Source organism: Pinus tabuliformis, chromosome 4_1, assembly GCF_031772625.1.
Source record: "Pinus tabuliformis cultivar Carrire ecotype Pingquan chromosome 4_1, CPIR1, whole genome shotgun sequence".
NCBI classification, from domain to species: domain Eukaryota; kingdom Viridiplantae; phylum Streptophyta; class Pinopsida; order Pinales; family Pinaceae; genus Pinus; species Pinus tabuliformis.
The window spans coordinates 606,962,312-607,106,490 of NC_142303.1; positions in this window are offsets into that span (position 1 = coordinate 606,962,312).

A 144,179-nucleotide genomic window follows, 5' to 3' on the forward strand; every position below is an offset into this window, starting at 1 on the left:
CTAAAAGAAACAATGGTGGGGGTCCAAGTGGAATAGGTGGGTGGCCACCAATATCCACTTGGATCACCTGTGCAAAGGTTGGAGCAAGAAGTGAATTAGGCGGACATGGAGTAACAACAATATATAAACCACCTGAAAATCAAACATAAACTTAATGGAAGGGCATAAGAATAGATGTAGTGCTAGATGGCACTGCACCACACTAGAAATCCACCGCCCGAGCCAATATGCAGAGACAAACAAGAACCCTCCCGGAGTGTGAGGTACCTTCTAAATGAGAACAACGACCCCCGTGCACCCTTGAGACTAGAGTCCTTAGACTCAACCCTGACCAAAAATATGAACCCTTACTCTCCAGAGGGTTTTCTTGTGCAATTTTGGCTTGAAATGGAAAAGCATGTATTCAACATGTAGAGGAAAAATTATCAAAAAGATTTGAAGACCAGTAATCATGCCCATACGGGATAGTAAATTGCTAAAAAAGATGGATATCGTTATAACATAGTCGAGAAGCCAGAGCTTTTAGTCACCAAAACTTCCAGATTAACCATTGTTCTTTTCCCCCTCCAAACGTGAGGTGAATCATGAATTGTAGCCCCCAACCTAGGGTATAAGATAAGCATGGAAACATACCAAACTATGTGTGCCAACCTCAAGCAGAGACAAACTACGACTGAGTGTTCTCCCCGTGTTCCAAGCGCCACAAACCAGCGAACAATTACCTTAGGCACCCTAAGATACCAGTGACACCAATTCAATGGCCGGACAAATGTTCTCAAATAAACCTCCGCTCCCACGACATGTAATTGTAGTGGTCTGCCCAACTTCACGTCGTGGATCTGCTGAGATCTATGACCCTTCATAACATTAAGACGAGAGAGCGTGTGAGGGTGTGGAAGGGACTGCCCACTGTCCTGAGCATTTAATCCATCAATCATGTTGATGATCCCAAAATAGATTTATAGCTATCTCACACCCCGATCGGGGGAAGTGGATAATTTTTTTAAAAATTGGAATTTGATCAATTATTTTGAAAAGATAAAAATGATTTATATGATGAAATTTAATTTTTGTTTTTTTCGTTTTTTTGTTTTTGTTTTTTTTTCTTCTTAAACTTCATATCAAGAGATTTTTCATAATTAGATTAATATTTACTTAATAATTATTATTTTTTATTAAAATTTGTAAATTATTTGTGTAAAATGAATGTTCAAATTTATAATTGATAATAATTTTATAATAATATTTGTTTTGTATTTGATATTTTAACTATTTTATAGGAATATAGATTTATTATTGTCAATTTTCAAAAGAGAAAAATAAATAAATAAATAAATTATTTAATTTTAAATATTCCAAAATAAATAAAATCATTATTTTAAAAATCTAAACTTGAAGTAAAAATGAATTATTTCATTTTTAATGTTACCTGAATCATATTTGTGTAATTTTTTATTATATCAGCCAAAGTTTTTAATAGCTATAAAGTCATGTCAACAAGTATTGGTGTGTTAATTAGCTAAATAAAAAATAAACTCAACAAAAATTACAAAGAAAAAAAAATCATATAGCACATAAATAAATTAAGGCTCTATATATAAACCCAAAAAGAATATATATATATATATATATATATATATATATATATATATATATATATATATATATATATATATATATATATATAACATTTCTTTTGATGTGAGTTTCCTCAAACCCAATTCAAGTATTTTGAAGGAAATATCATTATAGACATATCTAATATATTTATATTAAAACAGCAATTATTATTATTATTATTATTTTTTTAAGGAATGAACTTCATTTTCGATATCGATAACCAAGGTCTTTTTGTAGTAGTCTATCTATCAATTTCACCATGTAACAAAAGCTATTATTTCGTCAAAGATGCACACAAGATGCACACTCATTAGATAGGAAGGATGATCATTGATCAAGCTTGAAATTGTTGGTTTTTTAATAAAAAATGTAGTTTATTTTTGTCTTTAATATTTCATCACTCAATTCCCGGATGCGGGTGTTTGAAGGGAATGAAGGTACGAAGGTGGCGCTTCACATGGGCAGGTGTCAGCCCAAGCATGCCACGAGATACTTTGCAGAGCTGGTGAGCTGGTCTCACACAAGTCTATTAATGTCGGTCCTTAATTCCTCCATCCGCCTCTTGGTTAATTGTGCAATGGCGCTCCATAAACTCTGCGCTCCTACGGCCTCTTCGCACTCCTCTGCGGTCTTTTGGTTTGATGTGCTGTGGGTCACTCAGTGTTACTCAATTACAGTGCCTAAGTCCATCCCTGTTTCAGGCACAAGAGTGTTTTGCAGGCATCGGGCTCTGGCTCAAAGGGCATATGACTTTGTTGGTCACTCCCCTCCGTGTTTCTGCTCACTCGTCAATCCTTTGTACATCGCAATGCCGCGAGAACGGCCCAGGATGGGAGGCAGATGTGGTGGCTCCTGTGGATGTGCCACCTCTCAGAGGTCCGCCCCTATTTCCCCCTCTTCCTCGGTCGAACTGGAACCTAAGCAAAGCAGACCCCCTGTTACCAGAGCCGGAAGAGGCAGAGGACACGGGCATGGCAGGATGGCCGAGTGTGAGCATGCGGCTCACCCAACAGTTCGTTATCGCATCCCCTGTACTCTTGCCAATTCCACTCTCATAGTTTCTGTTACTATAGAAAAATGTGAAGATCTCAGCGGCCAGGCAGTAGCACATCCGGAAATTCCACTAGAACAGAGGATGGCGCCTCCAATAGATATTCAACGCCCGGTCATGGGAAGCTCCTCTATGGCGAATCAAGCTGTTCCTACCGGTCCAAGTGAACTAGCTCGGGGAGGACCAACAGGCTCGGTGGTTCTTCACTCAGACTCGAAAGACTCTTTACAATACGGGTGTAGGGTAGTGGAGGAACCTTACACTACGGATGATGATTGATCTTGCCCAGTATTTTGCTCTCGACAGCCTCATAAGTAGGTGCATTACTCTGTTTTGAAACTTTCAATTTTGCTTGTGTCAGGTCATTGTATGTGTATGTATGTCTCTGTGTCGTTGTATGTGTCTGTATGTCAGGACGTTCAAGTATAGCATTTCATAGCTGTGCAAATGATGTATGTCTCTGCATGTCCCTGTTTAGCAATGTTTCGGGTCTTAGGAGAAGACATTACAGAAGGAGGTCTACTAAAAATTGGAAATGTGTTCATCTGGGCTAATTGCCAACTTCATGGCAAGATTTTCAAGGCCAAGGCCTTGCTGTAACTTTTTGGATCTTTTTGTATAATAATAGAAGTAGACAGATTGAGAAAAAAAAAAATATTTCATCACTCAATAAGAATTTAAACAAATTACTTTCAATTTTTTATTTTAGGTGTCTTGTCCTAAAAAGAGGGGTTATATCATTTAGGATTTCTTAAAGTGAATGAATTCAAGTCACAATAATTTTTAATAAATTTTAATTTGGAATTAAATTTATTTTTTAATATTTCTTGATATTTAATAAATTAATATGGTTATTTTTTTTTTGTAAATTTGGTGGTGCTTCTTTTATCTATATTAGTTTTTCAAAATAAAAAACTTCCATTTGCTCCAAGTGGCTTACCTACCTGAAGGAAACCAGATAGCCACCTGTCTGCATTAAAACCTGTCCAAAATTTGAAAAGGTTTTTCTCTATCCATCTAGCGACATTGTCTTTACTGTCTATACTACTGTTCAAATTAAACAAGTAAAAGTGTTTCATCAAAATTTTATCAGAATTGTACTGGACCTCTGCTTCAATCCTCGTCCGAGGATATTATTGGGGCTGGCGCTTTGGCACTGGAGCCAAGCATCTCGCTCCTCTTCATATCTTGTAGTGTCTGCTCAATTCTTCCCAAGGCCATGTTGTTTTTGTAGGTCTGTATCTAAATTGTTGCAATTTCCCTGAGGAGTTCTGCTCTGACTGGATCCTTTTCCTTGGCATTCTCCTTTGCCTTTGTTCCATCGCTCGCTGCTTGTTCTCGATTAAGGGTCATGGCTCATGCCACCACATTCTTCATGACCCAATACTATTGTATTGTTTGTTTGAAGAGGGAGTGATGGCCTTGCGAGTTCCCTAGATCAGGAACCATACTTTCCCACTCCTCCATGGGGATGTGTTGGTTCTTTATACTGTCATTAAGTTCTCGCTCCCAACCAACAATTTGGGCTTGGATGTCTGGCGAGTTCCCTGCAATGTAGGTGTCAATGAGGGTTTTCATGTGTTCACAACCCATCTTTCTCCCTCTTTTCCTTTGTTCTTTGTTCGAGCCACTCGTTCCTTCTGCCATCTTTTTATCTCTCTTGCCTCTCCTGGTCACCATGTTACAACCTGCCTACCTGTTGCTGTCTGCTGCTTGTTGTTCTCTGTCTTCCTCACTGTGCTGGGCGTAGTGTGAGGTGAGACCTATCACATAGCCATTATAATTATCAGTTTGATAATAATAAAACAAAACAATTTCCCATTTACCTATGTCCATTTTGTTGTCCCTTCCATTGCCAGAATTAGTATTCTTCGAGCTTTCTTTTGGCATGTCACCAGTCCTCTCAATGTTGTGGGTTCTTTCCTTTCTTGATTCTCTTGAAGTTTTTCCCTCACGGCAACAAACAGCACGCAGCCTGCCTGTCTTAGGTGTTCACATGGTTTCGTCACCAGGTAAGGTTGGTTTGTTGTTCTTCGCTTCACAGGGTCTCTCAGGTTTGGGTATGTCCTCCCTCAGAGTGCTGACCCTATATTCCTCCCCTAGAGGTATTTTGTTTCCCTGATTCTCTTTTTTCTTGGTTCTACTTGCTCTCCGAGGTTTTTCCTTGTTACCTTTTGGTTTTCTCCCATAGTGTCCCACAGGGATGACTATAGTCTCGCTCTGTCTTATTTTGTTTCAAGCATTTGCCTTGGTGTAGACCTCTCCCATCCTGGGTTCTAATCCCTCCCACCTTAGCTTCCTACCCCAGGTTTTCATTGCCTTTTCTACTATTTTTGGCCGACCAGGGTCGCAGGAGTGTCTGGGTACCTCCTTGCCTGACTCATTCCTTTTCCTTATCAAATTTCCTATATTCCTACAGAGATTCATCCTATGCCTTACAAAGTTAGGGGCCAGAGGAGAAACATACCAACTTTCAGGTCTGGTTCTGCTTCCGTCCGCAGGCTGGAGCGTCGATCTTCAGCCACCTTTCCTCTCTCTGGCTCTCGTCTCCATCTTTTGCATGCATCTATCTATGACCTGATCTCCCTTATGGTTTATGCCCTTCCCCTTCCTGTCGTTTACCGTTATTGCCACATGTTTGTCATCATTCCCTGCACTAATCCCTATGCTATCACCTCGGAATGATGACCCCCCGTCTTGGCTACCACCTCCTCGCATTAACCCTCCCTTTCTCCCGACAGATCTTGTTGTATGCTCTCTGTTCTCAACTTGCCACTTGCTGACATCCTTCTAGCTGCCCTCCTGCTGTCGTCCCTGCCATCTTGGTTGTCATGTTTATCTGTCTCCGCCCTCATTCTCTTGGGAGATGTTCCTTCTTTGCTCTGCCTATCCACTTGCCTACATCCATGTCCTCTCACTTCATTTCCCTCATCTATCCTTTTGCACACTTGTCCTCTTCCTCCCCCTTCTTGGTCCCATCTCCTCAGTCCCTCTTGTTTCCTTGTGTTACACCCCAATCAAGGGTTCCCCTCTCCTTTTTTGTCATGTTCCAGGATTTTTACTAGGTTTTCCATCTCCCCCATTTGGTATAACTCTTCCTCGTTTGCGTCTACAGTTCTTCCTACATGGCTACTCCCCCAATTAGCCAGGTTGTCAGCAGGTTCGTTGCCCTTACTTCTTACATGGGTAGGGAGGATGTAGTTTATCTGTCTAGTAAGTTTACCAATCGCCTGCACCAAACAAGTAGTTTTCTAGCTTGGGCTAATCTTCTCCCACTGCGTTCCTTGATGTAGTTGTTTGACTATTTTGATTTCCATTTTCGAGTCTCCTTCAAGTTGTAGTTTTTGATATTTCTCTCTTGTTGTGATTTCCAACCCTTTTTTCAAGGTGTGAAGCTCCGCTTTGTTGTTTGTCACATTGCCGTAGTCCATCGCATAGAGCCTGAGTGTCCTCCCCCTATCATCTCTGAATACTCATCCTATCCCTGCCTCGCTAGGATTCCCTTTCGCAGCACCATCGATGTTTAATTTGATGAAATCCTTCCGGGGTCTTCTGAATTGGTTGACCTCCTCCGCCTCATTGTTTTGGTGTTTCCTAGCTAGCTTATGCATCATTCTTGGTTTTAGGTTTAGGCAGGTCATTAAATTTGCTTCCTTTGGGTTAGTTTTCCAGTCCTCCTCGAACTAGTTTTTTGTTAGAATGGTCTCTCTGATGTTTTGAGTTATCTAGTTCCATATTTCAGTTTTTTCTCTACTTTCCTCCTTGAAGATTAGTCTGTTTCGTTCTTTCCATATATTCCACAGGACAAATCCTAGTGAGAGTCTCCAGACCCTATTCAGGATCATGTTCTGGTATGGTTTTTTCCTCCAGTTTTCTATTGTTGTTTGCATGCTGTTTGGATTCTTGTCATTAATTTCAAAAAGTTGCTGATGTTGTTTCCACAGGTTTTCGCTGAAGTTGCAAGCATTGGTGAGGTGATCCATTGTCTCTTCATGTTATCTGTAGAGGGCACATCTTGATGGCCCTTGCATTCCTTTTTTTTGTAGTTGGTCCCATGTTAATGCTCTCCCATGGCTCAAGATCTAGATGAAGAAGGCTATCCTCAGCCATGTTTTTATTTTCCATATACTTTCCCATTTTTTTATTTCCGGATGTCTCTTGTGTTTTTCTTTTATTTGGTAACCTCCTCCTATTATAAACATGCCTTTGGTTCCATGGCCACATCTTAGGGTGTATGAACCTTCTTTTATCGCTATTCTCCTTGTTGCCATTTCCTTGTCATAAAGTTCCCATTGGGGTGTTTCTGGTGCTTCTGGCCAATTATGCTGGTGTTTCCACTTTCTCCAGTATCCTTGTGGTTCTAGGCACCAGTAGTTTTGTAATGTGTCACTCTTGTGGAGGTTGGTGAATTGGTGGATTTCTACGAGCTACGGCTGGTTGCTGAGTTTTTCCCTCTATTTCCATGCTTTTTCCCAAAATTTGGCTTTATCCCCTCCTCTGACTTCCCAGAAGCTACATTTTCTGATCAAGTCCCTATTGGCACTAGTGAGATTCCAGATTGCAGAGCCTTTCTTCTCGTTTTGGCTTCTCATATTTCCTTCGAGGGACTTGGGCATATCATATTTTCTCTCCCATAGTTTTTTCCAAAGATCTACCCCTCCCTGTATCCATCTCCACCACAACTTTTCTCCCATTACCTAATTCAAGATGTAAGGATCATGGAGTCTAAGGCCTCCTTCTTTTAGGGATTTGCTCAACCAGCTCCAAGATAGAAGCACCCATTTCTCTGTTGTACTGGGCCCTTGCCATAAGAATTTTTTGAACATGTCTACCATTTTCTAGCAGATTATTTTAGGGGTGGCTTGACTGGTTAGTTCGTATATCGGGATGGACTGAAGCACTGATTTTAGTAGTATTATGCACTCGGGATGTTCAATGTTCTGAATGTCTAGTTTTGCATTTTTCGTTGAATCTTACCCATCAATGTATGCAAATTGGCCAATCTGTTTTTTTGGTCATTTAGCTGGATACCTAGATACTTTGTGGGGAAATTCCCAATTCTGAATCCCATGGATCTTGCTAGGAAAGCTTGTGAGGGTGCTGGGGTGTTGAAGAAATATATATCCAAATTTTCTTTATTTATCTCTGTCCCAAAGGCACTTGAGAAGTCTGTGAGAATTTCCATTATTTTTCTGGCTTCTTTGAGCGTTGCTTGTCCATATAACATTACATCATCTACAAATTGATGGTGGGTTAGAGGGATATCATTCCCCCAGAGTCTTAGGTCCTTATATTGTTCGTTGTAGACTTTTTCTTTGATGTATCTTCCTAGACCTTCGACTGCTAGGATAAACAAGAAAGGTGATAACAAGTCACCTTGCCTGAGCCCTCTTGTCGCATTGAAATCTTCTGTAGGTGATTCGTTAAACAAGATTGACAAAACTGGAGTGGTTACCATTGACATTACCCAACTTATCCATATTTCATCGAAGCCAAATGCCTTTAGGATTTTTTGGAGATATCCCCAGTTTAGTCTGTCGTAAGCTTTGGCCAAATCTAATTTTACTAGCATCCCTTTGGTTTTTGAATTTTTCAATGAGTGTATTGCTTCTTGTGCCACCACTATGCCGTATGTTATTTGTCTGCCTTTGACAAACCTTGTCTACTCTTGGGATATCAAACCAGCTAGTATGGGTTTCAGTCGGTTCACCATTATTGTAGCTAAGATTTTATATATAGCATTGCAAAGAGCTATAGGTTGGAACCCTTGTGGTTCTTCTGAGTGCTTTGTCTTCGGTTTCAGGGCTAGAAATGTAGCGTTCAAGGCCGGATGCATTCTTTTGGTGCATCTGGATTCCTCTACTACATTCACTATGTCTTTACTCATGAAGGCCCAAATTGCTTGGAAGAATTCTGTAGTGAATCCATCAGGCCCAAGTGCTTTATTCTTTGCCATATTTTTGATTACCTCCTCCACCTCCGCTTTAGTTATTACTCTTAGTAGAGCCAATTTCTGATCTCTACTAACTAGGTTAGGGATATGTTGAATAATTTTGTGAATGTTATCCTCCCTTCTGATATTTGGTTATGTCAAAAGCCCTTTGAAATGTTGAACAAGTAGATTCTCCATTTCTTCCTTCTATGTTAGCTTATTCCCTTATTGGTCCATTAGGGAGAAAATTATGTTCTACAGTCTATGCTGTACCATTGATTTATGGAAGAATTTCATGTTTCTTTCTCCTTATTTTATCCATTCAATTCTTGACTTTTGTTTCCAAAGGATTTCCTCATGTTTTCTCCTTTCTCCCAATTTATTTATCACTAGTCCCTCCTCCTCTGCAAGCTCTTCGCTTCTTCCTTCCTCGATGATTTTCTGTTGTATTTACTTCATCTTTATCTGGAGCATCTCTTGTTGCTTCTGTATGTTCCCAAATTCTTCTTTGTTCCATTTCTTTATCTTCCCTTTTATGTCTTTTAATCTTAGTTGAAAGGTGTGTATTTGGTTTCTTCCTTCCATCACATTCTCAGTCCCTCTCCACCATTCCTTCATTTTATCAATAAAGGTAGTTTCTCTTAGCCAGAAAGCCTCTAACCTAAAGGGTATGTTCTGGTTTTGTTGGTTCATAGCTATTTCTAGTTTAATAGGCCAATGGTTCGACCCTAAACACGGGAGGATAGTTGCTTCATAGAAAATATCTTTCCTGATGAAGTGTTTTATTACTAAGAATCTATCTAGCTTAGAGGCCATCTATCTACTTCGTCCCCTTTGATTGTTCCACGTGTATTTTACCTTTATGGTTGGGATATCTACCAATTTTAGATCTTCTTGAAGATCCCTGAACCTCTCCATCTCTGGCTCTTCTATCTGCGGACCTCCTTTTTTCTCCTCTATTGATGTTGTCAAGTTGAAGTTCCCTGCTATCAGCCACAGTTTCTCCTCATGGAGTTTTCCTAGCTGTTGTATTTGAAGGAGGAAACTTCCTCTTTCCATTGGAATATGAGGACCATATACTGTAGAGACTAGAAACCATTCTCTGTTTCCAATTAGCCGGAATCGCCCCGTAAGGATTCTTTTTATGCCTATCCAATAATCTATTGTAATCTCTGCAGGGTTCCATAGTATTGCTATGCCTCCCGCACTACCTTTCGCATCTATCGTCATGCATTCATACTTCAGTTTTATTTTATTTAGGATTTTCTCCATTCTCCCTCCTGAGATTTTTGTTTCTTGTATCAGCATGAGTTGAGGTTTCTCTTTTCTTAGCCTATCCGCTAAGTGTCTCTGTTTGCCTTTACTATTAAGGCCTCTTATATTCCAAGATGTGATTATCATTGGGTTGCTTGGTTAATTTGGTGGAATACCATTGATAGCGGTACTACCCTCCCTGTATTTACTAGCATTTCTCCCATGATCTATATAGATTCCTGTAGGTTTCTTTGGCCTCTTTTCTTTCTGCCTTTCACTTTGTTAGGGTAGTCTTGGGTGTTGTCCTGTTGAAGGCCTAGTTGTTCTTCCATCTCCATTTTCCCTTGCCCCTGTTTCGCTTGATACTACTGGAATGTTTCTCTGTATAGTCGTTTTTGGTCTTCTGGAATAAATCGTTCGTCTAGATGTCTCCATTCATTTAATAGTTTCCTCAGCACCTCTTTTTCCATGCTTAATTCTTCTCCCCTACTCGTATCTATTTCCATTGTAGTGTTATCCATCTTCTCCCTCTCTTCCTTTTCCTCCTTCTCTGTCGGCTCCCTTTGGGATTTCCTCTTAGGTTTTATTTTGCCTTGGCTCGAGCTGCTTTCCTTTCCTTTTTCCCCCTGATAGTCCATTGTTTGAGTCTTGTTGTTATCTTCTTCTTCTTCTTCTAGTAGTACTTCAAAGCTGTTTGTTTTGCTAGGTTGGGCTTGTTTTTCTTTCTCCCCCCCCCGCCGGTGTTCTCTCTTGTTTGTCTTCTTTTTCTTTTTACTTCTTGAAACCCTTCCTTGTCTTCTTGGTTTTTCCTGTGTTTTTTTATGCCTGTACTCCTCTTCTTCTATATTTAGTGGGCACTCCTTAAAAAGATGTCCATACTCATGACATCTTCTACATCTGAATGGAATATGTTCATAGTTAAGGGTTTGTTGCCAGACCTCTTCATGATACTCTAGTTCTACTGTATTTGGGATGGGGTCAGATATATTCATGTAAACACATATTCTAGCGTATGAGGTGTATCTTCCTTCTTTTTTTTTTTTGCTATTTTGACAAATCTGCCTATCATGTTTCCTATGCCCTCTAGAATTTCTTGGTCCCAGAAGTCTATTGAGAGGCCAAATAACTTAACCCACACCGGAGCTGCCAGGAATTTTTCCTTGTTTGGATCATAGCATTCTTCCCAGTATCTCATGAGTAATCCAACATTATAATGAAAGTAAGGACCATTTTCAAAAACTTTTCCTTTATCTTGCAGGTTTGAGAATATTACCGTCAAGAAGCCTCTTGACCCAGCTTTAGCTCAATATGGCCTTGGGGTTGCCATTTTTGCTGGATCCATTTGGTGAGGTCCTTTTCTGTCGGCCATACTCCAATGAACTTGCATATAAGCGCATGGTATTTCATATAACTTTTGTATCACTTTAGTTTGTTCATCGGGATTATGAATCTTGGTTTCTCCATCGCACATGGTAAACATTTACCTCTGTTTCCGGCCTGCCATCTTGCTCCAAGGACTGGTCCTAGTTTTCTTGTTTCTCTCGCCTGCTTATGGTTATTGGTGTTCTGACATTCCCCTGTTGCTGCATCTCGATAGGAGGGGATCTCTCCCCCCCTCTCCTCCTCTGTCATTCTCCTTTGATTCTTAGTGTTTGGGTCTGCCGCTTCAGCAGTCTGCAATTTTTCAAAGTGCCAAATTAACATGGTTATTGATCAAATGAGATTTTTATCGATTATTTGTTTATTTTGAGGTAATAAAAAAATCAACAATGTAAACTTTGAAATGGGAAATATAAACTCAAAACGGGAACTCTGGCAAAAAAACCTCAAAAAAACATCAAAAACAGTGCTAAAACGGAAAGAGTGTATACTGGAATGATGTTTTTATTTTTTAGGTGTCAATTTTGAACATATTTTAAAAATGGCAGTGACTACGAAATTTACTATGAAATTTTCGTGCAAAATATAGCTTCAAAATGAAAGTGATGATACTGGAACAATGATATTTTTTTTAGGGTCAATTTTCAAAATTTTTAAAAAATGCTAATAAAACCAAATTTTTTTGTGTCAAACAAAGTTGTCTATGAGGAAAAAAACACATTAATGTTTTTGGTAGAATATCATTTTTCTTTCATAAGTAAAATTTAGCATGTTTTCAACCATAACATGCTAGATACAAAAGAAATTAAATTTTTTTCAACTATAAAATTAGAAAACCATGACATTATGAACAAATTACATCACTAAATGAATTCAAAAGTCATTATTTGTATATTGAATAAAACATACATTATATCTCTAATTTAATATTGCATTGTAGATATTTTAAACAATAAAATTTATCATAATTAAGACATATAATCCAACAACATAAAAATGCCTCATAACTTCTCATTTAACACCATATGGAAAACATTAATTTTATTTGAAGATATGATGCATACATCAGTTATATAAACTGTCTTAAACAATTATTCAAAATCACTCATATTTTCTTGCACACCATTAGAATTCACATCTTCAGATGAGTGACTGGATGCTGACGAAGATGTTCCATATTCTTCTCTTTCATCAACTAGTGCCCCATCTGAGTCCACATGCATGCCCAACATTTCAGGTTTCAAAATTCTTCTAGATCTACGACTGGTTTCAACAGACTCCCATGTCAACACTGTTTCTTTTGGTAACAACCTTTTCAGAATCTCTATCATCTTGAAGTGAAGAGTTCTCTCTTTGTTAAATTGAATTCATAAACAACTATGCCAACATCCTTCACTTTTAATATGTATGTGCGGCAGAGATTTATATTTGTACCCTTTCTTTTTCTTTTTTCGCCATTTTTTTTGTCAACTACCATCTCTGGCTTATACACACCATTGAATGGGTGTGTATTTGTGGCATACCAATGTACTTCAACACTTGTAACATCCTCATTTTCTGTAAATACCTTTCTAAATTTAGCAACCCAAAATGGATAGCCATTGGGTCTCCATCTGCTAGCATTGCAATCATGCAACCCTTCTTAATATCCTATACTGAACCCCTATAAAGGTCTTCCATGGCTTCACGTTGTGCACAAGATCTTCTGGAACCAATATACATCTCTCTTTCTGCTGCCTGTGAAGAATTAATAATACCTTGAGATTGTCGTTGTTCAACAATGTTTACTTTCTCATGTTCATTCGACACATTTTGTGGCCAAATAAATGGATTTTTCAAAGGTATATCTTCATTTGTTGTTGTTGAAATGATATCACTTTGATTATTGAAAAATGAGTCCCACCAAACTGAATCAGCAATGTCAAAGTACTCATATGTATATCTAATATATTTTTTAATTTCTTCGAGGTAATCAGAATAATTTATATCTCTATTCTGTCTGCATGCATTCTGAAGTTCACCAACTGATTGTAATAACAATATTTTTGATGCAAATATGGGATGATTTGGAATGAACTTCAAAAATTGCAAACCTGATGACGGGGCCCATTATGTAGTAGTTGAATACTTCTTGCCCCATATTAGTGTTTTCCCATCAATTTTTTTGATACGAAATTGATGTTGGAAGTTAATGTCATTAAGTTGTTCAATGCATTTCCCCTCACCATATGATCCCAAAATAAACCTTCGCATGTCAACAATTTCTTCCAACACATCAAAAGTAGGCTCTGGCATGTATGATTTCTTAATACATTCAATTAGTGATGGCAAGCTCCCAACTTCCTTCCTCCTCAATGTGACTAAAAAACGACTGAACATCTTATCAATATGGTCATGAGTGTGCCCAACAAGAAGGAAACCAACCTTTACCTTTTGAAAAATTCTCAATTCAACAAGCATGTTTAGATATCCAAAAACAACTTGATTTTCGTTTTCACGGCAAGTGTTCAATTGTAGATAAAAAACTTCAGGAAGATTACCATACCAATGAGAAATCACATCATGAATTATGGTTATGGTCAGATTTGCATCATTATGAATATTTGGAGCTGTGAAGTACACCCTTGGCAGCATTTTCCCATTGAAAACCATACAACCGACCAAGTGAAACTGAATAAAATTTTCCTCTTGTAAATTTTTGGGTGTGCGAACAAAATGTGATAAAAGTGTTTTCTTTTGGTCCATACCATCAATTATCAAACCCAAATATTTATTTGGATTATCATAACACTTATTTCGATGCTTGTACAACTTCTTCCTTTCATTTTTTTTTTGTTCGCGATGCTCTTGAAGTTCTTTGAAAATTAAATCTACACAATGTAAAAGAAATTCATTAAGAAATATGTTTTCATAGTTGATTGTTGGCATTTTGGCACAGGTGTGGCACTACGGTACAGGTGTTGTCCTTGATGGCAACTCTCTTTGATGATAGATCTCAGTCTAGACTACAAGAATGAAGAGAAATTTCATATACGCAGGTTCATTAAGCCCAAGTTGCGTATGCACGCCGGTACGATATATACTAAGTCGCGGATACGCATTCTCGCTATATACGAAGTCGCGTATACACGCAGTTTCATGAACAGAAAAGAGCGTACATGTTGAGAAGCTTCCCTTTGGTCCATGGTAGTTAGACCTCGGTACTTGACCCTATGTTTTTGACCAAGGTATCTCGACAGATGTGTTGATCCCTAGTTTTGAAGTTGATGGTATTGTGTTACTATGGTTTTGGACCGTGGTATTGTGAAGGGCCTAAGGCTATATAAGGAGAAGAAGATCATTAGGAAAATACACTGAAAAAGTCTTGAATATCTGATAAAGAAAGAGATCTAATATGCAGGTTCTGGGTTGCTTAATCTAAGCTAAGGAGAGATCACACCGGTTGATGGAAGACTAGATCTAAGGATAGATCAGGATCAAATGGTTTGAAATGAACTATCACTATATGGTTGACTACGCATATTTTTAGATCTGCATACTGACGCAATGTTATGTTCTGAGTATGACTGATGTCTGGTACAACTGCAAGTTATGGGAAATTATTTTTAGATCTGTACGCAGGTTGTCTTTGGTAAAAGCGTGTGTATACGCGGGTTGGTTTCATTTAAGTAGCGTATATTTTTGAAGCTTAATTTTTGGGGTTGCAGTTGGGTCTGACTGTTATTGCAGAAGTTCTGTAGTCTGCTCTGTGTTCTGGTGACTGGGTGTTGACAGGGTTTCAGTGGTTCAGTGATTCAAAGATTGATGATGCTAGTATGATCTGTTATGAAAATTGATGAGTTGTGGTCTTCAGATTGTAATGTTGTGCTTTAGGAATATCCAGTCTAAAAATGTATGAAAAGTGGTTCCTGAAGGAAAGAAGATTGTAGGCCAGCACCTACGTACTAGTATCTTAGCTAGTACAAGAGAAAAGGGGGTTGGAGCTCCCTTCCAGGAGAGTCTGGAAAACGAGAGAAGGTTGTAGCCTTCTGCAGGTTGTAGCCTGCGTACTGGTATAAGGTTGCACCAGTACAAAAGATTGTAAACTGAAGTTTCTTATTAAAGAAAGATAGAGACGACTTGCAGCAGGTGGTTTTCACCCACATTGGGTTTCCACCTTATATCATGGTGTTCATGTGTGTGGCTTTTGTGTGATGATCTGTTCTGTTATACTGCACCTGTTTACTTTTAATGTCCTGATGCATTTACTGAAGATAAACTAACTGAATCATAAGATTTTTGGTTATACGCTGGTTGCTTTAGACACAGTAGCGTGTACACGCTGGTTCACTTAACTGAAGTAGCGTATATGTTTCTGAGTATGAAATTGAAAAGGTTTTATTTATCTGATAATACTAATTCACCCCCCCTCTCAGTATTATTTCCAACAATTGGTATCAGAGCAGGTCCTTCAGAGAAGCTTGATCGCTTGAAGGTAGATCGTTCATCATGAGCAACTACGAGAGAGAAGCATCAATCAGGCCACCGGTTTTTGATGGGACAAACTTCAATTATTGGAAGGTAAGAGTTACTGCCTATCTTCAATCTCTTGGTACAGAAGTTTGGGACATCGTAGAGACAGGCTACACTTTTCCTTCAGCTACTCCTACAGATTCAGCCGAGAAAAAGAAGTATGAAACAAATGTGAAAGCAGTCAGTACTCTATTATGATGTATATCCCAATCGGAATTCATGAAGGTAATGCACTATAAATCCGCAAAAGAAATATGGGACAAAATTGTCACGAGCTATGAAGGAGACGAACAGGTAAAGCGTGCTAAACTTCAAACTCTCAGGATTAAGTATGAGACTCTCAGAATGTATAATGATGAAAGAGTGGCTAACTATTTCCTTAGGGTAGATGAGATTGTTAATTGCATGAAAAACTTGGGTGAAGAAATAAAAGAGGCTATTGTGGTTGAAAAGGTTCTAAGATCATTTTCCCCCAAATTTGAATCTAAAGTGTCTGCAATAGAAGAAAAGGAAAATCTACGAATTCTTACTATGTCTCAGCTTCACGGAATTCTAACTGCTTATGAAATGAGAAAAGGAGGTCCATCAGACAGAAGAGAAGCTGCTTTCAAGGCTTCAGGCAAAGAAGATTATTATGAAGCAAGTCACGTGCCAGAAGATGAAGAAGAAGAATCAAATTTTGTCAGAAATCTTCAAAGGGGTTCTGGAAGGTTCAGAGGTAAGTTACCTTTTAGATGCTTTTCTTGTGGAAGAGTAGGTCATTATGCTGCCAAATGTCCTCACAAAGATAAGAATGACAAGGGAAAGGAACCTATTAAATGGAACAAGAAACAGAATGAAAAGAAGAAAAGATATTACACTCATGAAGATAGTGATGGTCTTTCAAATAGTGACGAAGATGAACAGGGTAATAGATATAAACTTTTAATGGATTTTGAAGATGATGACTACATGGATGCTATAGATGTAGAAGGCTTTTGTGAAGAAATGAATAATCTCAAAGTTTGATTAGAAGAGAAAAGTGCTATTATTGATTCTCTACAATGTCAACTGGCGGAAAAGGAAAAACATCTTGAAAAATTGGAATGAGAGATTGTTTGTCTTAGAAAGGAGATTGATAAAACAAAAGCGATTAATCTTAAATTTGTTAAAGGATCTGAAACCTTGGATGAGATTATCAATGTGCAGCGTTCTCCTCTGATCAAGACAGGTCTGGGATATAATGGAGAAACATCTCAAGCTTCTACCTCTAAAAGTTATCTTGATGCAGCAAGGAGGAGCGAGCAAAGACCAAATAAAAGTCATCAGGTGAATCAGGGATAGTTTACCTCAAGAACAAATAAAGACTATCAAGAAATTCGGGGACAAGCTACCTTAAGGACAAACAAAAGCTACAATCAGCCACAGGTAAAATCTTCCCAATTTTCCCCAAGAATGGATGTCAATAGAAGCTCCAATCGGTTGGATGATAGATTTGATTATCGCAGAAATTTCTTTAATGGCCAATGTTTTTCTTGCCATAACTTCGGTCAGAAAGCAGCTCAATGTGTTTCCTACAAGACAATCATGACTATAGAAGCTCAAAAGCAAAGAAGTATGACTGGAACCATGAAAAGGACTTATAACAACTTTTTGGTTCTTGAAAATGAAGTTGAATGCTCTATTTGTAATAACTTTGGTCATGAAGACTCTGAATGCAGGAGCAGGTTCTGGAAGACAACTCAGAAGGAACAAACCTCAAATGTCAGAACATGGAGAATAAAGGAACCGCAACCAGAAAGATGTGGGATAGCCTTTTATGCAGAAGGTCAAGAAAGTCTATGGTACATTGACAGCGGATGTTCGAAGCATATGACAGGGGACAAAGAAAAACTTGAATCATATACCGCATTAGAAAAGGGAAAGAAAGTTTCTTTTGGAAACGATATCTCTGCAGCCATAAATGGAAAAGGCGTTGCTCCATTGAAAGAGAAGGTCAAAGCTGGAAATGTTTTGTATGTTGATGGATTGAAGCATAATCTTCTGAGTTTCAGTCAGATGTGCGATCAAGGAACAGAGGTAATATTTAGATCAAATGGATGTTGTGTTCGTGATATTGATATAGGTGAAATAGTGATCAAAGGAAGAAGGACTCCAAATAATCTATACATATTTGAAGAAAGACAACAACAATGCTATTTGAGCAAGGATGATGAACACTGGCTATGGCATCGGAGGTTGGGGCATCTAAGCTTTCCACAAATAAGGAAAGCATGCAAATATCAGGCAGTTCGTGATTTTCCAGATATCAAAATTCTAGACAACACCATATGCAAATCATGTCAGTTTGGAAAGCAAACCAGAACTAATTTTCATGAGAAGGAAGGATCAGCTAGCATGCCTCTTGAGCTAGTACATACAGATACATGTGGTCCATTAAAAGAAATAACACCTCGAGGAGAAGAATATTTGATATTATTCATTGACGATTTCTCCAGGTTTGTCTGGTTAGGACTTATGAAGCACAAAGATGAAGCATTCGAAAAATTCAAATCCTTCAAAGCCTTGGCTGAAAATGAATCAGGACACAAAATTAAGTGCCTCAGATCTGACAGAGGTGGGGAGTTTACCTCGAATGAATTTTTCGATTTCTGTGAAGAACATGGGATAAGAAGAGAATTCTCTACAGCTAGAACTCCTCAGCAAAATGGAGTTGTGGAAAGAATGAACAGAACAGTCCAACAAATGGCTCGTGCTATGCTTGATGAATCAGGTACTCTCGCAACTTTCTGGGGTGAAGCTGCACATGCTGCGGTTATTATTCTCAACAAAACAAATGTCCGAGTAAACAACACTCAAACTCCTCATGAGCTCTGGTGTGGTAAGACTCCTTCGGTGAAGCACTTCAAAATCTTTGGGAGCAAATGTTATATTAATAATACTGATGAGCAACTTGGCAAACTTGAACCAAGAGAAGATGAAGGCATTCTTCTTGGTTATTCTCCACATAGCAAAGCATTCAAGTGCTACAATAAAAGACTTGGCAGAATTGTTGACAGCATTGATGTTGTGGTTGATGAGAAGGGATACATTCCTAGGCAAGTTCATCATGAAGACATCGAAGAAGATGAAGGCTACCCTCAAAGACAGAATGATGAAGAAGAACCTCAAGAAGAAGAAGAACCTCAAGAAGAACTAGAGGAGTATACAAGAATAGAAGAGAAGACTCCATCCAGATATGTTCAGAAGAATCATCCAGAATCTCAGATTGTGGGGCAGAAAGAAGCAGGAGTACAAACAAGAAGAACAATTGCAGAAGCTTCAAGCTATTTTGCATTACTCTCTTCCACTGAACCACAAAATGTGAAAGAGGCATGCAAAGATGAATGTTGGGTCAAAGCAATGGATGAAGAACTTGAGTAGGTCGAAAAGAACAACACTTGGGAATTGGTTCCTAGACCAAAAGATAAGAATGTCATAGGGACAAAATGGGTCTTCAAAAATAAATTAAATGAAAATGGAAAAGTAATTAGAAACAAGGCCAGACTTGTTTGTAAAGGGTATGCGCAACAAGAAGGAATAGATTTTGAAGAGACCTTTGCTCCTGTTGCAAGACTTGAGGCCATCCGAATGTTCCTTGATCTCTCAAGCTTTCAAAACTTCAAGGTATTTCAAATGGACGTGAAATCAGCCTTTCTGAATGGAGACTTAGAAGAAGAAGTATATATTGAGCAGCCAGATGGTTTCATTCTTGGGAATGATCCAAACCTTGTATGCAGATTGAAAAAGGCTCTCTATGGTCTCAAACAAGCTCCAAGGGCTTGGTACTATCGTTTGGACAAATATCTTCACCAACAAGGTTTTTCAAAAGGATCAGCAGATAGCAATCTCTATATGAAAGTTGAAAATAACAAATTGCTAATACTTGTTGTGTATGTAGATGATATTATCTTTGGCAGCAATGAAGAGGCTATGAGTCAAAACTTTGCCTTGGTTATGCAGAAAGAATTTGAAATGTCATTACTTGGAGAATTGACATACTTTCTTGGATTGCAAATCCAACAAAATGAAGGAGGTATTTTCTTGTCTCAAACCAAGTACCTCAAGCAGATCTTGAAGAAGTATGGCATGGAAGATTCAAAGCCAGTATGTACCCCCATGGTTACAGGATGCAGCCTCAGTACAAATGATGAATCAGCAGCAGTTCATCAACCAACTTATAGATCCATGATTGGGAGTTTGCTTTATTTGAAAGGTACCCGACCAGACATTATGCATGCAGTAGGAATTGTTGGAAGATTTCAAGCCAACCCAAAGGAAACTCATCTTCAGGCAGTCAAAAGAATCTTCAAGTATCTTCAAGGGACTCAAAACTATGGCTTATGGTATCCTAGAGATACAGATCTCACTCTTCATGCTTACACAGATGCAGATTGGGCCGGAAGTGTGGATGACAGGAAAAGCACAAGTGGTGGTGAATTCTTCATGGGTTCCAGATTAGTATCTTGGTTCAGCAAGAAACAGAGTTCGATTGCTTTATCTACAGCTGAAGCAGAATATGTGGCTGCGGCATCTTGTTGCACACAACTTCTTTGGATGATGCAGACCTTGCAGGATTTTCAAATCACTTGCACTCCACCTGTCTCTCTCTTATGTGATAATACAAGTGCAATCAGCATTTCAAAGAATCCAGTCATGCATTCAAAGACCAAGCACATACCAATCAAGTATCACTTCCTCCGAGAACAAGTACTTGAACAAAAGGTCAAGTTGGAGTATGTTTCTTCTAAAGAAAAAGTTGCTGATATTCTCATAAAACCACTACCCAGGGAGACTTTTGAATATCTCAGACAAAAGCTGGGAGTAGTTGATGCTTCATCCTGTTGTTGAAGCTTGTCTTTTCTAAAGAAAAGTTGGTGTACGCGTGTTGTATAAGGGATATCCGTGTACATACGCTGATTTATGCAGGTGAAGTCACGTATATGGAGTTCTGAACAACAAGGGCAGACTCTGGTTGGAGAAGGTCTGAGATGGGTATGCCAGAGTCCTTCAGGCACAGTTTCAGGGGGTGCAGTAGGCACAGTTTCATGGGGAGCAGCTTAAAGTCTAATAAAGCATTGTTGGAATTTATATGTTTTTGGTTCTAGTTCACAACTGTTGTTGGTTTCAGGAGAAGGAGCACAGAAGGAAATCTTGGTTGCTGATCTAAAAGATGATTATCAGATGCTTCTGGTGACTTGCATAAGTCTTGGTCTAGATTTTTCGTCTCTATGTCATGTATCTTTTTTGTGATATCTCTTTTATGAGGTAAAGGTCATGTAACGACCTATGTTGGTTTCCCCACTATGCCTGGGATGAATGATGTAATGTAATTGGTTGTTATATGTAAATTTCTGATGTATCCCCTCTTGGTTGGGAGTATGGATGTATGTATTGAGTCTTTTGGTGATAGGAAGGTCCTTTATGATGTATAAGTCTTGGTTCTTTTTGAAGAACATCTTTTGCAGATCTTGCCTACAGTCAGGGGGAGCATGCTCAGCACAACAAAGCAGAGATATCAGCATATTCTCAGGGGGAGCACAACCCTTTGCCCTTGATGACAAAGGGGGAGAATGATTCTAAGGATCTTGGGGTTGCCATCAAGTCCAAAGGGGGAGATTGTTGGCATTTTGGAACAGGTGTGGTGCTACGGTACAGGTGTTGTCCTTGATGGCAACTCTCTTTGATGACAGATCTCAGTCCAGACTACAAGAATGAAGAGAAATTTCATATACGCAGGTTCATTAAGCCCAAGTTGCGTATACACGTCGGTACGCTATATAATAAGTCGCAGAAATGCATTCTCGCTATATACGAAGTCGCGTATACACACAGTTTCATGAACAGAAAAGAGCGTACATGTCGAGAAGCTTCCCTTTCGTCCATGGTAGTTAGTCCTCGGTACTTGAGCCTATGTTTTTGACCAAGGTATCTCGACAGACGTGTTGATCTCTAGTTTTGAAGTTGATGGTATTGTGTTACTATGGTTTTGGACTGTGGTATTGTGAAGGGCCTAAGGCTATATAAGGAGAAGAAGATCATTAGGAAAATACACTGAAAAAGTCTTGAATATCTGATAAAGGAAGAGATCTAGTATGCAGGTTTTGGGTTGCTTGATCTAAGCTAAGGAGAGATCACACCGGTTGATGGAAGACTAGATCTAAGGATAGATCGGGATCAAATTGTTTGAAATGAACTATCGCTATTTGGTTGATTACGCATATTTTTAGATCTGCATACTGACGCAATGTTATGTTCTGAGTATGACTGATGTCTGGTACAGCTGCAAGTTATGAGAAATTATTTTTAGATCTGTACGCAGGTTGTCTTTGGTAGAAGCGCGTGTATACGCGGGTTGGTTTCATTTAAGTAGCGTATATCTTTTGAAGCTTAATTTTTGGGGTTGCAGTTGGGTCTGACTGTTATTGCAGAAGTTCTGTAGTCTGCTCTGTGTTCTGGTGACTGGGTGTTGACAGGGTTTCAGTGGTTCAGTGATTCAAAGATTGATGATGCTAGTATGATCTGTTACGAAAATTGATGAATTGTAGTCTTCAGATTGTAATGTTGTGCTTCAGGAATATCCAGTATAAAAATGTATGAAAAGTGGTTCCTGAAGGAAAGAAGATTGTAGGCCAACACCTACGTACTAGTATCTTAGCTAGTACAAGAGCAAAGGGGGTTGGAGCTCCCTTCCAGGAGAGTCTGGAAAACGAGAGAAGGTTGTAGCCTTCTGCAGGTTGTAGCCTGCGTACTGGTATAAGGCTGCACCAGTACAAAAGATTGTAAACTGAAGTTTCTTATTAAAGAAAGATAGAGACGACTTGCAGTAGGTGGTTTTCACCCACATTGGGTTTCCACCTTATATCATGGTGTTCATGTGTGTGGCTTTTGTGTGATAATCTGTTCTGTTATACTTCACCTGTTTACTTTTAATGTCTTGATGCATTTACTGAAGATAAACTAACTGAATCATAAGATTTCTGGTTATACGCTGGTTGCTTTAGACACAGTAGCGTGTACACGCTGGTTCACTTAACTGAAGTAGCGTATATGTTTCTGAGTATGAAATTGAAAAGGTTTTATTGATCTGATAATACTGATTCACCCCCCCCTCTCAGTATTATTTCCAACATTGATGACTATACAATTTTAAAAGTTAAAGTTATGAACGCTTACCTCTTTCTGAGCCTTCACATTTGTCCCTTTTTTGTTTAAGATAAGCACATGTATTGCAAATCCCCATCCTTGTCTTCTTAGGAATACAGACATTGTTGAATTCTTTTTTCCATACCTTCACAAAATATTGATATGTAATAAACTGGCCATGTCCCACAGCACCTTCTGCATATTCTTTCTATAATTTGTAGATTTCTCATCTTGAAAAAATATTTGGAATATGTATTGTCTCTCTATTTGGCATACACTCTCCATGATTTGAAAATAAATCTTTCATCCATGACATTGCAGTATTTGATAATGGCCCAAACTATCTTTTATGACGTACTTCTCAATAAGATGTGGGATCCTTTTCCAAATTTTCTTGAATTCTAGAGAGACGAAGATTCCCAATTGAATGAAACATTTTGAAAGCTTTTCTACACATAAATAAATTCCTAATATGATAATCATAACCTGACAATGTAGATTGCATGCACCCAACTAAATATGAATTTTGCATGCTTTTATTCATTGACAAATATCTCTTCTTGCGTTCTAATGCAAATGTGAAATCCATATGTTTCAAGCAATTTTTTTGGCAACATTCACTTGAAATGAGAACGCTGATAGAACTTCTTCTCATTAGATATTCTGCTCTACCCCTTGTATAACTAGAACAACTTGCATTGATACGAAAAGGTCTGCTCCTACTCCTCGATACAATATTTCTTGGTAACATTTCCATCATTGGATCATCATTTGTATACGGATTTTCATCATCATTAAGAGGAATGTTATCCACACTATAATCAGCTCTGCTTTTCAAATATTGACTTGGAGGATATTCTTCATCTTCCCCTTCTTCAGTGCTACTGTCATAGTCCTTAGAATTCAGATTGAATGGAAAATTTGACTCGATGTTTAATGGATATTGTTCCTCATGTGCATTGTGAGTGCTACTCTCATAGTCCATAGAATTAGGACTACGTTGAAAATGTGATTGTTTACTTATTGAAGATGCTACATCCTGTCCTTTGTCACTGCTACCTTTATACTCATTAGAATTAGGACTAAGTACATCATCCTGTCCTTCATCACTGCTGCTCTCATAGTCCTTAGAATTAGGACTAAGAGGACACTGTGACACTCCATTCTTTTGAAATTCATCATCACGCTCTTTATAATTGTTGCTCTCATAGTCCTTAGAATTAGGACTAAGTGGACACCGTGACACTCCAATCTTTTGAAATTCATCATCATGCTCTTCATCACTGCTGCTCTCATAGTCCTTAGAATTAGGACTAACTGGACACTGTGACACTCCATACTTTTGAAATTCATCATCATGCTCTTCATCATTGCTGCTTTCATAGTCCTTAGAATTAGGACTAAGTGGACACCGTGACACTCCATTCTTTTGAAATTCGTTATTACACTCTTCATCACTTCTTCTCTCATAGTCCTTAGAATTAGGACTAAGTGGACACTGTGACACTCCATTCTTTTGAAATTCACCATCATGTTCTTCAAAACTGCTGCTCTCATAGTACTCAGAATTAGGACTAAGTGGACACCGTGACACTCCATTCTTTTGAACTTCACCATCATGCTCTTCAAAACTGTTACTCTCATAGTCCTCAGAATTAGGACTAAGTGGACATCGTGACACTCCATTCTTTTGAACTTCACCATCTTGCTCTTCATCACCGTTGATTTCATAGTCCTTAGAATTAGGACTAAGTGGAATCTGTGACTCTTTATTTATTTGAAATTCTCCATCCCCTCTTTCATCAGTGCTGCTCTCATATTCTTTAGAATCAGGACTAAGTGGAAGAATTGACTTTCTATTCATAGTGGAAGAATTCTTGCTATATTCATCAATATGAATAGAGTTGTTATGCGATGAAGATGTTGATGGTGTATAAATCGAAACTTCACTATCAGAACAATCCATCCCTTTCAAATAGAAGATGTTGAATGATACAAATGGAGTCTCCTAAGGATATTATATAGCTTAAAGAATGAAATTTTCCCTCCAAAATTTTTTGCGAAAATATTTCCCTCCAAAAATTTTCGCGAAAATATTTCCCTCCAAAAGTTTGTTAGATTTATTTACCTTCATTATTTTATTCTACAATTTATTGAAAAATGTAAACTAATTTTTTTTTATGAAATAAATCACTAAAATAAAAATTGTAAACTACAACTTCTACATGAATTATTCTAATAGTTAAAGTATATAATATTTACTAAACAATTGAATTTTTTTATTTTTTTTTTAATTTTTATAATATGTTCTAAAACAAATTATTCCACATTCAACCCATTGTAAAACAATTCTACAATATTCACTTTATAATATTTTAAAACAAATTATCCCACATTCAACCTGTTGTAAAACAATTCTACAATATTCGCTTTATAATATTTTAAAACAAATTATCCCACATTAACTGTACGGTAAAACATCTCCGTAATTCACTTATATATTAAAATTTCATTATCATTATTACTCACATCACATCCAGGTTTTCTGAAAATCATTGAAAGACTCGTGAATTTGTGGAGCAGCTGCATCGCTATCAACAACATATTCAACGAAGAATTCTCGCAATTGAAAGGTAAGTTAAATTTTTTTCCTTTAAACTTTTCATATTAAATTAGTTTAATGAAAAAGATTTTTTTTTTTTTTTTTTTAATTAATAATTTTTTTAGGCCAAAATAACAATTACATTCGTCGTGAGCATGGTGGGCCCGATCAAACTCAATCGCTCAATACCCGTGGGTGGGCCGCCGTGGTGTTGCGGGGTGGGCGGGGAGGTCGGGTGAGCGGGCGGGGTGTGAGGGCGTGGGGGGGGCAGTAGGGGGTGTGGGGGTGGCCCAGCAGCTCATCCACCTGTCGTGGGGTTGGGTGATTCTCAGAATCGCCCAACCCCCGCAGTGGGCGGGTGAGCTGCTAGGGTGGGCGCCACAACCCGACTCGCCCCTTACCTCCAACCACCGCTCCCGACACCCTCATTCACTTCACCCACACCCCACGCCCCTGCCCCCTTAACCCCCTCAACGCCACCCTCATCTCTTACCACCAACCCCCTAGACCCCTCACCCCCACATCCCCACATGATTCGCTAACCCTCCCATCCCCATCCTCACCACCCACTTTCACCTCCACGCACCTACGTCAACCCTATCCCCTCACCCACACCCACTCACTCTCCCCCTCACCCTCATCCCTCTACACCAACCCGAATGCACCCCACATCGACCACACCACCTAAGCCGCCGCGCTCCTCCTCACCCGCCCTCCTCCTCACCTCGTTCCCACCCACGTGTCCTCCCAGTAACTCACCCTCGCCACCCTCTCACCCTTTCACCCTCTCACCAGCACGCCTCCAGCTCTCCCCCCTCCCGCACTCCTTCCCTCACTACCTGCTTCACCTCACTTTCCCCCCTCAACCTCCCGTGCCCATCCCTCCCTCACCCCCCTCTCTCACCTCCCCGCACCCCACCGGGCGCCCTCCACCTCCTTCCCGCCCCCCGGGTGCGCGCCCTCCCTCCTCCCTACCCAACCCATCAGTGCCCCCCCCGCCCTACCCCGAGTGCCCACCCCACTCCCCCGCCCCCCGGGTGCGTGCCCTCCCTCCTCCACCCACCGACGCCCCCACTTGCGCCCCCTCGGGCGACCCACGCCTTCCCTCCCTACCTCCCCCTCCTGGCTCGCACCCTCCCACCTCCCTCCTCCGCCACCCCACCCTCCCCACCCATCAGCCCGCACCCTCCCTCCTCCCTCCTCCCCCTACCTATCCCTTCCTGCCCTCCTCTCCATCCCTGCCCTCCTCCTCTCCCTCCTGCGGCCCGCCCCCGACCGACGGTTTGTGCCCCCGCCCGACAGGCGGCAGGGCGATTCTGGGAATCGCCCTGCCGCCGGCGCCACCCCGACAGCCCCCACCCCCGCCCGACAGGTGGCAAGGCGATTCCAGGAATCGCCTTGCCACCAGTCGGGCAGGGGCACGGGCCGTCGGGGTGGTGCTGGCCTCGGCCGTGCCGCCGGAATCGCCCTGCCGCCTTTCGGGCGGGGACGTGAGCCGCGGGGGGGCATTGGCCGGGGTGCCCGACAGGCGGTAAGGCGATTCCGGGAATCGTCCTGTCACCTGTTGGGGCGGGGCACGGGCCACTAGGGTGGCGCGACCGAGGCCGGTGCCACCCAGGTGGCCTGCTCCCTTGCTTGACTGGCGGCAGGGCGATTCCGAGGTCGGCGCCACCTAGGTGGCCCGCACCCCCGCCCCACAGGCGGTAGGGCGATTTCGGGAATCACCCTGCTGCTGGTCGGGCGGGGGTGCGGGCCACCGGGGTGGCGCGGCCGGCGGCCTGTGCCCATGCCCAACAGGCGGGGGCGCAGGCCGCCGAGGTGGTGCGGTCAATGTCGACGCCACCTCGGTGGCCTGTGCCCCCTTCTGACCTGCGGTAGGGCGATTCCCGGGTTGCGAGAGGGAGAGAAGGAGGGTGGGGAATGAGGAGGAGGAGGGAGGGGGGAGGGCGCAGGCTGGGGGAGGGGCGGTCGCCCGGGGGGCGGCAGGGGGGGGGGCGCCGGTGGGTTGGGGGGGGGTGGTGCCTTGGGGGGGTGGGGCGCTCGGGGGGGGGGGGGGGGGTGAGGGGGGTGGCGGGCGGGCAGGCGCCTTGGGGTGGGGGGGGGCGCCTGGGGGATGGGGTGGGGCGCCCGAGGGGGAGGGAGGAGGGATGGCGCCTAAGGAGTGGGGAGGGAAGGACGGGTGCCCTAGGGGGGGGGGGTGGTGTGGGCAGAGGGAGGGGGGAGGGATGGAGGGAGGGAAGGCGCCAGGGTTGAGGGTTGGGGTGGCCAGGCGCCGGTGGGCGGGATGGGGAGGCGACAGAGGGAGGGAAGGCGTCCGGGGTGGGCGGGGTGTGGTAGGGTGTCGTGAGGTGCCTGGGGGCTGGTGGGTGGGCGGGCGGGCGGAGTGGGGCTCCCGGGGGGGTGGTGGGGGCGGAGGGAGAGAGGAGGGAAGGCGTCGGTGGATGGGGTGTAGGGAACCCCGGGGGGCTGTGGGGCGGGCGCCCGGGGGGGTGCGCTGGTGGGTGGGTGGGGGGGGCGCCATTACATATACTTTTTTTTGTACTTATTAAAAAAATTAGAGATATATTAAATGAAATATTAAAATAAATTGTTTTAAATTTGAAAATATTAGATTTTTGGGTTTTGTAAATATCAAGATATAAATATTATTTTGAGCGTAAAGTTTAAAAAATGTTTACATGATTTTTTATTCTTCTACATTTTTATTGAATATAGAATCAAGATAGATCTATGAAGGTTTCGACTAAAAAATAAATAAAATGTAAGAATTTACTATTTTCACTAATTTCATATAATATATACATAGTTAATTTTGGAATGTTTTATTCGTGATTTACTTTTTTTACACTAGAATGTTAATGCATACCATTTTAGAATGTGAGGGGGCATGGGTGAGGGAGGGGGCGTGGGCGGGTGGAAGGGTGGTCGGGGGGCAGGTGGGTGAGGGGGCAACGTTGGTGGGGCGATTATGATCATACAAATAAAAAATTTATGATATATTTTTGTTGTTAATTTAAGTTAATATGTTTTTATTATTTACTGATTTATGTATTTCTATTTTTCAGGAAAATGGCATCAAAGAAAATTTCAGTGAATCTTTCTAGACCAAAGACTCTTAAAGGTGCATCTTCAAGAAACATTGGTGAACGAACTCCACCTGAGCTCATGGCTACAAATATTTCAAATGCCTCAAGTGATAAGAAGATGATTTCAGACTGGAAGAATTCGAAAGAGGTGAAATTTCCATCAAGAATCTGATATGTGAAAGAAAGAGAAAGCACAAATGTGAATATATATCTATATATTGATATACCGAATGATAATGAAATTTTTGAGGTGATGGGAAGAGTCATAGATATGTGTTCGGTATCGGATACTGAGGTTGTTTACATACTTACAAAAGCTCCCAAGTCACATGAAATGATTAAATACTGACTATCATATTCATTGTATGACACGAGAGAGGTATCTACAAAGTTGTGTAAACAAATCGTAAATGAGATGACACAAAACATTGTAAGTATTATTATTTATATTTTTATTTTGCATTCTTGAAAGTGTCTCACTATATTTTTTAACTTTGTTTTTTATTGACTTATGATATTTTGTTTGGAAAAATTTTGTTAAAAGTTGTTCAATTAGGTTGGGAGGAATTCATTTCATAGATCATGATATTATGAAAGTTGTGAGCAGTTTTTACTCAGTGTTAGAAAAAGATATGGAAAACAAGGAAAATGTAGTAATTGATGATGCTACAAAACTACATCCAAAGAATTAGAAAAAAAGGCCTCTGGTGGATAAATCTAGCAAGGGTAAACAAGTTACTTTTGAGGACGATGAAGTTTAAATTGACAGTGAAGCATATGTTGCCATTACTGAAGATGACATTGGAACTGAGATGAGCCATAAAAGACCAAAAGTAACAATGCCAAAGAATAAATCTGTTGGGAATGTTATGACCAAGAAAAGTAAAGTTGAAGATTTTGTAGCAATGATTACCAACAATCAAGAACCTAGTGAAACTTCAAAAGAAAGCAGAGAAATCATTACACCAGGAGTTGATTTAGAGGATGGCGTTATCAAAACAAAACAAAATGTCATTCGAGAGAATTTGACAAAGAGAAACTTAATTGATGGCGGTCGTACATTTAAGCTTAATGTCAGGCAAACCTATAAAGCAAGTGAAGGACAATATCAATATCAAGTTAGAAAGCCACATCATCTACATGTTCACAACTTGAAAACATTGATGAGGTACAATCCATATGCTCATGTGGTTAGTTATGTGCTTCTTGTTGATCCACTTCAAGTTCCCAACAAAGAAGCATTTGATAAGTCAAAATGTTTTGAATACAATTATTATGTGCTTGGGGGAAACCATTCTGTAGAAGCTCAAAGACAATTGATGGAGGAATATCCTAATAACTCACGTTTTGAAACAATGAAATCTATCATTTATGTTGGTTTAAATGAAACAGTAGCAAAGTTAGTGGCATGGGATCATAATTCAGATAATGAATATAGGATGTTTAAGACTTTCATCCAAAGGGTTAGATTTATTCATATTGAATTTCAAGAAAAATGTGGTTAGATTTATTCATAGTGAATTTCAAGAAAAATGTGGTGGGGATAGGATAAATGTTACTGCAGATTTCTGAAAGGAATGTTGTATGGAAATAGGCTATCAAATTGAAGAGAAAACCAATTCAAAAGGTGGAAAAGACAACAAAAATAGTGATTTATTCAGAGGTGTTGATAACATTTTCCAATTGGCATTTAGAACTAGAGATGTTTGGAAATTGATTGGTGAGATTTTTAGGATGTGGGAAGACAGTGGCATTAAAAACCAGAGGGTCAAAAAGTCTAAGCCATTGATATGTAGCAACAATAAATCAGCTCCTGAACTGAAGCAACTTCCAGACGATATGACTATCACACCTTGGAGGGCGATGTAAGGAGTGAAAAATGAAAAAATTGTCAAAACAATATTATCTTGTGTGAGTTCAGGGGAATTATCATTAGAGGAAATGTTTGAAGAATTTCAAAAGTAAGTTTGCTGAATTATTTTTATTTATTTCTAGATTATAGTTATCTTTTAAATAAAACATGTTGTTCTTGGTAGTATTTGTTATACATATCATTATATTAACTTTTTCTTACTTTATCTATGCAGTCACAAAGTTTACATGAAAATTCAAGAATAAATGGTTAGATTGTTGAATGAAGATAGTTGGGATAATGTTGTATGCAAATATCCAGATTCAAGTTCTACATCAACATTAAAAGCTTTTTATCTTGCATTTAAAAAGGTATCTTGATTTATACATTCATTTTTATTCATCTGTGTACTATTTTTAATTTAAAACTTACACATATATTTGTTTATTTGATAAAATATGAGGAAGGAAGATAATGGAGCACCAGACAGTTTCAAGACTTTTATTGAAAAAATAAAGATCGAAAGACTGAGGAAGCAACGTATTAAGAATGTTGAACTTGATCCAACTCTTAATCATTTCATTTGGAATGGGCTAGACACTATTCAATATCAAGTAATACAAGGCGACTGTGAAGACATTGCTAAACTCATACCAAAAAGGGATTATGCCCTAGTTATTGCAGATATTCCCCATGGTTTCAATATTCCAAACATTTACTATGATAGTGACCCTTATACTTATCAAACTTTTAATAAAGTGGTTGCGGGATTGAATAAGTGACTTCATCACCATTATGGAGATTTGTGACATTTCATTCAGACACACAATTGACAATGATATTGTCAAGTTTCATGGGGAAAACAAATTCAAGGATGCAACCTACATGGTAAGATGTTTAAAATTTATATTTGATTAATGTTGAAAAATTCATTTATGTACAAGTTAATTGAACTTTTACTATTTCATGTTATAGGCAAAAGTCCAACCTTCTTAACAATGAAGATCAATAATTTATAAATGATTGTGAGTTCATTCATATTGATAGTTGGACAAAATATGATAGCCATATGTCTATGATTTTTAATCAGGTGGATGGAAAGAGTCATAGCCAAATACTGACTTATGATGTTGTTGTGAAAAAACTAACATATGAAGACAAAGAAACAAAAGGAGAGATAGTTAACATTTATCAAAAACCGCAATTATTGATTAACTATCTTATAGACATATGTTCAAATGAAGGAGATTGGGTTCTGGATTTATTTTCTGGCTCAGGTAAGTTTTGTTATATGGAATTGAATTTCAATATGTTCTTTTTTTAATTAGTATGTCATTGTACTAATTTACTTTATTATTTCTTTTGTGCTTGATAATTAGGTACAACACTAGCATGCTGCCTTCAAAAAGGAAGAAATTGAATTGCAATTGAGAAAGATCCATTACAGTACCATTTCATTCAACAAAGAATTAATGCTTTTCAATTTCTTCCAGATGCAATGCAAGAAATTGGGTTGAAGAAAGGGGACTTTAGTGAATCACGTGTGGCAAAAAAGGCAAAGGAACTCCAACCACCATTACATGGAATATTTGGAAAGACATACATTGGGAGATTCACAGACATCAAAGATCCATTAGAAGAGGAAAATGAGCAAAAGGAAGCAGAAAATATTGTGGAAGAAGATAATGATGAAACTCTAGAGGATGAAGAGTTTGGATTACGTGACATTGTTGATTAAAATTAAGTTATGCTTGGAAATCAAGCTTTGCAATGTTTTGACTTTGACATTTTATGAGAAGAATAATCAATCAATTAAGATTTTTATGCGTTCAATATTTGTAATATGTGATTTTCACATTGATTTTTAAGTTAATCATTATTTTTTGAAAAAAAAGTGATTATTATTATTTATTTGACATGAAATTCATTAAAAAAACTATTATTTAACCATTTTTAGTTAAAATCTTCGTATAAAAATTGTGATTTTGACATGTTAATTCTAGTAAAAAATTATCAAAACGTGTAGTTTTTTTGTTATATTTATGTTAAAAATGGTTATTTTTATGTCCATTGTTAAAAAATATTGTTTTCTAGAAACAATTATTTCATGTGGATTGTAAAATTAATTAAGGATGTATAAATATGTAGATTATCTAAAATTCAAAATATCGACTTTCTAATTTAAAAATGCAAAACAATAAAAACCTCACCACAAAAAAAATTAAAATTAAAATAAAAAACAAGAAAATATGAAGAAAACGACCACTTCAAAAACTATCAAATTTAGAAAATAATTATTTACATTTCATACACTAGAAAATTTAAAGTCAAAAAATAGATCTTTTAAAAAAAGGGTGTGATACAGAATACTCACTTTTTAAAATTAGCATGAAAATCACTACCATTCTAAAATGTAATGTACATAAAAAAAATGAAAGTGCCAAAAACTATGCTCTAAAAAAAACATGTGTGTTTTGCATCACCCCTTTTCAAAATCAGATCACTTTTTTTCTATCTCTATGAAACGGGTAGCAGTATCAGTTCCCGTTTCAAAGTTTACATTGTTAATCATCTGAATTTTGAAAAGTGTTGATTCATAATACACTTTTTTTTAGTATATTTTTGACACTTTAAATTTTCAGGTATGAACATTTTTTTTATAATGTTAGTGATTTTCATGCTGATTTTGAAAAGTGCTAACGCAACATCAACCCTTTTTTTAAAGGGTTTATTTTTTACATTTTAAGTTTTCTAATGTATTAAGTGTGGATAATTTTTTTTAAATGTTGGTGATTTTCATGCGGATTTTGAAAAGCATCAACATGTTTTGAAAAACATCAACATTTTTTAAGGCATATTTTTGACACTTTAAATATTCTTAGGTCTTAAGTATGCACAATTATTTTTTAAGTGTTGATTATTTAACCATTTTTCAAGTAGCCTTATTCATCTTTTTGTTTTTCGTCCTAAAACATTTGTTTTTTAAGGGTTTTCCAAACATGTGCTTTTTGTTTTTCTTTGTAATAATTTTTTACAATGAAATTTTTTATTTTTTTTGCAAAGTTAAAAATAATAATAACATTAATATTTTGAGGTTAATATTTTTATATTGTTAATTAATACTTCAATACACATAAAATAATTGTCACAAAAAAATAATAATTTTAAACATTGGACAAAAAATACACATTTTTCATATAGATATAATTAACAAGTAAGTATTTCAAGACCTTTTCACTAAAAATGACACGTTAAATAAAAACAATTTATGAAAAAATTGAAAAAAACATAAAAAAAAAAAACAACTTTTATGAATTTTATATTCAAAGATGATGACATTTTAAGTTTTTTTCCAAAAAAGAAAAAGATTCAGATAAGATTTTAAGTAAAAATAACAAAAAAAAATTGTTAAAAAAAATAAACATACTATTTAAAAAAAAACATAAAAAAAAAAATATTTTTTGAAATTAATTAATTAATTAAATTGAAAAAAATTTAAAAATTTAAAAATAAAATTTAAAAAACATTAATTTTTTTTAAAAATCGATGCCCCACGACCCTGGGTAGGGCAAGGTTGATTCTTGGAATCGACCTTTGCTCGCCCAGGCCTGAGTTCCCGCGAGCCATCAGTGGGTGAAGTCGATTATGAGAATCAACCTCACCCGCCCAAGGCCCGCGGGGCCTCGGCCCTGGCGGGGCGGGGAACTTCGTGCAGCTTCCCACCCGCCCAGGCCCGAGGTACCATGGGCCCTGGGCGGGCTAGGCCTTTTTCTGGAATTGGCTTGGCCCGCGGGGCTTTGTTTTTTTATATATAATTTTAATATTTTTAAATATTTTATTTTCACTTTTTAATTTTTTTAATTATTGCTTTTAAATGTTTTTTCTTAATTATTTTTAATGTGTTTTTCTTTTTAATGTTTTTATCTTTTTTTTTCTTTTTTTTCTTTTTTTTTTATTTTAGTGTTTTTTATTTTGTGATTTTTTTATTTTTAAATTATCTAATGCGTATTTTTTTTTTGTTAATTAAAAAAAATATGTTTTTTTTGGAAATATTTTCTTTTTATTTATTTATTTATTTATATGTATATATTTTTTAATTTTTAATTTTTATAAGTTAATTTTGTGTTTTGTTTACCTTTTTTAAAATATTGTTTTATATTTGATTTTTTGTTGTGTGTGTGTATTTTTTTTTAACTTTTATATGTTTTAATATATATTTTTATTACGTGTTATTATTTTTTTAATATTTTGTGTTTTTTATAACTTGTATATTTTTCAATGTTTTAATTTTTGTTTCTTTTGTATTTTGTATTTTTATTTATTTATTTATTTTTATTTTTTCTGTAGGGTCCGTGTCGTTCATTGACTAGCAACCTGAACCCATTATGTGTCAATTTGATGGTTGATTGTAAAGTTTTCGTTATAATAAATTGAGTCTACCCCCACAATGTGTCAATTTCATAGGTGGTCTTTAAATTTTCATTATAATGGGCCGAGTTCACCTACACTGTTTGTCAATTTGTTGGTTTATTTTTAATTTTTTGTTGCAATGTGTCAAGTTGTCTTAGGCTAAGATTTTAAAATTGCTATACTTTCAACATTTAAAAAAAATTACTCTTGGTATAATGACTCTTTCATTCATGTGTTCATTTTTTAAGCTTTTTTAGTCATAACATTTTTCCACAATGTCATGGTTGAAATATGTTGAAAACTTAAGGTTTTTTGTAGTCATGATCTTTGGTTTTAATTCCATGGTTGAAAATTTGTCAAAACTTTAAGGTTTTTCTAAGTCATAATATTTCATCTTTAATGTTATGATTGAAAATAGTTATAAGTATTTTTTCTTTAACACCATGGCTGAAAATTGTTGGAATTTTAAAGCTTTTCATAGACGTGATATTTTATCTTTAATGCAATGTCGAAAAATCGTTGGAATTTTAAGGCTTTTCAGAGACATGATATTTTATCTTTAATGTCATCCCTAAAAATCATTGGAATTTTAAGAATTTTTAGAGACGTGATATTTAATCTTTAATGTCATGCCTGAAAGTCATTGGAATTTTAAGATTTTTCGGAGTCATGATATTTTATCATTAACGTCATTATTAAAAATTGTTGAAAAATTACCAAAAAAAAAGACGTTATACCAACATCAACACTTTTCGTTTTTCGGGTGTTTTTTGCACAAAACAAATTGGCCTTTATTGACTTTTACTTCCATTTTTTAAAAATGTTGAGAATATATATATATATATATAAAAACTTGTAAATGCATGTTGATTTGTGGTAGCATCGGATGTGCTCTAGCCATGAAATTTGGTGGAGAGGCTAAGGCACATAAGATGTCCAAGACCCAAAAATGGTTTGGAAAAATTCCACCCGGTTGGAGAGATATTAAAATAATTAATATTTTTATTGGGTTTTGAAGTGTAAACTTAGAAAAATTATAATATTAATATAAAACTGGGTGAGAATGTTCTAAATGACATGGATCAAGCCAAATCTTATCTTAGCCATTGACTAGAGACTTAATCTCGGTCGTTGAAGACTTAATAGAAAATGTATAAGAGGAGGCTTGAGGGTCAGTTGGAGATACACTGAGATGGATCAATCAGTTCGATTTTATAGAGTGGGGCTTACTGAGAAAATTTAAACAAGTGATCTGTTGCAGCGAGGGGCAGTGAGTACATAGCAGAGAGGCAGAGATAGTGCCAGAGGGTCAGTGCAGTGACCAAAAAGGCTGACGTAGAGGCAGTAGGAGCCACGCAGAGGAAGCTGGGGACTGCGCAGAGGCTGAGGGGCATGCGTGGGTGATGCAGAGGGCCAGAGAGATGACACAGAGAGTCAGAAGGCTGACGTAGAGGGTTCAAGAGCTACACTGAGGCTAGCAGGGCTGACGCAGAACCAAGAGGAAGCGCTGAAAGGATTTTCATGGGGCAGACTAGAGCTGAGAAGCTGAATATCTGTCTCCGAGAAGAGGTATTACTGCCATGTAACAATCTCTATTAGGTGAGCCATTTTTGGAACCCTAGTTGTACTTAGAAGCTGCTTAATAATAAAACCCTCATATTTGTTGTAACAGTTTTCCCACATTGGGTTTTTTCGGGGACGATTGTCCAAAAATAACGGTGTCCCTTGTGTGTTTGTCTCAGTGTTTTTCAGTTGTTGATATGTATATGAGTTAAGGATGCATTTGTGTTTATTTTTAGTATTTATATTTATAAATAACTTATTAATGGGATAAACTGTTGACACCTAATCATCAGGATTGGGTGAATGGAATTAATGTAAATAAATAATAAGAAATATGAACAGTCATCGGGAGATGAAGTGAACAGTCTCTCCCTCATGTATATAATAAATACCAACCTGAAGGAATAAGATACAAATTGTTTTGAGGAGTTACATGCCTGGCCTGACATGGTATCAAAGCTCCCAGGTTCCTAAAATTAGTTGTAACTCCTTGTATCAGTTTTTCTGCCATATTTTCTCTGGGCTCTCTGCCATAACCATTTTTTCTGTGCCCTCTTCTCTGACCATTTTTATTCATATTTACCATACGCTGCGCTGCTCACCTTCTGAAATACCTTCTGGACGTTGTCAGAGGCGTTGGAGGATTTGACAGTCGTAGGCGTTGGAGGCAGGCAGAAGTGAGCGAGCATTGATTCTGGTGGTTTCATGGAGATGAGGTGAGGTTAAGATTTCCCTCTGCTGTATCTATGAATCTTATTGTTATGCTCTGTAGTGTTCTCCAACCGGTTGGCTTTTCCTTAAAGAGAAAGACACAGCAGTAGTTGTTGTTTGTGGGATTGAGAAGTTACAAGAGAAAAATATGATGATGAATTAAATTGTTGGATGATGAATAGCTTCGATCTGGGGGGTGCTACCTCGCGGGTTTCCATGGAGCTGCTCTGACAGTTCTTATTGTTTAATGCTGCCAATATATCCATTTACGCTGCCCACGTTGCCCATACATTTACATTGCTCCGTATATCTGTTTACGCTGTTTAATTTGTGAATGACTCATTTATTCGCTGTCCATACATTACATACATTTACGCTGTTTAATTTGTGAATGACTCATTCATTCACTGCCCATACATTACATACATTTACGCTGTGGTATAATACATTCGCCGCTGGTCCGACCTGCTGGTTCCGTTGTCGGTGCCTCACACAGGTCTCTCACTACGCTGCCACACCATATGTCGTCTCTCCCCACTGCGCAACAGAACCACACTCCAGTTTTTTATTCATATTCACTCCAGCCATAAACGCTTCTGTCTCCTGCTTCTGTGGCACTGATTTATTATGTGTGTTTTTAATACTGGAATATTGACATAAAAGATATGCTTGCTGGCGAATTTTATGGAAGCTAAACGCAGAAGCTCAAGGCTAAATGTGGAAGTTTGGTAAAAATTTTATTTTTTGTCATCTATTTACGCTGAGCTTGGTGACCGTGCTTGGTGCTTGGTGCCTTTTTAATGTTGGATTCATAATTTCTGCGTTGACTTCTTCTTATGAAGTGTGGAGTTCTCCTTATGATGTGTTGGTGAACTGTTGGATTACAAATATCGTGGGCTAGTTAACACTATCTCTCTGCGTTGAATGCATGTGCTATATTTGATATTAAAAAAAAAAACACCATCAAACCTTGGTTTCAATCCACAGATTGGGATTCTCTGCATTGGTTAGTCCCTCTGATTTGTATGATGTGCCTATATATGACATGCCATGGTATAATATGTGGAATATATATTACATGATATATAGAGCTTGCAGTTGATTCCATTTTGTAAATACATAGCAAATTACTATTAGTGTTTTGCTATGAATATTGTAATTAGTTTTTGGGCTCAGTTCAAATTTTATGATGGAGAAGTTTGTTGAAAAAGAGAAGGGTTTGGAAAAGAAGACAACTCTTCTTGCACATAGAGAGAATAATCTTGCTCAAGATTCTTCCAAAGGAAGAGGTGGAAGAGATTTCAGAGGCACGGGGGGTAGACACTCTCAAGGAGAAAAGGGAGATTTGCACTGCATACACTACAAAATAGATGGATCACATGATGCCTCTACATGTAAGTTACCATGGGACAAAATTGAGTAGCAAAGAAACCAACAGAAAGGTAAAATTGATGATATAGACAAAGGTAAAGCACCTGAATCCTCTCACTATGTTGTGGCACAATGTAATATTGGAGTAAACGAAGATTTATTTAATGCTTCACTTGTTTCTTGAAAAAATGATTGGTTGCTTGATTCAGAAGCAACTTGCCACGTGACTCATAGAAAAGATTTTTTTGAAAAAATTACTGACAATGTTGATGGAGCAGTATACTTTGCAGACCAATCAAAAATCAAGCCATCAGGGCTTGGCACAATCAAGCTTAAATTGTCTGGTCTTCCAGACTTTCTTCTACATCATGTTCTATATCTCCCACAGATGAAGAGAAACTTGCCGTTATTGGTTCACATCCGCCAGCAAGGTCACTCCATTCATATGTTTGATGGCAAGCTTGAGGTGAGAAAAACATCTGACCACTCACTTGTCATGAGGGGAATAGAAGAAAGGTTTATCAAGCTGCAAGGTACCTCTGCTCGTGCACAATATTTCTCATACAATTCTCATTATGAAGAAGGTACACTTCCATAAATTTTATTATGGTATGCTATATTTGGACATTTGAACTATGACAGCTTCCGCTTGTTGAAGAAAAATGGTGTTGCTGGTTTGCCTACAATTCCTAGGAAATTTAAGCAATGTGATGCTTGTATTCTAGGAAAGCATAGCAAACAGTCTTTTCATGATTCACATTCAAGAGCACATAGAAAACTTGAACTCATTCATTCAGATTTATGTGGTCCAACGCCCATTCCTTCTGCAAATGGAAACAAATATATGATGACATTTATTGATGACTACACCAGAATGTGTTGGGTTTATTTGTTGAAGAAAAAATCTGATGCTTTTCAAACATTCAAGAACTTTCATAAATGGATTGAAAATGATGCACAATCTCATATTGGGTCTATTCGCACTGATAATGGAAAAGAATACACATCAAATGAATTTGAAAACGATCTTCACCAACATAGGATCAAACATCAAACAACTGTAACTTATAATCCCCAACAAAATGGTGTAGCTGAAAGAATGAATAGGACAATCTTAAAGATGGTACGATCCATGCTCTTCTTAAAAAATGTAAAGATAATGTTTTGGGCTAATGCTGTTCTATGTGCTTCATATATAAAGAATAGATGTCCATCTAAGGCTATTAGAAACAAGAATCCATATGAAATGTGGTATGGACATGTTCCTTCGGTAAAACATCTCAGGGTCTTTGGTTCCACCTGTTATGCCTTGATACCAAAGGTACATAGAAACAAACTTGGTGCAAGAAGTTGTAAGTGTATCTTCATAGGGTATTCAAACACCTCTAAAGCATACCGTCTCTATGATGAAGTAAATAAAAAGTTTGTTGTATCTAGAGATGTAATTTTTCTTGAATCATCCAAAACTGACAATGTTGTTGAGCGGCAACTTGATCGCTTGGATAGATTTGCAAAAGAAAAATCATTTCAAGAATTTGATAATCATATTCCACATATTGAATGGGGGATTCTTATACTAGATCAACATGTGGAATCTTCTTTTGAAGAAGACTCTCCCTCGCATGAAACTCCAACAATGGATGACACTTTAAGTGATGTGATTGATAGAATTGGGAGACTCAATCTTGATTCAATCCCAACTCAATCAACGGAGCAGCCTCGACCATCTAAGAAAGGTCCCCCAAAGTGGCTGACAAAGACTCTTGAAAGTGTTCATCCTAATCAGGTTGGAAAGACATGAACTAGAAATTCAAACCGGCAAAATGGAGGTGATGTAGATGACTCTAATTCACCTGTTGATATGGATGTTTCTTATGATTGTGAATTGAACTTGTCTACAGATTTTGAACCAACTTCCTTCAAAGAAGCTGCTTCTCATGATGAATGGAAAGAAGCGATGAAAAAGGAGTATGATGCCCTCATAAAGAACGACAATTGGAAGCTGGTTGATCCTCCATTAGGAACCAAACCAATTGGCTGCAAGTGGGTCTACAAGAACAAGTATAAAGTTGATGGCTCACTTGAAAATCACAAAGCTAGGCTTGTGGAAAAAGGTTTTGCACAGAAGGAAGGGGTCGATTATGAGGAGAATTTTTCCCCCATATCAAAATGGGCTACCATCTGGACACTCTTTTCCCTAGCAGCTCAGAATGGTTGGAAAGTACATCAAATGGACGTAAAAACTGCTTTCTTGAATGGTGATCTAAAAGAGAATGTTCGTATGTCCTAGCCTGAAGGATTTGCTGTGAAAGGACATGAACATAAAGTATGCAAACTTGTGAAGTTTTTGTATGGCCTCAAACAAGCACCACGAGCCTAGTATGAAAAACTAATTGAGCATCTTCTGAAACTCAATTTCAGACATTATGATCTTGATGATGCAACTTTATTTGTCAAGAAAGTTGGCAAAACAGTTGTATATCTTTTGATATATGTAGATGATAATTTGATGACAGGGAATAATGAAAGCTACATTGCATCCATAAAGAAGGAATTGGGGAAAAGTTTCGAAATGACTGATTTGGGCTATGTTCATTACTATCTTGGTATTGAAGTAACTCAACATCCAAAGTCCATATTTCTTTCTCAAAAGAAGTACATTGGAGATCTGTTGAACAGGTTTGGCATGACAGAATGCAATCCTCTTACTACTCCAATGGAAAAAAACTTAAAGCTCACATCTATTGAAGGAAAAGAATTTGAGGATGTAACAAAGTATAGACAGCTTGTAGGAAGTCTCAACTACCTAACTACTACCAGACTAGACATTTCGTTTGCTGTTGGAATCCTCTCCAGGTTTATTCAAAAGCCTTGTGAGGGACATTGGTCTGCGGCAAAAAGAGTTCTAAGGTACTTGAAGGGAACTCAAGACTTTGGAATCAAGTATACACAGGTGGATGACTTTAGCTTGATTGGATACTCTGATTCAGACTTCGATGGAGACAAAGAAATTGGGGTATCTACTTTAGGATATGCTATGAGTCTTGGATCAGGAACTGTATCCTGGAGATCACGCAAATAATAAATTCCAGCATATTCCACAACAGAAGCAGAATACGTGGCAGCAGAAGAAGCAACAAAAGAAATTGTGTGGCTCAGGAAAATTCTTGAAGATTTGTAGGTAAAACAAGTACAATCAACTCCACTCATGATTGACAATACCTCTGCAATAAAGTTGGCCAAGAACCCAAAGTTCCATGATCGAACAAAGCACATCAATACTAAATATCATCTGATTCGACATCATGTTGAGGCCAAAAAAATCCATCTCCATCATTGTTCCACTAATGAGAAAATTTTAGACATCTTCACCAAAGCACATGGAAGAGAAAAGCTTGAATGATTTAGAATGACGCTTGGGATTGTTGTTGGGAAAAGTATCCAATACGGAATGACCCTATCCCACTCTAAGGGTGATAGTACCTCAGCAACAATCGAAGGAAAGCTATCTAAGATTTCTTCTTTATGAAAGTAAAATAGGAGAGAAAGAGATCCACTAACCGATGTATTTCGCTAATGGTTGATCCAATCTTCTCTCCTTGCTGCTTGCTCCCAGCTCCTTGCTCTTTCACTGGCCCAGCTACACCAAGATCCTGCAAAATGGCAAGAGAGGGAAACTACAAGAAGCATACATTCATAATTGATTCAAGGCTTAGAATAAATCAAATACACAAGTATAACAATACATCATTGAGACACATGCATATAAAAGAACCTCAAATGCTTTATTAATGGAAGAAGTAAAGTTCAGGAAGTGATACAACCATAAAAGGCCCAATCCAGCATCACCTCCCAGCAGAAAGAAATCTCCTCTTCACCTCCTTCGAAGCAAATCACCCAATAGTTCTAAACTCAAACCAAGAACACTTCCTTACATTCACAAGATTCCAGCCTCCCTAGACCTCATGAGAGAGCTCTATATATAGGAGTTTTGGAGAAAGGATGAGTCAGCTTGAAGCTGGCATGAAGCTGACTAGTGTCCTCTCCCACTTCAATTATTCTTCAGTTCTTGAGTCCACTTGGAGGTTCTTGCTTCCACTTGGAGATCTAGACCCTCTTACTCATCACGAGTCAAATTCCTTGATCCAAGTGTCATTTTGGAAGCTTCCTGGGCATTGACACCTTGAGGAATGACTGTGCCACATGTCCCAACTCGCCCAGCGCAGGTAGCCTTCTTTGCAGTTGACCTTCAGCGCAGGTAGACAGTGGAGCAGTTGACATTCAACGCAGATGCTCAGTGGAGCAGTTGACATGATCCAGAATTAGCTTGTTTTTGAGTGTTTTCAGGTGGAGAACTACTATTCAGTGTTGTGGTTTGCTGACCTTGTTCCTCTAGGGGTAGGAACAACATGTTTAGGGACTTTGGATCCCTCAGATTATGGAAATTTCATGCTTCATGCTGTAAGGCACAAAAATGTCTATAACAGTTGCCCCCTAAAGTATGAGGTCGTTTATCGGGTGAAATGCTTTATCAGGAGGATCCGAAGATCATTCAATCGCTGAGAGGTGACCTGTAATAAAATAAAATACAATAATTATGATTCATTCTGCTTTCATGATCTAGCCGAGGCGGGCATTCCCATGCTCAGCTTTATAAATTCATTTTGGTACATAGAACAGACGATCGTCTGATGGTAGACTGATAATTTTCTGCTGAAATTATCATCCTTTGAGTAGGATGATCATCTGCTGCAATGATGTACATGTCAAATGTCTTTATATTTCCTGAATATATATCGTAGCCCGGATGGATGAAACTAGATCCGGGGTCTTCAAACTCGTTCGATCTTCACTCTAAGTACAAGTCGATCCATGTGAGAATTGCGCTGAAGTCGAACATGGAAAGACATCGCTTGATTACCGGTCAATGATGTAAACCGTTAACAAGCGTGAGAGGAATCACCGATAATGATAATGATCCTCAAGGTACTGCAGTACAATTCACGTGGTGTGAATAAAGGACTTGGCGTCGAACACCACGCAGAATCTTCTGGTCGAAGGTCATTGATGTATACCTGTCGCCGGAAGTGAGAAACTTGCCATTGAGGCATGCAAGCTTCAAAGTACTGAGGGGGGTGTTCCTAGATCAACTTCTTGGATAATGAGCTGAAGTCGACAAGAAGCGATCCGTCAAAGGAGGGCCTTAATGAATCCCACATCAGTGACACGGAACGGAGCTAATGATTTTAGTGGAGGTGAAAACAATCTGTGACATATGATTCAGGGTGGCGGTCATGGATGGATGAAGGATAATGTATGGCAGTGGATGGGACACGGTTGACTCTTTCTGAACAACATCTCTTGAACATATAACGACACTGATGCGATGGATCTGTAGCATTACCCCAAATGTGGATGGTTTGGCGAGACCATGGTGATGAGACCGGTGAATGAAACAACCCAACCCGATGTGATACGGGGGAAAAGTGTCATATTCAAGAGCGACTTGCTACCATTAAAGCTTTGAGGTTCTCCCAATTTTTCCCCAGTCATTTCTGACCAGTACCTCTTTATTTTTTTCAAGCTTGAGGAGGATAACATATGCTTGTTCTATAACCTGCCCTTCGGGCAAGCCCATCGCTATGTTTTAACGAGCCTAGTGATAGGGAAACTTGTTCTCGTCTAAAGACAATTTTGTCGCTATTTAATCAATTTAACGAGTCTAACGACAAGGAAAACTCGGTCCTTTTCATTTTTAGAGAGTCTGAAAAGGTACATAAAGTTAACTCCAAAATTCCTTTTTCGTCATCTAATCCCTTAAGTCCGAAAAAGTATAAAACAATACAGAAGGGATGAGTTTTCGATAACTTTAACGAGCCGAATAAAACAAGCGCTCAACCTTTTTGTGCAATAATCCCTCAGGTCCAAAAAGATTAAAATCTAGAGGAGGGATAGCTCTTTCGGTCACTTTAACGAGTTGGAAGGCCAAAACTCGGCAAACTTTTCATATTTTACGAGTCAGATGAAAAGAGCTCAAAGAAGACTCGTCTTTTGAGGAACGAGTGATAAACAGGGATAGCAGCAGATTCCAGGTACAGGTTGGAATTTTCCAATCACGGCAGTGTCACAAGGATGGCTAGGTGAAATCACTCTTCGCAGCTGTTCCTCAAAATGGGTAAACAATCATATGGAGGTGAACGATCGGCCAAATGACGGTGGAGGTGGCAGGTGCAAACACGACCAAGGCTTTTTATGGCTGATAAATTTACGATCACAGAGGTTATTTACCGGAATAGGTTCATTTTTTATTTAAAAATGAGCTTAAACTCTGGGGGAAACATTGCTCACTGCTTTTATTTATTTTTTAACGAGCATGAAGACCGCGTTAAAACTGCTCGGATCTTGCATTTATTTTTTAACGAGCATGAACTTTATGCTAAAACTGCTCGAATCTTATGTTTATTTTTTAACGAGCATGAACTATGTGCTAAAACTGCTCGATATACCAGTCATAAGATAAGAAATGTCTCCTGTGAGATCTCTATTTTTTAAGGAGTTTCATCTTCACTAAGCTTTACTCCATATCCTTTCTTTATGCAAGTTCGGAAACGACTAATCCAAAAAAACAGATAAATAACCGCTCTTTGCTTGCACTCCAAAAGGTTTGCATGCCCCCAGGTATAAAATACAATTTCAAGGCTGCCCCTACTTATCCATCAAAACATTTGTTTTAAAGGGTGAGGCTTACCTCTTTCTGGTTACCCAAAGATTGTTTCGTTAATCTTTCAAACAAAACATTTCCTCGGCACTGTCTACCGAAATAGACAAGGGTGAATGACTGTTGTCAAACACATAACCTTGACAAAAGAATCCTATTCCAGAACAACCCCTCTTCCAACCACGGACGGGGTACGGACTAGTCATATTCTCTCGCGGAAATTCTATCTTATACCCAAAGTTTTCTCTGCCCTAAGCAGACCAGGATGCATGCCCCCTGGGTTCCAGTCCCATCTTTCCGAATCACTCGCACTAATCGGGAAGGAGGACTGGGGGTGGAGACATTTCTTGATTGAATAGACCATTCAGGGTTGGTATGTGACTATTTGCGATGCGTGATCCCGGAAATGAAAGTTGGTCTACGAGCTTGACCACTCTTCCTTCGTGTGGAAAACACATTACTCTAAAGAGTGAGGAGACTATTGCTCCCATGCAATATATATAGTCTCGTCCAAGGAGTAGGTTATAATCCAAGGGTCCTTGAATGACCATCACGTTCATTTGAACGATCTTCCCTTCCAATGTAACAGGCACATTGGGGAGGATCCCTAATGGTCGACTGGTTCCTTTTTCGAAACCCGAGAGATTTCTTATCTCAGGCAAAAGCGCCGGGGAACCTAGTGCTTTCCAAGCAATAGAGGAAAGGATACTCACAGATGCCCCTTCATCAATGATAGTGCCAGCCATTACCATTCTGTATATTTGGACCATGATTCTGAATGGTACACTGGCTGGCAACCGGGGTCTGCCTAGTTGGTTCCAATCAAAGGACACAACCAGGTTGCTTGGTGGTGGGACCGAATATACGGCCGGATATGACCCGGACGATGTTCCTTCCTGCGATAAAGGAATGGGCGCATTGCCCTGATGCTCATCAGAGTCTGTGTTGATGAAAAGAGTCTGGATGGTGTCATCCTTATTCTCTTCAGTGAGGGTGTCATTTGAAGATGAATCTTCAGTGACGGTGTCATTTGACGATGAAACTTCTGAAGGAAGAACCGGGTCAACTGCCGTTTTGACCTTTGGACTTTCGTCCGGTCTGGATTCAGTAGGTCCATTTTCAATGACTGACGCTTCAGCTGACCACTTGAGCGGGCCAGCTATATTCTCAACCAACGAAGGACTTGGCACGAGTTTTTTGTATCCAGGAGGAAGTCTCAACGGTGAAACCGGAAGATCTTCCAAAACTCTCTTCGCTTCGTCTAAGAAGGGGCAATGGTGGATGGCGTGATCGCCTCCACACAGTCTGCAGGGGGATCTTACTCCCCCTCTTTGTCTTGAACCTTCACTTTCGCTGGTTGACGGTAAGCATTCAACATGGCTATCAGAGGTTGATGCTCCCGAATTGTGCAAACGAGGGGACCAGTCCCTTAGTATCCGGGGAATACAAGGACAATCTCTATGGAAGTGGTCTCCTCTACATATGACACATGGCGATTTAGGCTCGGTCTGTGCTGTGTGTGGATTTTTGTCAAATGTCTTTTGCTTGCCCCCAGTCGCCTTAGGCTCCTTCTTCTTCTTCTCTCTCTTCTTCTTCTCCTTCTTCTCCATGGGAGCTTGTCTTTTGCCGGCTCTACCTTGCGAAGACGAGGGATTGGAGGAAGAGTTATAGGAAGTAGAAGGCTGGTGGGCAGCTCTAGACTGATCTAACTATTGACTCGACTATTCAGGAACCATGGTGTTCTGAACTACATTGGTTGAGAATAGCCAAATTGGCAGGCCAATTGTCAGTCCTGGAAGCGACAATGTGGCCATGTGGGGCGCACCAACTTCTCCCCAAGAGGAGAAAGGACTAGGATTTCCATCATGTGTAATTCCTTGGTTGGTGCGTTCCATGTTCTCAACCTACAGATCAACGCAGGAATAGGAGGTGATTATGTTCCGTTTAAAATAAATTTTATAACGACGCTTTAGACACAACTTGCTTTTTCACTTTTTAAGAGTCGAGAAAAAGCTAAAGATGACTCTAGTCTCCTTCAATGTTTTAACGAGCCCGAAGTGACAAATGCTCGGATGGAATTTTTTCAGTTATAGAGTTTGAAAAAGGCCAAAAGAAACTGCTCTGGAGTTCTAGGCAGAGGATGTGCCAAACTTTTCGCAAAACCACAGAATATGTTTTACGGTACGAGTGGTCGATCTTCGTGAATGCTGTGTTCACTGCATTTCGATCAGTAGGGCGGCCGACACGGCTTCCTATGGATAAAGGCTTTGTTCCTATAGGGGTCTCCCAATATATACGCGACGGTACGTGGGAGCACAAGTCCGTATTGATACTTATCGCTTCACCGTGGAGGAATCACCCAACCACTCAACGCTAAGATATCATGTTTAACGACGCCGGAACACGTCTCTAGCTTAGACCTCTATGTGTTTGCATTATGTTTCAAAGCGTTGTTATGTAAATTCAATTTATTTTAAGTTGATCTTGTTTAGCAGTTTGCCTTTATGGATCACCATGAGATGTATAATACAACTTCCTAAATGCAGTCTAAGATGATAAGCAAGCTTTTCAATCTTTCAACTTTGAAAATCTTAACTACTGAGGGAAAAGAAAGACATCATCTTTTCACACAGATCATAGAGCACACACTAATGCACTTTTCCCTAAATCAACATACAAGCTGTCAAAATGCACATGCATAATGCAGGTATTTCTTTTCTCTTTCTTAACGTTGATGTATTACAAAAAGAAAGCTGTTGTATACTTTTGAATTCAATTTCAAGTGAAAGCAAACAAGCTTTGTCCAAAATCAAAAGACACCTTAAGATTTACTTGTTTCGACACTAGAAATACATAAATTCAAACCATATGATGAAAGCAAAAGCTCAATCAGCTATGAACAACAAACAAACTAACTCTTAAGATCAAAACGACACTTATCACAGGTCTAGATCTAAGAGGCCACAACAAGACTAGTTCACTTTCGCTATGGGAAACTAAAAATGATATAAGAAATACACAAAGAACAAATACAGTTTCTTTATACAACCGAGGCGGAATAGTGGCAAGGAAAGTTGGTTTCAGTTAGGCACATTGACTGATAACAGGCTGCAAAAACAAGGATGAAAACAAGCCAATAAACAGCAGGGAACCCCAGTTGCACAAGGCAAAACTGGTTCAACGCAGGTAGTACACTGTCAGTTTGACATTCAGCGCAGGTAGCCCCTTCGAGACCTGCGATGAAATGCAGACTGCTTTCACAGTGCCTGCAATGAAGAGATAAACTTTCATTTTTCTCAGTTTCCGGGTTACAGATTGCTCAAAAAATCACAGTTTTTGGCCAAATCAAAAGCTATCAATCAAGTACACACTAAAGGGTAGTTAGGAGGATGAAAAGCTATCACTAAGAGTTGTTCAGAGTCCTTGTGGATCAGCTCTTCAAATCATAAACATGCCCGGAAACTGAGCTAGAGTAGCTGCCCTCTACTTTGCATTTGAAAGATCCAAATGCAGTTCGATTCGATACTCCCTGTGTTTATGAAATGAATAGCAAAAACACAAACAAACAACAAGATACGATCCCCAGCGGAGTCGCCAATTTGTTTTTGGGAAAAGTATCCAATACGGAATGACCCTATCCCACTCTAAGGGTGATAGTACCTCAGCAACAATCGAAGCAAAGCTATCTAAGATTTCTTCTTTATGAAAGTAAAATAGGAGAGAAAGAGATCCACTAACCGATGTCTTTCACTAATGGTCGATCCAATCTTCTCTCCTTGCTGCTTGCTCCCAGCTCCTTGCTCTTTCACTGGCCCAACTACACCAAGATCATGCAAAATGGCAAGAGAGGGAAACTACAAGAAGCATACATTCATAATTGATTCAAGGATTAGAATAAATCAAATACACAATTATAACAATACATCATTGAGACACATGCATATAGAAGAACCTCAAATGCTTTATTAATGGAAGAAGTAAAGTTTATGAAGTGATACAACCATAAAAGGCCCAATCCAGCATCACCTCCCAGCAGAAAGAAATCTCCTCTTCACCTCCTTCGAAGCAAATCACCCAATAGTTCTAAACTCAAACCAACAGCACTTCCTTACATTCACAAGATTCCAGCCTCCCTAGACCTCATGAGAGAGCTCTATATATAGGAGTTTTAGAGAAAGGATGAGTCAGCTTGAAGCTGGCATGAAGCTGACTAGTGTCCTCTCCCACTTCAGTTATTCTTCAGTTCTTGAGTCCACTTGGAGGTTCTTGCTTCCACTTGGAGATCTAGACCCTCTTACTCATCACCAGTCGAATTCCTTGATCCAAGTGTCATTTTGGAAGCTTCCTGGGCATTGACACCTTGAGGAATGACTGTGCCACATGTCCCAACTCACCCAACGCAGGTAGCCTTCTTTGCAGTTGACCTTCAGCGCAGGTAGACAGTGGAGCAGTTGACATTCAGCGCAGATGCTCAGTGGAGCAGTTGACATGATCCAGAATTAGCTTGTTTTTGAGTGTTTTCAGGTGGAGAACTGCTATTCAGTGCTGTGGTTTCCTGACCTTGTTCCTCTAGGGGTAGGAACAACATGTTTAGGGACTTTGGATCCCTCAGATTATGGACATTTCATGCTTCATGCTGTAAGGCACAAAAATGTCTATAAAAAGGATCACCAACATCCCTTTAGATTAAGGGGGGGAATGTTGACACCTAATCATCAGGATTGGGTGAATGTAATTAATGTAAATAAATAATAAGAAATATGAACAGTCATCGAGAGATGAATTGAACAGTCTCTCCCTCATGTATATAATAAAGACCAACCTGAAGGAATAATATATGAATTGTTTTGAGGAGTTACATGCCTGGCCTGACATAAACAAATAGGAGAAATAAACCAGATAATGCAGTAGGGGTTTCTAACGAGTCAGACTTAGAAATTTCAACATGGTATCAAAGCATTGCTGATCATAGCAGGACTGAAGGAATTAGTGATATCATAAATTTGTAGTAGTAGCAACTGTCCTGAGAGATAGAGTTGCTCCTAAGCAGAAGGAAGTAGAGAAGGAGTGAGACAGAGGGCCTGCATCATCATTTTGAGCCAGAGAGTGAGCCAGCGTAGAGGCAGAAAAGGCTCACGAAGAGCCACGTCATCCTACTTAGCTAGGTAGGCTTGATGCAGTTGGCCAGAGGAGTGATTTAGCCTTTGTCGGGATTGCGCAGAGCTGGAAGGCTCAATTTCTTTAGTTGTTAGGGCCTAGGAAGTTGTGGGAAAATTATGGATTGGGAAGTTGGTGGGGTGTTGTTTCTATCAAAGAAGAATAGTACCTAATGGGATAGAACCAAGGTAGAGGGAGTCACTACCTTGACGGATTTCTAGCCAAGAAATCCAGATCTGATTTGCAGTTGCAAAGAGGATTGGAGAGGAGTGGTTCAACATTTGGCAGGAATATTTCCAGCAGGAAAATCAAGACTTAGAGGGAGATTTCCAGGAGGGAAGTTGAAACTCAAAGGGAGTCTAGAAGAGGAGCTGAGATGGCAGTGAACATATTGAGGGATCAGGATAGGTTGGACAGGGCCTCCAACTTTGTCATCTGGAAGGCCAGGATCCTGGAAGTCCTGGATAGACATCGCATCAAGGGCTTCACCTTGAGAACCATGGCTATCCCAGTAGACCCAACTGATAATGATAAGTATGAGGATGTAATGGTGAGGGAAAAGTGCATAATACTTGATGGGTTCAAGGATCATGTCGTACCACATATTGCTGAAAAGAACACAATAAAGGAGATGTGGGATACTATGATGACATTGTATCAGGGAACTTCTGTGCAGCAGAAGATGTTATTGGAGAATAAATTGCGGTCGTATCAAACGTAGAAGGAGGAGCAGATAGATCTATACCTCCTCAAATTGTAGGAGATTTGTGACCAACTTACTTCCATAGGGGCTACGTTGGATAAGGAGTTCATGGTGAGGATTTCCCTGAATGTAGTCTCCAAGGAGTGGGAGACATTTTTCCATGAAATTTTGGGCAGAGCTACTCTTCCAGGATGGGAAGAGATGTGGGCAGCTCTTTTCCTAGAAGAGATCAGACAGTTGAACGAGATGGGGAGTAGTGGGAAGGGAAGTCGAATCCAGAAAGAAGAGGAGGAGGATGCAGCTTTGACATCTGTGGCACAGCAAGGGAAGAGGAAGAAGAAGGATATCTCCAAGGTGAAGTGCTTCCATTGTGGGGAGCTTGGTCATTATGCATCCCAGTGTCCCAGGAAGAAGAACAAGGGAGAGGCTTCTAACTCCAAGGTGGCTTCGACTAAGGTGGAGAAACAAGTCGAGACTGATGATGACTGTGCCATGAGTGCTCATGTGCCTCTAGAGAAGAGGTGGGATGACATCGATTTGTAGTGAGGAGGACTACAGAAGATGAGGGGCAGGATCCTTGAGTTGCCCAAACTCTTGGATCATATGCAGCTACGGGAGCCCTTAATGACAGTAGCAGGATGACAGAGGTCGGGTAGAAGATGCGATGGAGCGACAAGGTAGTGCTAGAGTGCAAAGGTCTATAGTAGCACAGTGGGGGTTGCAGCAATGTGAGAGACACATAGGTGTTTGCAATAGTGCGAGAGGCACATAGGTGGTTGCAGTAGTGTGAGAGGCACATAGGTGGTTGCAACAATGCAAAGGCAGCAGAGGGAGCACAAAATAATAGTAGATGTAGCTTCAGCATCAGGAGGCTTTTGAACTAACAAGGATGTCATAATTTGGGTAGATCAGTTACTTACATCTTGGTAACTGAGTTGTAGTACAATAGTTAGCAATGGTAGTGCTATGGGCAGCATGGGCAGCATGTTGAGAGGGCGTTGCAATACAAATGTAGCAGTGGAAATGGCAGAGCCATGGGCAGTAGTGTAGTGGATTTTGGGTAGTAGGCCAAGCATCAACACAGGTACGGTGTGGAAGGATCAGTGTGATGTTCAGTGGTGGAGCATTACTAGAGCACATTCCTTGCTAAGAGGGAGTGTTGATTTGTGGTAGCATCGGATGTGATCTAGCCATGAAATTTGGGGGAGAGTCTAAGGCACATAAGATCTCCAAGACCCAGAAATGGTTTGGGGAATATCCACCCGGTTGGAGATATATTAAAATAATTAATATTTTTAATGGGGTTCCTAAGTCTAAACTTAGGAAAATTAAAATATTAATAGGTATTAATATAAAACTGGGTGAGAATGTTCTAAATGACACGGATCAAGAAAAATCAAATCTTAGTCGTTGATTAGAGACTTAATCTCGGTCGTTGAAGACTCAATAGGAAAAGTATAACAAGAGGCTTGAGGGTCAGTTTGAGATACACCAAGATTGATCAATTAGTTCGATTTTCTGGAGCGGGGCTTGCTGAGAAAATTCGAACAAGTGATCTATTGTAGTGAGGGGAAATGAGTACATAGCAGAGAGGCAGAGATAGTGCTAGAGGGTCAGGGTAGTGACCAAAGGGGCTGACACAGAGGTAGTAGGAGCCACGCAGAGGCAGTTGGGGACTGCGCAGAGGCTGAGGGGCCTGTGTGGGTGACACAGAGGGCCAAAGAGCTGACACAGAGAGTCAGAAGGCTGACGTAGAGGGTTCAAGAGCTATGTTGAGGCTAGTAGGGCTAACATAGAACCAAGAGGAAGTGCCAGAAGGATTTTCGTGGGGCAGACTAGAGCTGAGAAGCTGAATATCTGTCTCTGAGAAGAGGTATTACTGTCGTGTAATAATCTCTGTTGGGTGAGCCATTTCTGGCACCCTAGTTATACTCATAAGCTTCTTAATAATAAAACCCTCATATCTGTTGCACTGTTTTCCCGCATTGGGTTTTTCTGAGGACGATTTTCCAAAAATAATGGTGTCCCTTATGTGTTTGTCTTAGTGTTTTTTTTCTTTGCTGATCTGTATATGAGTTAAGGCTTCATTTGTCTTTATTTTTAGTATTTATATTTATAAATATCTTGTTAATGGAATAAACAAGTAGGAGAAATAAACCAGATAATGCAGTAGGGATTTCTAACAAGTCAAACTTAGAAATTTCAACAATGCATCCATAGGTGTAAAGAAAAGCACATAAATATACAAAATATGGAGATTTTTATGTGAAAACCATAGAATGTTTTTCTTACTATCTATATATATATATATATATATAGATATATATATATAAAGATTACATTCAAATTTATCAGCACCAAATCTTGTACAAGAGTCAATATTAATCAAAGAAAGTTTGCCTTTTTGACAACTACTCCTACGTCCTTCACATAAGCACTCGACTTCCTAAACACAACCTTCTTAGCAATATAATTTCCCTCAACAAATGATCCTTGAACTCAACCTCCTTATCAACAAAACCTGGCCTCTAGAACTTTTCTTCCTCCATAGAGGGCAATGCTAGATCTTCAAGACAAGCCTAAAACTCGCCTTCAAACACTCTAGGATTTAGCCCTAAAAATAGGATTGAGTTTCACCTTCTTTGTACCAAAACTTCAATATTGAAATTCAACCTCAATAGGAATAGGTCACTACTCTCAAGAAAGGCCTAAAATTCCATTTTCCACACTATAATTTGGCTGTCTACACAAATCTGAAATTTGACCTTTAGAGGGGATATAATTCGACCCTCTACACAAATATAAAAGTAAAACTTCAAAGGGGATAAAATTTGACCCTTAACAATAGGTTTGCAATAAGAATTCTAACCAGGGAAATAAATATTCAAAGGTGTGTGAAAAGTCATTCCAAAATAAGCCAAAAAACCCTTCCAAAATAAGCCAAAAACCATTCAAAAATGTGCCAAAATTCCTTCCCAAAAAGTCTCTCCAAATCAACTCCTCTTCACTTTCGGATCATGAGGTATGAACCTCAAAAATCCTTCTTTTATTCACTTGTTTGAATAGATTTAAACTTTCTTGACGATTTGAAATTCTCCTTCTCATGCCTATTTATAGTGCATTCAGGGTCTAGACTGGGTTGAAATTTCCACTGGCTGGGCCAACTTGTCCACTGGCTAAAATGGCTTGTGCAACTGGTAGAATGTATAGATAATACTAAAAAATCATTTCTCCTCAATTGTGAAGAGTTATAAGGAGTGCCAAATAATATTGGAAAGGTCTTAGAATAAGCTTTCCAACCATATGTGTTATGGTTCCATTTGAGCTAGGTAATTGGAGTAAAAATATATTCAAAGATAGGGTATTCAAATGGGGCATCAAAAATCCAAAAAAAATATTGCAAATATGTTATTTGAATATGAAACTCTCTTTTATTTGGACAACCTTTGACATCAATGAGAACTTATTTCAACAATCTCCCCCTTTTCATTGATGGCAACCATCATACTCCCCCTGTGATCATGCTCCCCTATATTTGTGCTTATGCATTTTTCTCTCCCCCTTTGAAATAAATGCCAAAGGGTAACTCCACCTGACACTGTCTCTTACCTTTTCTTTATTTGTTAAGATTGTGAAAATAAATTTGGAGTAGAAATTGCTCTAAGTTTCTATCTAATAATACTCAAATATCTCTCTGGGAAGTGGTGTGGTGAAGATGTATGCAATCTATTCCTTTGTCCCAACATACTCTAGCTTGATATTCATTTCTATGAATTTCTCCCTCAGAGAGTGAAACTTAATAGGAATTGTAGAAAATCTTGTAGATTCACAAGCTAATGCAATTTTCTAAAGCAAGAGACAAGAATCTACTTCTACTCTTTACAGTGGGAGCCCATAAAAATCAAGCAAACAATAATCAATAGAGGAAGAGAATCAAAGGCACATAACACAATAAATATTCGGGGAAAGCCACAAATCAAAACCCCACTATTTTTATTTTATTTGTTTAGTCAATTTAGAGTGTCCTAAATTGCTATATTAATTGTCAATCCGGGAGTCGTAAACTGTTGAAGTGTGGCACGCTATATGTGCAAGATAACCTATTTCTTACTTTTTGTCGTTTTTTTTTTTTTAATTTTGTTTTGGGGGTTTTTATCTTTGTTTATCTCCTAATGTGAAATGGAAATTCTAAAAGACAAGTATGGATATAAATGTTCAAGGCAATTATGTCCTTTATAATGATTTCCAAAACTTCAAACTTCAGAAGGTCTTAGAACATGCTAATGATGAAATTAATTCCTAAAAGAAAATGAAAATGTGCCACTATTCTAATCAAACAAACAGTGAACTATTGATCATGAAACCATTATCCCTGCTGCTGTCTAAATACAAAAGAAATGAATTAAGCTACTGCACTCAAAGAAATCCAAAAATTGCAAGTAAAGTAAAGCTAAAATCAAATTACATCAATTCATATTCTGACCCCTCGCTAGTTAGTCCCGCTATGGCTTTCGGAGGTAATCATCAACAACTTGAGCAATCTGATATCTAATTGCAGAAAAGTAAAACTTAAAATCAAATCACATCAATTCATAGTCTGACCCCTCGCCAATTAGTCCCGCTATGGCTTTCAGAGGTAATCATCAACAACTTGAGCAATCTGATATCTAATTGCAGAAAAATAAAACTAAAATCAAATTACACACTCATACTTCAATCCCTCGCCAGTAGTCCAGCTATGGCTTTCGGAGGTAACTGACAATGATATGAGCAATTTAATATCTAAGCTAACTAATAAAGCAAGGAAACAAAACTGAAATCAACAAAGCAGAACTGAAATTAAAAACTAGAAAAAGCAAAGACAACAGAGAATTAATGCCATGTCATTAGTCATTGTGAAAATTATATGCAAATGCCCGGGCTGTCTATTCTATCCTGAAACATACACATTGGTCAGTGTTAACAACAATGTACAAAGCATGTAAAATTATGAACAAGAATGAAGCGTTAGTACCATAGTAAATGAAATATACATAAGTGAATAACTATGGCATAATAAACATAAAGAAACACAGCATGAAACTGTACAACAATAAGAAACAAAACCTTGGTGTGTGCAGGGGCCCTCTGCACAACCTCGGGCAATAGCTATCAATCAAGAATTATGCTCAGAAACAGAGTCTTCTCATATATTTCAGAACGCAGTCACAACAATGAAACTAGTGTCACAGCACAGTGGGCTTTTTAACAGCAAAATTATATTCAAAAGACTAACTACTATGCATATAGAAACGCATTATTTATAACAAAAGGTTACATAACTGTTTGCCTGTAAACTACACTGACAAAGGACACGTAAATGACAACGTCCATGGATCTAGCACCATGGCTGCCGAGATGATGCAATCTATTGAAAGCGGTTTGTTGGATTCACATCGTGGGCAGCCTACAGGTGTCAGCGTGCCTCCAGAGATCTAGAAACGGCCACAAAAATCTTTCACGTGCTTGGAAACAGAGTCTTGTTGCCGTAGGACTCTTCAGTTTGACCACCGCTTGACCACCATTGACCACGGCTTCCCCTGATGAATTCGACTAAGCCAATAGGACTCGGTCCATGTCCAAGTCATTTCCAACTTTCCCATGTGGTTCGCTTTACCTGATGACACTTGCAATGTAGACTTTAACAAAAATAGCCCCGGAAAGTTGAAGTAGCTATGGAAAGTGACAGGATTCTACAGCTCAATGAGAAAAAATCTAGTTCAAACAGCAGACACAAAGCATAGTTAAAAACCACTTTAAATTATATTTTATGATTAATATGCAATGATGTTGATAGCTTAGGAGGTCCAGGTGAATGGAAAGAGTCTAGGAAAGTGTATAGGAAAGATGCAAGTTCAGGGCTCAACATACCCCTGCTGTGAAGGTGTTGCATGTCCCCATGCAACCAAAATTTTGACCATCCTCTCTTCAATCCATATGCTCTGACACCTCTGCCAGCACATCCAGCCCTCTTCTCCTCTTCCTTGGTACTGCTAACATTCTAGGCTTCCTCATCAAGCATCTGAATTTGAGGTTGATAAGTGCTTTACTCAACCTCTTGCACTTCTTCTTCAATTTCCTGTTCTTTTTCTGCCATAGGCCAAGATGTAACATAGTGTTTTGATGAATGATCTTGTCCAATCTGCTTTGTTCCCTTAATGTTTCATTTTCATTTTTAATGTGTCTATTTAAGACCTCCAATTCAAAAACTTCTTGTTTCAACGATTGGACTAGAGCTTCTTGTGCTGTGTGAGGCTGAGTGGATGAAGTGCTTGGGCCTGTGGCTGTCTTTTCCAAGGATTCTAGATAATCATACATCTCTTGCTGATTCGGGTCTATCTCGGGTGTAGTTTTCCTTGGGCTGACCCCAAAATCTTGTTGAGAAGGACTGATTTCCAAATCTAGCCGAGAAGGACTCATGTCAAAATCTGGCTGTGAAATGGAAGTATGGTGTGGTCTACGATCAGGGGAGGTTGCTAGAGGCTGCTCCGGTGTTTCCCCTCCCAAGTCAATAAAGTGGGGTCCTTTGGTTTGCACTATCCTTAATTTCCCTTTAAGCCTGGAGCTTCTCCTTACATGCTGTGGACTAGTGTCTTTTTCCTCCCTACTCTGTTTTTCTTTTCCTTTCTTCTTGGCTACAACTGTCTATTCCTGAATGTGAACTAGTCTTTCAGATAATACTTGATGGTCTTCTTCTGAGAAAGGTTATGGGGTTTGATGCACAACCTCATTGTTTCTTTTCTCTTTTGATTTTGTTGGCTTCTTACTCTCAGTCTTTTCCTTCCTTCTTTTAGATAGTCTTTCTTCTCTACTAGTTTCTTCAACTATGTTAGTAGGAGTACTTTGAATTTTATCACTTGTTCTCTTTCTTCTGCTTCTTCTTGATGTGCTGCTTTCAGGGGTTTCTTGTGGATCTTGAAATATTTTGACAAATTCCTCTTTTGAGAGTGGCTTATGATAGATCTTTAATCTGTGGCCATTCACAATAAGAGGAGTTCTATGTTCATTAATGGTTTTGATTCTTACTGCTCCATTGCTAAAAATTTTGTCAATATCGTATGGCCCAAGCCAATGAGTTTGAAATTTTCCTTTAAAATCTTTAAAATTGGAATCAAATAGCAATGCCCAATCTCCTTTTTGAAACTTTTTCTTTGATGTATTTTTCATGCCACTTAGCTCTTTGATATTGAACTAGATTAGTTCTTAGAGTTGCCTCTTGTCTGATCTCATCTAGCTCATTCAACTGCTCCATTCTGCGCTTTTGGGCTTCTGATAGATCCATCCCCAACTGAACTGCCATCTTGAAAGTTTTGACTTGGAACTCAATGGGGAGCAGGACTTCTTTCCCATAAACAAGTTCATAGGGAGAATGTCTTGTTGTGTTTCTCCATGTAGTTCTATAGGCCCACAAGGCTTCAGGAAGCTTTTCTGCCCAATCTCTTCTGTGTAAATGAACAGTTTTGGTGATAATGCCTTCAATAACTTTGTTTGTAGACTCCACTTGGCCACTTGCTTACGGATGGTAAGGAGTAGATTTTATATGCTTGATTTTGTATTCTTCCATCAGCTTCTCCACCAAGTTAGATGTGAATTGACTTCCCTGATCTGTTACAATTTCTCTTGGAACACCAAAGCGGGTAAAAATATCCTCATAAAGAAAATTAACAACTGAATTTTTAGTAGCAGAAAATAATGCTTTGGCTTCTACCCATTTAGTGACATAGTCAGTACATACCAATATATACTTTTTTTGTTTAGATGGTGGGTTAATAGGTCCAATGAAATCTAAAGCCGATTTTTCAAAGGGTTTGATGAGTACCTGTGGCTGCAATGGAATTTCATTTGAAAGGGTAGGTTTCCCTACTCTTTGGCAGCTGTCACACCTTTTGACATATAGTTTTGCATCTTTGAAAAGGGATGGCCAATAATATCCCAAAGAGAGGATTTTATAGGCTGTTCTTTTGTTAGCAAAGTGTCTGCCGCATGGTTCATCATGACATGCTTTGAGGGTATCAGGCATTTCATCTTCCCTAACACATCTTCTGATCACAAGATCTGGCCCTGTTTTAAACAATTCGTTAGAAATCCATGAATATTTTGAACTCTCCTGAATAATCTTTCTTCTTTCACCAGGAAATAAATGTGGTGGCAGTTTCCCTGTAGCCAAATAGTTAGCTATATCTGCATACCAAGGAGTCTTAGTAGTTACTGCAAATAAATATTCATCAGGAAACTTGTCCTCTACAGGAGAATCTTCTTTAGTATTCTGAATCCTAGACAAGAAATCAGCTGTTGTATTTTGTTTTCCTGGTCTATCCAACACAGTGATATTGAATTCCTGTAAGAGTAAGAGCCACCTTGTAACTATGCCATTAGTAACAGGTTTGTTCATTAGATATCTAATCGCAGAATGATCAGTATGAATAAAAGTTTCATAGCCTGTTATATAATTTCTAAACTTATTGATTGCATGAACAACAGCTAAGAACTCTTTTTCAGTCATAGTATAGTTCAACTCAGTGGGAGTCAAATTTTTACTGGCATAGAAAATGGCATAAGGAACTAAATATTTTTGACCTAACACAACCCCTAGAGCTGTATCTTAAGAATCTATAGAAATATGGAAGGGAAGTTTCCAATTTGGTCCTCTCAAGATGGGTGCTTCAGATATTCTTGTTTTCAAAGTTTCAAATGCTGATTGACAATCAGGATCCCATTTGAATTCACAGTCTTTTGTAAGCAATTTGTAAAGTGGAGATGCTATTTTAGTGAAGTTCTCTATAAATCTTCTATAGTACCCAGTAAATCCCATAAAACTTCTAACATCTTTTTGACAATTTGGAATAGGCAACTTGGAGATGACTTCAACTTTTGATCTATAAACTTTAATCCCATCCCCTGAAATGTGATGTCCAAAAGCAATACCTTCAGTAAACATCATAAAGCATTTTTCATGACTTAATGAAAGGTTTGTTTCTTTACATCTTATAAGGACTTTTTCCAAATTCTCTAATGCCTCTTCAAATGAATTACCGTAAATTGTAAAATCATCCATATAAATATCTACACAATCATGGATTAGATCAGAAAAGATTCCTAGTACTGCTCTTTGGAATGTTGCGGGTGCATTACATAATCCAAAAGGACGCACTCGAAAAGCAAAAGTTCCCCATGGACAGGTAAATGTGGTCTTATCTTGATCTTCAGGTGCTACCTGAATTTGATTATAGCCACTAAAACCATCCAGAAATGAAAAGTACGTTTTGCCTACTAATGTATCTAATACTTGATCGATAAAGGGCAAAGGAAAGTGATCCTTCAAAGTTGATTCAATTCCCTGTAATCAATGCATACCCTCCATTTACCATTTTTTTTAGGTACTATAACCAAAGGAGAAACCCATTGACTATCTAAAATTGGATAAATGAAGTTTACATTGAGTAGTTTTTGGAGCTCTTCTTTCACTATCTCCCTAAGGTTTGGATTCATCCTTCTTTGAGGTTGTCTGATTGGTCTACTGTTTTTCTCGATGTAGATGTGATGAATGCAAGTCTTAGGGTCAATAACTTTCATATCAGTATACTCCCATGCAAATGCAGTAGAATGTTTTTGCAAGATTTTGGTTAGCTCTTCTTGTTGTGACTTTCCCAAATTTTTAATGATATTCATTGTTTTACCTAGAAAAATCTCAATGGTGGAACTACCGAACTCTTCCATAAAGTAAAGAGACATTTGTCTTGATGATAAATACTCAGTGTCAGAATCTAACTAAAATTGTGTGTGGTCATATTCTGAAGATGTCTCAAAGTTTTCTAATGTGTTCAGAATTTGACTATCTTCACTGATTTCAGAAATGGTAAAGACAGGTTGTATAGTGTCCTCATCATCGACCCATTCATTATCTCCTACTTCTGTAATTTCTTTTGCTGGAGGATACAAATTGAACTTCTTTGTTGAATTACCATCAAAAATGTACATATCTCCAGATATACAACTAATGAAAGCATCAGTTGTGGCTAGCCAAGGTGTTATTGGGAAAAGTATCCAATTCGGAATGCCCCTATCCCACTCTAAGGTGTGATAGTGCCTTAGCAACAAACAAGGTAAACTAATTGAGTATTCTTCTTTATGAGATGTAAATGAGGAAGAAGGATGTAACTAACCGGTGTCTTCCGCTAGTTTGTCAATCCAAATCACTCCTCTCTTCAGTAGCTCCCAGCTTCTTGCTCCTTCACCGGCCCAGCTTCACCGAATTCCTGCAAGATCACAAGAGAGAGAAACTACACAAAGATACAAATATACATTCATAAAAAGCTCAAGATCAGATTAAGCTAAACATGTAAGCATAACAAAACATCATTGGTATACAGCATGTAGGAGAAACTCAAATAGTTTATTGATAAGATAAGAAAGTCCAAGAGGATATACAACCAAGTGAGCTCCGATCTAACATCTACCTCCCGGCAAAGGAATCCCTTCCTCTCCTCCAACAAAGCATAAATCACCCAATGTACTAATCTCAATCTCAAACCAACAACAATTCTCTGCAAAGTACAAAATTCCAGCCTCCAGAACCTCTGGGTGAGAGATCCATATATAGATGTAAGCAGAGAGGATGAGTCAGCTTATGTTTTGACTTGTGGCTTATCTCTGTCAGTTCTTGCTTCCACTTGGAGGTTGAGAACCTCTTACTCATCACTAGTCGAATTCATTGAGGCAAGTGTCATTGGAGAAGATTCTGGAAGCTTCCAGGGTCTTTCCACCTCGTTGAATGAGCTTGCCATTTGTCATTTCCTGCTCAGCGCACCCTGGTAGTGCTTCCACCTGCATTGTAGTGCACCTAGCCAGTGTAGACTCTGCATTTCAACGCAGGCAGCTAGTGGAGCCTCTGAATTGATCCTGAATTGACTATTTCTGAGTGGTTTTTGGTGGAGAACTTCTGGGAGAAGCTGTCATTGGTTGACCTTGTTCCTTTAGGAGCTGTAACAACATTTTTAGGGACTTTGGATCCCTTGAATTATGGACATTTCATAGCTGTAAGGCACAAAAATGTCTATAACAGTTGTCCCCTAAAGTATGAGGCCGTTTATCGGGTGAAATGCTTTATTATGAGGATCCGAAGTTCATTCAATGCTGGGAGGAGACCTGTAATAAGATACAATACAATACATTATTTTTCATACTGTTTTAATGATCTAGCTAAGGCGGGCATTCCCATGCTCAGCTTTATAAATTCATTTTTATGTACATAGGACAGACAATTGTCTGATGATAGACTGATGATCCTGCTGAAATCATCATCCTTTGGTAGGATGATTGTCTGTGCTGCAATGCTGTACATGTCAATGTCTTTATTTTTCCTGAATATATATCGTAGCCCGGATGGATGAAACTAGATCCGGGGTCTTCAAACTCGTTCGATCTTCACTCTAAGTACAAGTTGATCCATGTGAGAAATGTTCTGAAGTCGAACATGGAAATACATCGCTTGATTACCAGTCAATGAGGTAAACTGTTAACAAGCGCGAGAGGAATCACCGATAATGATAATGACCCTCAAGGTACTGCAGTACAATTCACGTGGTGTGAATAAAGGACTTGCCGTCGAACACCACGCAAAATCTTTCGGTCGAAGGTCATTGACGTATACCTGTCACCGGAAGTGAGAAACTTGCCATTGAGGCATGCAAGCTTCAAAGTACTGAAGGGGGTGTCCCTAGATCAACTTCTTGGATAATGAGCTGATGTCGACAAGAAGCGATCCGTCAAAGGAGGGCCTTAATGTATCCCACATCAGTGACACGAAACGGAGCAAGTGATTTTGATGGAGGTGAAAACAATCTGATGATATATAGTTCAGGGTGGCGGTCATGAAAGAATGAAGGATAATGTATGGTAGTGGATGGGACACGGTTGACTTCTCTGGATGACTTCTCTTGAACATATCGGCGACACTTGTGTGATTGATTGGTAGTATTTACCCCAAAGGTGGATGGTATGGCGAGACCATGGCGATGTGACCGGTGAATGAAAAAACCCAACCCGACTCAGGCACGGAGTAGAAGTGTCATGTTCAAGAGCGACTTGCTACCAATAAAGTTCTTTGAGTTTCTTCCCAATTTTTCCCCAGTCATTGTTGACCAGTACCTCTTTATTTTTGTCAAGCTTGAGGAGGATAACATATGATTGTTCTATAATTTTCCCTTCGGGCAAACCCATCGCTATGTTTTAACGAGCCTAGCGATAGTGAAACTCGTTCTCGTCTAAAGACAAGTTTGTCGCTATTTAATGTTTTTAACGAGTCTAACGACAAAGATAACTCAGTCCTTTTCATTTTTAGAGAGTCTGAAAAGGTACGTAAAGTCAACTCTGAAAGTCCTTTTTCGTCATCTAATCCCTTAAGTCCGAAAAAGTATAAAACAATACAGAAGGGATGAATTTTCGATAGTTTTTACGAGCCGAACAAAACAAGCACTCGATCTTTTTGTGCAATAATCCCTCAGGTCCAAAAAGATTAAAATCTAGAGGAGGGATAACACTTCCGGTCGCTTTAACGAGCTGGAAGGCCAAAACTCGGCAATCTTTTCATATTTTACGAGTCAGATGAAAAGAGCTTAAAGAAGACTCGTATTTTGAGGAATGAGTGATAAAACGGGTTAGCAGCTGATTCCATGTAAGGGTTGGAATTTTCCAATCACGGCAGTGTCACAAGGATGGCTAGTGAAATCACTCTTCGCAGTTGTTCCTCAAAATGGGTAAACAATCATATGGAGGTGAATGATCGGCCAATGGAAAAGTGGAGGTGACGGTGCAAACACGACCAAGGCTTTAATGGATGATAATGTTACGTTCACAGTGGTTATTTACCAGAGGGTAGTTCATTTTTTAACGAGCTTAAACGCAGAAAAACACTGCTCGGTCTTATGTTTATTTTTTAACGAGCATGAACCATGTGTTAAAACTGCTCAATCTTATGTTTATTTTTTAACGAGCATGAACTATGTGCTAAAACTGCTCGATTATCCAGTCATATGATAAGAATGTCTCATGTAAGATGCCATTTTTTATGGAGCTTGCGCCTTACAAAGCTATGCCCCACATCCTTTCGTTATGCAAGTTCGGAAACGACTAATCCTACGAGTTTAAAGGGTTAGACCTACATGTTTAAAGGGAGGACCTAAAAATTTAAAAAATAAATAGCCGCCCCTTGCTTGCACTCCAAAAGGTTTGCATGCCCCCAGGTATAAAGTATGGTTTCAAGGTTACCCCTTCTTAGTCCAATAAAACATTTGTTTTACCGGGAGAGGCCTACCTCTTTCAGGTTACCAAAGATTGTCTCACTTGCGCAGCAAACAAAACATTTCTTCGGTGATGTCTACCGAGATAGACAAAGGTGAGTGACAACGAGCGCCAAACACATAACGTTGACAAAAGAATCTTATTATAGAATAACCCCTCTTCCAAGACGGACGGGGTACAGACTAGTCATATTCTCCCGCGGAAACCTACCCTATACCCAAAGTTTTCCTGCCAAAGCAGACCAGGACGCATGCCCCCTGGGTTCCAGTCATATCCCTCCGAATTACTCGCACTCATCGGGAGGACGGACCGTGGGTTGAGACATTTCTTGCATGAAGAGACCATTTAGGGATGGTATATGACTATTTGCGATGCGTGATCCGAGAAATGAAAGCTGGTCCACGAGCTTGACCACTCTTCCTTCGTGCGGAAAACACATTACTCTAAAGAGTGAGGAGACGATGGCTCCCATACAATATATATAGTCTCGTCCAAGAAGTAGGTTATAATCCAAGGGTCCTTGAACGACCATCACGTTCATTTGAACGGTCTTCCCTTTCAATGTGATAGGCACATTGGGCAGGATCCCTAAAGGTCGACTGGTTTCTTTATCAAAGCCTATCAGATTTCTCATTTCAGGCAAAAGCGCTGGCGAACCAAGCGATTTCCAAGCAGTGGAGGAAAGGATACTCACAGATGCCCCTTCATCAATGATGGTGCCAACCATGACCATTATGTATATTTGGACGATAATTTTGAATGGTATGCTTGCTAGCAAACAGGGTCTTCCTAGTTGGTTCCAGTCGAAGGAGACAACTAGGTTGCTTGGTGGTGGGACCGAGTAAACGGCCGAGTATCGCTCTAACGAACTTCCTTCCTGCGATAAAGGAATGGGGGGAGTGCCCCCGTGCTCGTCGGAGTCTGTGTTGATGAAGAGAATTTGGATGGTGTCATCTTTATCCTCTTCAGTGACTATATCATTCGAAGATAAATCCTCTGAAGGCAAGACCGGGTCAACTGCCGCCTCGACCTTTTGACTTTCGTCGGGTATGGATTCAGCTGGTTCATCTTCAATGACCGGCGCTTCAGCTGACCACTTGAGCGGGCCAGCTGGATTTTCAACTAACGAAGGACTTGGCAAGAGTTTTTTATATCCAGGAGGAAGTCGTAACGGTGAAACCAGACGATCATCCAAAACTCTTTTTGCTTCGTCTAAGAAGGGACAACGGTGGATGGCGTGATTGCCTTCGCACAGTCTACAGGGAGATCAAGCTCTCCCTTTTTGTCCAAGGACTTCACTTTCGCTAGTTGACGGTATGCATTCAACATGGCTATCAGAGGTTGATGCCACCGGATTGTGCAAACGGGGAGACCAGTCCCTTAGTATTCGAGGGATGCAGGGACAATCTCTGTGGAAGTGGTCTCCCTTGCATATTACACATGGCGATTTAGGCCTAGTCAGTGTTGTGTGTGGATTTTTGTCAGACGACACTTGTTTGCCCCCAGTCGCTTTTGGCTCCTTCTTCTTATTCTCTTTCTTCTTCTTTTCCTTCTTCTCCTTAGGAACTTGGTTTTTTGTTTTACCAGTTCCGTCAAGGGAAGAGGAAGGAGGAGAGGAATAATTAGAGGAAGTAGAAGGTTGGTGGGCAACTCTGGACTGGTCTAACTGTTGATTCGACTGTTCAGGAATAGTGGTGTTCTGAACGACATTGGTTGAGAAGAGCCAGACCGGTAAGCCAATTGTCAGTCCTGGAAGCGACAATGTGGCCATATGGGGCGCACCAACATCTCCCCAAGAGGAGAAGGGACTAGGATTTCCACCAAGGGGAATTCCTTGGTTGGTGGGTTCCATTTTCTCAACCTAAAGATCAACGCAGGAAAAAAGGAGTGATTGTTCCGTTTAAAATAAATTTTAACGACGCTTTAGACACAACTTGCTTTTTTAGTTTTAAAGAGTCGAGAAAAAGCTAAAGATGACTCTAGTCTCCTTCGATGTTTTAACGAGCCCAAAGTGACAAATGCTCGGATGGACTTTTTCCGTTATAGAGTCTAAAAAAGGCCAAAAGGAACTGCTCTGGAGTTATAGGTAGAGGGTGTGCCAAACTTTTCGCAAAACCGCAGAATAATTTTTAAGGTACGGGCGGTCAATCTTCTTGAATGCTGTGTTCAGTGCATTGTGATCAGTAGGGCGGTCGACACGGCTTCCTAAGGATAAAGGTTTTATGCCTATAGGGGTCTCCCAATATATACTCGACGGTACGTGGGAGCACAATCCGTACTGGCGCTATCGTCCCTCAGGAGGAATCACCGAACCATCAGCGAGATCGACAGTCACCAGGTTTTACGACGCCGGAACACGTCTCTAGCCTAGACCTCTATGTTGTGCGTTAAGTTACAAAGCGTTGTTAAGTTCATTCAATTTATTTTAGGTTGATCTTTCTTAGAAGTTTGCCTTTTTGGATCACCACGAGATGTATGATACAATTCCTAAATGCAGTCTAAAGATGATAAGCAAGCTTTTATATCTTTTCAACAATGAAAATCCTAGCTACAAGGGGAAAAGAAAGACACAATCTTTTCTCAAAGAGCATAGAGCACACTGTAAATGCACTTTTCCTAAATCAAAGCATGCAAACTATCAAAATGCAAATGCACATATGCATGTATTTGTTTTCGCTTTCTTAATATTGATGCCTAAAAAGAAAGCTGTTGTACAAATTTGAATTCGATTTCAAGTGAAAACATAAACAAGCTCCTTTTTCGAAATCAAAAAGACGATTACGACACTTTATGATTTACTTGTTTAGACACTAGAAATGCATAAATTCAAACCAAACGACAAAATTAAAAGCTTAATTAACTGTGAACAGCAAACAAACTCACTCCTAAGATCAAAACAACACTTACAACAGGTCTAGATCTAAGGGCGACAGTATGACTAGTTTACTTTTGTAATGGGAAACTGCAAATGGTGTAACAAATACACAAATAACAAATACAGTTCCTTTATACAACTAAGGCGGAATTGAGGCAAAGAAAAGGGGTTTCATATAGGTACACTGACTGATAACAGGCTGCAAAAAATAGAGATAAAACTGAGCAAAAGGAAGCAGGGAACCACAACTGCACAAGGCAAGGGCTGATCAGCGCACCCTCAGCACAGAGAAACTGAACTTCAGCACAGGTATCCTTCACGGGACCTGCGTTGAAATGCAAAACCTCTTCACAGAGTCTGCGCTGAAGCAGAAACGAGAGTTGTTTCTGGGTTCTGGGTCATGGTTTGTAGTTAAATCTACAGTTTTTGGCCGGATCAAAGCTATCAATTAGGTACAATTAGGAGGATGATTTAAAGGAGGACTAAGATCTATCACAAAGGGCTGTTAGAGCACTTGTGGATCAGTTTGTTCAGATCATAAAAACAGACCCAGTGAGTGGACTAGAGTGGCAGATCTCTACTTTGCATTTGAAAATGGCAAATGCATTTCGATTCGACACTCCTGAGTTTATGAGAAGAACAACAATAGAAACACAAATAAACTAACAAGATACTCTCCCCAGCGGAGTTGCCAATTTGTTGTTAGGAAAAGTATCCAATTCAGAATGCCCCTATCCCACTCTAAGGTGTGATAGTGCCTTAGCAACAAACAAGGTAAACTAATTGAGTATTCTTCTTTATGAGATGTAAATGAGGAAGAAGGATGTAACTAACCGGTGTCTTCCGCTAGTTTGTCGATCCAAATCACTCCTCTCTTCAGTAGCTCCCAGCTTCTTTCTCCTTTAACGGCCCAGCTTCACCGAATTCCTGCAAGATCACAAGAGAGAGAAACTACACAAAAATACAGATATACATTCATAAAAAGCTCAAGATCAGATTAAGCTAAACATGTAAGCATAACAAAACATCATTGGTATACAACATGGAGGAGAAACTCAAATAGTTTATTGATAAGATAAGAAAGTCCAAGAGGAGATACAACCAAGTGAGTTCCGATCCAGCATCTACCTCCCGGCAAAGGAATCCCTTCCTCTCCTCCAACAAAGCATAAATCACCCAATGTACTAATCTCAATCTCAAACCAACAACAATTCTCTGCAAAGTACAAAATTCCGGCCTCTAGAACCTCTGGGTGAGAGATCCATATATAGATGTAAGCAGAGAGGATGAGTCAGCTTATGTTTTGACTTGTGGCTTCTCTCTATCAGTTCTTGCTTCCACTTGGAGGTTGAGAACCTCTTACTCATCACTAGTTGAATTCATTAAGGCAAGTGTCATTGGAGAAGATTCTGGAAGCTTCCAGGGTCTTTCCACCTCGTTGAATGAGCTTGCCATTTGTCATTTCCCGCTCAGCGCACCCTGGTAGTGCTTCCACCTGCGTTGCAGTGCACCTAGCCAGTGTAGACTCTGCATTTCAACGTAGGCAGCTAGTGGAGCCTCTGAATTGATCCTGAATTGACTATTTCTGAGTGGTTTTTGGTGGAGAACTTCTGGGAGAAGCTGTCATTGGTTGACCTTGTTCCTTTAGGAGCTGTAACAACATTTTTAGGGACTTTGGATCCCTTGAATTATGGACATTTCATAGCTGTAAGGCATAAAAATGTCTATAACACAAGGTCTTCCTAAGATAAGTGGGTGCCCTCCTAAATTACTCTTGGGAGTCAAAATCATGAAATCTACTGGATATTCCCAAGAATCTAAGGAGACTGAAATATCTTCTAATACACCATCTGGTTTGATTATTGATCTATCTGCAAGCTGCAGTAAAGTAGGTGTAAAAATAAGATTAGGAAGTTTTAGCTATTCCATAGTCTATCTACTCATAATGTTGATAGCAGCCCCTGAGTCAATCAAAGTGTTTGGAATTTCTACCCCATTTATATGTGTCTTGACAATTGGACTACCAGAATCTACAGACTTATGCATGGTAATTTTTCCCATCATGATATCTGCAATTTTTCCTACCAGGTGGATTCATCTTGTATCTCTTGGTTTCCTTCCTGGTCTTTTGAGACTCAACTCCTTTATTGTTTTTGCTAGAATAGGAATCTATCTAATGGCTTGTAGCAAAGGAATCTTGATACATACATTCTTTAATTCATCTAGAAAATCATAGTCAGGAAACAAGATTTGCTTTTCCACCCCTTTGTCAATTTGTAATCTTTCAGGGAAAGGAGGTGTGGATGAAGATGCAGGTTGCTCAATTATAGGAGTTGTGGGGGTTGACTCTTTTTCTTTTTCTTTTTGAGTGTTTGGGTTTTGAAGAGATGCTTCAGAACCTTTATTGACTTTAAGAGAATCTTCCTCAAAAGTACTTTGCTTTTGAGCATCTATAGAAGGTTTTTCTAAAACTCTACCAGACCTGAGTTGTACATCATTAAGAGGAACAATCATATAGGTAGGAAATTGTTGTCCTTCTACCATGTAAGCATTCTGAGGATTTTTGTTATTAGGATTTGGCAATGGTTTGGCTGATAGCTGATTTGTCTTTTGTTGGAATGGAAGCAAGAGTTGGGAATTTTGTTGAGGAAGTTGTTGTTGTTGTGGAAATGGCAATGAAAGTTGTGGGTTTTGATTTGGAAGTTGTGGAGCTTGTTGATTTTGAAAAGATGGAGGATATTGATAAAATTGAGCAAATCTCCCATAAGGATTTTGCATACCTTGTGCCCATGATTGATATGGATTTTGAGGTTGGGGCTAAGGTTGTTGCCAAGAATTCCAATTTGGCGGGGGTTGAAAGTTCATAGGGTTGTTAAACCCTTGATTTTGTTGCCCCTGCCAAGGTCTCCTTGAAACAAAACAGAGAGACTCTACTGAATTTGGATCTTCTTGAAAGACAACTTTGAGCCCAGGAATTGAAGGACAATCCTTGGTCTCATGGCTTTCTGAGCAAATCATACATGTTTCTACAACTTTTGCATCCAAGGGGCATTCCCTTAGAGCATGTTTCTTCCTACATTTTGGACAAAAGATGACCAAGGCTTCAGCTTCTGCTTTCTGCTTGTTTTGTATTTTAAGGATGTCTAGTTGTTCACTAAGGCTCCCTAGAATATTAGTTTTGAACTCATCAAGCATATTGCCGATCTCTACCCTACTTACTAATCCAGTTGCAGATTTGTTTGCTCTAATAAGAGAAGGATCTCTAGGACCTTTTCCCATTTTAGGTTTTCCCCTCGAGAGATGGACACATAGTTCTGTTATGTCACGAAGTGGAAGTTGAGAAATATTTCCCTTCCCCATCATGTTTAAAATATTTATCCATTCATCTGTAATGGCTTTTAATAGAAGTGATTTCAAGGTCTCCTCATCTAAATTACTCATTTTTTCTCTTTTTAAGTTGTATTGAAATCTTTCAATTTAATCCTCTAAGTTTTCATCTTCTTTTTGCACCATTTTGAATACCTCATCCTTATGGTTGGTGGGCATGCAATAGTCCAGGTATCTATCCAAAAATGTTTGTTTCATATCATTCCAAGTCCTAATAGATTGAGTGACTAATCCCATGAACCATTTCAAAGCAGCTCCCTTCAATGTTGAAGGAAACAATTTGAGTTTTTGAGAGTCTTCCATATAGTCATAAGTTCGGCACACGACTTCAAACTCAAATAGAAATGTTTCAGGATCCTCACTTCGCAACCCATAAAAGTTTGGGAGGACAGATGGTGAGATGTTTTTCATTGTTGTATGAGTTTCCTCATCAACTATAGGGAATCCAAATGAGTTATCTCCATCCCTATTTCCCCCATTGTTACCTCTACCTCCTCCATTGTTTCCTCCTCCTCTACCTCTACCTCTACCTCCTCCTCCAAATCCGTTTACTACTTCCTCTGTCATGATAGTTTCCTCAGAGTTTTCAGAGTCCTCTGGTTCTTCTATTAATGGCGAACGAGGAGGAATTTCTCCCTCTTCTTCTTCAGGTGATTCTACTTCTTTGATTACAATATGTTCCCTTGTAGAAGTGAAGAAAGGTTCTTTCCCTAGGTCAGATTTGATGGATAGTGTGGGAGAGTCTCCTAATTCAGCTGCTGCCCCTTGAATTCCAGGAATCCTAAGGCTGGAAGTGTGAGTTGGAGATGATGGAGGTGTATATTGTCTATGCCTTGAAGTAGCTGGAGTGGTAAAAATTGAACTTTTGGCCCTAGCTATAAACCTTCCCCTAGAATCTTTTGCTCTATGCATGTCATTTTTTTTTATTTTTATCTTCAAGTCAGGCTAATAATTCTCTTTCTAATCTTCCAGGTCACACTAGGTGTAAGAAGAGAGCATACTCAAGAAATTATTGAACCAATAACTCTATTTTCTAATCCTCCAGATCACACTAGGTGCAAGAGGAGAGCATACTTTGAGAAGTTATCAATTTTCCCTTCTTTGAATTTTTTTTCTCTTTTTCTTTTTTTAAGAAATTGGCTACCTAGTTACACTTCCTCGGTAATGGCACAAAAATGTTTGGTCAATTTAGAGTGTCCTAAATTGCTATATTAATTGTCAATATGGGAGTCGTAAACTGTTGAAGTGTGGCGCACTATATGTGCAAGATAACCTATTTCTTACTTTTTGTCGTTTTTGAATTTTTTATTTTGTTTTGGGGGTTTTTATCTTTGTTTATCTCCTAATGTGAAATGGAAATTCTAAAAGACAAGTATGGATATAAATGTTCAAGGCAATTATGTCCTTTATAATGATTTCCAAAACTTCAAACTTCAGAAGGTCTTAGAACATGCTAATGATGAAATTAATTCCTAAAAGAAAATGAAAATGTGCCACTATTCTAATCAAACAAACAGTGAACTATTGATCATGAAACCATTATCCCTGCTGCTGTCTAAATACAAAAGAAATGAATTAAGCTACTGCACTCAATGAAATCCAAAAATTGTGGGTAAAGTAAAGCTAAAATCAAATTACATCAATTCATATTATGACCCCCCGCCAGTTAGTCCCGCTATGGCTTTCGGAGGTAATCATCAACAACTTGAGCAATCTGATATCTAATTGCAGAAAAGTAAAATTTAAAATCAAATCACATCAATTCATAGTCTGAACCCTCGCCAGTTAGTCCCACTATGGCTTTCAGAGGTAATTGACAATGATATGAGCAATTTAATATCTAAGCTAACTAATAAAGCAACGAAACAAAACTGAAATCAACCAAACAAAACTGAAATTAAAAACTAGAAAAAGCAAAGACAACAGAGAATTAATCCCATGTCATTAGTCATTGTGAAAATTAAATGCAAATGCCCGGGCTGTCTATTCTATCCTGAAACATACACACTGGTCAGCGTTGACAACAATGTACAAAGCATGTAAAATTATGAACAAGAATGAAGCGTTAGTACCATAGTAAATGAAATATACATAAGTGAATAACTATGGCATAATAAACATAAAGAAACACAACATGAAACTGTACAACAATAAGAAACAAAACCTCGGTGTGTGCAGGGGCCCTCTGCACAACCTCGACCAACAACTATCAATCAAGAATTACGCTCAGAAACAAAGTCTTCTCATATATTTCAGAACGCGGTCATAACAATCAAACTAGTGTCACGGCACAATGGGTTTTTTAACAGCAAAATTATATTCAAAAGAGTAACTACTGTGTGTATAGAAACACATTATTTATAACAAAAGGTTACATAATTGTTTGCCTATAAACTACGCTGACAGAGGACACGTAAATGATAGCGTCCATGGATCTAGCATCATGGTTGCCGAGATGATGCAATCTATTGAAAGCGGTTTGTTGGATTCACATCGTGGGTAGCCTACAGGTGTCAGCATGCCTCCAAAGATCTAGAAATGACCACAAAAATCTTTCATGTGCTTGGAAACGGAGTCCTGTTGCCATAGGACTCTTCTATTTAACCACCGCTTGACCACCGTTGACCACGGCTTCCCCTGATGAATCCGACTAAGCCAATAGGACTCGGTCCATGTCCAAGTCATTTCAAACTTGCCCATGTGGCTCGCTTTGCATGATGACACCTGCAATGTAGAATTTAACAAAAACTACTGCGGAAAGTTGAAGCAGCTGCAGAAAGTGACATGATTCCGCAACTCAATGAGAAAAAATCTAGTTCAAACAGCAGACAGAAAACATAGTTAAAAACCACTTTAAATGCTCTTTTATGATTAATATGCCATGATGTTGATAGCTTAGGAGGTCTAGGTGAATGGAAAGTGTCTAGGAAAGTGTATAGGAAAGATGCAAGTTCAGGGCTCAACAGTATTAATCCGGAAAATCAAGATGAAATTACAATGCTTGTTCTCTCTAAAACAATCCCAACATTCAACAAATTCAATCTCCAACCCATAAGAAAGCTCAAGGCCAAATATTAGCCTCTTCACTATCTCTCCAAGTCTCTATTCCAATGCATAATTCCTATGGAGGATAGTTTGTATTTAAAGGGAAATAATTCCTCTAAAAACTGTGCAATCCCTCAAGGGTCAGTTCCTGAATGCATGCACTATTAGTGCAATTCAGAAAAATCTAAAACAAATAGCACATTGTCCCTGCACTCTAGTCTCAACTGGGTTTTTCTCAGAATCGACATGCATGAGTTTCTGATGAGTAAATATTCAGTTAACTAGAGTAGCACTGGTGGAGTTCATTAGTGACACCACTGACAGTTAACTCACTATTATTTCTCTCAATCAGTTTGAGAACTAATTTAACTGAACTGACTCATGAAACTGAGTCTTCTATTTTAAAACTCACAATTAACTCATACTGGACTCCTACAAAGTAGGGAGAACATACACACGATGATAGAAAGACTTCCAACTTGAATTTCCTAAGTTAAGTAAACTTAATTAAGTAATTTTAAGTTTCTATGAGAATAGAATTTGAATTTAATTCATAGTTTAATTCAAGGACAAATTAGACTGGAATTTATTGTTGCCATTTCTCAACACTTCCGCTCAACAAGAAAGGGATTATCAACTACCCCGATCCTGTCTCTGTGAAACTCGAATTTACATCTTGACAATGCCTTTGTCAAGATGTCAGTATCTTGCTCCTCCATGGGAATGTAATCTAACAACATCATCCACCTTAATACACAATATTTGAGATGATGATACTGGATATCAATCTACTTGGATTGATCATGAAAGACTGGATTTTCAGAGAGTTTGATACAACTCTGATTATCACAATAAATCACTATCAGATCCATCTGCTGAACAAACAAACCAACCATGATATTCCTCATCTAGATAGCCTCACATGTTTCCTGACTTGCAACCATGTACTTTGCCTCTACCGAACTGAGTGCAATCGATCTCTGTTTCCTGCTGTACCAAGAAACTTCCGCTGACCCAATACTAAAGATCTCTCCTGATGTGCTCTTCTTGTCGGATGGACTCCTTGCCCAATCTGCATCATTGAAGCCTTGAAGCTTCACTCCCTCTTCCCATTTGTACCATAACCCAAACTGAGTAGTGCCTCTGAGGTATCTCAATACATGCTTTTTTGCCTTCCAATATAGCTTGGTAGGCCTAACCATCACTTGACTAAGCTGGTTAACTGAATAGCACATATTTGGTCTTGTGTTCACCAAGTACGTGAGCGAAGCCATAAGCTTCCTGTAAACAGTAGCTTCTACTACTTCCCTTGAAGTAGCATCCTCCTTCCTCCAACAACTAGCTAGAGGAGTCTCCACGGGTTTACTGCTCTCCATGTGGAATCTCCTGAGTATCTCGTTGGCATAATTGCCTTGAGATATAAATAACTCCCCATCTCCCTGCCATACTGCCATGCTAATAAAGTAATGCATGAGCCCCATATCCTTCATCTAAAACTCTCTTGCAAGGTCCTCATAAGATTTGATGAGCTTCATATCACCTGTCAGTATAAGATCATCTACATAAAGTAAAATTATCAACAACATACCTTCCACCACTATGTGATACAGGTTCACATCCGATTAGCTCTTTGTGAATCCCAACCTATTGAAGTAGCTATATATCGTGGTGTACCAAGCATGGGGTGCTTTCTTCAGCCCATACAATGCTCTCTTGAGCAGGCACACATGTGACTCACAGTCCAAGGCTTCAAAACCTTCAGGCTACTCTATGTACACCTTGTTGGAAATAATACTGAGAGGGGGGGTGAATCAGTATTATCAAATCAATATAAATTTTACATTTCCACATTTAGATTCATATACGCTACTTCAGTTAAGGAAAACCGTGTGTACATGCAACTGTGTGCAATACAACAAGCGTATATCCAGTAAAATTATAATTCAGTTAGTTGCTTCTTAATGAGTGCATCAGAACATTATTAACACTATGAACAGTAAACAGGAGCAGTAAAGAAAAACGAATCATCACACATAAGAAACACACATGAACACCAAGATGTAAGGTGGAAACACAATTGGGGTGAAAACCACCTGCTGTAATTCGTCTCTATCTTCCTTTAATTAGAAACTTCTTTTTACAATGATTCTGTACTAGTGCAGTCTTATACCAGTACGCAGGCTACTACCTGCAGAAGGCTACAACCTTCTCTCATTCTCCAGCTTCTCTTGGAAGGGAGCTACAACCCCCTTAGCTCTTGTACTAGCTAAGGTACTAGTATGTAGGTTCTGACCTACAGAAGGCTACAACCTTCTCTTTTCTTCCAAGGACCATGTTTCATAAATTTTCAGACTGGATCCATGAATAACATCAATCAAACATCAAGTATATCTGCATCAACCAATATCCTTTGTACAAACCAATAGTGAATCAACCAATCACTTCTCAGAATGCTGTAACCAAAAAACAGTAACCAGACACCAATTCTGAACCCAGAACACTGCAACAATAAACAGAAGCAGCTAAAACATATTTCATGAGGCATACGGTACTTCAATATGTAGAACCTGCATGCATACACTTCTGCATCAAGGCCAACCAGCGTATACGCTATTTTGAGTTAGTGAACCGGCGTGTATACGCGCCTCTGCTGTGCCGAACCTGCATACAGATCTTTAAAAGATAATTTACCCCTTTCACTTATTCAGACATCAGTTATACCCAGATTATCATACTTATAGATTAAGTCATGCGCCAACTATAACAGATCAAAATTACACAAAGATACTTCTCTTCAGGCCTTAATATCTTGACCCATCAATAGAACTTATCCTTCTCCTTGCGCTCAGGTTCCTCCTTGATTCAGATCTAATTATGCACCATAAACCAATGACTAATATTCTAGATCTTGTTCTTCATAAGATATTCAATACTTAAGTCAATGCCTTTGTCAAATGACCTCCTTCTCCTTTTACAATCTTAGGCCTTTCTCAAACCATGATTCAAAACCATAGAGATTCAATACTAGGGACCCAATACCTGGGTTCAATGCTTCAGACGCAATTCCAAGGTCCAAATACCATGGACCCAAAAATAATCTTTCCCACATGTAGGCGCTTTTCCGTGCATGAAAGTGCGTGCATACACATATGTGACTTTTGATCATCAATCTCGCGTGTATACGCGACCTGGTTAGGAGGAACCTGTGTATATGTATTTTTCTTCCATTCTGAGAGCTTGAAGTGTGATCTGCCATCTAAGTGAGTTGCCGTCAAGGACAACACCTGTGCCATAGTGCCAAACCTGTGTCATAATGCCAAAAATCTCCCCCTTTGGACTTGATGGAAACCCCAAATCATTCAAGGTCATTCTCCCCCTTTGACATCAAGGGCAAAGGGTTATGCTCCCCCTGAGTACATGCTGAAATTTCTACTCTGTTTTGTTGTCCATGCTCCCCCTGAGTGTAGGAAAGGTCTGCAAAAAAATGGTCTATAAGAAATACCATGACTATATACATCATAAGTGACCTTCCTATTACCAAAGACTCATACATACATCCATTTCCCAACCAAGTGGGGATATACCAATATTGACTCATCCACCCAACCAAGTGGGGATACACCAAAAGTTTACACAAGAACATTACATCAACCATCCCAGGCATAGTGGGGAAACCAAAATAGGCCGTTACATGACCTTAATAAGAAAAGAAATATATGACATAGAGACAAAATATCTACAACAAGACTATGATAGTTATTCAACAACTATCATCAGCAGCATCTGTCAATCATCATTCAGATCAGCAAGTTCTCCCTCTGCATCTGTTCCACCTGAAACCAAAAACAACTTGTGAAATTGAACCAAGATATTCTAAGATAATGCCAACAATGCATTATGTGAAGAATATATGCTCCCCCTGAATCTGTGCCATATGGTCTCTATTATACCCATATCAGACTCTTTTCATCAGAGCTTGGCCCATTATTTGTCTTCAACCAACATATACGCATCTGCACCCACATAAACCAGCGTATGTACGCGGATCCTCCTCATGAAACTCGCGTACAACCACTTTTCTCTGAAACAGACAAATTTCAATAGCAAGATGATGAATCGACTACTCCAAGCTTCTATCTGAGGTATTCAAATGTCTCCCTGGGTAATGGTTTGGTGAGTATATCAGCAACTTGTTCCTTAGAGGGAACATACTCTAATTTGACTTTTTGTTCAAGCACTTGTTCCCGGAGAAAATGATATTTTATGGGTATGTGCTTGGTCTTTGAATGCATGACTAGATTCTTTGAAATATTGATTGCACTTTTATTATCACATAGGATGGAGATAGGTGGAGTACAAGTGATTTGAAAATCTTACAAAGTTTGCATCATCCAAAGGAGTTGTGTGCAACAAGATGCAGTAGCCATATATTTCACTTCAGCTGTAGATAAAGCAATTGAACTTTGTTTCTTGCTAAACCAAGATACTAATCTGGAACCCATAAAGAATGCACCACCACTAGTGCTTTTCCTATCATCCACGCTTCCTGCCTAATCTGTATCTGTATATGCATGAAGTGTGAGATCTGCATCTCTAGGATACCATAAGCCATAGTTTTGTGTTCCTTGAAGATATTTGAAAATACTCTTAACTGCCTGAAGGTGTGCTTCCTTTGGAGAATCTTCCAACTATTCCCACTGCATGCATGATGTCTGGTCAGGTACCAGTCAGATAGAGCATACTACAAATCATGGATCTATAGGTTGGTTGATGTACTGTTGCTGATTCATCAATTTGCACTGAGGTTACATCCTGTTACCATAGGGGTACATACCGGTTTCGAATATTCCATACCATATTTCTTCAAGATCTGCTTGAGGCACTTAGTTTGTGATAAAAAGATACCATATTTATTTTGTTGGATTTGTAAAGCAAGAAAATATGTCAGATCACCAAGTAAGGACATTTCGAATTCTTTCTGCATCACCAAAGCAAAGTTTTGACTCATGGCTTCTTCATTACTACCAAAGATGATATCATCAACATATACAACAAGTATTAGCAATTTATCATTATCAATTTTTATATATAGATTGCTATCTGCTGATCCTTTTGAAAAACCTTGTTGATGGAGGTATTTATCCAGACGATAATTCCAAGCCCTTGGAGCCTGTTTAAGACCATAGAGTGCCTTCTTAAGTATGCATACAAGTTTTGGGTCATTTCCAAGGATGAATCCATCCGGTTGCTCAATATACACTTCTTCTAAGTCCCCATTTAAAAAGGTAGATTTCACATCCATTTGAAATACTTTGAACTTTTGAAAGCTAGAAAGAGCAAGGAACATTCTTATAGCTTCAAGTCTAGCAACTGGTGCAAAAGTTTCTTCAAAGTCTATACCTTCTTGTTGAGCATACCCTTTACAAACAAATCTGGCCTTGTTTCTAATAACTTCTCCATTTTCATTCAGCTTGTTTTTGAATATCCATTTTGTCCCTATGACATTCTTATCCTTTGGTCTAGGAACCAACTCCCAAGTGTTATTCTTTTCAATATGCTCAAGTCCTTCAACCATGGCCTTAACCCAGCGTTCATATTTACATGCTTCTTTTACATTTTGTGGTTCAATGGAGGAGAGCAATGCTGGATAGCTTGAAGCTTCATAAATACTTCTTCTTGTTTTTACACCTACCTCTTTCTGTCCCAGAATTTGAGTTTCTGGATGATTCTTCTGAACGTACCTGGATGGGGTCTAATCTTCTATCCTTATTTGTTCTTATGGTGCCTCATGAGTATCTTCTTCATCATAAGTCCGATTTGATGTTGAAGGATAGTCCTCATCATCTTCAAAATATTTGGATTTTACCGGCCTAGGAATGTTTCCTTCTTGATCAACCACTACATCAATACTTTCAACAATTTTACCAAGTCTTTTATTATAACACTTATATGCTTTGCTGTGGGGAGAGTAACCAAGGAGAATGCCTTCATCTACTCTAGGTTCAAACTTGCCAATATTTTCATCAGTCTTTTTGATGTAGCATTTGCTTCCAAAAATTTTGAAGTATTTTACTGTGGGAGTCTTAGCATACCAAAGTTCATGAGGCGTTTGAGTGCTGTTTACCCAGACGTTTGTCTTGTTGAGAATAGTGACTGCAGCAAATGCGGCTTCACCCCAGAAGGTTGTGGGAGTTCCAGACTCATCAAGCATAGCACGAGCCATTTGTTGAACTGTTCTGTTCATCCTTTCCACTACTCCATTTTGCTTAGGAGTTCTTGCAGTAGAAAATTCCCTTCTTATTCCATGTTCTTCACAAAAATCGAAGAATTCATCTGAGGTAAATTCCCCTCCTCGATCAGACCTGAGGGATTTGATTCTGCAATCTGATTCGTTTCCAACCAAGGCTTTGAATGCTTTGAATTTTTCGAAAGCTTCATCTTTATGTTTCATAAGTCCTATCCAACACATCCTAGAAAAGTAATCAATGAACAATATAAAATATTCTTCTCCTAGTGGTGACCTTTTCCTAGATGGACCACATACAACAGTATGGACAAGTTCAAGTGGCCTGCTAGCTGATCCTTCCTTCTCAGGGAAATTAGTTTTGAATTGCTTACCAAACTGACATGATTTGCATATTGTATTGTCTGGAATTCTGATGTCAGGGAGATCACGAACCGCCTGATATTTGCATGCTTTCCTTATTTGAGAGAAGCTTAGATGCCCCAATCTTTTGTTCCATAGCCAGTGTTCATCATTCTTGCTTAGATAGCATTGTTGTTGTCCTCTCTTGAGTATGTATTAATTATTGGCAGTTCTTATGACTTTGACCATTGTTTCTCCTGTATCAAGCTCACGAACAATACATCCATTTGATCGAAATATTACCTCATTTCCTTGATCACACATTTGACTGACACTCAAAAGATTATGCTTTAAGCCATCAACATACATAACATTTCCAGCTTTGACCTTTTCTTTCAAAAGAACAGAACCTTTACCTTTTATGAGTGCAGGGGTGTCATTTCCAAATGAGACCTTCCTTTCCTTTTCTAAGGCACTATATGGCTGAAGCTTTTCTTTATCACCTGTCATATGTTTCGAGCATCCACTGTCGGTGTACCACTAATTTTCCTGTCCTTCCGCATATAAGGCTATCCCACATCTTTCTGGTTACGATTCTTTCTTTTTCCATGTTTTGGGACTCAATGAAGTTTGCTCCTTCTGAGTTGTTTGCCAAAACCTACTCCTGCATTCAGAATCTTCATGATCGAAGTTGTTACAAATAGAACATTCTATTTCATTCTCAAGAGCAGAAAAGTTATTGTAGGTCCTTTTCATGATCCCAGTCATACTCCTTTGTTTTTGAGCTTCTCCAGTCATGATAGTCTTGCAGGAAACACATTGAGAAGCTTTGTGTCCAAAGTTATGACAAGAGAAACATTGGCCATTGAAGAAATTCCTGCGATTATCAAACCTACCGACCAAATGATTGTAGTTTCCATTGACATCCATTCTTGAGGAAAATTGAGAATGATTTACCTGTGGTTGGTTGTAGCTTCTGTTCATCCTTGAAGTAGATTGCCCCCGATTTACTTGGTGATCTCTGTTCATTTTTGAAGTAAATTGTACCTGATTTAGCTGGTGATCTGCATTATGCTTTTACTGTCGATTGTCAACTTATTCACTTCTCCTTGCTGCATCAAGATAAGTTTTGGAGGTGGATGGCTTCTGTGCTTGAGATGCTTCTTCAGAATATCCAAGACCTGTCTTGATTAGAGGGGAACACTGCACTTTGATAATCTCATCTAAAGTTTTAGTTCCTTTAGCAAATTTAAGATTAAGAGCTTTTGTTTTCTCAATATCTTTTCTAAGTCCCACAATTTCACATTCTAAATTTTATTTGTGTTTTTCCCTTTCAGCCACTTGGAATGTTAGAGTGTCTATAATCACATTCTTTTCTTCTAAACAAATTTTGAGTTTAGAAATTTCTTCATAAAGACCTTCTTCATCTATATCATCCAAGAAATCATCATCTTCAAAAGCCATCAAGAGTCTGTAATCATTACATTGTTCATCTTCGTCACTATTTGAAAATCCATCACTGTCTTCATGTGTATAATAGCTCTTCTTACTTACACTCTGTTTTCTATTCCATCTAACTGGTTCCTTACCTTTGTCAAGTTGATCTTTATGAGGACACTTGGTAGCATAGTGACCGACTTTTCCACAAGAAAAGCATTTGAAAGGTAGCTTACCTCTGAATCTTCCAGACCCCTGTTGAAGGTTCTTGACAAAGTTTTATTCTTCCTCTTCTTCTAACATATGTCCTAACTCATTGTAATCTCCTTTTCCTGAGGCTTTGAATCCAGCTTCTCTCTTGTCTGATGGTCCCCCTTTTCTAATTTCGTAAGCAATTAGGATTTCGTGCAGCTGTGACATGGTAATGCTCTGTAGACTCTGTTTTTCTTCTATGGCAGAAAATTTTGATTCAAACTTAGAAGACAAAGATTTTAGAACCTTTTCAACCAAAACAACTTCTTTTATTTCTTCACCCAAGTTTTTCATACAATTAACAATCTCATCTATACGTAGGAAATAGTTAGCCACACTTTCATCATTGTGCATTCTGAGATTTTCATATTGAATTCTGAGAGTTTGTAGTTTTTCTTGTTTTACCTAATCATCTCCTTCATAGCTCAGAACGACCTTGTCCCATATTTCTTTTGCAGTTTTGAGCTACATAACCTTGATGAATTCTGATTGAGATAGACTCCCTAATAGAGTATTGACAGCCTTTGCATTTGTTTCATACTGCTTCTTACCAGCCGTATCTATAGGAGTTGCTGATGGAAATGTGTATCCTGTTTCCACGATATCCCAGACTTCTGTACCAAGATATTGAAGATAGGCTGTGATTCTTACCTTCCAATAGACGAAGTTGCTCCCATCAAAAATTGGTGGCCTGATTGATGCCCCTTTTTCGTAGTTGCTCATGATGCTAGATCTTCCTTCAAGCGATCAAGCTTCTTCTAAAGGACCCGCTCTGATACCAATTGTTGGAAATAATACTCAAAGGGGGGGTGAATCAGTATTATCAAATCAATATAACTTTTACATTTCCATATTCAGATTCATATATGCTACTTCAGTTAAGGAAAACCACGTGTATACGCAATTGTGTGTAATGCAACAAGCGTATATCCAGTAAACTTATAATTCAGTTAGTTGCTTCCTAATGAGTGCATCAGAACATTATTAACACTATGAACAGTAAACATGAGCAGTAAAGAAGAACAAATCATCACACATAAGCAACACACATGAACACCAAGATGTAAGGTGGAAACCCAATGTGGGTGAAAACCACCTGCTGCAATTCGTCTCTATCTTCCTTTAATTAGAAACTTCTTTTTACAATGATTCTGTATTGGTGCAGTCTTATACCAGTACACAGGCTGCTACCTGCAAAAGGCTACAACCTTCTCTCGTTCTCCAGCCTCCCCTGGAAGGGAGCTACAACCCCCTTAGATCTTGTACTAGCTAAGGTACTATTACGTAGGTGCTGACCTATAGAAGGCTACAACCTTCTCTTTTCTTCCAAGGACCACATTTCCTAAATTTTCAGACTGGATCCATGAATAACATCAATCAAACATCAAGTATATCTGCATCAACCAATCTCCTTTGTACAAACCAATACTGAATCAACCAATCACTTCCCAGAATGCTGTAACTAGAAAACAGTAACAATAACAGTAACCAGACACCAATTCTGAACCCAGAATATTGCAACAATAAACAAAAGCAGCTAAAACATATTTCATGAGACGTATGCTACTTCAATGTGTAGAACCTGCGTGCATACGTTTCTGCATCAAGGCCAACCAACGTATACGCTATTTTGAGTTAGTGAACCGGTGTGTATACACGCCTCTACTATGCCAAACCTGCGTACAGATCTATAAAAGATAATTTACCCTTTTCACTTATTCAGACATCAGTTATACCCAGATTATCATATTTATAGATCAAGTCATGCGCCAAATATAACAGATCAAAATTACACAAAGATACTTCTCTTCAGGCCTTAAGATCTTGACCCATCAATAGAACTTATCCTTCTCGATGCGCTCAGGTTCCTCCTTGATTCAGATCTAATTATGCACCATAAACCAATGACCAGTATTCTAGATCTTGCTCTTCATAAGATATTCAATACTTAAGTCAATACCTTTGTCAAATGATCTCCTTCCCCTTTTATAGTCTTAGGCCTTTCTCAAACCATGGTTCAAAACCATAGAGATCCAATACTAGGGACCTAATACTTGAGTTCAATAATTCAGACGCTATACCAAGGTCCAAAACCATAGGTCCAAATACCATGGACCCAAAAATAAGCTTTCCCACATGTACGCACGTTTCCCTGCATGAAAGTGCGTGTATACGCATATGTGACTTTGATCATCAATCCTGCGTGTATATGCGACCTAGTTAGGAGGAACCTGCGTATATGTATTTTTCTTCCATTCTGAGATCTTGAACTGTGATCTGCCATCTGAGTGAGTTGCCATCAAGGACAACACCTGTGCCATAGTGCCAAACCTGTGTCATAATGCCAACACACCTCTTTCTCAATCATGTCATTGAGGAAGGTAGTATTCACATCCATCTAATGGATCTTCCAACCCATCTGTGTTGATAGTGAAAAAATAGATTTTATTGATGAGTACCTTGAAATAGGAGAAAAGGTCTCATCATAGTCAGTCCCCTCTACCTTTGAAAAGACATGGGCCACAAATTTGGCCTTATGCTTCTCCACACTACCATCTGCATCTTTCTTTACCTTGTAAAGCCAACAGGAGCTCACAAATGACTTTTCCTCTGGTCTTGTGACCACATCCAAAACAATGTTTAGAACTATGTAGTCATACTCATCCACCATTGCATCAACCCAAACTGATTGTTGCACTGCTTCCTGAAAGGAAGATGTCTCTATCACAACAAATGCACCCATAAGTGCCATGTATCTAGTGTACCTCTTTGGTCACCTCCTCTGTCTGAACTGAGAAGAGGGTGATCCCACATTCTATCGTGTATCATCCAACAATCTGTCAACCTCTCTAGTGCGCCTTCTTTCCTCTCTATAAGACTCTGCCTGAGTGGATGTCTCCACTCTTTGAACCTCTGCATGTGGATGCTCCACATCAATATGAGGCCCCTCAACCTTAGGAGCTAAAAGCTCCTCATTCGCATGTAGCTCAAGCTCCCTCTCAAGGGATACTCGCATGGCCTTCTCCAATTGTGGCTACTCCATAATTGTCTGAGACTGCTTCTTGTCTTCTTGAGTGGATCTCTCCACTCGGACTCCTCTTAGCTTCTCTAATTGTGGTTGCTCCACAATTTCCTGACGCTGCTTCTGAGACTTCTTTTGGGGCTGCATGTTGAGAGGTAATTTACTCTCCCTCTCAACCACCAAGTCTCTAACCTTTGCCTTGATCCTCAAGGCTTTTCATGCATCTTGTACCTCAAGTGCATATAGGTTCTTGGCTAGCACACCAATTTGTTTCATCTGTCCCACCGTCACGAAATTTTCTGAAAAAAGAGCTAATTTTAAATCAGCGATATCTCCCTCATCTGAACTCCGATTCGGTCAATTTTTATTTCAATTTGGGCACTTTTTCGTAGGGAATACAAATATGATATTTGTTTCTAAACATTCTACACAAAAAATTTCAGATCTTCTCTACAAACTCGCGGCCCAAAACTCAAAACTTCAAAATCTCCTCTAGTATATTGTCTTCAACTCCGATACCATGTAGAAAATCCTGTAGATTCACAAGCTAATGCAATTTGCTAAAGAAAGATACAAGAATATAATTCTACTCTTTACATTGGAAGCCCATAAACATCGAGAAAACAATAATCAATAGAGGAAGAAAATCAAAGGCACATAACACAATAAATATCTGGGGAAAGCCACAACTCAAAACCCCACTATCTGTTTTGTATTAATCCAGAAAATCAGGATGAAATTACAATGCTTGTTCTCTCTAGAACAATCCCAGCACTCAAAAAATTCAATCTCCAACTCATAAGCAAGCTCAAGGCCAAATGTTATCCTATTCATAAGCTCTCCAAGTCTCTATTCCAATGCATAATTCCTATGGACGATAGCTTGTATTTAAAGGAAAATAAAGCCTCTAAAAACTGCGCAATCCCTCAAGGTTCAGTTCCTGAATGCATGCGCTATCAGTGCAACTCAGAAAAATCTAAAACAAATAGCACATTGTCCCTGCACTCTAGTCTCAACTGGGTCTTTCTCAGAATCAACATGCATGAGTTTTTTATGAATAAATATTCAGTTAACTAGAGTAGGACTGGTGGAGTTCATTAGTGACACCACTGATAGTTAACTCAATATTAGTTCTCTAAATCAGTTTGAGAACTAATTTAACTGACTCATGAAACTGAGTCTTCTATTTTACAACTCACAATTAACTCATACTAGAAAGTAGGGAGAATATACACATGACGACAGAAAGACTTCCAACTCAAATTTCCTAAGTTAAGTAAGTTTAATAAACTTAATTAACTAATTTTAAGTTTCTATGAGAATAGAATTCAAATTTAATTCAAGGACAAATTAAACTGGAATTTCTTGTTGCCATTTCTCAATAGGAATATTATGCTTGGTCTTGGAATGCATCACTGCATTCTTATAGATGTTTATTACACTGTTGTTGTCGCTAAGTATTGGAATGTGCTCATTTTATTTTACTTGTATGTCTTTCAAGGATTGCTTCATCTAGAGGACCTGAGTACAACATGTCACTGCTGCAATATATTATGATTTTGTTGTAGACAAGGATACTGAATATTGCTTCTTGCTCAAGTAAGATAGTAAGTAGTATCTCATGTCGAAGGCTACTCGACTTGTACTTCTTCTGTCATCTATACTTCTTTCCCAATCTGCATTTGTGTAAGCTACCAGTGTTAATTCCTTTCCTTTCAGACACCATAGCCCTAAGTATGTTGTTCCTTTGATATATCTGAATATCCTTTTCACTTCTAGAACATGAGTTTCCTTCAATGCCACTTTAAATCTTGTGACCCGTCCAACTGCTTGCATTACATCTAGTCTCGAAGTTGTCATGTATAGTAGGCTACCAATAATTGGTTTATAAATTCTTTAATCCAATTCCTTATATTCATCTTCTTTGCTCAAATTTCATCCAATGACCATAGGAGTAGGCATAGGTTTGCAATCTTCCATTTTGAACGTATTCAACATTTCATTGATGTACTTGGTTTTAGAAATAAAAATGTCTCCATCTAGTTGAGATATATAGAGTCCAAAAAGGAAAGTCAACTTCTCAAGAAAAGACATTTAAAATTCATTTTGCATATATTTTGCAAATTTCTCACTTAATCTACCATCATCACTTCCAAAGATGATGTCGTAAACCTATACTTCAATAATGATCATATTCTTTTAATCTTCCTTTATGTAGATATTATTGTTTGCATTTCTCTTTCTGAATCCTTGTTGCTACAAATACTTGTCCAATCTAGAGTACCGAGCTCTAGGGGATTCTTAAGTCCATAAAGGGTTTTCAACAATATACAAACACAATCTTCATTATTTGATAATAGGAATCCTTTCGTTGTTCTATGTATACTTCTTCTTCTATCTCCCCATTAAGAAAGGTTGATTTTACATCCATTTGATATACTTTTATTATTTTTGGAGGATGCATAGGCCAAGAGCATTTTGATTACATCCATTTTGGCTACTAAAGAAAAATTTCTTTCAAATTTTATCTCTTCAACCTGGGCATATCTTTTTCACACTAGCCTTGCTTTGTTTCTAGTCACCTTTCCATATTCATTTAGTTTTTTCTTGGAGACCCATTTTTTACCAATGACATTTTTGTTCTTGGGTATTATAACAAGTTCCCATGTCTCATTCTTCTCTATTTGATTTAGTTCTCCTTCCATGGACCTTATCCAATGTTCATCATAATTTTCTAACTTCCTCAAAGTTACTTGGTTCAATTGTGGACAATAGTGATAGATGCCCTTACTCCTATGTTTGTGTTTGTTTTCTTCTTCTGGTTTCTACTTCTACACTCTTCTCCCCAATGATTTGTTTGGGTTGGTGATTCTTCTAATACCAACGTTGAGGTGTCTTAGGAGGTGTCTAAAAATCTTATTGATTATTTTCTTCTTCTTATTCTGCCTCTCGCTGCATTTCTTCTTGGTGTTCCTATTCTTATTTTTCTTCCTCTAGCTTTGATTCTTCCTCTTCTTCCTCTTCAAAGATGTGTGCTTTTTTTCTTTCCTTATTGGTCTTCAACAAGTTTGGCTTTCTACTATATTGTTGAGTCTAATATTGTAGCACTTGTATGCTTTGATTTTACATGGGTACCCAATAAGCATGCGTTCATTTGTCTGGGACTCAAACGTTCCTAACTTTTGGTCATTTCTTTTTATGTAACATTTTCTTCCAAATATCCTGAAATTCTTGACATTAGTTGGTATTCCCTTCCACAGTTCATAGGGAGTTTAGTCATTATTGCTTCTAAGCAATCCTTTGTTTAAAATGTGAACAATCTTATGTACTACTTGTACCCAAAAGAAATTACTTAGATTGGATTCGTGCAACAAAGTTTTATACATCTCTTCTTCATTTCTATTATTTATTTCAACCACTCCATTTGGTTGAGGAGTTCTACTGTTGAGTAGTGTCTTCTTATTGCATGTTCTTCACAATAGTCATTGAATTCATTTGAAGTAAATTCTCGTCCATTATCTGATATCAAGCATTTGATTTTCAAATCAGTTTCATTTTCAACAAGTTCCTTGAATATTATGAAAATTTCAAAAGCTTCTGACTTCTTTTTAAGAAAACAAACCTAGGTCACCCTTGTGTAGTCATCAACAAGAAACATGAAGTATTGTTCACCATCTAGTCCTTTTGTTCTTGTTGGCCCACACAAATCAGTATGTACAAGTTCCAGTGGCTTCGTCGTGGAATATTCCTTAGTTTTGAACTCAAATATTGTTTGTTTTCCATGTTGGCAATATGTACATATAGTTTTTGAAGGATTTGTAATTTCAGGAATCTCCCTTACAACTTCCTTCTTGTTGACCTTGACAAGATTGTCAAAGTGTATATACCCCAATATCCTATGCCAAAGTCAACTTTCATCTTCCTTTCCTAAGAATCGTCTTTCCTTTCCAATCTCATTTAGTATGTATATGTTTTTTGGAGTTATTATTGTTGTTGTAACCAATTTCCCTAATCCTTCTTTCCTTATTTCACATTCTTTTGAATTTAATAGAAGTGTATGTCCTTGATCACACATTTGGCTAACACGTAGAAAGTTATGCTTCATATCTTCAACAAGTAAAACATTTTTTGCTACCCCATATTGCTTTCAAGGATAATTGTGTCTTTCCCTATAGTTTTGACAAAGTTATCATTGTCAACAGTGATATATCCTTCTTTTTCTTTCTTCAATGTTACAAATATGTTTTTGTCTCTAGTCATATGCTTTGAGCATCCACTATAATATACCATTGGATTCTTCTACTTTGGGCTTGTAGGGAAAGCCCATATTCCTCAACCTTTAGATATTCTTTCTTCCATTTTCAAGTCCTTATATGTTCCCCCATATGATGGACAATAAATTTATTTTTTTCCCTCGAAGGAACTATCAAATTTCTTCTACAATTTCTAGCTATATTTCCAAAATTGTTGCATTTGTAACATTCATTTTCATAATTAAGAGTGCTAAAACTATTATAATTTCTATTGAAAAGCTCATGATATTTTCTACTAGAACTTCCTTCATAGTAGTTCTTGGGATTTTCATAGCTATTTCTTGTATTTCTACCTCTTGCATAGGCTCTACAATTTATAGCCTTATGTTCAAAATTATTAATGGAATAACACACTCCAAGAAAAAAAAATTGGTACCTGAGTATAGGTGGTATTTTTGAAAGTGTTGTACTTCTGAAGCCGTGATATTCTTCTTGAAGCTTCTTCATTTTTATTTGTTATATGTCCTCCTTTAGCAACTTGTATTCTTCCTTCTTGATAGGGCCCTTGAGCACATCAACATAGCTTCCTTGCTTTTCTTCATTTCCTATCATCATTGATCCAGGGGGATATTGGTGGCCACCCATCTATTTTTTTCATTTTAGTTTCCTATTTTAGTTATTTTCTATTTTTGGCATTTTTCGGGTCTTGAACTTCTAGAGCCGTTTTGAGGCCCTAAACAACATTTTTTGGGGAAATGGGAAAACATGGATTAAAGATCCATGTTTGTAATCAAAATTTGTTGTCCTCGGATAAACCTTTCTAATGGGCTATCACACACACCAAATGGAGATTGTATGCCAAAGTTATGACCCTGGGAAGTCGACATTCTAACTAACCCCATCGGGGCCCATACCTTTTGGCACTTCATCCCCCAAAGTTATATTTTTGGACGTTTAGGGTTTCTCATTCTTTCTTCATGATAAAAGGGCCCTTGAGCCTCATTGTAACTTAGTTCATAAGGCATGTAGCCATCACATCTCTTCTCAGAGATAAGCTACCATCGTCCGAGATAGTTTTTATTTCATTCTACATGTAAACAAATTTTAGCATTTTCTATTTACTAATTGAAGTTTTGTTTCGTTGTATCTATGTGTTGTTTTTTAAATATGTATTTCATTTCGTTCCTTCATAAATCTGGATCAATGGTATCAAAGCGGTCTGCTCTTTTCTTCTTCTTCTTCTTCCTTTTTTTTTTCATGCATGTCCACAACGTGGTCAAGGTATAAGGAGTTGGGACTTGAATTGGTTGAGCCCTTGCAAGACTGACCTCATCGACCCCGATAGCCTGCCATGGTGGAAGAAAAGAATGATGAGGGAGTAGTAAATCCTTTCAAAATGTTGCTCGAAGAAGCCCTCGAGCGACAAAGGAATGATATGGATAATTTTACCCAAATCCTTCAGTGGATACCAGTGGGTGAAGCATCTTCATCTAGCTGTCACTTCGGAGGCATAACCCCCTTTAAGGTACAAGTTAACTTCAGCACTCCTATATTTGAAGGTTAGATAGATGTAGATGCTCAAGATAGATGGTTAAATCTACTGAAAGGATATTTTTTGGTCAATAAGTTTTCTGATAGAGAAAATATTACTTTTGCACTCCTCAAGGCCAACCCCCTTTTCAAGGACTGGTGGGAAACTTACTATGAGAAAATGGATGAGGAATAATCCTCACTATTTCTAGTTGCACCCTCTTGGGACTATTTTCTAGATGCCATCAAGGAACCATATTACCCTATTGGGAGCTATGAATACATGTATAAAAAATGGACCACACTACAACAGGAAAGGGACCAAGACGTGCTAGATTTCACGAATATCTTTCATACCCTACACAAAAACCTATGTATCAAGGACTCTAAGTGACATCTAGTACTCAAGTATTGTTATTTTTTACACAAATATATCCAGGTGGAAATGGATTTCCTAAATATCTCCTCTTTTGGTGCATCATACCGATATGTTGTTAAGATCGAGAATTAGTTTAAATAGAAGAAGCGAGACTTTGGATCTGTGAATCCAAAGCAGGGAAAAGGCACCTCTAAAATTAAGAACAAAGGATAGATCCAAGGTGGAACGACCCAAGACAACCCATAGAAGCGACAAGAAAAGAATAACAATGGGAAGATGAAGAAAGACACAAGGAAGTGGTGTGAGTTCCACAAGAGCCCCACTGACAACACAAATGAATGTCATGCAAAACAGTCACTGGTGCCTGAGCTAAAAGATTCAGAGTTAGATGCATGTTCCAACTCTGAGCCAAAAACTGACAAGGGGAAATAGACCATTGATGCAAAACCCAGTGCCACCATTTCCACCACCAAGGTCAAGAAGAGTGTGTTTGAAGATATGAAGGAGGGTGAGCATCTCTTCCACTTGCAGATGTGGGTGAAGGGTTCTTTGCTACAGTTCATTGTTGATAGTGGGAGTCAAAATAACCTCATCTCAACAAAGTTCGTTAAGAATTTGGGCCTATCGACAACACCACACCCATAACCATACACCATCAAGTGGCTCCACCAAGGGTGAGATCTCCGCGTCAGCCAACTGTGTCACCTTCCCTACAACATCAAGCCTTTCACGAATTAGGTATCGTGTGATGTATCTCCCATTGAAGTTTGTGATGTTTTATGAGGCCAACCATACTTGTGGAAGCATAATTTTGTGTATGAATCCAAACCTCGTACTGTGATTATTACTTTGGGCATAAATCTATATATGGGATACCAGAGGTAGCCCCATCTAGCGCCATTTCTTTGATCTCTGCTAAGAAATGTAGTAAGATCATCTCCTAGGGCGAGATTTTTTTTTTCTTCCTGATTCACTCTTGAAGCAAGGGGAAGATCATAGCCACATCCATGTCCCACAAAAGTAATTCTTTCATGCAACAGAAGAAAGTTGATAAGGTTGTGGAAGAGTAAAAGGACATCTTCTCCTCATCCACAGGAGTACCTTTGCACTGTCGGGTCAAGCATTCATTTGATCTGATTCCTGGAGCACCTCTACATAATGGGCCAATCTATCGTCACTCTCTTCTAGAAAAAAAGGAAATCAAGGTACAAATCCATGAGTTGCTACAAAAAGGGCACATATAACCAAGTTCCTCACCTTGTGGGAGCCCAATTGTACTCGTACAGAAGAAATATGGGATCTAGATACTCTGGATTGATTATTGGGCACTAAATAAAATCACCGTTAGGAATAGGTACCTGATCCCATGTATTGATGACCTTCTTGACCAACTCAAGGGGGATAAGTACTTCAACAAGATTGATTTGAAGTTTTTCTATCACTAAGTTCCAATAGAACCCATAGAAGTATGGAATAGTGCCTTCAAGTCTAAGGAGGCTCTCTTTGAGTGGTTGGTCATGCCCTTTTGGTTGACAAATGCCCCTGTAAGTTTTATGAGGTTGATGGATGACATCTTTCGACCTTTCACCAACTCATTTGTGGTTGTATATCTGGATGATATCCTCATCTTTAGCAAGAGTTATGTAGAGCACTTGCAACATATTTGGTAGGTCCTGCAATCCCTATGGTAGCACAAGCTATGTGCCAACCTAGAGAAATGCCACTTTACCATGGACTAGGTCCAATATCTAGGTGTTGTAGGGAAAAGTATCCGACTCGGATGACCCTAACCCACTCTAAGGGTGACAGTTCCTTAGCAACAACTGTAAAGCAAACTACTGACAGTTTTCTTCTTTATGAAAGCAAAAGAGAATGGAGAAAGCACTAACCGTTGCCTTGCGCTTAATGTCGAATCCAAACTCTCCTCCTTGGCCGCTTGCTCCTAGCTCTTTGTCCTTTTGCTCGCTCAGATGCAATGAGATCCTGCAAAAACAACAAAGAAGGAAACTACAAGAGGCATGCAATCATAACTGGTTCATGGATTAGTGTAAACCAAACATGCAATCATCACAATATAATTGAAACAAGAGCACATAGAAGAACCTCAATAGCTTTTATTAATGAAGAAATAAAGGTTCTGAGAGGATTACAACCATTGCAGGCTCCAACCCAGCAACACCTCCCAGCAGAAAGAATTTCTCTTCTTCACCTCTCTCAAACAATCACCCAATAACTCAAGAATGAAACCAACAGCATATCATTACTTTGCACAAAATTCCAGCCTCCTGAGCTCATAGGAGAGAGCTCAATATATAGATGAATTTAGAAAGGATGAGTTAGCTTGCAACTGATGTGTAGCTGCCTTGTGTCCTCTCTCTCTTCAGTTAATCTTTAGTTGATCTTCAGTTCTTGAGTCCACTTGGTGAACCTTGCTTCCACTTGGAGAAACAAAGCCTCTGACTCATCACAAGGCTACCTGATCCAAGTGTCATTTTTGGAAGATTCCAAAGCAATGACTCACTGTGCCACATGTCAAAACTCGCCCAACGCAGGTGGGCTTTGTTCTGCCTGCTTTGCAACGCAGGTACACCATGGAGCAGTTATGTTTCAGCGCAGAAACCCAGTGGAGCACCTGCTTTGATTTCAGGATTGCTTGTTTTTGAGTGTTTTCATGTGGAGAACTGATCTGAGAGTTGTTGGTTTGCTAACCTTGTTCCTCTAGGGGTAGGAACATCATGTTTAGGGAACTTTGGATCCCTTGGATTATTGACAATTCATGCTTGTTGTTGTAAGGCACAAAATTGTCTATAACATAGGTTACATAATTGATGAGCAAGGTGTGCATGTGGATCCAACTAAGATCCAAGTCATTAGGGATTGGCTAGCCCTGACGACTCTAACGAAGCTTCATAACTTCTTGAGCCTTTCCAATTTCTATCGAAGGTTCGTATTTGGGTTCCCTCATATCACTTAGCCCTTGAGTCAAGTTACCAAGGGAAAAATGAAAGCAAATAGAGAGAGAGCTCTAAAACTGAACTAAAAAAAGTCTGTGAATTGATCCTCAAAAGCCTTTTTATTAATGAGGCCTCTATTTTCTTAATTTTCCATTATTTTCCTTCATTTTCCTCCTCACATGCAACCTGTGACCTTTCACCTCTCGTTTCTCCTAAATTCCATTATTTTCTCCTAATTTTTTCCTTTCTAAAGCCTTTACCATTTGTTTTGCCAATTTCCTTTTCCATTAATCAATCACCAGTGATCCCCATGACTATGCTTTGGCCCAAAATACAACTTGGAATAAGTGTCCCATCAACTATGGTTATTATTTTACCACTTTTATTACATGGAATTTTCACCAGGGCTATTACATAGCATTCCTCGAATTTATGCAGTTGTGGACAATAAGCAGGAAAATCACTATGCATCCATTATTGAGATGGAAGGTAAGATATTCGGTCGAGTTGTTTCTATTTTGATTGACCTTGGATCTAATTATAGTTGTGTTAATCCTAACCTAGTGGATGAGTGTGGTTTGAGAAAAGAAGTGCATGTAGAGTCTTGGTTGGTGCAACTAGCTACAGTTACTAAGAAGAGAGTTAATCATTGGGTAAGAGCTTGTGTATTTGAGTTGAATGGTACACCTACATTTTCACATCTAAATGTGATTCCATTGGGATAATATAGTATGCTTTTGGGTATGGATTGGTTGTACCTCCACAAAACCAAAGTAGATATTTATGACAAGGCTATTGAGTGCCTAGATGATAATGGGGAAAAGAGAGTCTTGCAGGGAAAGAAGAAGCCTACATTGTTGAGGATGGTCATAGCTATGCATGCAAAGCGCAGTTGTAGGAAGGGGTGTGTACCGTTTCCAGTTCATATTTCCAGTGACAAGGGTAAGGATGTTGAGGACGTGGAAGTCCTCAAAAGGTACCATGTCTTGCAGTAGTTTCAGGATGTATTCCCAACAAAGATTCCAGAGTTTCCTCCCCACAGGGAAGTGGAATTTTCTATTGAGTTGGTACCAGGAGAAACACCAACATCAAAGGCACCTTATAGGATGAGCACTCTAGAGTTAGTAGAATTGAAGTTGCAGTTGATGGAAATGCTTGAAAATGGATACATTAGGCCAAGTGTATCACCTTGGGGTGCACCAATGTTGTTCATGAAGAATAAGGATGGTGCTTTCAGATTGTGCATTGACTACAATAAACTATGTTGAAAAGTGTGCAACAAGAAATGCTAAATTTAGGAAGTACTAAAAATAGAACTGCTAACAATAGCACTTCTAAAAATAGCAGTTTGGCCAATGAGCATTTTGGCCACCTTGGGTGAGAGGTGAAACTGCTAAAAATAGAATCTTCTAAAATTAGCATTTCTGGGTCCCTTCCTATTTATATCAGTCCTTAGTCTATCTATATGAAGTAAAATCGAATTTGGTCTTACTAGTAGTTTGGAATATTAATTAATTAATTCTACATGAGCTAATTAGTTAAGGAAAAGCAAACTTGAAGTCTTTGTGAGAACATGCAATTATTTCTCCACTAGTTGAGGAATGTGTCCTTGATTTTCTCCACTGATTGAGGAATTAAGGATGAGTTCTATATTGAGAGGAGCAATTGACATAGTTTTAATTAGTCAAGTTCAGTTAGATTAATTTAACAAGTCGTTAAATTAATGAGATACAATTTTTTGATGCTTGCATTTATGTGACAACTATTATTTTCATATAACTGTGTATTCACTCATGGATAACTTATGCATGTCAGTTCTGTCAGAGACCCAGTTGAGATCAGATGTGAGACAGTGTACTATCAGATGCTAGGATATTTCTAGTAATTATTCCTTGCATGGGGAAGGAAGCTTCTTCCTTCTATGACTGCATAGTTGGACCTGAGGTGACAGCAGGTATGATCAGGCCAATTTACATGTGTTTTGTAATTGGACCTCAATCAAAACTATGCAAGGAAATAGGAGCTTGGACCTGAGGTGCAGCCTTTATATACAGGGCTAGGTAGTCCATGAGCTTTATCATCAGAGTACAGAGAGAGTAGGATAGCTTTTGAGTTGATTCTTTTTGTATGTTGTTGAGGATTTCCACTTGATTGATAATACAGAGATGGGGTTTTAGGCTAGCGCTTCTCCCTAATAAATTCTTCTGTGTTATGTGTGATTGATTCCTTCTTATCAGTTCTATCTGTTCATGCTTGATGTTTTTCATTGTTGATTAGCTTCCACAAAGTTTATGGTAGATGTAGATCTAGTATTATGCTTTAGTAGATTGCATATATCAGTTTGATCTGTAGATAAAATTTCTACATGATATCAGTGAGCTAGCTGATTTGTAGAGAAAATTCTACAAGCTAAACAAGGTGATGATCAAGAATAGGTATCCATTTCCAAGGATCGATAACTTGTTTGATCAGTTGAAGGGAGAAGTGGTGTTCTCAAAGATTGATTTGAGATCAAGATATCATCAGGTACACATCAAAGAAGAGGACATCTACAAGACTGCTTTCCAAACTAGGTATGAGCATTATGAGTTTTTTGTGGTTCCTTTCGGTTTGACTAATGCTCTAGCTACTTTCATGTGCTTGATGAATAGGGAGTTTTATCCTTGTCTGGACACGTTTGTGATTGCATTCATTGATGACATGTTGATATATTCCAAGAATGAGGAAGAGCATGCATAACACTTGGAAGCAGTGTTAAGACTGTTGAGAGAGCATCATTTGTATGCCAAGCTTAGTAAATACAACTTCTTTTAGATAGAGGTACATTACTTGGGACATGTTTCCTCCAAGGAAGGCATATCAGTGGATCTATAAAAGATAAGAGTTATCATGGAATGGGCAGCTCCTAGAAATGTGGATGAGGTTAGATCATTCATGGGGTTAGTAGGTTACTACAGGAGGTTCATCGTGAACTTATCAGGAATTTCCTATCTTATTACATAATTGCAGAGGAAAGGAAATAGATTTGAATGGACAAAGGAATATGCAACAAGTTTTGAGAAGTTGAAGTAGTTGTTGACAAATGATCCAGTTCTCAAGATTGCATATTCAGATAAAGAGTTTGTGGTGTACATAGATGCTTGCAAGAGACGACTTGGTGGAGTTCTGATGCAGGAGGGATAGGTGGTATGCTACGAATCAAGGAAACTGAATGAACATGAGCATAACTATGTGACACATTATCTTGAGTTGGCAGCGATCATTCATGCATTGAAGATGTGGAGGAACTATATTCTTTGCAGGAGGTTTGTGTTGATGAATGATCATAGTGGGTTGAGGTACTTGTTTGACCAACTGAATCTGAATGTAAAGCAAGCTAGATGGTTGGCTACCCTCAGTGAGTTTGACTTCGAGATCAGATACATTAAAGGAAAGGAAACACGGCTGCAGATGCTCTTAGTACGAGAGTGCAAATAAACTATGTTGCGGTTGTGATCTCTTATGGGACATATTTACATGATCGAACCTTACAGGAAGGACAACAGGATGACAGGTATAGGGAGCTTAGGCATAGGTTACAGTAGTAGGGTACATGTGAACATGATGTGGATTATCATCTCACGGAAGATGGCTTGGTGAGATTTAGGGACATGATCTATGTGTTGGATGACAGTGAACTCAAGAAGATTATCTTGAGGGAGTTTCATGTCAAGCCATATTCAGGTCACCTGAGATATCAAAAGGTGCTGATAGTTGTGAAGAAGTTCTGCCGAATTTGAAGAAGGAAGTGGAAGAGTTTGTTGCTAGATGTCTGGATTGTCAGTAGGTGGAAGATGAGTGTATGCACTCAGTTGTTTTACTACAACCGATTCTGATTCCATAGTGGAAATGGGAGGTCATTTCCATGGATTTCATTACAGGTTTGTCGAGGACATCAAAGCAACATGATTCTATCATGGTTGTGGTTGACAGGTTGACCAAGGTAGGTGACTTCATAGTAGTTAAATCTACTTATTCAGCAAGTGAAGTAGCATAGGTCTTCATCAGAGATGTAGTGCGTTTGCATTGTGTTACGAACAAGATTGTGTCAGATATAGATCTTAAGTTCACTTCCAGGTTTTGGAAGGAATTGTTTATAGGTTTGGGTATAGAGTTGGCCTTCAGTATAGCATATCATCCACAGAAAAATGGATAGACAGAGAGGGTCAATAGGATACTAGAGGATATGCTAAGGATCTATGTCATGCACTAGTAGAGGAGGTGGGAGAAGTATCTTCCACTAGTTAAGTTTTCTTACAACAATGGTTATCAAGATTCACTAAGGATGAGTCTATTTGAGGCACTCTATGGGTGGATTTGTAACACTCCCATCAGCCAGAGTGATTAAGTGAATAGGTTACTAATAGGACCAGACATATTGGCAAAGATGAAACATGAAATGCAGGTTATCAAGAAGAATCTAAAGGAAAAATAGGATAAACAAAAGAGTTATGCCGATCAACATAGGGCATTCAAGGAGTTTTAGGTTGGGGAGCATGTGTACTTGCGCATCAAGCCCAAAAAGATATCCTTGAGGATTGGATCATGTGCCAAGTTGGCACCTCAGTATTGTAGGCCTTTCAAGATCCTTGAGAGGATTGGACAAGTGGTCTACAGACTTGCACTTCTTCCGACAATGAAAGTCCATGATGTTTTCCATGTTTCATTGCTTAAAAGATATATAAACGATGTTGATCATGTGATTGATTAGTATGTATTGCAGGTGGAGCCAAAAGGATAATTCCAGTTGGAACCTCAGTGCATATTGTAGCAGAAATAGCTCATGCTTCAGAACCAAGCAATTGAGTAAGTTAAAGTGCAGTGGAAACACTTTGGGCCCGAAGAAGCTACATGGGAGAAGGTTGATCAGATGCGGGCTATGTATCCTTCATTGTTTTTTGATTGAGGCAAAGGATTTTTGGTATATGTACATATTTATGTACGGTTATTATTGTAAATACCGTAATGAGTTATGTTATAAATCTCCAATAAGCGGTATGGTTGTCATGTTATCATGTTTGTCATGTTGGTTTTTCTTTTCAGTAGGTTGTTCATTGTAAATACTACATCAAGCTAAGTTATAGAGCTCCATGGGTAATATATTTTGGTTTTCAACTGTCTTGTTAGGTATAGGTGTCATAGAACACTGAGGACGGTATTCCCCTAAGGGGGAGGGGTCTGTAACAACCCCAGGCTAAAATTTCATGTAATAAAGTTTATAAAGAAAAAATAACACCAAGGTCATGGGACACGTATTCCAAGCTGAATGTTGGGAAAAACATCCTAGTCGACATCACTTGTTGTTTATTATGGCTAAGTGGAAATTGGCAAAAGCAATGGAAAAGGATTTGGAAAAGAAAAAAGGCATTATTGGCATTTTATTTATGAAAATAAAGGGAATTAGGAGAAAATGAAGGTGAAAGGTCATAGGTTACATGTGAGGAGGAAATTGAAAGAAAATAGAGGAAAATGAAGAAATTAGAGGAATTAATAATAAAAAGGCATCAAATCATTTTGAGGCCTTTTGTTAGTTTAGTTTTGGAATTGGTTTTAGAGAGGAGAAGAGCACCAAGTAGAGAAATTAATCAAGCAAGGAAAGGAAGGACAAGGAAAGGAAATCAATGATCAAGCGAGGAAGAGTTGGATCAAGCGGCTTCAGCAGGAATACTTGCAGGTAACAGGTTGCATGCATGGTTTTCTAGCTAGTTTTGGCATGCATGGTATATGAATGTGTGTATTTGGTTCATTTGTTCTCATTGACATGTATTTTTCCTAGTTTGACAGTGGTTTTGACCTTGCCTTGCCATTTTCAGATAGCCATGGTGTGATGGGATTCATTCTTGGTTGAGCTTTGGATTGCCGAAAGGTTTTGGATCCGGATGAGGTAGTCTCAAGGAAATCCCAAGGGTTGGAAGTGGAGATGGATTTCTTCAGGTAGCCCTCAACAGGTGGGTGGAGACAGGAAAATTCCTCAAGGGATGGTGAAGGAATTTTTAGGCATCCAAGCTTGGTTTTTTTTTGTGATCTCTGGACCGATTAGGTGAGTTCATGGTAGTGTGAGGGTGGAGGTGGTCTAACAAATGTATTCCATTGGTTGTTTATGTATTTTTTTATCCCATGAGATCCCACATTCATGCTAGGAATATGGCACGAGAGTGATTGGCTGAAAGAGAGGTTTGGTTCAGCCCAATCTATGATCGGGTGGTACGTGGAAGTCCCTGACTTGGTTGGATTTTGCATATGATTGATAAGAGCTCTTTCCCCTTGTAATTGATGATTAATTATACCTATTATTATGTGGCTTTAATGATTATTCTATCATTGTTATTCTATCTGGTTATATGCTGGTTAGAAGCATGGTTTTATGGCTGATTTAAGTTATAGCTCTTATCATGTTTTGATTGGTAAATGAATGGTTATTGAATGCATGACCTAATATATTTTATTGCAGCTATTGTGAGAGTGAATTAGACCTTCTTGATGATTCTAAGATAAGTTTCAGATCATTATGTTCATATATGCATTCATGACCTGTAGATTTCATGTTTTCCATGTGTTTAACATAATGAATGTGATGGTTAGGCCTTGTTAGGTCAAATTCTTGTCTAATTTTTCTATTAATGGATTTGTCCTAGTGTCATTCATTGTTCTAGAAAGTCTCATCAAGTTCTAGGCAGAGGTTTGGAGGCTAGCCCTAAAAAGGTGACTCATATTTCATGGTCATAGGCACAAAACTAGGAAAATTATGTTGCAATCACTCCCACGAAAGCTTATGCATGTGACTTGAGGGTTACATTCAAATTTCTGTAGTGTTATGGTAGTGTCTGGGAGTCTATATCAGTGAAAAAGAAATTTAACTCAGAGTTTGGGCACGTGGAAGGGTGGTTTAGCTCTTGGGGGTCATGTAGCTCCTTCAGAAGGTCAGTAAGGCTTCTTTTGTCAACTCCATTTCCTTAAGGTTATATAGGAGGTTGAGTCATGTCATAGTAGCCCTCATCTCATGTTTACCCTAACATGCCAGTGAAAGTGGGTAGATATGGGAGGGGGAGGGGGTTACATCTATCTTGTTAAACCAGAAGGTTTTGTAAAATAGGGAGAAAAACATCTTATTTACAGGTTAAAGAAAGCATTATATGGACTCAAACAGGAACCTAGGTCTTGGTATGTGAAGATTGATAAATTCTTCTCTCAACAAGGTTTTACTAAAAGTAAAGGAGATCCAAATATCTATATCAAGAGGGATGAGAAATGACATATTGTTTTTATTTATGTATATGTTATGATTTTATCATAAGAGGAAGTGCTACTAGGGTAATTGAAAAGGTCAAAATTTGTCTATTACAAGAATTTGAAATGAATGATGGATCTTGGAGAGTTGCATTATTGTTTATGCCTTGAAATTTGGAGAGAGAATGGTAGAACCTTGTGATCCGAATGGAAAATGGCATCCACCCATGGAATTTACCCATGGTATTGTAAGTGGCATCCACCCATGGTATTCATCCATCCATTGTATTAATCCACCCATGGAATTTACTCATGGTATTCTAAGTGGCATTCACCCATAGTATTCATTCACCCATGGTATTTGTCCATGGTATTGTAAGTGGCATACACCCTTGGTATTCATCCTCCCATGGTATTTATCCACTCATGGAATTTACCCATGGTATTGTAAGTAACATCCACCCATGGTATTCATTCACCCATGGTATTTACCCACCCATGGAATTTTCCACCACAATGTAGCTTTTACAATTATTCTCTATTTTAATAAAAAGTTTCTTTGTGGTTTTTTTTACTTGCAAATCGATTCCAAACACCAAAACTCCAAAGGCTAGAGTTGGTGATGGGACTTTCTTTCATTGCTTGTATATTATATCTATGGGCTTATGGGTGAAGCCTCCAAGAGTTGAACATGGGTATTTTTACTTGCAAATCGATTCCAAACACCAAAACTCCAGAGGCCTCCAAGATCTAAAAAAATGAAATGCCAGAAGAAAAGAGGAGAACACACAATAAAAACAAACCATAAAGAAACTTTTTTAAAATAGAAAATAGTTGTAAAAGCTACATTGTGGTGGACAATCTAACTTTTACAAAATGTGACTTGTTACTTGTAGCGTTTTTTGGTTACAATACCACAGATAAATTCCATGGGTGGGTAAATACCATGGTGGATGTCACTTACAATACCATGGGTAAATTTCATTAGTGGATAAATACCATGGGAGGTGTTAACACCCAGGTTGTTCCCTTTGACTCCCAAGGGAATACGGCCGGGGTAACCACTAACCAAGCTTTGGATTATAGGTCCTAGCCTACCTATAATCAGAGAGGGCTCTCTCTTTAAGTTTTAGCTCTGTTTGTGAAAATTTTAGGCTAGTTATGAATTCAGCTTTTGTTTTTAAGGTTTTGGTTGTGAACTGTTGTTTTGAGAAGGGCATGAAATGTTTGAGGGATTTTTAGTCCATTGGGCATATGGGGTCAGAAATTGAGTAGGTCCTGATGTCTGTGATGGAGAAAGATTTACTGCAGAGCTAGACAGCTATTCATGATACAATTTTTGGTTTAAAAATGAAACAGAGTGAAATGGAAACTTATACACAGTGTGACTGTAAGTTGAAAAAGGCCGTTTCTATTCAGTAGCATCTAAGAATTACTGCACAGAAACTGTTAAAGATTTACAGTAAGTTGGAGCATTTAAGAATTCCAATTCAACAGATAAACCTGAAGAAAACATTTATAACAAGGAAAGATTGAATTCAGGGTGTCTCCATGGACAAATCCTGAGTTATTCTTCTTCTTTCTTGTTGAGATTAGACCACATACATGAGAAATGAAATAAACAAAAATTAAACACACACAGAGATAGAGAAACTTATTGTATCAAGCTATAGCACTAGAATTCTGCAGCATTCAATGGTTCCAACACAGCATACATCAGAAAAGACAATCTCTGAAGTCCCAAAACTCCTTTGTATTATCTCTCCAAAGATACAGCCGAGTTCTCTTTCTGAACAAGTAACAACAACCCCTGCAAGCTTATGCGAGGGGGAATATATACAACCGGTTCTACAAAAATATCTGAACTGCTGAGTCACTTGATAATTAATTACGCTCACTAACTTTACAAAATAGCAGATAAAGAAGTTATTACTGCTCTAAATACAAAATGAATGCTCTTTAATTTTGTCAGAAATCTTTTTGACCTTTGGAGGCCACTGAGTCGGTTGAGCGTTCTTCATAAATGCTGAATGATGTGTCTTTATGCTTTGTCATGATGTAGCTTTCTCGGCCCTGTCATTTGCAGCTGTCAGTATTGCTTTAGTGGCCCAATAGGTTTGCTGAGTTGGCTCAGTCCATTCTTCTCCATACATACTGAATGCATCAAATTTTCCTGTACATGATAACTTATGTTTTTTGATGAAAAAACTTGATGAGAGCCTCTTGTTCACAGTATCAACTGTATCATTTTGGTCCACCATTCCTATGTGGGAAATTGATGTCTAAAAATTGCATCTAAGGTCTCATCTGCCTCTGTATATTTGTAGAAGTTTGGAGGCACTTCAAACAAATGTTTGATCTCATTCATAATGAAAAATAAGTTCTCTACTCTGTTATAGAAACTTTGCCCATATGCTGGCTCTGTTTCTTCTGGGGTACTTGGTCTTATAGTGATCTGATTGGTAGCAAATGTATTGACCCTTTTAGCATAGTTCTCATGTGAAAGTAGTCTCCCTGCGCTGTTCAGTAAGCCAGGAAGACCTCTGCTTTGTAATGCTGCAAACTTATCCATGAATTTTTTTACTTCTGTCTGCATGTCCTGGCTTCTTCTTTCCAGTGTTTGTACCAGGCTTCTCAATGTAAGGACCCTCTTTATCAGCAGGATAGTTTCAGTTCTGTTAGGGATTCCTATTGCTGCCAGCTGAGGACCTGTACGGTTATTGAGCACGTTAAGCATTCTATTGGCTATCTCAGGCATATTGCCTAGAGATGCCCTTGCTCTTTGGACTTCCCTGTGTGCTTTGCCTATGAGCTCCATTTGCTCATGAATGGTCTCTATATACTGCCACTGATCTGTGATTGATTGGCCAATGTTGGCCCATAAAACTGTCTTGAGCTCAGCCACCACTTTGTCAAGGGTGAGCTCTTTCTCCAGCTCCTTTATCTTCTCTTTGAGAGCCTTCACTTCTCTTCCCTTTTCAACTATGCTTTGCTTTGACTTGTCATATTTTTCATTCAGCTTAGCTAAATTCTCCCTGGCTTCATTTAACTCTGCCATTTGGGCTTCTAAGGCCTGAATTTCATTCTTCAGCTTCTGCATATCAAGGCTTGGAGCCTGCTCTGTTGTTGGTGCTGGTGCTGATGTAGATGGCGTTGTTTGAGCTGTCTGCTCTGTAGGAGGAGCAGTAGTTTAAGGAGATTCCTCAAGGTTGATTATTTGTGGAGGGGGCTGTGATGTTTGGCCTCCTTTCTTCTGTTGTAGGGTTGCCTGCAGCGCAGCCTCTGACTCTCCCAATTTCTTTTGTGTCTGGATCAGCTGTTTGTATAATGATACCAGCATAGCTGCTGCATCTTGGTCATGCCTTAGCTGGGCAACCTCTTCTGTCTGAGGATGAAGAGTTGCTGGGATCTTGATCATTTTTCTTAATGCTGCCATGTCTGCATCTCTTAATTTCAACAGCGCTTGTATAGCCTTGGTGTCCTTGGGATCATGCCCAAGCTCTATGATGATATCTTCCAATGCTTTGATTCGGTTGTCTTTTGCCTGGGAGGATGCTTTCTCCAACTCAAGTTGGGCAGCTGTGTTGTTTAGGCTATTTTCTAGCCTATAATTTACCAATGTTTTGTCTGCAAGGGTGGCATATACCATCTCACCCGTTTGCTTGTGCAATTCAATCTGATCCATAGGGTGGATGTCTTTTGCAAGGACCTCAAGGTTGGTACTTATGTAGTCTGTAGCTGACTGTGGCTACAGCATGGTGGGCATGAAATGACTCATTATCATTTTGCCCTCATGTACATCATATGCAGACATCAACCTTTGTTGGTTTGTAGGAGCCATTTTCAATAAGTGATTGTAGAGCTGTATCTTGAGTGGCTCATTACTCTTTTTGATATCAATAAATTGTTGTTTGATGCCTGTTTCAACTCCCCTTTGGTGGCTTGAGGAGCTGACTTCTCCTCCAACTGTCCTTTCTTGTTCATGCTGAAAGGAACTTGCAGATGCTTCCATGCTTGGTGGGCCCATGCCCAAAGATTGCCCAATAGGCATTTCTTCTTCTGAAAGGGGATTTAGCCTCTGTCTTTTCTCCCCTTGAGTTGTGGATGTGGTGAGGGGAGTCTCCTGCTCTCTATCCCTCTTCCGATTTCTGTCTTCATTTTGTGGGGTTTGGAGGACCGAGGCCTCCACTGTCGTTTCCTGCCTAGGAGGCACAGTTTCTTGTGTCTGCTGTCCAGTGGATATTGGGGCTTCAGTTGTTTGTTCTTGCTACACTGGCTGCTCTTGTTTTTGTTGTTCTTCTTGTTGTTGTACTTCTTCATGAGGTGGCTGTTCTGGCTCCATTTGTTTCTCTTTGCCTTTGCTGGAAGCCTGATAAGTAACTTTGGCTGCTTGCTGATGTGCTGTAGAAGATGAGGCAGCTGCTCCAAGTTGCCTTTGATATGAAGAGGAAACATGTCCACAAGTTTCCAAGTCAGCCTCCTTTTCAATATTCTTTGCATTTCTTTGTATCATTTTCTCTCTAGTAACTGCCTCTTCTAGGGTGCCCTCTTTCCAACTCAATAAGTTGGCATACTTCTCAATGTGAGGCAATCTGACATGAGCATAGCCACCCAATTTATGTTTTACCCTCCTGAGAGAAATGAAATGATTAGGGTCATAAGGTACCCAGCGAAAACTGGTTTCCAATCAGAGGGCCTCTAGCATGCCATCTGCTTCCTTCCATCCTTCCTCCCTTATGTTGTAAAGAAAAGGGCCTAGCTGGTTCCTGACTTTTAGTTGCACTTTCTTGTTTTTACTATGGAAATGGATTTGGTCTGCATTTCCAAACTGCTTGAAATACTCCAAGGCAAATAGTCTCATAGGGACATATCTTGGCAGCCTATAAGGGTCCAACTCACAGTCATATATTCTGATTACTGTATGGTGTTGGTAAAAGTACCAATCACCAATGCTGTAGGACTTAGAGAGATGGAGAATTATTTGCATTTCTTTAGTCAATCTTGGAGGAGGAACACCATATAACAAGGTCAAAGCTGGATGAATGATAAGGTCTATGAATTCACAGTATGTGTATGGTGAGTAAGAGGTGTGATGAAAAACTGAAGTCCAAAACACAACCGACCTTAGATTTCCCTGGGCATCAAGTTTCTTGAGAGGAATAGGGAAACTGCTAGGTTGATAGAATAAGAACAAATGATATATGTATGAGGTGTATCTAAACACCTTTTCCCTTTCTAGATTCATCATTTGCTCATGAATCTTGTTTGCAATGTATTCAACATAGTCATAGTGCACAACAGGAGGCTTCCCAGGAGAAAATATGGACAGCATGGCCATAATGGTGTTATCAACATCCTCAACTCCCTTGTAGCCCAGGACATAGCTAATCAAATCTACAAGCATTTTTCCCAAGTCATTGAGATATGGATTTCCAATAGGAGGCGTTCTCACAGCTTCAGAGCTTGGCTTAATAAATAACTGATTAATTTTGATGATTTGGGCACTGGACAGGTTGCCCCCCTTCTTTAATAAATCCAACATGGAGAGAGGAGTCAATGGTCTTGCAGTGTGAAAGTGCAGCATCTCCTTTATGGCCTCAGGGGTAATATGGAACAAGACTGAGCCTGTGGGATTGAGGACAGCTCTCTGACATGGATCATAGCATTCACAACATCTATGGATCAAGTCTGGAAGGGAGTTGACTTGAGGAAGGTTAAAAATGGGCAAATTGGAGTCCCAAATCCCCAAGATATCAGCTCCACTGAGGTGTTGGGCCTTTAACTCATTCAGCAGATGGATGTTAAATTTGGAATTCATTGGAAATGAGTCTATCATCTGATAATATTTATCACCCAAGGCCTTCCATTCTAACTCTCTTTGTGGGGCATGCAGAGGTGCTATATTTAATGCTATTGGTGTTTCCATGGCTAATAAGGCCTCTGATTTTTATGTGAACTGGTGTTACTGAACAGAGCAACACAGAGGGGTATTTCTGGAACGTAGAGGTGAATTGCTAAGGAACAGAGGGTAACTGGTAGTGGCAGCAACTGAAAAACTGCACAGAGGACTGATAGAGAAAATGCCAGGACTGATAAAATTGTCTTCACGGTGAATTAGTGCAGCTCAGGTTTTTAAGTTCACGAATGCGCGAACTAACTGTGAATTTGGGTAAATTTGACTAAATGCAGGTTCTGTAGATGAATTTCGACCCAACAATTGAAAATAGGCACTGGTTACTGGAATTTTCTGGTAGGTACAATGTTCTTCACTCGTTTTAAGCTATCTTTGGAGAATTATGGACAAAACCAGGCGCAGAGGGAATGATTTGGATAAATACCTTGTGTATTGCCGGCAATGGTTACATATGCAGGTAGATTGGACGCGCCCATGGTCTTTGTAGTGATTTCTGCAGGTTGGCGACAGAATGGTCGTAAAATGCATGCAAAGCAGAGTAATAGCTGTTTTGGCAAAAGTGACAAAAACACCATTTTTTGGCAAAAATATGGACTTTTTGGAATATTGGCACTTTTTTTGGATGACGTCAGCATGACGTCATCAGGTGGGGTCAGGGTCGGGTGATGTCAGCATGATGTCATCGAGTGACATGGCGGCCTGTGAGTGGTCCACGGGGATTGCATAGGTGGCGGACATGTCGGAGCGCTGGCGGGCGGGGGTGCTGACAGGGCGGCGATGTGGCATGACGTGAGCACGACGTGGCAGTGACGAGGACGTGACGTGAGCGCGACCGGTCAGCGGAAACCGGAAGTGGTAAGCGGATTTTCTCGGACCGCTCTGGATACGGAAGCAGTATTGTCAGAGGGCGGCCCGAGAGAATATGGGGGTGACGCGTGGCAGAGGCCTGACGTCACCCTCTGACAGTTTCTCGGGCGATAACGGTAGTACATTGGGACCGACCCGATATGGATCTGGGCCGTCGGATGGGAAGGCCCAGATCCGACGGTCGACGGGTCATCAACTTGTCAGGGCGATACAGCAGCGGGCGGGAGAATAAAATAATGTTTTTTGCGAAATGCGCGCCCGACGGAAACTTTAGAAAAGTGGGTTTTCAAGTTGTGTTACGGGCAAAATGTATTATGCGCGGGTTTATTAACAAAGCCAGATTAAGGTTATTAATCCAAGAGGATCTTGGATTAATCCCAGGATTAATGTATGAGCGCTCTTTGGGTCGCGTTCTAATGTTTTAGCGCTTAAATCATTTAAAACCAAACTTAGAGCTATAATGCTCGGGGAAGGGGATACATAGGTATTTCGGGGTTTTTTGCATAATTTACATAGTAATAGGGGGAATAGGGGGTATAGGGAGTTAAATAGTAGAAGTTAGGGGTTAATATGAGTGGAAGAGGTGGATGAGGAGGGGAAACACTAAGTTTTATATGGAATCAACTTAGTTTAGGAAGTAGATCAAAATGAAAAGAATTTTACACAAGAAATGTGGCTTTTAAAGAAACAAGAACCACCATAAGATTTTGACTTCTTTCATGAACACAACTGGTAATGGGATGTTAGTTAATGAATGTGAGGGGGGGAAACAGGAAGTTAGACATGCTCCTTTGTATTGCTGCAAGATGATGGAGAAGAGGAACTTCTCTATCCATTGATGTTTCCTTTATCTTAGACCAACAAAATTCAATTGAAAGGAATGACAATTCTGCAACCTCCTCTACCTACCCATTAACTTGCCTAGCATTTTTTGTTTCTTCATGGAGGGTGCACTTAGACTTGCAGACCCTCATGTGCCTTTTCTTTTCTTTTGGCATTTTCTTTTGATTTTCTATCTAGAACTACCCTTATTGCTTCCAAGGCCCCAGATTAAGCAGTTGGGAACCTTAATTCTCTACCTAACTACTAGCCTGCCAAGATTGAACAGTTTGGACAGACTTCTTCCTCTATTCTACAACAAGGAATTGAAATATGGCATGATCCAGATTAGGCTGTTGGACCATCCATCCAAAATTGAGTCAACATCAAGCTATGTACACATATTACCTTCTCTTGAAAATATGGGATCTTTGCGTCACCAAAGCAGAGCATATTTGGAACTTTCTTTGCCAATCATGAAATATGAAACCTATTGGTATAGGTATCTAACAGGAGGATGAATACTAAGGGTGGATGCCACTTACAATACCATGGGAAATTACTATGGGTGAATGAATACAATGGGTGGATGTCACTTACAATACCATGGGTAAATTCCATGGGTGGATAAATACCATGGGTGGATGAATACCATGAGTGGATGCCACTTATAATACCATGGGTGGATGCCATTTTCCATTTGGATCACCTTGCTTACACAAATTAAATACACACATGAATTAATTAGGAGATTCAACATGAATGGATGTAAAGCAATATCTACACCACTGGAACATAATGTTAAACTTAGTAGTGATGATGAAACAAAAGAAGTAAATGACACATTGTATAGACTATTGGTGGGAAATTTGAATTACTTAACTACAACTAGGCCAAATATTGCATATTTAGTTAGCATAATTAGTCAATTCATGGCTAAGCCACATGAAAGCCACTGGAAAGTAACCAAGAGAGTCCTTTGATATTTGAAGCAAACTAAAAATTTAGGTTTTGAGTGTATTAATGATTTGAATGTTGATTGGACAAGTTTTTTAGATTCTAATCGGGCATGAGATCCAGATAACATGAAGTCCACCTATGGTTATGCATTTAATATTGGATATGATATTGTGTCATGGAGTAACAAGAAATAATCAACTATTTTTTTTCTTCTACTGAAGTTGAGTACAAGGCCTTATGCAGTGCAACCTGTGAAGCAATTTAGCTAAGAAGAAGTCTTGAAGATATGGGAGAAAAATATGAATGACCAACAATCATTAAATGTGATAACCAAAGTTCTATCAAATTGGGGAACAACCTACTCTATCATGCAAGATCAAAGCACATTGAAACACAACATCATTTTGTACTAGAAAAAATGCAGTTAAAGGAAATTGATTTAATTTATTGTAATACAAATGATTATGTGGTAGACATATTTACTAAGCCTCTAGGAAAAGAAAAGTTTACATTATGTAGAGACAAGTTAGGTATGGTAAATAATTCATTTCTCCATTAAGGGGGAGTGTTAGAGATAATAGAGAAATGAATGTTTTGGATTGTGTAAGTTTCGAGGTTGTGTTCTATAACTCTTGTTTTCCAATGTGAGTGAGTTGCTGAGTCAAGGTATTTATCCTCCATGTTGTTATCTTTATCGAGTCTATCAAACCCATTGTTATGTAATGGGACTCTGTCATGTATTTAGTGTGTGTGTGGGTATGGCCCTAATTTAATAAAAGTCTTGTTATATCATTTTTGTGTTGTCTCTTTTTACTTATTTATTCAGTTATTAACCATTGATTATCATTTGATGAGGACAAGAAACAACTATCTTTACAATTTTCCAGTCAAATATTTGACTAACGCTAAAACCAACAATAAACTACCACAAAAGGAGAAAAACTTATGTCAATATTAACTGAGATACATTTTCAAAATATCTCCCTGAAACACATTAGAAACTTAAACACAAAGCTAAACCAAAAGTAAAATGTAATAATAGGAGGAAAAATTATGATAACATCAACTCGGCCCCATTTTCAAAATACCTAAATATTGTTGTGAAACACATTCTGAACTTTAACATAAAGAAAAACCATTCATATACATAATTAACATATATTTCAATACAATACAAGATACCTTTCTATTTACAAAACATTCCCAATGTGATATCAAAACACCATCTTATATTTTCAAACATATAAAATCATTGATAGAAGACCTCTAAATTCATTACCAATAGAATTAAAAAAATTTGCATAGCAAAAAAGTCTCTAAAAATGGAGACAAATAGTTTGAGTCCATAAAACAATTCAATAAAAGTGTTTTGGCTAACAAAATAGAACGATCATGACCATGACCATGACTAGTGGAAATATCAATTGGGATTATTTTGGGTTGGGTGGAATGGTTGTTATTTTCCCTACTAAGCTAGTGACAACATGATTTATAATGTCTTGATAACTATTATTGTATTAGCTTTGCATTTATCAACATAATTATATTGGTTTTGGACTTGTGAATTTTTAAGTGAATAACCTTGGACTAACCTATCACCAACACTCAATTTTGATTTCTTCCCCCAAATTTTTTTTTACCGACAATAACAATGGGAACAGGGGATACACTAGGAACGAGGATATGAGATAGTTAAGATATAATCAAAATTTACTCTTTGAAGAGGAAATCTTAGCAAAAGACTTCCAAAGGAGACAATAAGAAGAGAAAGGTAAGAGGACTCACTTGAACGTGAAAATCCAAATGGGCCATTCGAAGTTTGGTACAAGAAAGAAAGAGAAAGGTCAAAGCACTCGAATGTGAAAATCAGAAGGAAAACTTTAGAGAATACACGAAAGGTGAATAGGATAACACATGATTACATGCACTTTTCATGGTTATAGGATTATCCCAAAACAATATGCTAGTTGGGTCATTAATGGCCACATGACTGACTTGGGATAGACCTTTTGAAGCAATGAATACATGCAAGTATAACCAAGCAGTTAGTATGGCCATGAATGTTGATGGACCATTAAACTGCTTTGTCTAAATACCTACAACTTTGTTATTCAACTCCGCAATATATCACTAAGATCAAGCTTAGAGATTTATAGGTCAGAAGGTGCATCAGATAAGATCCCAATTATATGAATTATTCAATGTTATGACTTACGTAAAAATAGCACCTTACTTATGGAAATTGTACCACCTAGCCTACTAAGGGCTACCCATTCACAATGAGGAGATTATATTTGTATGATTTAGTTAGTATTGCCTATCAAAATGACATACCAACAAAAATAATATGCCACAGTGACATCCAAAAACCATACATTTTCTTCCATACAACCGACTACAATGTAGTTATAAGGCCTTGGAATATTTGATTTGTAGCACCTATGGGATCTCCCTTCAGTTTACAATAGCTTAAATTTCTGAAATTTAGTAATGGTATGTATATTAAAGCAAAGGAAAACTGAAAAGAAAACTAACAATTGAACCAATAATATAATGGTAAAACATAATTTACCTTTTCAACCAAAAATGAATACATCAGAAGGAATTGTTGGTTGAGTTTTTTCCAAAATTGAATGTTGGTTGTGCAACATCTCTAGTGGCGGGTAATGTCTGCTCATCTTCGTCATCTTCTAGCTAAAAATATTCAAGAATCTTTATTTCCTTCAAATAAATTTTATTTCAAGGTCATGACTCTAAAGGTTCTCAATCTTCTCAAGTCCTTCAGCAGCCAACATCATCAATCAACTCAATCTTCTCAAAGTCCTTCAGCATCATCATCAACTGAGAAATAGAGATTCACACCTCCATTGTTCCCTATGTCTTTCTATTCTTTTCCAACTTTTAAAACATTCTTTAGCCCTTCAAGAGAAACCAAATTGTTACAATTCTTGGGTTAGGATAGACTAGAAGGTCAACATTTATAGCTTATACTATCGTTATATATGCAATACACTGAGTAAAAGGGGCCAGTAAACACATCGTATCTTGTATAGATCTAATTACATCCCTTTGTTAATTACTAGACAATCCATCTTGGCAATGCTAATGTTAATTGCAATGGATATATATTCATAAAATACATAGAATACCCTAGAGGTAGCATTAGATATGGCCCACCTTGCTTCTTTCTTGATATCAAACTCAACAATCTATAGCTAGTATAGAAGAAGAGGAACTGTGTTTGCATCAATCACAACCTGTAAACCAATCCAAAATAAGGAGATAGGCAGTGACATTCCTAATCTACATAGGAATAATGGCTAAGAAACCTATATTTGATCTTTGTTTCCTAAATTTATGTTTAAGATGTTCCACCATGATTCCTTGATACTTTTGTTATAATTGTGAGTCAAACTGTGTCAAGAACAACTCATGTACTAAGTTAACACATCTTCACAAGTACTTAAGATTATTGTGTCTATGTTCCATAACATAGTATGAGAGAGATATTTTCATTAAATTAGATAATATGACATTAAAAATGATAAAAAATACAGACAAGTTCAATTGCATCCACATATATATTTTTATTTGGCATTGAAAATGTAATATTATTTTGATTAAACTTATCCTACTTATTTTAGAGATTTAGCGGGTTGCAACAATTTTTTTTTTTAAGTTTCTTATGTAGCTAAAATATTTTACTGAACCTCTATAATTAGGTGGAGGATATGCATGTCTATTTTGAAATATGGCCTTCAAACTTTTAATTCAATTATCAATAATTAATAGATTGATGGTAGGGATTTAAAACCTATAAAGAATATTGTTAATAGTACTCAAGATAAAGGATTGAGATTTATTTTAAAAGTAGTTATGACCTTTTCAATTTTCAATTTAATTTAAAAAAGTAGTTATGCCCTTTTGAATGAACATATACATGTTGTTGTGAGCTAATCAATAACTCTGATTGGCATGTACACTTAGTCGATGGAATTTTTGAAATATAACATAAACTAAAATAAATTATTATGTTCTTTTAAAGTTAAAAAAACATTATAAAATCTTTGAATAAAATAGGCCATTCATAACAACCTTGTTACATAGAAATGCCACATAAATTCACTCTTCTCGCCTTCCATGTTTATATTTTTGTCTAAGAATCATCTATATTTAAAATATCTTTGTCTCATATATATAGATAAATTTAAAATTTATTTAATATTAAAAAAATCAAATCAAATTTTATATTTTAAAATAAATTTGAACTATTAAATATCTCTTTCCACATTTTATATTCTTAAAAAATTTGCACCTAATAAATTTGGAATTCATTAAAAAATAATTGAATCTATTCCCAAAAACCTCACTAACGCTAATTAAATTGGAATTCATTAAAAAAAGATTGAATCTATTCCCAAAAACCTCACTAACACTATTTAAATTATTTAATGAATACAATGTAGGACTATATAGAAGACTAATTAAATCTCCACTTAGATGTAGTGATAGACCTTCGAAGTCTCCAAGTTTCAAACCAAGTTACAAGAGAGATAAGGAAAAACCTAACTCTCTATATCAGCATTAGTCACAAGCAGATAAGGAGAAATGTAAATGACATTAAATGAGACCACAACATTACTACTACAAACAGAAATTCAAACAGAAATACAATGAGATGTGGGGTCAAAGCATATAACCTTTTCTCTTAAAAAAATATCAAATATTTAAGTTACCTCAAAAGGGAATCAGGGGGAATATTTAGTTTTACAGGTTTCTGATTGATCTCTGTATTCCTTCTCCAAAAGGTAAGATGGCCCAAATTTTTGCATGTAAGGTGAAAGTTTTTAGAGTAATGACTCATATGAATTTGTTAAAGAAACAAAGTTTAGAAAAGAAAAAGATGAAAATGGACTCCAAAAAATCTCAATCTCACTCACATTGATATATTTACTGGTTACTTTTTTTTTTAAACATGTAATAATATTATAGAGGAAAAAATTAGTTGATGAGGTGCAAATTAATTGGTTTGTGTGAGGTTTATTCTTTATCAGGTTTCAGAGTCAAATGTTACCAAGAGAAGTTAATGATGGGAGCTACTTTTAAAATAATTAAATATCCCAAGGAGCATCCAAATTTGACCAATTTTCTTCCATGACGGGAACTACCTTTAAAATAATTAAAATATCCCAAAGAGCATCCAAATTGAGATTGGTCCTGAGACCTAGTACTCCCACAAACACCTTGAAGGAAAATACATGCTTATAGATACAACAGCCGGTTGTGAATAGCATTTCACTATCTCCTCTTAGATTTTGATATGGTTTTGATGGGAAAAGAGATTGAAAGAAATTGTTGACTTTGGTCTCATCTTTTTGGTAAAATTGCAATGATTTTGTGTTGGGAAAGAATATCGTCATAAACAGACGAACTGACCACTATCATGAGGTCTGTTCAGAGGGCATTTTTTTGTTCCATTGTAGATTTTGGAAATATTCTGAAATCAAGTCAATTCTTTGACTAATTGACCCCTCTCCTCACTCTCAGATTCTGAAATATTTCCAAAATCTACAATCTACATAAGTTCAGAATCCTAAACCCCTTTTGATAGAAATTTGGCAAACTCTATTTTTATCACAATTTTAGTTTTTCAAAAATTTCAATACAGTTTAAATTATTTTAAAAATGAAAACCAAAATCTAGTCAATGATGTATAGCCCGGGTGGTCGGGAGGGTTAATGATAACCTCCCCACCCAGGTTCCATTCACGAGACATGATGATTATGTTGAAAAAATCCTGAAAAACAGATTCTATGTACGGCTATGCCAGAGCTCTTGGGTATTGAAGAAAAAAAAAAAAAAAAAAAAAACAAACCACTAAACTTATAACAAACTACTTAGTATGGATAACAACAAAAATTCAAGAACAACCCATGATAATACTACCCCAGACATGTGATAAATGCCATACAATGCTAGAACGGCCTCGGACACTTCCTGACTGGTGCAACATGTTAATTTTTATTCCCGACGTTGAATTATATTCGCCCAGTGTAGTTAGGTTAACTGATTTTAGAATTCCGTTATCGTTTAGTCTAGTTTGAAATCCCGGTTTTAAACCAGGTGGCTGGGGTTCAAATGAAGACCTCATAGTATTTCATTTTAATATGGAATGCAAAGATGATGCTGAAGCTGCTATTTTTCTTGGGCAGGCAGGCAAATAGAATAATTTCTAAATCTGTATCTATAGTTTCTATCGTTAATATAAGAAATTATAAATAATTGTAAGTGACTACTTAAAACATGATGCAATAGATCAGTTGGTTCTAGCATGTGGCTGTTAACCACAAGGTTAGAGGTTTCAACCCTCCTTTTAGTGATATATATATATCACAAATTTGTGTTGAAAAAGAAATCTCTAAATCTATTTGGGTGAGTGGATAAATTTATTGAGATAAATAGATGAAGAGAGTTGTTAGCTGATAACAACTAGTTTGACTAAGAGGAGAAGATAATAATTTAAAAAAAATATTATAAAAAGTTATATGTTAATAAAATAATTAACTAAAGCTTTTTATAACTCATTATAACCATATTAATGAATATTATTATATATAATATTTTAAAAAGTATTAATGATTTAATCTTGTTCATATAAATATTAAATAATTTTAGAGGGTCATAAACTAGATAATAGGTGGATTAACAAATAATAATATTATAATAATATATAAATAATATAATAATATTTTTTAAGGTAATAAACAATATTTGCTTGTGTTGTCACCCAACATGTATATAGAACCGTCAACTCTTCCATAAGATTTAGTGATAGTCATACATTTGGTTCTCCTACGAATTGTTGTGGAACTAGATGCACTGCAATAAACTATTTTATGATCAACAATAATAATAACCCCTCCTAAAGGCATTGAAACTAGTATTAAGATACCAGAACCATAATCTACCTTGGCCTGCAACCAAGTCCCTTCATTAAATCACTTTCCATTTAGATCGGCCTCGTATGTCTTCACATGGAGTTCATATATATCTTTAGGAAAACAAGTACTTGTGTGTTGGTATAGCACAAAAATTATGGGTTTGAAACAACCATACAAGAATTTGATATCCAAAATTGCAATTTCATGAAGCATGATATCAAAAGAGTCATTGGGTTGCACATTATCATCCAATATTATCGTTTTGAATAGACCACCATAGACGTGGAATCCTATGACCCTACTATCAGGATCAATGATACCAATATGTCCATTCTTTGTAGGATGTCGAATAGGATGTGTGACATCTCCCATTGTCATTGTGATAAATTGACCAGATTCAACATCCCACTGAAGAAAACAAAACTTATATTTTTCTGTTGAAATGAAAAGATAATCTTGTTTATCCCCATTAGGTCATAAAATCTCGAGTGCTTCAATTCTCCCATAGATTGGTACATTTAGAATTTGTTGTACAATGTTGTGGGTCAGAGAATGAATCACAATTTGTGTACATTTTTCTATGATGAGGTTAATGTCATCAGGACCAGTAAAGTTGCTAGCGCTGGAATGATTGAAATTGATGGGATTGTGAGCAGTCACAACATAGTTCTACATACTCGTTTTATTTCTTCTGAGACTATTACTTGTAATATGTCTCACCCTTTCTATTTGATACAACAAAAACTAAATTGAAGATAACTCCAACTTCAAAGAATGACTTGTAAATTCTTGTAATTTGTCTCTCTTTTTATTTACTCCAAAAAAAACTCCAAATCAAAAGACAAAACTTTGAAAGACCTGTAGATATATTATTTGGCAGGACACATCTTTTGGAACACTATTCTGTGGGAGTGGAATTGAAAATTTATAACCGTAAAAGAACATACATGATCTCTATCATGCCAAAACTTTCACATGTAAGCTTCAAACATCTCCCAATTGCTGCAACAACTCATGATAAACTTTGAACAAGACTGAATCTGGGTGAGGAAAACTTCACATCAAAACATTAGAACTGTATGCCAACATCAACAAATTATAATTCCATCTTGATCAAGAACAACTTGATCATATATATTTGACTACTGAAACAAATATTTCACCACATAAATCAAACATTTTTCTTTAAAGTATTTCTTCAATGGCTTCTCTTATTAACAATTTGTGATACCATGTTGATTTTTCTACAATAATACACAGTAGAAACTGATCTTCTTATTTGATAATTACTTTCTCATTATTTTCAATTAATTTATCTTGTACCACACATAAAATTTCAATAATAATACAATGAAACAATGAGGTAAAAAAGCGACAGCCATGCATAATAGAGACTACATTTTTTTTCTAGGAAACATAAACTTGGGAGAAAACCCAACAACTCTTCTTCTAGGAGAAATTGTTCTTCAACTAGGTTTACAATAAATTGTCTAGAAATTTGTGCTAAAAACTAAGTCCATTTTTTCCATTTCATATTTATTTCTATTCCCACGAGTGTTTTCTATATAAGAGAGATGATGATTGAGTGAGACAAATGAAGTGTCACATCATGTGTATATATACAAGTTGAATGGGTGCATTTACCCCAAGGGACACATCCTTTCATGTTGGGGTTGACTTGACCCTTTTGAGCCTACATGAAACCCAAAAATAGAATTTGTTTTATTTTAATTTCCATAAATTTTCTAGGCCAACTTAAGAGGCCTATTGGCATGCAGGAATACCTCTCGATACTATACAAAAATCAATAATAACTTTTGTGTATGAACTCCATTTGATGCAATTCTTGCATCGTTGAAAATTTCTCTGAACATAGAACTGGGCGAAGGGTTTGGCATGGATAAGATTTTTTGTAACCCAAAAAACTTCATTTAATGCCTCAAAATGGCTCCGAAAATTTTTCGACCCCATTTCTTCAACCTAGGACCCACTGGTAAAATTGACCCTGCAAGTTAATTCCTCATTTTTCCACTTTAAATGCATTGAGATAGATGACAAAATATTATAATGATCCAATCAAGATCAACAACCTCCTCAAATATTAGGTCCACTTTAATGTAGTGTGTTTATATTTTTATCTTAGGAATCTTATAAAGAAAATACCATCAAGCCTCTTTTTTGAATATATATAGCCTCATGTAGTAGCTAGGATCATATTCTTCTTTGAGAAAGAAATTTTGGATAGGCTCAGTTTGTTGAAGTCTTAAATTTTGTTAATTTAGCTATGTCATCTCAACACATATTTTGGTAATATAAATTATCTAGTTTCACTTAAAAAAAATTATAGTAGAAAGTTATTGAGTATATATTTGGGTTGTTATCTTATATAAAAAATTTGATATAAGATAACGTTCTTACATAAGTAAAAAATTAGAGCACTTGCACTAGCTAGGGTTTATGCAATTTATAAGGTTTATAGTTTTCCTCTCAATGGAAGTGGTAGGAGGAGGGGCATTACTCCCTCCTTCTAGAATACCACAGAAGGTAGTAGATTCAATTCACTATAATTACCCTCTGGGAAATAAGGTCATTGGGGATTGTGGATCCAATGAGAACAACGACCCTGGTTCTGAGAAGGTCAATCACATTCCAACATGGATCAAAATTGCTCAACCAAAAGGTAGGTACCTACATCCCGCAATATAATAAAATTCCCAAATATGAAATTGTTAGATCCCTATAATACTAGTGTATCCCCCTTATTTTTATTATTAGTGTAGCCCCCCATTGTTATTGTTGTGCCCCATAGAAGCCCAATATTGTTATTGTTGTTCCCCATAGAAGCCCACTATTGTTATTGTTGTGCCCTTACATTATTATTGTTATGTAGGCTCTGATTATATTGTGACCCCTTAGAATAATATATATACCAAGGAGGTCTTATCATTTGTATCATCCAAAAAAAATTCATTTATTTAATGTAAAGGAGGTTTCCCCCTCAAAGAGTCTAATTTTTAAGTCGTTGATCTATCTTTTCTTCTATTTTGTGAGTTGGTTGCATAACAGTTAGTATCAAAGCTTTCTGGTTGCTTGCTATGTGTTTCCATTTTTTTTCTTCGAGGAATTTTGGAATCAAACAACTATATCTATACTTCACTATGCCCTTTGAATCACTTCAAACTGATTTTTCAAACAAAATTTATGCAAAATAAAAAAAAAAATACACACCTTTTTCTTGTTTTTTAGGAGCTTGATATGGAAATTGTTGTATATCTATAATTTCAGCTCTCCAAGGTCTGACATTTAGTCCTATTGTATCCCTCTGAGTCTTCTTTCCAACCCCAAAATTCAAACCGAGATTGGATTCTTCAAGGAAGAGTTATGCCCAATCTCCCACGATGACTTGATTATAGATTAGTTCAGTAGAGCAAAATTTTACGAAGTGACACGTGTCACTGTTTCTACCATCGACCCTAAAAATAATACATGAAAAACTAAATTCATGAAATTTCAGTCACTTTTTACGAAATTCAAATCTGATGCTCGGAGAGAAAGTTATGACAGTTTTCCCTAGGTCACCTGTTTGAGATGGAATTCTGGAGCCTCAAAAACCCTAACTTCCTTTGATTATATCTCCCAAATTATAGTGAACCAAGATTTTAAATTCGTACACAAAGTTCACAAATATTTTAGCTCCATTTTGTTGCAATTTCAGCTTCTGAAGCCTCGTAGAAACAAATTTATAGTGAAAATTCCAAGATAACCTGTTTGAAGAAGAGAAACCCTAGAATCCAAAGCTATGATACCAAGTGTTATGAAACCATCTCACAAAATAAAAGAAAATAAAGATAAAAGACTTAAAAATTAGCCTCTTCAAGGGGGAAACCTCCTTTACATTACATAAATGAACAATTATTGAATGATACAATGATAAGACCTCCTTGGTATAAATAGGAGTCTAAGGGGTCACAATATAATCAGAGCCTACATAACAATAATAATGTAAGGGCACAAAAATAACAATAGTGGGCTTCTATAAGGCACAAAAATAACAATAGGGGGCTACACTAACAATAACAATAAGGGGGATACACTAGTATTATAGGGACCTAATTGAATTGCTTCCTATATCCAACGCCAAAGTGTCAAGTGATGGTTGCAAATGAAGGAAGTATAAATTTCTTTGGAAAGTGTCATAATATCAAGCTAACCATGGGGGAATATGTATTGAATAATCCAATGCTTTCCATTACAATGGGTGGTGCTAGTGTTGTACTAGGATTCCAATGGTTACAATATGTGGGGACAATAGCTTTTATTTTTTAAGAACTTTCCTTGAATTTTTTTTGGGAAGGAAAGGAAGTTGAATTAAGGGGTATCACAGGGAAACCAGGAAATATAATCATCTCTAATGGCATGACAAATATTTTTAAGGAATAATAACGGGGCATAATTGCACAATTATGCTCACTATAGGTTCAAACATTGAAATCATCTATTTCTTCATATCTACAAAAAGTCTCGGACAATCATTCCAAGGGATTTGAGACTCCCAAAGGCCTCCCACCTATTCGTGATCATGATCATGCTATTCATTTGATTCTAGGAAGTGTTCCTCCAAACATAAGGCCTTACATATATCCCTATGCCGAAAAGAGTGAAATTGAGCATATGGTTGCAGAAATGCTAGAGGTCGGTATAATTAAACCTAGTCAAATTTCTTTCTCTACTCCAGTAGTATTGGTGCATAAGAAGGATGGATCATGGCGTATGTTTCTAGATTATAGGGAGCTCAACAAGCTCACTATTAAAGATAAATTTCCCATTCCTATCATTGATTAATTGTTGGATGAATTACATAGAGAAATTTACTTCACCATGTTGGATCTCTGAGGATATCATCAAATTAGAATGAAGAATGAAGGCATTATGAAAAAAACATTCAAAACTCATGAGGGTCATTATGAATTTTTGGTTATGCCTTTTGGCCTTACTAATGCACCTTCTACATTTCAAGGTTTGATGAATTTCATTTTCAAACCCTTAGAAAATTTGTGTTAGTATTTTTTGATGATATACTAATCTACAACAAGTCTTGGAAGGATAATGTTCAACATGTTGATAGGGTGCTCAAACTATTGGAGGAGAAACAATTATATGCAAAAACCTCCAAATATTTCTTTGGAGTATAAGAGGTGGAATATTTGGGTCATATTGTATCTCATGAAGGTGTTCAGGTAGACCCTAACAAAATTAAAGCCATTAAGGAATGGAAAATCACCACAACCATAAAGAATCTTTGAGAATTTCTCGGGTTGATAGGGTATTATTACAAGTTTGTTAATAATTATGGGAGAATAGTAGCACCTCTAACAACATTACTGAAGAAATATGCATTTTCTTGGACTCCAGAAGCAACTAAGGCCTTTGAACATCTTAAAGAGATAATGTGTCAAGCATCGGTCTTGGCTACTCCAAACTTCACAAAAACCTTTATTGTGGAATGTGATGCCTCAAGAAATGGAATTGGTGTTGTTATAATGCAATAAGGAAGACCCATTACTTTTAAAAGTGGTCCAATCAAAGGAAAGTATTTACAAAAACCTGTTTATGAGAAGGAAATGTTGGAAATTTTACATGCACTAAAGAAATGGCGACCTTACCTAATGGGAAGACACTTCAAGGTAAAAATATATCATGATAGTCATAAATAATTTTTGGAACAAATATTATCTTTAGAAGAGCAACAAAAATGGGTCACAAAGATGTTGGGTTATGACTTTGAAATCATCTACAAAAAAGGGAAGAAAAATGTTGTTGCAGATGCACTCTCAAGAAAGGATGAGGACATGGAAGAATTTCCTTGTGCTATTTCTATTAACCAACCTGATTGGATAACTGAAGAAAGGGATGAATGGAAGAATGATGAAGAGGTGTGGACACTCATTCAAAAGTTGCAGCAAGATCCCAGTACATCTGATACAATTAGCTAGAAAAATGATTCATTATGGTACAAAGATTTCTTATATCTTTGTAAGAATTCCCAACTCAAACAAAAGATTCTTCTGGAATTGCACACCTCCCCCTTAGGAGGACTCTCAAGATTTTTAAAAACTTACCACAAGGTTAAGAAAGAATTTTTTTGGGATGGCCTTAAATTTGATATTCAGAAGTTTGTGGAAGAATGTTTGGGTTTCCAACAGAATAAAGTTGAGACAATTAAGACCCCAGGTCTGTTATAACCTTTAGACATTCCAAGTCAGTGTTGGGAAGAGGTCTCAATGGGTTTTATCATAGGTTTACCCAAGTCTAAAGGAAAGAGTGTCATAATGGTGGTAGTTGATAGACTTACAAAGTATGCACACTTTTGTGCATTATCTCATCTTTTTAAAGCTATTAAATTTTCTATTGCATTTATGGAAACAATTCAAAATCTACATGGAAACCCAAAGATTATTGTAAGTGACAAAGATCCCATTATCACTGGAAATTTTTGGACGAAATTATTTTCTTGTCTTGGTACTCAATTAGCTCTTAGCTCATCTTATCATCCTCAATTTGATGGGCAAACTAATATAGTGAATTTTTTTTGGAAGGATATATTTGTTGCTTTGTATCTGATAAAAAACACAATGAGTCATGTGGTTACCTCTAGCTGAATGGTGGTGTAACACTTCCTTCCATACTACAACAAAAAGGACCCCATTTATGTCACTTTATGGATATCATCCACCATCCATCACATCATCTTTAAGAGAAAATTCTAAGGTTCAAGCAATGGAAGATCACATCGATCATCAACAATAAGTTCTCCAACTCTTAAAGGATAACCTCACTCTGGCGCAGAATTGAATGAAACAACAGGTAGATCAACATCATAGTGAAAGAATTTTTTATGTAGGAGACTGGGTATTTTTATGACTACAACCATACAAACAAATATCCCTCAAGAAAGCTAATAAGGGTAATAAATTATCACCCAAGTAATATGGTCCTTACAAGGTGTTGCAAAAGATTGGTACTATAGCATACAAATTGGAGTTTCCTACATCTTCCTGAGTACACCTAGTTTTCTGTGTTTCATGCTTAAATAAGGTTATCAATGACAAGCTCCTAGTTCAAACAGTGTTTCCAAACCTTGACGAAGAAGGAAAAATCATATTTGAGCCTGAAGAAGTCACGAAAACAAGAACCAAACAACTACAGAATCGATTAATCTCAGAGTATCTCATTAAGTGGAAGAACTTACCCATTGAAGATTCCACATGGGAGGATGAGAATTTTATACAAAAGCATCCAAAACTACTCAAGTGTTGAGGACAAAACTTTTTTTAAGGAGAGGGGAATGTTAGATCCCTATAATACTAGTGTATCCCCCTTATTGTTATTTTTAGTGTAGCCCCTATTGTTATTGTTGTTCCCCAAAGAAGCCCACTATTTTTATTGTTGTGCCCTTACATTATTATTGTTATGTAGGCTCTGATTATATTGTGACCCCTTAGGCTCCTATATATACCAAGGAGGTATTATCATTTGTATCATCCAATAATTGTTCATTTATGTAATGTAAAGGAGGTTTCCCCCTCGAAGAGGCTAACCTTTAAGTCATTGATCTATGTTTTCTTCTATTTTGTGAGCTGGTTTCATAACATAAATCACTTCTAAAATAATTGCAACAAATATATAATATATGCAAGATCATGTAGTCATATTTTTTTATGGATATTTGGCCAATCTAAAGAGGCATGGTTGAGTGGACCAAACATATTGGAAGCCAAAAGGCCCTATGGACTGAATCTAGCCTCATAAGTTTTTAATGGTCATTTTTAACAATATAGAATAGGGAGTGGGTGTTCCAAAATGGCCTCTATTTGTTCAACTCAACTAGGCTCTATATTCGCTTTTGGAATGAAAAATTAAACCTAAACAAAGAGGCTTTCACCATTGGTCCAACATGTATTTGGTTATATTCCTTTCTTGAAGAATTATAAGATGCAAAAACCCTAAAAGAAATAGGCAACATCCTAGGGACTTTGATCATGATATTAGAAGCAACAAAAATAATTCATTACACTTTCTATGCTCATATTTCTATCTATATGAATATCCCAAAAACCTTTCCTCTTACCATATACTTGAGCTACCATGATTCTAATAGGCACTAAACCATTGATTATGAACACATTCCATTATGGTGTTAGAAGTGTCATGAGCATGGGCATCTCTTCTAGGATTTTCCCCTTAATATTGTACCTACTCCCCCAAAGCTCCAGACTGAAAGAGATTTGAAGGGTTTGAGAAAGTGTTCTATAGAAGAAGGTCTAGAAAAAAACCCTCTATGCAAGCCACTTGCAAGGAGTACAAAATCATAATTGTTATGATATTTTATCTAAAAATATAGAGGAAACCCAAGATGGAGTTGTAAATAATCCCAAGTAGCATGCTCCACCACCTCAAGGAAACCCAAAAGTAGCAATAAATAAAATTAAATGAAGAAAGATCCAAACCGAAGAAAATATTATTTTTTATAACCCTATTTTCCACTCCATTATAGTGAGAGAAACCCAAGTTCAACTTACCTTAGTTGCTGGCTAGAATGCAACCCATTTCACCTTTTCTTTTACTTATATGAGATTTATTCCATGTTAAAAGGGTGGATTTACATGATTGAGTTATTTCTCATAATTATTTTGTCAAAATTTTATAATTATGAGATAACAATTATTTCATAATTGAGATAATTGAGAAAAAGCTCATAATTGTGAAAATGGTTTTTAGAGTTTGTCATTCCCAAGGAGATAAAATTGACCCTACTCCAGTACTGGATGAGCCTACTCGAGTACAAACTCCTATGCTTTATTTAGCAACATTTGAAGTTCTTGCTCAAAATCAGTTACATGTTTCTTGGAGGACGACGAAGTGTCATCCTCAATACCATGTGACATCATTCCCTCAAGAGAGTATATGTGTTCACCCTTTGTCGCCATAGCTTGGACATCGAGCCATTAAATTACTTCAATGTGGAAGGCCTCGACATTCAGGTGAAAAGGTAATTTATGCATAGAGAACGTCGTCAGATTCACAATATGAGGGCAAACATAGCAGTTTCCATGGTCGATACCAAACCATATCTGACAAGCATATTTGTCAAGTAAAGGGAGTGGCACCCTAGATATTTTGTGTGTGACCTTGACCATCTTATTGTACCACTTTGAAAAATCTTGTTCATTATATTCCTTATTAGCGGAGTGATGCAGGTGCATCTAACCTGGGTTAATTGTTTACTAGATGAGTTAGTTTGTAAAGTGAGGATTTAATTAATTATTGTATTTTTCTATAGTTTTTAGGAGAGGATGAATATTATTGTAAATAGGAGAAGATCCGAGATTATTGTGGAAGGTTTGAGAAGATTATGGATTAGTTATCTCTTATCCAGGAATAAGGGATTGGATGAGAGATGTTAGGGATCATGAGAGATATTTTGGGAGTTAGTTTAGGGATCTAGAACCTACCTTGGGTTCTAATCCATTTGTATAAATTGAGAAGAGCCTATGAGGCATCTAAGATGTAGAAATGTATGTAGAAGTGTGTGAGTGAAGTATGAGAAGTTCTCCTGTAATTATTTTATTCATTAATGAATCATTTCTGAGTTTTTATGTCCATACCTATTTCATTTTCTTTTTGGTTTTGGTGTGTGTTAATTTTATTAATGTGCAGACCTATGGTTAGACCTGCATCAAATTTTTGGTATCAGAGCTTTAAGTAATTGTTGGGTTCATGACTGGGTTTGTGACTGAATGATGAATATGCGCGTTCATGGAAGAGAGCGGTTCAAGAACTGTAGGGCTGAGGGACCCTGCCATTTGTGTAAATTGCAGTCATACAGTCAAGTTTTATGCTCCGGCAAGTTCAATTCGGAGTGGTCTGATGCTTCAGTTGTCGAACTCAAAGTTTATATTGTCTCCAAATAAGTTACATCTATTGAGTTCAACTGAATATCATTTCCATCATGATTTTCAACCTCTATTTGTTTAGCGGGAAGAATTGGACATTGAGAGTCCAAGTGGCTATCTTCTGCTATGGCCACCGAATCATTTTATTAGGTCGTCGATCTGGTCGAATTGATGAGGAGCAACCACACCAATGCACGAAGATCTTTGCAAACAATTTGCTTGGAGAGTTGTACTGTCATGTGAGCCAATTGATACTTGGAGAGCAGATTTATGTGTGAGGACTATTACTAGTGTGGAACTATTGTTTTGAATTCTGCGTGGCTGGAGGGAAAATCTCTACGATGTGGTGTGATCAACTATGTTGGAACAAATTTGGGTGGATTGATAATGGTCAAATTCAAGTGGAAGGTATTTGGAAATTTACTTTTGGTGATCGCATTGATATTTATTTTGTGTTTGAAGAATTCGGTCTGTGTTAGAGATTTAGTGCAGATGTCCAGTACACAAGGTTTTAGTTGACTTATCTAACAATTTGTCCAAGATGCAAAGTTTCTTTTGGCGTCATACCACAATGTTGGGATTGGTATTGTTGTCTAAGGAGAAAATGAGTCAGAAAATAAATATTGCAACCGTTGGCAACAATTTAAAAGGTTCATAAAAAACCTTTGATTCGAATTTTAAAAGTCAATTGGTTGTGATATTAAAATATTTTTATAATACGTGACATCTTCCTTTTAAAGGTGTTTTTTTTAATGAGGAAAATATAGATGGGCTTTGTTAGAGTTTTATAAGGATATTTTAAAAGGTTTTTTTTGAAGGAGAGATGTAAGTGGAGAGTCATACAATGATTAAAAATAGAAAAATGTATTTTTTCACATTTTTAATTGTATGTGCTTTCAAGGGAGACATAAGGGTTTAGCAATGTTTTGAAGGAAATATGTATAAAGAATTTTATTACAATATATTTTTTTTAAGTAATGGAGGGATACGTTGATTTGGTACCTTTGTAATTTTTGGAGGAATAAGTATGTTTTGTAATTTGTAATATTTTGTAATAAGTGATAAGTGATTTGTAATGTGGAGTGATAAGTGAATTTTTTTAAGGAAAGGTCCATTAATGTAGAATTGATGTAAAAATCTGGAGTCAAAAGGAAATTTAGAGTCAAGTCAAAAGTGTCAATGATTATAATGGGTGCATGATTGGCAGAGCCCAACAACCAAAGTCTATTCATTATAAAGGCAATCTGAAGAGTTATTGCAGTTGTTGTTTGTAGAAAAAAGAGGAGCCAGGAGTGCCCGGGAGTAAGGTTCAAGTGAAGTGAACCATTGAACAAGTTTTGAGGAGATAAATTGGTAAAGTGATTCAATTGCAGGTTACAGTGAACAAGGTGAAGTTCACAACAGAAGATGCATATTCCAGAGAAAGGTCATGATGATGCCATAGAAATTGGCATTGGTGATGACGAGAAAGAGATTGCTGAACTAAAAGTACAACTTGACATATTTCTAGGGATATTACAAAGACAGAGACACAAATGGGTAATACAGAGAACAACTAAATGGCCAATCCAACAATTGATTGAAAGAAGACAAAAGTGTAAACTAAAATTTTTAGAAGCAGAGAAACTCCATAAAAACACATATATTTGTGAACTAGAGCAAGGATCGTTGCTTGGTGACGAACATGATTATATGAGCATAGGTTCAATTCCCATAGACATTGCTACAGATTGTTTAGAAGACCAACATGAAGACCTGAAGACAGATTCATCTATCAAACCTCATGTTTTTAAATCTAACCATTGGTTTGTGGATGCAGGTTATGTTGTTAAACAACCAATTGATACAGAAATGAAGCAAGTTGCTAATGAATTGAAAAATGATGGGAAAAATGTCAACATGAGAGATATTGTAGCAGAACTAAAGTTCTTAGAAGAATGGTTGGACAATCCAAAGCCAAAGTGTGACACAAAGGAAATTAAGATGGAATACAACATGCCTTCAATTCAAAAAAATTGGCACAATGAAAGCATAGAGATCGACAACAAAGTTAAGAAAATAAACAATAATGTGCAACCAGAAGACAAGTTAAATATCAAAATTAAAGAAATGAAGAAGTTGATGTTGAAAGAATCATAGAAGATGTCCATTTAAAAAAGAAAAAGCAAGGATAGCAATAAGATACATTTTACTTCACAAGTATACATCAGCAAAAAGGGAGGACAACTACAACATAAAGTTTGGAAGCCTGGAAGACAAGAAAAGACAACCACATAACATCAACAACATAACAAAGTACATGATAAGTGACAAACTAAAGTTTGGGATCTAAGAGGATTTTTATCATCTTATGAAGACTAATGTTCAGGAGACCATGCTTTTCTTTTACCTGGGGAGTCTGATGTAGGTGCATCTAACCTGAGTTAATTGTTTACTAGAAGGAGTTAGTTTTTAAAGTGAGGATTTAATTAATTATTGTATTTTTCTATAGTTTTTAAGAGAGGATGAATATTATTTTAAATAGGAGAAGATTCGAGAGTATTGTGGAAGGTTTGAGAAGATTATGGATTAGTTATCTCTTATCTAGGAATAAGGGATTGGATGAGATATGTTAGGGCTCATGAGAGATATTTTGGGAGTTAGTTTAGCGATATAGAATCTACCTTGGGTTCTAATCCATTTGTATAAATTAAAGAGCCTATGAGGCATATAAGATGTATAAATGTATGTAGAAGTGTGTGAGTGAAGTATGAGATATTCTCCTGTAATTATTTTATTAATTAATGAATCATTTTAGAGTTTTTGTGTCCATACCTATTAAATTTTCTTTTCAGTTTTGGTGTGCGTTAATTTTATTAATGTGTAGACCTATGGTTAGACCCGCGTCATGGAGTCAGCGACAATTCTCCAAGGAGTATATGCATAAGCGTAGGGCTCTCCATTTGTGACTTTACTAAGGTATCGAATGTTTGGAGGACATCATTTCATCATAGCCAAGGGAATAACTAAGTAGCCAAAGATAAAATATGTGGCTTGCTTATGAATATCGTTGCATGCCTCGAAGAGCTCATTTAAGAGGAAACTTGACCAATTGAGTTGTACACCATTGTTGCAGACTTCGGTGATAGAGATAACATCCAAGGAACATTCCCCTTTCATGTAATGTCGCATAAGCTTACTGGAAATAATATAATAGGAAAACTAAATTTTCTCATTATTAATCAAATAAATTACTACTCCATGCCCTTTATGCTGGGTGCCATATTTTGTATAATTTTTTTTTATCAGTTGTCTTCTTGTCATGCTTTGAAATGCTCTAGAAAACTATAGAAACATCTTTACCATAGGGCGATAATCCCGTGAGCATGTAAATATACTCAACTTTTTGATCAAGAATTTGGTGCAGCGCATAACTTCTCTTGTGGTACCAACGAGAGGTAGGTCCTGGAGTATCATCAGGGTTGATAGCTTTAGAGTACGAAAGTCTTGTTTGATTTTATGAGAGGCTCATGCACCTGGTCACATATTTGGCTAAATGAACACATCAGAGCAGAGTGTAGGAAAGAGGACATGGTAAGAAAAATTGTTGTTGATGAGGCTAGCCTTCTCATATTTCCCCAAAAGGTCATCTATGGTGTGAATGAGAGAGTCAAAACGAAACAAGGGAAGGTGAGTCTTTTAGAGTGACCTAGTGAGGATGAGTGATAGGTGTAAACAAGATGAACAGGGGGTCAACAACAAGGTGGAGACACAGATGAAAAAGACACAAGAGCTAGGATGAAAACTTGATGAAAACACAAGTGAAACGATAAAGAAATGATTAGAGGCAAGGGATATATAAAACACATGGCGAGACTTTGCACATACTGGACCCTTGCGCGATGGAAGAAATATATGAGAAAATCAACACAAATCCAAAAGTCCACACAAAGACCAATAAAATCATTCAATTTTCTTGAAGAATTTAAACGACTGACTGACAAGACTAGGATGATAACTAAATTATATCCATAAATATTACGAAATATGAAGGACAACTATGAGGGGAAGGACGATACTTAATGATATAAAATATGCATATTTATGACTGAAAATTTGATAGACTCGACACAATGATACCTCCCCAACCACAATGATTTGTAGTGGGGCGCATCTAAATAGAAGTAATTGTATTAACGCGACTAAACACAAGTCCAAATAAAAAATAGACTTTGATTAAGACTGACGCAATTGACTAAATGCTAAACCTTACTAATACTCCATTTGCAGAGAGCACTCAAAATCAAAATGAGTTTATGGGCCATTGTAGGGATTCATGCGTGCACCATTCACCCAACTAGGCAAAAGGATACCATCCAACCGAGAAAGCTTGACAACTCCAGAGTCATGAATCTATGAAACATAAAATGGTCCAATCCAATGCATTTGTAAGTTACCTAGATGCTTAAGATATTTACTATCATAAAGTAGTACTTGGTCGTCAACTGTTTAGTCAATTTAGTGTCTTAAATTTCTTTGCATAAATTATCAACTCAGGTTCGTAAGTTGATTAAGTGTAGTGCACTGTATGTGCTTAGTTAACCCTTCTTACTTCGTTGTTTTGTATTTTAAATTGTTTTGGGTGTTTCTGTTCTTTGATTCCTAATGATTTACAATTTGAACTATGAGAAACTGAATCTAAACTTCCTATAGGTGAACCAAGAGCTTAAAACTAGTCAAAATCTAAGTTAAAAGAAGGAAAAACAGAGCATTTTTCCTATCTTGTCATTTGTCCTAATTCATGAATCTAATTCTTAAAACCAAAAGGTAAAGTTGTAAGTCATGTTGAAATAAATACAGAGAATGAAATTAACAGAAGTACTTCAGTTAATTTCATTCTTTGTATTTATTTCAAGATGACTTACAACTTTACCTTTTGGTTTTAAGAATTAGATTCATGAATTAGGACAGATGCTCTATTTTTCCTTCTTTTAACTTAGATTTTGACTATTTTCAAGCTCTTGGTTCACCTTTAGGAAGTTTGGATTTAGTTTCTCATAGTTCAAATTGTACATCATTAGAAATCAAAGAATAGAAACCCCCAAAACAATATAAAATATAAAACAATGAAGTAAGAAGGGTTAACTAAGCACATACAGTGCACTACACTTCATCAGCTTACGAACCTCGGTTGATAATTTATGCAAAAAAAATTAGGACACTAAATTGACTAAACATTTTGGCACCATTGTTGGGGAAGTGTAACTAGGTAACCTTATCTCTTACATTAAAAAAAAAAACGATATGCATAGGGAAGGAGACTCTAGGGGTATATTTATAGCTAGAGGCAGGAGTTCAATTCCTACAACACCACCTACTCCATCAAGAACAAGAAGAGATACACCTCCATCTCAAGCTCATACTCCCAACCATAGAACTCCTGAAATTCTAAGTTCAGAAATCCAATCAAAAGAATCTCCTACTTCATCTACCAAGGCAGTCCTAGAGGAGAAAAATCCTGGGTCTCCAATAGTAGGAGTAGCCTTTTTCACCTCCACAGGGGAGCACATTTTAGTTGAAGAATTAGGAATACCTAGTGAGGAAGAAGAAGTATAACCTCTCTCCCATATCCCATTAATAGAAGAACCATAGGAAGATAAAGTAACCTTGTAGGTTGAACCTTATACTCACTCTGAAGAAACTATAATTGCAAAAGAAGGAGAGGATGGAGAATTCACACTATTTGGAGGAGGGGGTAGAGGAAGAGGTAGAGGAAATAGTGGAGGAGGTAGAGGAAATAATGGAGGAGGCAGAGGAAATAGGGAAATAGATAATTATTTTGGATTCCCTATGGTGGATGAAGAAACAAATACCACAATGAAAAATATATCACCTTCTGTCCTCCCAAATTTACATGGGTTAAATAGTGAGGATCCTAAAACATTTTTATTTGAGTTTGAAGTCTTGTGCAGAACCTATGATTATCTAGAAGACTCTCAAAAACTTAAGTTGTTCCCTTCAACACTGAAAGGAGCTGCTTTGAAGTGGTTCATGGGGTTAGTCACTCAGTCCATTAGAACATGGAATGGCATGAAAAAGGTGTTTTTGGATAGGTATTTGGATTATTGCATGCCTACCAATCACAAAGATGAAGTGTTCAAAATTATGCAAAGAGAGGATGAAAATTTAGAGGATTTAATTGAGAGATTCAACTATAATTTGAAAAGAGCAAAAATGGACAATTTAGATGAAGATACCTTAAAATATCTTTTATTAAAAGCCATTAGAGATGAGTGGATAGATATCCTTAACATGATGGGGAAGGGAGATATCTCTCAACTCCCATTAAATGACATAGGAGAATTATGTGTTCATCTCTCAAGAGGGAAATCCAAATTTGGGAAAGGTCCAAGAGATCCTTCTCTTGTTAGAGTAAATAAATATGCAACTGGATCAGTGAGTAGGGCAGAAATTGGTAATATGCTCGATGAATTCAAAATAGATATTCTAGGGAGCCTTAGTGAGCAAATAGACACCCTTAAGTTGCAAAACAAGCAGAAAACCGAGGCTGATGCTTTAGCTATTTTCTGTCCAAAATGAATAAAAAAACATGATCTAAGAGAATGCTTTGTGGATGCAAAGTCATGTTGAAATAAATACAGAGAATGAAGTTAACTAAAGTACTTCTAGTTACTCTAACCTTCAATTTTGAAAGATAACCTCCTTGAGATGGAATTCAAGCAACTTTGGTACTTCATGATCTAGAAAAAACTAAATAAAAATATGCAGAAGGTAACTGATTGATTTCAACCCTTATGTAAAGTGAATGTTTAACCATTTAGTTTAGGATGGATATCAGCTTGAAATGGTGACCCAAAACATTCACTAATACAATGCATTGACAACTTGAACTAGGAAATAAATAACAAAAATAGTGAAAAAACTAATCAACAATGCATCCTCATTACTTTCAATCTTACTCTATTTAGAAACAAAGTCGTTTCCTTTATGAAATGGATTGGAGAAACAAGACTGCACAATTGAATTCTAACATTATGCTACTGATTATAACTAAAATAAATCAAACTACAAGAAATCAACCTAAGTTACAAACACTGCTAAAAGCAAATGATGAAATTAAAACTGAACAGAAAGAAGAAAACAAATGAAAGGAAAACCTCCTTTAGTGCAGGGGCCCTCTGCAACTAACTAGGTTGAGCTACTAACTTAATTCAAAATGCTCCTTCAAATGATCATCAGTCAACACACGACTTTGTATTATAAAACAGGAACAAAAGTCCAAAATTACAGAGCTGATAGGTTTAAACTTAATACATCAAAAACTTCGAACCCCTTCCGGTTCTGTTCAACTGGTATTTAAAAGAAAATATTCATAACTGTCTTCTGAGGAAAATTAGCTACAGGTGGTCTACAAGTATTACAACCGGGCTGCGTAAATGATTGGTAAGCTATAGGTGACTTGAATTCGAACAAGGTGGTTGCATAGAACCGTTGACACAGGTGGCTGATCCGAGTTAATGCTTCAACAGAACTGTTGGATTTATTAGTTAACCAGGAAAGGGTAGACAAAGAGTCCTATTGCTTCCAAGTTTCATATGTTTGACTCCACCTTTGACTGTGGTCTTGAGCTGGCTTTTCTATTGATCTGGGCTAGGTGACTAAGATAGGATCCATGTCGAGACGATTCTAGAGATGCCCATGTGGCCAGTTTCTTTGTTTGACACCTGTAACCCGCTAAACCATGGAAGTAGCTACGGAACACATAGTTAGCTGTAGAATAGGCTGTGTTCTGTAGCGAATTTGAAAAAACTTATTCCAATAGAGAAAAAACATAAAAGTATAATATGACAATCATTTAATGTCCTCCTTGAGACAAAATCTATCATTTATCAGTGATGGGGATCTGTCTTTTTATGGAAAACAAGGGAAAGAAGTGAGAAAAGTTATTAAGGAGAGAGTAATTCTGAGGTTCAACACCAACTGAGAATGATTTCTTCTTAATGTGCCTGTCATGCCAAGAGTTTTTCCTTTCTTTTTCAACAATTTGATTAACGTCTGCAAGGAATTATTGCTCATCTAGTTGCCATAACTCCTATAATTTCTCAAAAATGGACCCATCATTAGACATTTTGGTATCTTGAACAATGAAAATATTAGGGACTATGAATTCTATTGGAAGCAGTGCTTCCCATCCATAAACAATTTGAAATCATGTATACTTATGCAATCGCTTAACTGTAGTGTGATAAGTGAGAAAATTAGCAGAGAAAATTTTGGTGATGAGGGATAATATTATTAAAGGCTTCAATAGTTCCATTCGCTTGCAGGTGATGAGGGATACTTTTGTGGTGTTGAATCATAAAGTTGCAGAGTGGCGAAGTGACTGCCTCATTGATAAAATTTGAGCCTTGGTCACTAGTAAGACTTCGGGGACAGCCAAATCTGGTAATGATATTTTCAAATATGAATCATGCAGTAGTATCAGCAATGCAATCCTTAATAGGAGCAACTTCCACCAAACTCGTTAGATAATCCATTATGGTGATGATGTACCTAGCATGTGAGAGTCATGCAGGTGGATTAATCGGTCCTACAAAATCAACTGCCCATTTTTCAAATGATTCAAGTGCTCTTCTTGGATGAGGAGGAAGCTCATCCCACTGAGATGGTTGACCAAATCTTTGACAAATATCACACTTCTTAGCATATTCTTTATCATCTCCAAATATTTTTGGGCACCAAAGATGAGCTTGCAAAAGTTTTCGAGCAATGGCTTTAACTCTAACATGACCTCCTGCAACTCCCGCATGGCATTCCCATAAAATCTTATCCCTTTCATGGTCCAAAAAACACAAACGCAAGATTTGATCAAGCCCCATTTTATATAATTTCCCTGCAATAAGTTGATAATCAATAGCTCAGACAACCATATGTAATTTTTGAGTGGTTGTATAATCATTTGGGCACTTACCAGTGGCAAGGAACAATGAAATATCCTCTAAATTATCTATGACTTCTTCAACTCTGAATAGATGTGCATCCGGTAATTGGTCTTCAATAGAGCCTCCATATTCTCCTAATTCCAATCAGGATAAATGATCTCGACCCACATTTGAGTGGTTTGGATTGACAATGACTTCAAATGGAAATTCCTGAAATGACAAGAGCCATCTACATATCCTTCCCTCCAAGTCAAGCTTATTAATCAAATACTTGAAAGAAAAATGTTATGTAAATAATTTAAAGGGACCACCCAATAGATAATGTCTAAACTTCTGTAATGAATACACCATGGAAAGGGCCTCCTGTTTAGTAGTGGTATAGTTATTCTCCGCAATAGAAAGTTTTCTACTGGCGAACTAAATTGGATGGTCTAAATTACCTTCTCCAGGATGAGTCAGCATAGCTCCTAAAGCAATACTTGATGCATCTATATGGAAATGAAATTATTATTCCAATATGGATAAATCAAGATTGGCACACTTTCAATCTTCTCCTTCAGGGTATCAAATGCAGAGTCACATTCAATAGTCCAAGTAAATTTCTCATACTTTGTCAATAATTTCTCTAGTGATGCAATAATGAGAGAATAATTGCAGATGAACCTACAATAGTATGTTGAATGACCCAAAGTGGATCTTAATTTCTTAACACTAGTTGGTGGTGGCATATTTAATATTAATTCAACCTTTGCAGGTTCTACATATTCTCCTTCCTTACAAACTATATGTCCAAAAAATGTTCCAAAAGGGACAGTAAAAATTCCCTTCTTTAAATTTAGAGAAATTTGTAAATTCATACAATGATCAAACATGACTCTGAGAAAAATCGAATGATTCTTCAACAAACTATAAATTTTCCATTCATCCATATATACTTCAAGAGACTTATGAATAAAATCACGAAATCCAGTAATCAAAATCCACGAAAACACAACAGGATCATCCTTCTGGCTAAAGGGGATAAAATTATAAGCATAGGAACTCCATTCCATTGTGAATGTGATTTTCTTCTTATCATATTCTTCAATACGGACTTGGTGATAGCAATAGAACCCATCGATGAAAGAATAAGATTCATTACCTACAACATTATCCAAGACCTCATCACTAAACGAAGTAGGAAATGGATCATGGACACAAGCTTTATTAAGAATCCTATAATACACACATACTCAGATCTCCTGTGAATATTGATTATCCTGGATCACAATGGGATTAATCCACTCTGCTTCATCAATTAGAAATATGAGTCCTACATCCAACATCCTATCAATCTATTTCTTCACCTTTTCTTTGACACAAGGATTTAATTGGTATGGTCAATGCTTAATTGGCCCTTGCATCAGGTTTCAAGACTATCTTCATCTTGTCCAAGTCTTCTTCAATCCCCTTAAGTTTCGAGACTGATGCGGGGAACAAATATTCATACTCCTTTAACAAGTAAAATATCTCCTTAGTGGTCTATTCATCCCACTAATCACCAATAGAGGCAATTTTTGGTTTCTCATCGGTCCCAATGTTCAATTTCTATAGCTTGAGTGGTTTCAAATGAGGGGCATTATTTACAAGATCCTCCTTTATCCTTTTCTCCCCCTTAGATTCTTTAAAAGATATATTCCTTAACTCTTGTAAGTCATCATCAAGTTTTTTATCAAATTTTCCAGAAGCTACAACCTCATGAAAAACAAAGTCATATTGATGCGTAAAATATGCATTCTTGATACATTCCTCAACAACTACCCCAAAAGGGAACAACACCCTTTTAATATATTTTAAGGATTCAACTATCCTCACATGTGTATCTGAAAATGAAAAATATTTACAAAAATAAGTTATCAACAGATTCCAATCTATTGTCTACCTATTCATTTTGACCCTTAAATACCAGTTTCGTGGAAAATTTCCTAATGTATGGATGAACTGTTGTGTCCACATCGCAATTGGTAAGCCAATTTCTGACTAAAGATAATTGTAAGTTTGTATGTGCTTTTGCATATTGGTATACCGATCATATATAGGAATTCTACTAAAGGGAATATCTAGAGCAGAAAATCTACACATCATGGAAAACGTGATAGTCTCTTAATCATGGAGGTGGTTGCGATGGGCTCCCCACCATCTCACAGGGGTAACTTACAAAGAAACATTCATTAAAGGGATCTTTTGACCTTCTTAAATTTAAAATCAACTTCTTTAAGAAAATTTACAACAAATTCATTACCATTAAAAGTAGGATATTCTCTTACCTTCGTACCAAGCCATCAAGCAGATCGAACAATTATGGAGTGCCAAGAATGATTCTCATGATCTCCTTGTTTTCAGTCATCCATTGCAACATCTGAGCCAAACTCAGTATTTTGAATGCTTCTCCAACTAATAGAACCAACAACTATCAGACTGGTGTAGTCTTCCCTCTTCCTGAGAGTAAGTTGATATAGTTGGTCTAATAAGTTAGGTTGCTCCACATCATCCACAAGCTCCATAAATCTCGGGCCTTGTTATGGGTCTAAAGGCTGGATGACCCGAACTCCATCTACTTCAAAATTCATTGTTTCCCTTTTTAAATCGTGAATTTCATAGTTATCAAACACCCAATTAGTGCCCAACAAGGTTGGATACAGATCTTTATCACCTATAATGTTTATAACCTCAACTTCTGCATATGTTTTGACACCTGCAATATCAACTTCAACATCCTCTAGTCTACCAATTGGCAAGATTCAATACTAATTTTCCATTCATAGCTGGATTAGAGAAAAACTAGATTTGTTCTTCCCAACACCTCCCAAGTTTTCCTTGGAAAAATATTCACATCCGACCCCAGGTCTAGCATAGAATCTTTAATCTGGTATCCTGCAATTTGTGAATCCACTCGAAATTCCCTTCTTGTTCTTTTCTTGTTCCTCTAAACTCTTCAAGAATGTCTTCAAGATAGATGGTCTTATAACGACATGTTTCTTAGAAGTTCCAATATCATCTCTAGCCCTTTTTCCTCCTTGGGTAACAATATTTATGTTAGGTTGCAAAAATGGCTCTGGTTTTCATGGTTCCGCATTGATCAGATTTTCCCTTTTACCCGATTGCCCTCCTCCCACTGAGAAATTAGTTTTGGACAATCCTCAATGACATGTGTATTTATGTGGCAATGCGAGCACCAAGGCCTCCTTGGCATCATACAGTCTCTCATAACATGACCATCTTGATCAGAGTTATAACATCTAATCAAACCTCTTCCTCCAATGCTTCCTTCCCTTGGAGCAGCTCCTCCTCAATGACGAGGAGTTTCTTTAACTCTAAATGTTGTACTATCAAGACAATTGACTAGAAAATATAAATATATACATTAATCCATATGGTGCGTAGGAGATCCACAAAATTCACATAAGAAATTTTTTGGCATATTTGAATACTTCTGCAAAATAGGTCACAATTGTGGCGAATGACCATAATATCTGCAAATTTCACAATACTCATTCATAGACATACCTTGGTGATTAGGAAATGCATGGTACTGAGTGTTCCCTTGGAATGGTATGGCTGAAGAGATATTCCCAACCCTAGCACTGTGTGATGAAAAAGGGGATCCCATAGGCATAGTAGTTGTTGGGTGTAGGAATTGCACTTAAGCAAACTCCTCAACACTTAATTGTCAACCTAGGGGTTTCGTAAACTTAGAGACGAAGCACAGGCAATGCCATAAGTGGTATGAAATTTTCCTATTCCTAATCCTACTTCTTGAATGAAATGTTGCAGAATCAGACAAAAACAATCTTAAAGACAATCGACACCAAAGCAATTCTAGTGCTGGAATGTAAAAGAATAATTTGCGAGGAAATCAAGTAAAGGAACTTTCACACAACTGGAAGCAATCTTAAATGTTGAAATGAAATACTATGTTTATCTTCAGTATAGATGGCTAACAGTTTAACAAGTGGGCCCTTGCAAGATCTGTTTCCTAATTGATCTTCCTTCTACACCAAGCAACTTGTTCTTGTACTATTGCAATCTACTTGCACTAGTTCAGGTACAGTACTTTATGTGAAAAATTATATTTTAGCTTCTTTGCTGAAGACTTATGTCTTTATGGAGGTGCTCTAAGCCTCAATGCTTAGAGGACTCTATTCCTGTGACAAGAGACCAACTCTTGCACCAAGACAAAGCTTCCTTCACCAAAGTTTCCAATTTACTTTCGAAATAATTAAAAGAAGTGTTGGAAAGAATTGCAATTGCAAGCTAGATTTTGAGATAAATTACATGTGAAAAAGAATGCTTTAATTAAACAAACTTTGCAATGAAAGTAAATTTCATAAAGCAAAAACAATTTGAAATAATTAAGCAGCAGTCAAATAAATTTGCATGCATCAACTGACTTTTGACAATTCACTTATAACATTTATGTTCCTTGTTGTTAAGTCATAAATGGAAAGTATAAAGTAATGTGTTTTCAATAATACTCTTTCTTAATTCATGTAAAGATCCTTCAGAAGTATAATTCTTAACATTGAGAATGATTACTTGAATTGACAATGCGTTTGCTTGCAGGAATAAATGAAATTATAAGCATGAAAGGAACGTAACACTTGCTGTAAAGTAAAACCGGAGTGTAGGAAACTACATGCACTGGTACAGGAAGAATCTCCCTATACGACCCAAGCGGAAGCAAACTAAGGTAAAAATTGTAGGAAGGAAATTGCAAGAAAGTGATTTGCAGGAAAGAAATTGCAAGGAAGAAAGAAACTTAATTAAACTTCCAAACTATAGATCCAATCACGCTTGACTATAAAATGAATTAATCTCATAACTCTGAAATAAACATAAGAGAAATCAAAGACATGCAACTGCAAATGAATAAATGTTCAAACAAAATTTTTAAATGGCAAAAGCATAAGGGTAAACGAGCTGGGTTGGCTGGGCTCTAGCCAACCAGCTCGTTTCCCATTTAGGAAATGAAACGATTCAACACTTAATCACACATAAAATAGAAATTAAACACAGCGTGAAAAAAACATGGTGCGTTCCTTGTATTAACTTGATGAACAAATATACATGATAGTGCAAGTCCATCCCAGAACTGAGGGCAATACAAGATTACAGAGTAAACAAAATTATAACTTAGATATTGCTAGCTTGGCTCTACCTACAGTCTTAATTATATACAGTCTCTCGGCCTTAGCCATATTCTGCTAATTACAGTCATTTCCTATTCAAGCCTTTCGGTTCAACGAACTAACAAATGAACTTCTCAAAACTGGCTAATGGTTATAATAAACTGCAAACTTTGCTAGCCGTAGACCATATTCTTAGAAAGAATCCTTGACTATACGCCGCCAATGTCCATCCTCGGATAGTACGCAATCAAACTAGGAGTTGTGGATCAAAAACGCCTGCATGGAATATCACAGAGATCACGGAGCAACATCGTTGGCGGTGCAGGAATCTACTTGCACTGATCACGCTAAATGATGATTAACACTTAGTTCTTCAATTAATTTTTAGGAAAATTAAACATAAGTTACAACAGATACTAGAAGGCATGAAATCTATGTAAAGTAATTAATAAAACACTTAATAAATCTTAATTATTAAATATGAAGTATATGTAGGAATAGATGATTATCTTGGACTAGTGCAGGAATGAGAGGGTTAAATAGAGATAAAACAGAAGTTAAGGCTTATGGGAATAGGGTAAAAATAGAGAAATTTGGGACACCAACAGTATTTGGTCCCATACTCCTTAATCGCGGACATTTTGTGGCATGATGTCCCTCAACTTGACAATTGGTACACCAGACATGAGGCCTCATTGTTCGTGCAAACATAATAGCATTCAATATCTCCATCAAAGTAGAAATTTGATTTTGGAGTCCCACAATAGCAAGGTCAATAGAAGTACTTCCTGGTCGATAGTCCTATGGCCATTTCCTCAATTTGCACTGCCTGCTCTAAAGCATGTTGAAAGGTGTTAATATTCTGTTGCGACAACAAAATATTAGTCACTGGTAACAAATATTTAATAAATAAACCTCTTTGATGATGACTGTTGATTGGATAAGATAATTTACTAATGACATTTTTAAATTGTTGCATGCATTTCCAAGAAAATTCTCCTTCTCGTTGACTAATATCCAACATCTTTTCTAAACCTTGCTAATTTTATTGAGGGATTTTGAATTCTTGAAGAGAATATTGTTTAACTTTATACATGGTGGGGTTTGGATTCATATCATAACATTTAATGAACCATCACAGAGCATGATCTCGTAAAGTTGTTTGAAACTCAATGAACTTAGTGGCGTCATGAGTCTTTCCCTCCAAATTGCTTCACATAAGTACCAATGTTGCTCAACATCTTCACCGCCCTGTCCTGAAAACTCTGGACAACAAGTGATCTTGCAATATTTCCAACCATAGTTTTTTTCCTTGGCTGAACTATTACAAATCCTTAGGAATTCAGCTAAGAATAATTACTCACACTTGACTAAAAAATACTTTCAGAATTATTTTCTCCACTAGAACCACCTATTTCATACCTAAAGTGCACTTGCTAAAATTTTAAAGTCTTACACAATTTAGAAAAGAAGTTACCAAGATCTTGATATAGTATCAGAGGAAGGTTAGGGAGAGGATTAGTTTCGCCACTAGATTGCTGACTATTGCTTACAGGGATTAAGTCATCCTCAATGAATAATATCCTCATCACAAAATTCATGTCATCATAATCATCTGTTTGATTGGTTTGGGCATATGAAATCCTCTTAACTTCGGGTGGGGTCCATCTCTTCCATTCAAACTTCCCACAACACTTCTGTTGGTGCCTCCTATTCCATTAGAAGGAGATCCTTCACTTTCTCCTTTCCCTCGCAACCCTGAACTATCCATTCCTTCTTTCCCAAACACTAGACTTGTCACTTCCTCTCCTATCCTTTGTAATTCTCTTCTTCTAACCCTAATTTCCTACAACTTTCTCTCCCTCCACTCATCAAACATTCATGCCTTGTGTATCACTTTAAATTATCAAGATTTCCACAACTCCTCTTGATCCATCGCAACAACCCCTCATCTTTGGCAAATGTGAAACATTCCTCCCCTAGATCCAACCCCCAGCACCAAGGGTTTCAAGTGACCATTCTATTTTCTTTTAACAACAACAAGTTTTCTTCGACCAACAAAATTTTGATCCATAGCGGAATTTCATTCAACAATATTCTCCACAACCCATATTTAAATACTACTTCAACCTTAGAAAAATATTGATGCTTCTCAACCATAAACTCAATAATGTGCCCTTCTAGGGTTGCATGAACCCAAAAATCAATAGCTCTTGTTAGTTCAATATCTAATCAGTGCATCTTATCCAAATCAACTGTAGTCCAATCTCTTTGAAGCCTAAGATGATCCTCTTCTCCAACTTTAACTTGTAGCCTCCTCAACCAATTATGCAGTTCTTCAGGGAACTTGCACCAGAATATTTCATATTGATCGCAAGTAGGTTTTGCATACAAAATCTCTTCCCCTACCAAATCTAAATTCTTTTGTCACATTTGAGCTTGTTTCAAAATAAAGTGATGAATATTCTTATGTCACCAATCTTGAATATCTCCCCTAATAATCCTTGACACCATGATCTAGATCCCTTTTGAAATTTTCATGGGTCCAAACAATGTAACCATTTGTTGGCATAAAATTTAATTATCAGAGACCCAGGGTTCAACCTTAGGCTACCAACAAAAAGTGTCATCATATTCTAGCTTGTTATCGACATTTCACTCCTCTTTGGGAAAAAGGAGCATCTCACACGAGGCATGCCAGAACAACAATGGATTTATAATGGTGGTGAAGAAGTTTTACTTGCTATATTATACATGTAATATGAACATTCCATTAATCATCACAACAGAGTTGCCACACAGTTTAAACATTCATAGCTAAATGAAATAGAATAACCATGCAAAGACAATTGAAATTTTGAAAGGGGCACACAATCATCAACAATCAATTCCCAATTCATTACCACAATAGCTCCTTGTTCATTGGACAAATAATTACACTAGAAGCTTTCACATACTATGAGATATTAATACTATCAAATACATTGTTGGAACATAAAAAAACTTAAGAGGAACAAAGACTCAAACTCTAACGAGTTGTAAATAGCAGAGAACTAATGAAACTTCGACCCTTCCGCTAACTATAACTCAATCTATAGCTAATAACTAAAAGCTAACAACAAAATGATTTGTTCATCTTTGGATCTTTTTATAGATCGCACTCACTTGATCTGGTCTAACATGTAACTTTCTTTATCCTAATCTC